This window comes from Capra hircus, chromosome 2 (assembly GCF_001704415.2).
Source record: "Capra hircus breed San Clemente chromosome 2, ASM170441v1, whole genome shotgun sequence".
Taxonomy (NCBI): Eukaryota; Metazoa; Chordata; class Mammalia; order Artiodactyla; family Bovidae; genus Capra; species Capra hircus.
Genome location: NC_030809.1, coordinates 3,596,539 through 3,738,796, shown reverse-complemented (window position 1 = coordinate 3,738,796; position 142,258 = coordinate 3,596,539). Strand labels below are relative to the sequence as shown.

The following is a 142,258-nucleotide window of genomic DNA, read 5'->3' as shown; positions in this document are numbered from 1 at the left end:
AGCAAGTGAGTGAATGAGTGTTTATCTGCATCGCCTCACTTATTTCACCAGTTGCTGTTGCTGACCAGAGATTCCCTACTGATGTAGGAAAGCTGGAACCCTGCTCCGCAGGCGCTCTGGGCAGGTGGCCAGTGGGGAGCCCTTGAGGCATAAGCTTTCACTCTTAGGGGGCAGACCAACTGAGAGGGAAGAGGAGACCCAGGAGTCAGCAGTTCACACAGTCGCTGACCCATCGATTCACCTGCTCATCCACAGTTGGGGCCAGATGTAGGTTTTCATGCCCAGAGGAGTGGGCCCATGAGAAGGGAGAGATGGGGAGCAGGCTGTCAGTTTACCCATCCATCCGTTTATCTACCTATCCGTCTATCTACCTATCTGTGCATGTATCTATCTATGTATCTATGTATCCATCCATTCCCGATGACTCAGCAGGTACAGAATCTGCCGTCTATGTAGAAGACACAAGAAACGTGAGTCTGATCCCTGGGTCAGGAAGATCCCCTGGAGAAGGGCATGGCAAGCCACTCCAGCATTCTTGCCTGAAGAATACCATGGGCAGAGAAGCCTGGGCGCTACAGTCCATGGGGGTCACAAAGAGTTGGGCATGACTGAATGACTAACAATTTCCCTTTCATCCATCCATCTATCCATCCATTCATGCATTCACATATCATCCATCCACCCAGGTTTGGGACAAGACTGCTCATGGTCCTTAAATCCACTTTAGGGCTTTAGATTTAAAGCTTTTTTTTTTTTTGGTGACAGCTGTCAAAGAGAGAAAGTTAATTTGCATGAACAGCCCAAGTGCATGCTGGAAGCTAACTGGGGCTTAAGCAGGGATAGTCTGCGGATCTTGGAGCAAGTGGAACATCGGCGTTTCAGAAAGGGACCTCTTCACTCCTCATGACAGCTTTAGAGAGAGATGAGGACCAGATGGGACATAGCTACTCTCATGAACCAAACACCTGGATTATGTCCTCATTAACCATTTTATACTGACTCTAGAATACAGGGCAACAGATGGAGCGGTCTGGTTGTTCTCAAAAAAGTTCTTGAAAAGAAGAGCACCCGCTTAGGCTTTCTGGCATCATTGTTGGGTTCAAAATAAATTTTGAATGGTAAATAATCTGGGAGGGGGTGACTTTCAAATGCCCCTGCCTTTCAGTAGAGACCACAGGTATCTTCCCAAGGTCAAAGCTGAGACTGGGGCTGTGAGAGAGACCAGGTGTCTTGGAGGAACCAACTTTCACTTTATCTTTGCCCCTGTGCACCCCTCTCCACAGGCCACGCTTGGTTTCTCCCTGTGATCAGTGTTTGAACCACGTGTGCTAAGTCTCTTCAGGCGGATCCGACTCTTTGTGACCCTATGGACTGTAGCCTGCCAGGCTCGTCTGTCCATGGGGCTTCTCCAGGCAAGAATGCTGGAGTGGGTTGCCATGCCCTCATCCAGGGATCAAACCCGTGTCTCTCAGGTCTCCTGCATTGGCAGGCGGGTTCTTTACCACCAGTTCCGCCTGGGAAGCCCCCGTCTGAAGCGTAGTCAGTACCAATAATTCAAGAATGAGTGAGTGGACGAATACACCCATTAGTCAACACATATTTGTTGTGTGCCTACTAAGTGTCAGGTATTGTCTTAGGAGCTGAAGGTATAATAGTAGATTAAAAAAATGTTTAGACTCTGTGTATTTAAAAAGCACAAGTGAGTCCTAACGACTTATGGGGCATACGCCACTGCTGCTGTTTCCTGAGAGTCTGTGCCAGTTGGTGTTTGCAGGTGCCAGTGGGTGGTGGTGTCTTGGCACCAAGGCCCAGGTGTTGCTTCTGGGGGGAAAAGGGTGAAGAGAGGGCAGTACCTACCAAGGAGTCAAAATTGGTGGAAAGTTTAAGGGCTGTTTACTGAACATGTTCCATGCCAATATATGGGTTATTTCTCTGAGGTCTCCACCCCAGGAAGTAGGCTTTTTTTTATTTGCTCTGCTTTACAGAAAAGAAATCGAGGCCCCAGCAATTGCTATGACTCACTCAAGGCCACTGGGGGAGAGGGTGGTGGAACCAGGATTGAAACTAGGTTTGTTTGGCTCCAAAGGCCATGTTCCTAACCACTTGGCTCCACTTCCAGAAGGAAGTGGAAGGGGGTGGTAAGAGGGATCACAGGAGCTGGGGCCTGGCCATGGAGAACTCCAGAGACCTACCTTGGATGCTGTCTTGACCCTAACACCCTGTTGTCCTTGAGCATAAAATGATCATGGGCGACTTCAGGCAGACCATCAGGCCAGCTTCCCTGTTGCTGGCCCACTTAGAAAGCCATTCTGCAGTGCAAACCATGTCTGCCTGTGCCCGATACAGACCCTACATGTTTACACAAATCGCTGAATAAAAGTTACGAATTGCTGCAGTTTCTAAATACCACTCGTTATTCACTGCTTGTAGCTGCGGGAGATGGGAGTGCTTGGCGAAAGCCGACAATGGCTCTCGGCCCTGCTGGGTGTACCGCAGCTCTGGTACGGAGATTAGCTTAGAACTCAGCCACAAGTGGCAGGAGGGAGAACCTGGTTCTGCTCTGGCTTTAAGGGTTATTCCAGTCCTGGCTATTTGTCTAAATCTGCATTGATTCCCCCTGACCTCCCATGTCTGGAGAAACTAGAGATGAGTTGGGGGCAGTGCTCAAATGCCTGACCCCTAGTGTAGCCCCTCTTCCTGGCTTCCCTGTCCCAACAAGCTGACTCCCAGTGTTGCCTCCCAGCCCTCAGTGGTCGGACCTGGAGGGCAGTGGAAGGCTGGCCCTTAAAGTTGCCATAGTGTTACCAAGTGCAGGCCCATGGGTTCAATGCACAGTGAGGCCAAACTGTACAGAAACCTTGGAGTCTGGGTCAGAGAAAGGTTTATTGCAGGGCCATGAAGAAGACAGGTGGCTCATGCCTTGAGTCCCCCAACTCCTCAAAGGCTTTCAGTAAAGCCCTTTTATAGGAAAGGTGAGACAGGAGTGTGGTTAGTTGTGGTAACCTTCTTGGTATTGAATCCTTTGTTCTTGTAGCTGTCTGTTAGGTCAGATTAGGGTCAGGTCACAATGTTGCTGTAAACTTTCATCAAAACAAATGTTGTCATATATTCTGCAACTTCTTTTTTAATCTAAAGGTATGATACTCTAATGGAGAAGGCAATGGCACCCCACACCAGCACTCTTGCCTGGAAAATCCCGTGGATGGAGGAGCCTGGTAGGCTGCAGTCCATGGGGTCACGAAGAGTTGGACACGACTGAGCGACTTCACTTTCACTTTTCACTTTCATGCATTGGAGAAGGAAATGGCAACCCACTCCAGTGTTCTTGCCTGAAGAATCCCAGGGACGGGGGAGCCTGGTGGGCTGCCGTCTATGGAATTGCACAGAGTCGGACACGACTGAAGCGACTTAGCAGCAGCAGCAGCATGATACTCTAAAAGGTCATAGCCTTGAAAATTATACAAAAAAATGGAAGGGAAGGCACTGAATTCTGTCTCCTCGCAGCTTTTAACACTTAACAAATCCTGTACGTAAACCAACATTTCACTTGTTCAAGGTCCAAATGATTGATTTTCTCCCTCCAGGTCCAGGCCCTGGCTGAGAGGAGGGGTTCTTGCTTGGGCTGGTCACTCATCCCAGGAGTGTTCATGTGACACCTAGTCCAGGTCATCCCACCAGTGCCCAGACCCTGGTGAAGAGGCAAATCTCAGCTGGTGGCACCCACAGTGTCAGGCCCCCAGACCCTGCCCAGCCATCATCGCTGAGGGAGCCAGGCGCCCAGGACCCAGTCAGCCCCCAGGCTCCTCGGGTTGTGCAGATGGGGGCCGGGTCCCACAGACTGGGACCCAGGGGACTGCTGCCTCTGGCACAGGACTCCTGTGCTGCCGACTGTTGGCAGAGTAGGACCCTGAGGGTCTTGCTCCCGCCCCTCCCCTGTTACAGTTGTGGCCCCCAGCGTGGGGGCCCAGTGGTAAGCCTTTCTCTGCTCCAAACTCAGACGTGTCTGTCTTGTTTGGCCTCACTGTGCATCGGGCACGTGGACCAGCATTTGGTAACAGCCGTATTTCCCTGCCAGGCATCACTGTTGAGAGGGGCGGTGCTCTTCCCGAGATGGGGTGACACGCTGATCTGTAACTCCCCACCACGGGCTCGGGCACTTTAGTCACGTGGGGACTTTGTGATGAGGCTCCTTGGCCTTTCTAAGTCAAGCAGAGCTTCCTTCTGCCAGGCCCCCTCTGCAGCTGCTGCTGGGCCTCCTCGTTAGCGACGCTGGGACCCTCAGGCTGGAGACGGGCTGAGGTCAGAGGCTGAGGATGGGCAGTGGCCCTGTCCATCTCCTTCCTTCCTTGTGCGAGGGGTGGGGCGGGCCAGAGGCCATTCTCTTCGGCGGCAGCTTCCCCAGCTAGCGAGCCTCTGCTTCCTGCTTCCAGCCCAGCCTGACCAGCTTCTCTCTGCCGTCTGTGGTCATCCCCATGGTTATCCCTTGATCTTGCCCACCCCCCTCCACTCTCAGCCTTCCCGTATCTCCTAGTTCAAAGTCTCACCCTCCTCATCGCCCCAGATCCAGTCGCTCTGTCTCCTGACCTCAGGTTCATCACATCTCCCCAGTCTCCTCCAGCTGACTCTCTCTGTGTCTCCCGGCCACCCCAGCTCACACCCGCTTGCCCCCGGGTACCCGTGATTGCGGGCTTTCCCCTCTTTCCCGGGCTCTCCTGATTCCTCTGTCCACTCTGAATCTCCCTCCTTCCATCATCTCCCTGCCTCAGGCAGCAGCTTCACACCTGTCTCTCCCTCCTCCCTCTCTCTCCTCCAGGTGGCCCATTGCCAGTCGGGTACCAGTTGGGTTGCCATGGGAACCGCTGAGCTGCTTAGGAAGCTGTCATAGATCTAATCATGGCTGTGAGGTTTCAAGGAACAGCTCAGTTTCTGGGCAAAAGAAGGTGCTGACAGCCTATTAGGCTGATGCTGGGGCCAGGGGGAGGGTGAACAGGAGCCACGGAAAATCTCAGCTGAGGCAGGGCCAGGCCCCAGGGCACCTGGCGGCGGGAGGCCAGATACCCCTAGCCCACGCTGCACTGATGGCTGCCTCACTGGCTCTCTCAGACCTTCTGGGATTTTCCTTAGGAGATCATTGATGCTCCATTTATTCTTTCCTTCCCCATCACTCTCTCATTCATTTACTCACCAAGCCTCTCCCATCTCTGATCATGTGTTCCCAAGGCCTTTCGAGAGCAGTGGGAGAGACTGAGCACTACCCAGGAAAATTCCCCAAGGGGCCAGGCTCTGCTGGAGGGCTTCCGTGGGCTAAGAGTGGGGGGAGGTCCATGCCAAGGGGGAAAAGTGAGGAGACTAAGGAGTAATCTTCGCAGCGGATCCTTGAGTTGAGTCTCAAGGCAGAACAGGAGTGTGTTTAGCCCAGCAAAATGTGAGGACTCTTCCGGACCCGCAAGTTCTCTCTCTGAGGTTGGGCCACAGAACCTCTTTTTGAGGATGCTTGAGTGAAGCCGTGAGGACCCACTACCTGCTGACTGAGCCACTTCCAGCAGGGTTCTGGGCATGGTCCCTTCAGAGCAGACTCTGCTTATAGCTGTGCCAAGGATGAGTGGGCATGGGGCATGACTTTACTCCTGGAAAAAGAGCCCAAAGTTCACCGTACCCAGCTCCCGTGGGGTTGGTGTTCTGTGTTTAGGGAGGGCAGGAGGATGGGGGTTACTGGGGAGAGATGTTCCCATCTGCAAATGCCCCCTCCATCTCTTTCAGCTGTGCAGCCAACAGGGCTGCGTCAGAGCTTTACGGCCGGAAGGGCCTGCCAGCTTGGTCTAGTCTCAGATGGCTCCCCCTGTACCAGGCCTTTGGTTTCTTTCATTGAGCCAGAGGCTGTGTTTGCACCTAATTTGCATGCATTTGCATGTGCTGAAAGCAGGGCCTGGAATGACATGGAAACACACTCTTGGTCTCTAGGGTGCCTGCATGCTGAGCAGATGGAGCTCAGGTGCACAGAGACCAGGGCTATAAAAGTCTTTTCTCCCCTGGCCCTCAGGCCTCCTCTAGGGAATCCCTTCCTGCATTCCTGCCCACCCCACCACTGCCCCATGTGGCACTTGGGCCCCAAGTCAGGAAGTGGGAGGGCGTCCCAGTCAGGGAGCCTGGGCTCTCCTGGGCGCAGCTGCATACTGGCTCTGTGGCTTCGCATTTCCTCTCCATGTCTCCATCTGTCTTTGGTTTACAGAAGTTCAAGAAGTGGAGGGTGTGTCCTTGCAGAAGCATCACTTCATTCATTCACTGGGTTCAAGTCATCATGTGCTTACAATGCACCAATGCCATCTGTTCTGAAATGAACAAAAGCAGCCGTGATCCCTACCTCTGGGGAGTTCCAGGGAGACCGACAGTAATCAAATCAATGTTCAATGTTCAGTTGCAACCGTTATAAGTGCTATATGTTATAGAGACATGCGGTGCTTTATGGGAGCCCAGAATTAGTCTGGAAAGTCACAGAAGATTTCCTGGGTGAGGTATCCTTTGGCTGAGCTGTGAAGTGTTATTTATGTAAAGGGGTTAGAAGAACCTTCCAGGGAGAAGAAAAAGCATATGCCAAGGCCCTGTGGTGGGAAGAGGCAGAGTGGCTACAGAAGGGAGAGGAAGGCGCTGTGTCTCACTGAGGGGGGTGTGGAATGAAAACCGACGGAAGGGTGGGGCCAGCCCCACAGGGCCTTTCTAATCTTTTAGGGAAGGTTCCTTTTTTTTTTTTGCCTTTTAAACTTTTTATTTTGTATTGAGGTATAGCCGAGACTTCCCTGGTGGCTCAGATGGTGAAGAGTCTGCCTGCAATGCAGGGGACCCAGGTTCAGTCTCTGGGTCGGGAAGATCTCCTGGAGAAGGGAATGGCTAACCGCCCAGTGTTCTGGCCTGGAGACTTCCTGGACAGAGGAGCCTACAGTCCATGGGGTTGCAGAGAGTCAGACACAACTGAGTGACTAACACTTTAGCTTTCACAGCCGATTAACTAGACAATGTTGTGACAGTTTCAGGCGAACAGCGGAGGGACTCAGCCGTACATATCCATGTATCCATTCTCCATCAAACTCCTCTCCATCCAGGCTTCCACATACCATTGAGCAGAGTTCCCTGAGCTATACAGTAAGTCTTTGTTGGTTATCCATTTTAAATATAGCAGTGTCTATATGTCCATCCCAAACTCCCTAATCATCAGTTCCCCTCATCCCTGGTGGCTCAGACGGTAGAGTGTCTTGCTTACAATGCGGAAGACCTGGGTTCGATCCCTGGGTCGGGAAGATCCTCTGGAGAAGGAAATGGCAACCCACTCCAGTACTCTTGCCTGGAAAATCCCATGGATGGAGAAGCATGGTGGGCTACAGTCTATGGGATCGCAAAGTGTCGGACATGATTGAGTGACATCACTTCACTTCTCATCTAGAAAAGGTTGTTTTTAAAGCAATGAAGAGCAATACCATTAAGCCATTAAGCAAGGCAGTGGCACAGTCAGGCTTGCATTTTTCAAAGGTGGCCTGGACTGGGAAGAATGGGTGGTGTGAGAGCAGGAACGCTGGTCAGGAGGCTGTGGGATTGTCCAGGTAAGAGGAACTGGAGTTAGGTCATGAAGGTGGGGATGGAAGGAAGGGGACAAAGCTGTGAGATCCGCAGGTGGTACCCTGGACAAGGCATGGTGATGGATGGTATGTGGGGGACCGGGGTGAGAGGGGTGTTGACAGCAACCTCTAGAGTTCTAAACAGCCTTTGAGCCGTTGACTAAAGAGGTAAACATGGGGCTAGGAGAAGCCCACGTCTGGGGATGAAGAGCAGGATTGAGTCATGATCACATCGAGTTTGCATTGCCTTTGAGGCCTCCTAGTGGCGGATGGGCAGAGGGTCTAGAGCTCAGGGAAGAGGTGGATAGGGAGTGCTGTGTCCTCCCAGCCCCCAGCCCCAGGAGGACAGACCCTCAGGAGCCCCTCTGCACCTGGCACCTTCCAGAAGCAACCAACCTCATCTGTCTTTTCTAAGTTGTGTCTGACTCTTTCGCGACACCCTGGAGTGTAGCCAGCCAGGCTCCTCTGTCCATGGGATTTCTCAGGCAAGAATACTGGAGTGGGTTGCCATTTTCTTCTCTAGGGGATCTTCCCAACCTAGAGATGGAACCTGAGTCTCCGGCATTGCACGTGGGTTTTTTACCACTGAGCCACTTGGGAAACCCCTTTAGATCAGTTGTTGTTGCTGTTCAATTGTTAAGTCACGTCCGACTCTTTGTGACCCCGTGGAGCGTGCCAGGCTCCTCTGTCCTCCACTATCTCCAGGAGTCTGTTCAAATTCATGTACATTAAGTCAGTGATGTTACCTAACCATCTCATTCTCTGCCACCCCCTTCTAATTTGCCTTCAGTCTTTCCTAGCATCAGGATCTTTTCCAATGAGAGCATTTCTTTGGGCTAATTTCTAATCCTAGGGTGGGCAGAGCACTGGGGAATGTGATAAGCACCTCCCCCATCATGTGTATTAAACGTGCATCTTCCTTATGTAGGGATGGGATCTTCTGAATCCCAAGTCAGCACCTGCAGAGGAACTCCAGGCTGGTTCCAGGACTAGTGCACATTCTGAAGGACATGATGTAGACGGGGAAGCTTTACAATTTAGGGGATCTTTTGATGGCTTGTGGGGGTGAGGAGACAGTATGTTTGAAATAAGGACAGTCTCAGAAAACTGAGGTTACGTGGTTTCCGCCAGAAAGCAAGGAAGAGGAAAGGAAGGGAAAGGAACAGAGGATCTGTCATATAGGAACATCTGCTGCACGCCAGACTTTATGTTAGTTTTTTTTCCCTTTTGGTAGTATCATACTATTCGCATAAAAGTGAGGTAGGTATTAATGAGCCCATTTTACAGGTGAGGAAACTGAGGCTCAGCGAGGTTAGACAACTTGCCCCAAATTGCTCGGAGAGTATGGGTTGGAGCTGGAATTCTAACCCAGGCTCGTGTTCTTTCTGCCGCATCGGTATCTGAAAGTGGAAGCTTAATCCAGAGCCCAGGAGAGCTCTGGACCAGGTGCCAGGAGTGCAAGGAGTCACCCTTCACTCAAGCGCTGCCTGGCAGGGGCCTAGAGCTTCGTTGCTGGCAGCTTCAGTTTCCTGATGGGCCTGCTCTCAGCCCAGTAGTCTGTCTGGGGCTCCCCTCCATTCGTGGTCTCACTCCCCCTTCACCTGCAGGAACTTTCCACTCAGGCACCCCTGCTCTGCTCGCTGTCCCCAGGGAGTGCCCATGCTTTCTCATCTCCAGTCATGGTCCAGCTGTGACCCCTTTTAGAATGCCTGCTTCTGCCCACGCCCTGCTCACCGCATCAGCTCCTGGCACTCTTCCTCCCGCTTTGTGACCCAGCTCAGGGGTCTCCTCTGAACCCTCCCTGATCCTCCCAGCAGAGTTGAGATCCTCCTTCTCCTGCATCAGGGGGGTGCCTAAAAGCACACACACACAAAAGAAGTCGCTCAGTCGTGTCCGACTCTTTGCGACCCCGTGGACTGCGGCCCACCAGGCTCCTCCGTCCATGGGATTCTCCAGGCAAGAGCACTGGAGCGGGTTGCCACTGTCCTTCTTGTGCGTAAAAGCACAAGTCAGGTTCAAACCCTGACTCTTCCACTTAGGAGCTCTGTGACGGAAGCTCTTGGGGGTCCCAGCCTGCTCCTGTATAAAATGGGCATCATAATGGGCCTGACTTCATAGACTCATGGTAAGATAATTGAGATGAAAATAAGACCTTTATCCCAGTGGGAGGCCCGGTGTGAGCTTGTATGAGCCCCAGTGAGTGATGGTTATTGAATGGCTCAGGGTCCACTTTCTGTATTTATTTACTTATCTGTCTTCTCCACCAGGCTGGGAACTTCTTGAAGGACAGAGCCCTTCACCCCCTCAACCCCGTCCCAGTATTCCCAGGACCTCTGATAGCCCTGATACATGATAGGTGTTCAGTGGACATTTGTTGAATGAATGGACATAGGCTAATGTCTTTTTTCTATATGTCTTGCCTCCCTTCCCTGCAGCTGGCTTTTTAAGGTAACGGTTGGATTTCATGCTCAGTTGTACCCTTCACAAAGCCCAGCCTACACACAGGAGGAGCTCAGCAAAGGTCTGGGCTTGATTTTGTAGTCAGCCTTTTCCCAGACAAATGGAACCCAGCCCCTGATCCCCACATGCAGCTGTCGTCCTCTGGGCGTAATGGATACAGATTTCTCATTGCCCACGTGTCTCACCTTCCCTGCCAAGCACTATATTAAGTGGATGTGCAGCCGCTCAAGTGCACAAATATCCTTTTCAAAATTATTACATTCACCTTTTGTTGGCAGAACATGCCATACGAAACATCACAACCTCCTATTGACTGTGGGTGGATGCTTTCTGCTTCCGCCTCAGCGGCAGCGCTTGAGGCCAAAAGGCCTTGTCCGTGCTCCAAGTGCCTGCTTGCCAAGTACCGGCTGGACTCGGGGGCCGGTGGGGGAGCTGGTTCTGGGCTCGCCTGAGCTGACCTAGGCGAGGCCGGCATCACCATCGTATCGTCTTAATCACTGCCACCACCATCACCACCGTCACCACGATGTTTTCCATCATGATCACATTGCCATCCCCACGGCCACTGCCGACACCACCATGACCACTGTCTCCACCATCATCATCGCTACTGATCAGTATTGATGTTTTCTGAGATCTTTATCTGTGATAGATGCAGAGCTAAGCACCTGGTGTGCATAATTTTATTTAATCCTCAAAAGGACACTGCAGGCAGATATATTGTTTTATTCTCATCTCACAGTTGAGAAAACTGAATTCAGAGAGGTTAAGAAACTTGCCTGACATCACACAGCCAGAAACTGCAAAATCAATTAAAAAAAGAAATCTCAAGCCAGCAAACATTTAATGAGCGTCCTTTGGCACACAGGATACAGTATCTCTTACTACCGGGGACACACATATACGTGTATTCCTGGCTACAGGGGATATTTAGAGCTCTCTGAGGGGGCTGGAGACGTCATTAATACAATGCAGCCTAGAGGTGCGTCTCAGAGAACATAGGCGAACTTACCCACAGGAAAGAAAGATCCGACGTGGTTAAGATTCATACCTAGAGGCACCACTCCGCTACGTGTGTTTTGATAAAAGCTGTCTTAGGCTTTCTGGTCACTAAGAGCCTGGTGGTCTTTATGACTGCCCCAGGAGGGTGCCCAACTTGACGGAAGCCTTAGCTGTCTGACTCCACGCACCAAAGCCCTGGGCCGATTTCCCTCGCTGCTCTAGGGTGACTGGACTACCTTGGTTTCCAGTAAGGGAGTTTAGTTGCCCCTGTGTAGGTGGACAAAACAAACTCTGAGAAGGGAAGGGACTCACTGAACTTGTGTTAATCACTCAGCTGTGTCTGACTCTTTGTGACCCATGGACTAGCCCGCCAGCCTCTTCTGTCCATGGGATTCTCCAGGCAAGAATACTGGAGTGGGTAGCCTTTCCCTTCTCCAGGGGATCTTTCCGACCCAGGGGTTGAACCCAGGTCTCCCATGTTGCAGGCTGATTCTTTACAGTCTGAACCCCGCCAGGCCTTACTGAAGGCTCAGAGGGGATGTTTTTTTCTGTCAAGGTCCCTCCCAGCTCCAATGTTCCGTGCAGGACTGTATGGACTCTATGTTTGTCAAGAATGAAAGCGGAAGCACCCACGTGAACACTGTCTTCCGTCAGCTGCTGGCTTACGCAGTCAGTGGCGGGCGGGGGAGAGGGGGCCCCTCCCTCAGTTCCTTCACGGGGACCCCGAGACAAGCTGGCTGGGCCTGGCAAAGGGGGCCGAGGGCTCTTTGTTCACCAGTCCTTCAAGGGTTCATAATCCCCAGGCCGGTCAGCGAATCATTCCCTCCCTTGGGGAAGGAAGGTTCCAGAAATCATGATGTGGTCTCCATGGAGAAAACTATGTGCTTCATTCCCAGAGTAGCGGCCTGGAACCTTCTTCTGAGGGGCTGAGCTGGCCAGAGGGGTAGCTGAAGGGGCTTAAAGATGTTGGGTCTGGCTGATTACTGTATTTCCACCCTTTTGGCATTCTCTCAAGAGACATTAAAAAAAAGAAGAAATTAAAATGTGCTTGCTCCTTGGAAGACAAGGTGTGACAAACCTAGACAGCACATTAAAAAGCAGGGACGTCACTTTGCCGACAAACGTCCGTCTAGTCAAAGCTATGGGCTTTTTTTCCAGCAGTCATATATGGATGTGAGAATTGGACCATAAAGAAGGCTGAGCACTGAAGAACTGATGCTTTTGAGCTGTGCTGTTGGAGAAGACACTTGAGAGTCCCTTGGACTGCAAAGAGATCCAACCAGTCCATCCTAAAGGAAATCAGTCCTGAATGTTCATTGGAAGGACTGATATTGAAGCTGAAACTCCAATACTTTGGCCACCTGACGCGAAGAACTGACTCATTTGAAAAGATCCTGGTGCTGGGAAAGATTGAAGGCGGGAGGAGAAGGGGACGACAGAGGGTGAGGTGGTTGGATGGCATCACTGACGCAATGCCGTGAGTTTGAGCAAGTGCTGGGACATGAAGGATGCGAAGGACAGGGAGGCTGGAGTGCTGCAGTCCTTGGGGTCACAAAGAATCAGGTGTGGTTTAGCGACTGAACAATGAGAGATTGCAGTACAGCCTCCAAGCGGCCTTGGGGTGATTTCTGGGTCTAAGACTGATGTTGCTTTGACTGGTAACTCATGCTGAGATTGACTCAGAGGTGGCAGGATGGCCTGGCTTGGAGAGAGTTACCCTTGATTCCTTCATTTGCTCAGACAACAAATATTGTTTAAACTCCCAGGAAGCATCAGAGCTTGTGTTGGGAATGGGATTCAGAGCTGAGGACAGAATAGAAGCAGTCCTTGCCCTCCTGGGGAGAACAGACACGACTCCAGTTGTTATGAATGGAAGGAAATGACAGATTGAAGCGCTACTCCGCCAAGCAGGGACTGCTAAGAAAACACAAAATGAGGAATGAGGAGTGGTTTTGGGAGTGGGGGCTCTTTGAGGGTGATTATCATTATTTTACACATGGGGAAACTGAGGCACAGAAAGTAAATTGCCCGATGTATGCAGTTAGTAAGTAGCAGGGTAGAGATTCGAAACCAGGCTCCCTGGCTTTGGAATCCAGTGTCTTAGTCACTTTTCTCCGTTTGTTTTTGGTGGACCAGGGGGTTTAACGAGGCAACGATGAGGCGGGCAGATGGAACAGAGCTACGTGGAAAGTGCCTTCCAGCAACTGGCTGAGGTCACGTGAAGCTGGCATGAGGGACGATGGCAGGGGAGACACGGGCAGGACCGGATTGCTCAGGGCCTGGTAGGAACGCTAGGGTTTAGGTCAGGATCCTGGTAGAATGAGCCCCACCCCAGGGCAGGCGCTGTCTGTTTTCTTCACCCGTGAACACCCAGCTCTGAGCACACTGCCTGGCACGGAGTGGGAGGTGGTGAACCAGTGAACAGCCCCACCCTGCTTGGCTTCCTCCGGTCTCACTGTCTATCAGAATCCCCAGGGATCTTGTTAACAGCTATAAATGCTGTGGCTCCAGCCTGAAAAATGCAGTTTAGCAATTCTTGCTTGGGCCTTTGGATCTGTATTTTCAACAAGTTCCCCGGGTGATTCTGACCTCGCTTGGCAGTCCCCTGGGTACCCGCGGAAGCCAACAGTTCGGCTTGTAATGGGCGGTGTGCAGGGCGCTGCTGACCTGCAGAGACTCGCTGGGGCGCCTGCCTGGAACTCACTGCCTCGCACCGCAGTCTTCATCCACAACACTGTGGAGAGGAACCCTCTTGGGAGAGGGTCTTCCAAGGGCCAGCAGTCCTCTCCTCCTTTGGTGATGAAGATCTTAGTTCCCAAATAGAGCTTGGCCAGCGGACCCCCCCGAGAACATTGACTTGATCCTTGTTGTATTTCTGGTTTATATATTCCTACAAACCCCGTGGAAGTCTGCTGGAAATTGGGAGAGTGCACGCGTGCATGCGCAAGAGAACAATCAATCAACTAACCAACAGATGTTTAACTCGGAAAAGAGGAACAAGAGAGAAGCGTGGAGACAAGGGTGCGTGTGTGTGTTAGCTGCTCAGTTGTGTCCAGTTCGTTGTGACCCCACGGACTGTAGCCCACCAGGCTCCTCTGTCCATGGGATTCTCCAGGCAGGAATACTGGAGTGGGTTGCTATTTCCTTCTCCAGGGGATCTCCCTGACCCAGGGATTGACCCCTGGTCTCCTGCACTGCAGGCAGACTCTTTACCTTCTGAGCCAGAGGAAGGTGCAATAGGAGAGCTGGAGACAGACTGAGGATGGAGATGAGAGTGAGGGGAGAGAGGGGGAGGGCCCAGGGAGACAGGGAGAGAGAACACTGCGGACGAGGCTGGGGGTCCTGGGAGGACTGTCCGAGCAGCAACAGCTCTGGGCCCCTGACAGCCAGGCCGTTATTGGTGGGACTCTGCAGAGGTCGCCAGAAACTGTGAGCGCAGCTCACAGGTGTTGAGAGCGGTGGTGGGAAACCTCCTCACCCCAGCTCACTCCACCGCACGCCTCCTGGGGCTCAGGGCTTCAGCTGCTGTGAAAGGGCCCCTTCCCTTCAGCTTCACAGACCTCAGTCAATTCGGGGTGAATTCTCTGCCTAACTGAGCAGGCTTGGCTGGTCCCAAGGGCTCACCTGGACGCAGGGGCCACCGCTTCCTGGTGCCCCTCACTCTTTGGCTTCCCTGGTGGCTCAGACGGTAAAGCGTGTGCCTGCAATGCTGGAGACCTGGGTTTGATCCCTGGGTCGGGAAGATCCCCTGGAGAAGGGAATGGCGCCCCACTCTAATATTCTGGCCTGGAGAATTTCAGGGACAGAGGAGCCTGGCAGGCTGCCATCCCTCGGATTGCAAAGAGTCGGACACGATTGAGCAACCAACAGTGTTAAAAGTGCGTGAAACAGGTGAGGCTGGAGGTGACTGGGAAGGGTGCTCACCTCAGGGCCCCCTTTATTTTATTCAGAACTCAAGACCTGATGTTTGGTGGCCCAGAGGCCCTCTGCGTCAGGACAGACCACCAGGCTATGAGCAGATGGACTGGCAGTCACTGAGGCCAGAGGGAGCCCCCACAGGCGAATGGTGAGGCCTGTCTCCCCAGTTACTAAATGAGGGCATGGGACCGGAGATCTTACAGCTACCCACAGGGAGCGCCCACCATGTGTCCAGCCCCGTTTATACACATTCTAGGGCTCCATCCTGACCTGGCTATACTCACCACCTCAACCTCAGCCCTGCACTTTCCGCACCAACCCTTGTCTTCACCCTCACCAGCCTCATAGACACCAAGCCTGTTGCTTCCTCAGGGCCTTTGCACATGCTGTCCCCTCTGCAGAATGTCTCTCCAGGTCTTGGCGTGACCGGCTCCTTCTTGTCATTCATCCCTTCAGAGAAGCCTTGCATGTCACCCTGCCTCAAGCAGCTTCCCAGTCACATGCCACCATGTCAGCCCGCTTCATTTGTTGCCAGTCTGTTCTCCCCACCCCCCAGCGTGTGCTGACCGTTAAGGAGGGGACCTTGTTCTTTTTGGACTCCGGGGTATTCCAACCCCGTCCCATGTCTGCCTCAGTGCCTGGAGCACACAGACCCTGTGTATCTATCTTCTGAAGAAAATGGACGAATGCATGGAGCTCGAGTAGTCGGTATTTAACTCGGGAGATTTCATGTAGGTATCAGGAGTACTGCAGGCATGCTAAATGCACTCACTTGTGTCTTACTTGTGTGACCCCATGGACTGTTGCCTGCCAGGCTCCTCTGTCCATGGAATTCTCCAGGCAAGAACACTAGAGTGGGCAGCCATGCCCTCCTCCAGGGATCTTCCCAGCCCGGGGATGGGACCCACATCTCTCATGTCTTTGCACTGGTAGGCGGGTTCTTTACCAAAGCGGGATGTTATTGTCAGCAGTCTACGCCTGAGGACACTGAGGTTCTGAGTGGAGAGGTCCCACAGCTGAGGCCCAGACCCAGGATTCTGCCTCTAAAGCTCGTAGTCTTTCCTCATCCAAGGCCACTCTTTTGCTGAGCCAGAAGGAGACACCAGCAGTGGGACGTGGGGGTTATGATTTGCGTTGAGAGTGGGGAGGCTGGCTCGGGGTTAAGTCGGGCCTCCTGCCCGGTGGCAGTCAGCACCTCCACCTTCAGGCCTTTGGTGGAGTGGCCTTCCACCTGTTCCCCGTTGTTCAGTCTCGAAGTTGTGTCTGACTCTTTGCGGCCCCATGAACTGCAGCACACCAGACTTCCTGTCTTTCATTCTCTCCTGGAGTTGGTTCAAACTCATGTCCATTAAATTGATGATGTCATCCAACCATCTCATCCTCTGTCGTCCCCTTCTTCTGCCTTCAATCTTTCCCAGCATCAGAGTCTTTTCCAATGAGTCAGCTCTTCACATCTGGTGGCCAGAGTGTTGGAGCTTCAGCTTCAGCATATTCAGGGTTGAATTCCTTTAGGATGGACTGCTTTGACTCTCAAGAGTCTTCTCCAACACCACAGTCCGAGAGCGTCGGTTCTTCGGTGCTCAGCCTTCCTTATGGCCTGTTCCTGGTTCTCACCTTTGGCAACTCTGTGATTCTGGGAGGCTCAGGGCAGGGCTGGGGGGAAGCAGCTGCTGCCTCCTCCTGCCCCTCGCTCCTGGAGGTGCCAGGGAGGATGCCCAGCCTGAAGGGCGTGCGGGGATTAGGATAGGGCACTGCCCTTCAGAGCCATTTGGGCTTACCTTCCAGCCAGACCCTGCTCCATGTTCCAAATGGGAGATCTGCGTTCTCCCCAGTGGCTCAAGGTGGCAGGAGGGCTCCTGCCTGCAGGGCGCAGCCTCCTCACCTCTGTGGACAGCAGAAAAGTACCCTGTGTGCCCTGAGGCTGCAGGAGCGGGCTTCACCAGTCGCGCGATGGCTGTGGCTGGCGCCTTGGAGAAGTACTGAGCTGAGGCTTAGCACGGTCGAGAGGCACGGTCATGGCCTTCTGAGCCGCCCAGGTCTGAATTCAAGTCCCAGCTCCACCATTCACTGGCTGTGTGGTGTTAAGCAAGTCCCATGACTCTCTGAGCCTCAGTTTCCCCATTGCACAAGGTACAGTGCTTACCGAAGTGCCTAGCCCACAGGAAGTCACGCGAGCGGCAGCATTTCCTTGCCATGAGGCCACACTCTCACGTCTGGCCACGCCCGGGCAGTTCCTCCTCTGTGCCTTTGCACACGCTGTTCTCTGCCCAGATGCCTTGCCCTGCCTTGCCCGCTGGCAGAGGCCTCATGGCTCTCCACACTGGGCACCTCCTTGGGGAAGCCTTCCCGGATACACTGGTCCGGGCTTTTCTGCTGCTGCTCTCCCCGGTGCTCTGGAGTGATGGGGTTGTTGGAGTCTGTGTCCTGTAGGACCTGGGCTCTGTTTGGTTGATCTGTGTCCCCAGCGCCCAACAATAAGACTCAGCACAGAGCGGGAGCAGAAGGAATATCCTTTTAACAGTCAGAGGGAAGAGGAAGGAAAGTAGGGATGAATCCCGGGAGCTCTGCTCACTGTGATGTGGCAGCCTGGATGGGAGGGGAGTTTAGGGGAGAGTGGATACATGTGTATGTACGGCTGAGTCCCTTTGCTGTCCACCTGAAACCATCACAGCATAATCCGCGTCTACTCCAGTATAAAATAAAAAGTTTTTAAAAATAAAAATAGGAATGAGTGAGTGAGCAGAAGAAGGAATGAAGGAAAGAAAGAAGGAGGAAAAGAGGGAAGGGGGACGGGAAGGAAAAGAAGGAGAGAAGGGAGGGAAGAAAACAGGAGGAAAGAAGAAGAAATGAAAGGGGAAACGGGCAGGCGGGGAGAATGGGTTTCGGCTCTCGTCCCGCGGGGACCCCGTCTTCCCCACCCCGCAGCGCTGACACGTCTCCCCAGCCCGCTCCTGCCTGTGTGGCATCAGCAGAGATCTTCAGTCGCCTCCAGCTCCCACAAAATATTCACTGTTCTCTTGCCTGCTCTGCTCCATCTCTCCCTGCCTCGTAGGTGCCAAAAAGCAGTGGAATTATCAGAGGTAAAACACGTCTGTCACCAGGCATGGTGGGTGGGCTGTTGCTCCCGGCTGGTTCATCGGAAGATGCTTATCTGCCCCAGGCTGGGGTGTAGAGGCGGACTCAGGCCCGACTGCGTCTTCCCAGAGGCCCCGGAGGAAGGGGCAAAGGCTATGAGAAAAGTCCCCAGGGCTGGAGAATTTCTTTAGAGCAGCTTGATCAGAGAATCCTAGGCCAGGCGGCAGACCCCAGCCCACCAGGCTGGAGAGGGCTGGGGAGTGGTCCGGCCGGCAGCAGGGGGCTGGGGGAGTGCCGGACTCAGCTGGGCATCCTGGGGAAAACCTTAGAGCAGCTCTTTGAGCAGGATCTGGGGTGGCTGGCATCTTGGAATTGGCTTGAGCCAGGGGGCAGGGGACAGACTCTCCAAATGGGGCAGAGATGGAGCCAGGAGAGCATGAGTGAATCCAGACTGCAGCCTGAGTGGCAGAGGCCGAGATTCAGAAAGGCCGCGAGGCCTCAGCCAGCCTGGGTCTGAGGCGACGGCCACACAGCATCCAGCCAGTTTCCTGTGCACCCACTACGTGTCCAGTCCCGCGCTAGGTGCCCTAGGGGGTGCTGTCTCATCCCAGCTTCACGTTGGGTGTCATCCCCGTGCATAGAGGTCAAGGAAGTCACAGCTGGAGGGTGTCGGAGTTGGGGTGTGAACCAAGAGCTGTCAAACCCTGTTGCCTCTCTGTCAAGGCCCATTTAAAAATGACTTATGAATCGTTCTAGAACATACTAATGCATGCTAGCTGTAGAGATTTGGAAAGTAGAGTTCAAGAAATAAAATTTACCCTAAACCAATTTTTTTTTCTATGCCCTTAAAAAAAAAATCGTACAGCACACTCCACTGGCATCTTAGTTTTTCTGCTTAACATTAGAGAGAAAGCAATTTCCTGTGAGTGAAGACTCGCAGTGAGGGTAATTGCTAATGATGGTCACAATATTCCGGCTGGGGACACGTACCCTAATTTTCTTCACCATCCCCTTGCGCTGTTGTGCGCTAGCTGCTCAGTCATGTCTGACTCTTTGCAACCCCGTGGACTGTAGCCCGCCAGGCTCCTCTGTCCACTGAATTCTCCAGGCAAGAATACGGGAGTGGGTTGCCATGCCCTCCTCCAGGGGATCTTCCCGACTCAGAGATTGAACCCATGTCTTCTGCATTGCAGGCAGATTCTCTACCATCTAAGCCTCCAGGGAAGCCATTCTCTTACATTTGGACATTTGAATAGATTCTAAGTTTTCTCTGTAGCAAGCATCAGAGTGATGCATTTATTTGTGTTCAAGCTTTTTTCCTGTACTTTAAGTGATTTTCTGAGTATAGATTTCTGGAAGAGGGGTTACTGACTCAAAGGAAGGACTGCTTTTAGGGCTGGGTTGATGGGAAGAGGACCAAAGCTTCCTAGCAACAGGAGGGAGGTAGTTGTTTTCTAAGAGAGACCAACTCGTGAGGGACATTGCCTTCCTTTGGACTAATACTATCCCGATCTCTGGTTGAGGGAATTCGAATAGAAACAGAGCTTTAAAATTATTATTATTTTTTGGCCACACTTTGGGGCAGTTGGGACCATAGTTCACCCACCAGGGATGAAAGCTGTTCCCCCTGCATTGAAAAGCAGAATATTAACCTCTGGGTCACCTGGGGATCCCCAAATCAGAGCTTTTGAGAATATACTTTGGACTGTTTTTTCACCCTCTCCTGGGAACTGGTCGTGCAGTCACCTAGCTATAGAAGGCAGCCACCAATTTTGTCCAGCTTTAGGACCATCTCACACAACCCTCCCCACATTCACACAGACAGGCATCTGACAGGTGGGGCATCCGAGTCGCAGCCAGGACAGGGAACTTGTCGGAGCCACTTTGCTTGATGCTGACTTAGCTCCTGCCGGAAGTGGCTTCCTGACTCCCAGTGCATGGCTTTTCCGCAATGTCAGCTGCTTCTCATCTGAAATCCCAGGTCATATAACCCTATCAGCTGAGCATAGTGAGCACCAAGTGCTGGTGCCATGGTTACCACGGCAACATCGGCCCTGAATTTCCTCCCAGAGGCGCCCCGGACTGTGAGAGGCCTAAGACTGGGGTGGGGGCTGACCTGGATGGGGCTGGAGTCCACCCATGTCTCAGGCCATGGAGATGACACCACCCGCATGCCCTCAAGGATGCTCCAGGGCTGGGCCCTGAGCAGGGACTGTCACCAATAATGCTCCAATTTGGTGCTGATGCTCCGGGTAAGAAGAGAAACAGGATCCGTGTTTTTTTTTTTTTTAAAGATCGGAAAATGAGCAGCACAGCTGAGTCCTGGAACCAGCTGAGCCACCTCAGCAAGGAAGAGCTGCTGGAGAGGAAGGGTGTTGGGCCCTTTTGAATTTCCAGGGAGACAGCAAGGGAGCTGCGGTTCCTGGTGGTGGCGGGTGACAGGCAGGATGGTTTGCTCTGGGGAAACTGTGCAGAAAGTGCCTGGAGAGAGGACTGGGCCCAGAATGGGGCTGTGGGAGTGCAGGGGTTCCCAAGACACAGTGTTGAGGTCCACAGGCTGGGCTAGCCCCAGATCCTGCTTCCCAGGTGTCCTCAGAGCACCGCTTGGAAAGGGGGGTCACCTGGGCTGTGGAGAAGGGAGGTGCTCCCACGGGGAGCATGGGGGAGAGTGACGGCCTTGGAGGGGGTGGTGGGGGGACCCCAGCACTGGAGCCGAGGGGAGGGGGTCTTTTCCCGCTCCCCTCTTTCGCCCTTCCGTCTGCCTCTAGTCCTCCTCCTCGGCCTGCTTTCTTTTCTTCCTTCTCGCCACCCCCGTCCTGTCTCTTCTGTCCCCCTCTTTCCTTCTCCTTCACCTCCTCTCTTTCTTTTCCCTCCAGCCACTCTCCCCGTCTCTCCTTTCCCCTGCCACTGTTTGCTCAGGCAATCAAAACGTCAGCCCAAAGCCAGCAAAACTGAAAAGGAAGCTCTATGGCTAAAACTTTCCAAAGCCAACAGACATGCGTTGCCCAAACTGTGGCCTGTGAACTCTGGGTCCTCAAGATGGGCGATGCCGTTGAGAGATGTGGTTAAAGCACCGGCACTGGGGCCTGTCTGCCTCGGTGCCAACCCCTGCTCGGCAGCACACGAGCCATGACCTTGGATAAGTATCTGATCCCTTTGTGCCTGGGTTTGCCTTTCTGGAAAATGGTAACAACAATAACGCCTGCTCAATAAGTTGTTGTGAAGAATAAATGCCTTAGAATGGAAAGATCTTAGAGCAGTGCTTAGCACGTAATAAGTGCTGAATGACTCTTAGCTATTCCTATAGGCATTCCATGAGAGAAAGTCTGAGAAACACTGAGCTCTTCTGTAATAACCCATCATCTTGGAAGTCATCAACACACAATGGCACAGGAGAGGCCCCAGGAGCCCTACAGCGAAAAGGTCTGTAGGCCTTTGCTTACCTTTGGACTTCTCAGAGCACTCCCTCTTCCTTTTTTGTAAGCACAGAACACCTGTCTCTTAGAACACACCCACTTTTGAAGGTCATAGTCTGAGACATACTAATTGGAGATTAGTCACTGTTTTGAGACCATGGTGACTGAGGTAGAGGGAGAAAGCACTCTCTGAGTCATCTGAGAGATCTGAAGTCACCCCCAGCTTTACCCTACCAGCCACAGGGCTCAATAAATGTCACGATGAGGCTCAGAGAGGACAAGTGGGCTGCCCAAGGCCGTACAGTTGGCTGGAGGGAGACCTGAGGCTCATACGCAGGGCTCCCAGCCCAGGACTACCCCACTCTCCCCTCCCTTCTTTCCCACTGTCAAGTAGAAGCCTGAGATCCTTTCTAGGGGGAAGAGTGAGTGTCCCTCATCTCTGAGACTGATGTGGTCCCCTCTGCCCCACTTTTTTGCATGCTCTGCAAGTGGCTATAAAGAATATATGCTTTCCTCCCCCCGCCAAGAGAGAGGGAGGAGGTGAGAAATTCCCACTCTTCTCTCTGCTACCAAAGAAGACAAAAGAGCTAAACTTACCCCCACCCCGCCCACCCCCAACAGGCAGAGTGACCAGGAACTTCTGAGAGAGCGAATGCGTGTGTCACTGTCCCTGGTGCTGAAATACGGCTGGGACCTGGGCGGGGGTCCTCAGCTCCAGACCTGGCTGGAGAATGGCTGGTGCAAAATCTCCCGGGGAGAATCCATCATTATTGTGGTTCCCAGGCCTTGCCTCTCGCTCACTGAATCAGAATCTCCCAGGGTCAGTGCTCAGCTTCTGTGCATTTGAGAGTCTTCCATGAGAGTGGTTTCATACCCCACTTCTTTGCGGAATGTTTGCGTATCCCAACCCTAGCCCACCTCTCCCATGGATCATTGCTTTTCAGTTATATTATTTTCTGATTTTTCTTAATAAATTTGTAATTTTAATGCTCTCAGAGAAAAGCAAATCATTTTTATATGTTTCATATTAATAGAGCAGATTTTATGGGTGGTTGGCCGTTCAATTACTTTTATAGCAGCGGCAACCATTTTTCTACTCTGGGAGTCTGAGGGTGCACACTTCTTCCAGATCCAATACTTGCAGTCCTCTGAACTCCACTCCACTCTTTCCCTCTGCCTCCAGGCCTGGAGATTCAGGGAGCTGGAGTGGTTTTAATTATGTTCATGTGCTCTCCATCCCCACACTGAACTGCTCCAGGCAGAGATGAGATGCCTTTATTGTGGTATTTACTCTTCTAGATACTTCTCTTTCCCTATGAGATCCCAAAGAGAAAATTGTCGGTGGAGGAATAGTCACAACGGACATTCTACCAAAACAGATGCCAGCAGGATGGGGCCAGAGAGCTTCACTAGCCTCTGACAGCCCCCCTGGGGAGGAGGGTGAGTTGGACCCTTGTAGGCTGCATTACCCTCTCATTTGATTTCCAGATTCCAGAGCGGCTGGCTTTGAGGTTGTCAGGAGGTACAGAATAGTGATCGCAAGCACAAGCTTTGGTGTCATGTCCGGATTCAAAGGTTGGTTCTGCTTTTTGCTAGCTGTGCCATCTTGGACAAACTGCTCCTACTTCCTGACCCTCAGTTGCCTGGTGTGTGAAATATGGACAGCACTATCCATGCCTCGACAGGGCTGATGGAGAGATCGCGTGAGAAAATGGACATCAAAGTGTCATCCTATAAGTCACCATTGGAAAGTCAGAGTTTCAGTCACTCAGTCATGTCCAGCTTTTTGTGACCCTATGGACTATAGCCCGCCAGGCTCCTCTTTCCATGAACTTCTCCAGGCAAAATAGTGGAGTGAGTTGCCATTCCCTTCTTCAGGGGGTCTTCCTGAACCAAGAATCGAACCTGTATCTCCTGCATTGCAGGCAGATTCTTTAGCATCTGAGCCCGCAAGGGAAGCCCCTCCCATAAGTTATTATAATTATACAGAGGAATCTGAACCCAGATGATGGCTGCAAACTTAAGGGGGGCATTTATTTGCATTTTATTATGATATTCTTCATGTCTTGCTAGCTTCCATTTCTCTCCCTTTTCTCTGGAGACCAAAGTCTAAAAATGAAGTTGAAGGTAGATGTTTGGGGTAATGGAAGGGCACGGTTGTGTGTCCAGAGCTGTGTTGGCCATTGTCCCTTCTCAGGCATCTTCTTGAGGGGCCTCCACAGGGGAATTCAACCCAGAGGAAGAAAGGGAACCGTCCCAGGTGTTGGAAGAAGTCGCTGAGTCTTCCCAGGCCCCTGGTGTGGAAGCCTGGTGCCAGTGGGGGCCTGGAGCTGCTCAGGTCTTAGGGCTGACCTGGAGGAGAAGAATCAAATCAGCAGCGGGGGGCCCCTCCCCACTGTGCGGGTGGCAAAGTGACCTGACCCATACAGGCCAGCTGACCTGTCCCAAGCCTCACTTAGCTGGCAGCAGAACCAATGGAAAGAATCAAGTTTCCTTTCATTGTGCTACACGGCCTCCTGGGCACAGTGCCATGAGCCCAGCCGCTGCTTCAGTGCAGAGTGAAAAAAGGAAAGACTTGAAGGGCTGTGGGTTAGCTTCTGGGAAGATGGGTTGGTTCTATGTTTTTCCCGGGGGAAGCAGTAAAACTTAGGTGTTAGGAACATAGATTTTGGCATCAGACAGGCTGAAATACGAGTTCTGACTCTGCTATTCACCGTTGCTAAGAGCTTGGCCTCCAAGAGGCTGGATTTCTTCACCTGTGCAGGGGGGCTAATAGGGAACGCTGCCTCAGTGATGTCGTGAGTCAATGAGATAGCTAGGAGCAATATGGACTTCTCTCCTTTTACAATTCATTTTTCTGCTCTTTGTCTCTACGCATGCTAAGATGTTGAATGAGAAAGTGAAGAGACAGGAATAGCCAAAACTATGTGCAAAATGGAAAGTGCAGGCATCCAGTGATGAAACTACCTGTGTGATAGTGAGCTCCCCACCACCAGAGGGGCGCGAGCTCCTGGGGTGGGTGCCCCAGGAGGGTTCAGGCATCTGCTGGAGAAATGGACCAGTGCCTCTGTGGTTCCACGATGCCCACTCTCCCCCTTCTCACGTCTCTGGCTGCAGCTCACCGGGGGCCTCTGTTTTCCAAAGCAGCAAGCAGGCTGCATGGTAATTACTTTTGGACTTATTAAGCGTAATTATCCCCTAATCGCATACAACCAGTAATTACTGCGGCTGTTACCAGGGGCCTACCCATGCAGTACCGCCCGAAACCCTGGGGTCCAACACCCAGCTGGGGCTTGAGGTGAGGCTGGTGCTCCCTGCCAGGAGGCTGGGGGCTCAGCAGAGATGGGGCCGCCACATCCCCCACTGGTGCTTCTCCAGCCAAGGATCAGGCTGCTGAGGAAGCCGCTCAGACATAGCAGCCCCAGGGCTTTCTGTCCAAGTGTTTCCCCAGGCTGCTGTGCCTTCCCAGGCCACCCTGCCTTCACCAGCGCTGCTCCCTCCTCCTGGGACTGTCTCTCCTCTTTTATTCCCCTTCCTTCCCTCCCACCAGCTCCACACAGTTCTTGCTTTCCTTCAAATATTTTTGAGTCTCTTTTTGCCAAGGTACCTGGCCCTTTGCAAGATACTGGAGGCACAGCCATGGGGGAGGGGAAAGGACCGAATCCATGTTTTCATGGAGCTGGGAGAGAGTGAGGCCAAGAACAAGATAGTTCAGTTACATAGCACATTAGAAGGGGCTGAGTGCTCTGGAGGGATCAAGCAAAGTGTTGCGGATGGGGGAGCTGTTCTTTGTGGTGGGGGAGAGAGAAATTCACAGTTTTAATGGAATGGTTGGCCTCGTGGAGAATGGGAGATTTGAACAAAGACTTGAAGGCTAAAGCCTTGAAGACTGGCAGGTGATGGCTAACCTCTGATGGTGTGTGGGGAAAGAATTTTCCAGGAGGAGGGAAGAGGTAGTGCAAAGATCCTAAGGTAGGAACAAGTTTGGCGTTTCCCAGACACAGAGAGGAGGCTGGGCTGGCTGGCGCAGAGGGAGTGAGTGGGGAGAAGTCAGGGAGGAGGTCAGGGCCAGGATGGGGAGTTGGAAGGTTCTAGATGCTTAGGGCCTGTTATGCCGTTTTAGGGATGTTGACTTTTCTTCCGAATGAAACGTTCCAGCAGAGGAGTGGCTTAATTTGACACACACACTCATATACATATTTTTAAATTTTTATTTATTTTTTGATAGCAGCCCTTCTGACCGGCGTGAGATGGTACCTCATTGTGGTTTTGATTTGCATTTCTCTGATAATGAGTGATGTTGAGCATCTTTTCATGTGTTTGTTAGCCATCTGTATGTCTTCTTTGGAGAAATGTCTATTTAGTTCTTTGGAGGGTGAGATGATTTGAGAGAATAGCATTGAAACATGTATATTAGCATATGTGAAACAGATCACCAGTCCAAGTTTGATGCATGAAACAGGGCACTCAAAGCCGGTCCCTTGGGATGACCCTGAGGGGTGGGATGGGGAGGGAGGTGGGAGGGGGGTTCAGGATAGGGGACACATGTACACCCATGACTGATTCATGTCAATGTATGGCAAAAACCAGCACAATATTATAAAGTAGTTAGCCCCCAATTAAAATAAGTTAATAAAAAATTTATTTATTTGGCTGTGCTGGGTCTTCGCTGTGGCACGTGAGATCTTTAATTGTGGCATGCGAACTCTCAATTGCAGCTTGTGGAATCTAGCACCCTGACCAGAGATCCAACCTGGACCCCTGCACTGGGAGCGCGGAATCTTAGCCATCCGACCACTAAGTAAATCCTGTATGTTTATTTTAAAATCTCCATTCTGTCTGCAGAGAGGCTGTTGGGGTTGAGGGAGCCCCATAAGGAGAGGTCATTACAACAACTGGGTGAGAAACAATGGGAGTTTGGGCTAACAGGGCACCAGGAGCTGGGGGATGTGGAAAGACTTCAGAACACTTTTTAAGGTAGAGAGGACAGGATTCCCTGATGGGCTAGATCGGATGGAGGTGGTAAGGAGAGGCAGCCAGAATGACTGCAAGGTTTTTGCCTCAACAACATGGAAAGAGGGAGCTGCCCCCAACCCTCCTGGGGAGAATTTGAGGGCAAAGGGGAGGGAGGGCGGTTTGCGGTCTGGCCATGTGAAGGTCTGGACATCCAAGAGGTAGGTGAGCCAGCGGCTTGGAGGAGACAGGTCTGACCCACGATGGCAGTTAGAGTCCCCAGATCAGATGCGCCCAACTAGTGAGCAAGTGAGGAAGGGTAAGAGGCCCTGGGCTTGAGCGCTGGGGGCCCCAAAGGTTGAGCCATCTGAGGCCAGCAGAGGACTGGGAGGAGCCATCAGAGAGAAGGGAAGAATCCAAAGGGAGAAAGGCGCTCACCTCTCTCTCCCGGGGCGCTCGATCCTGCCTGTGACTTCTGTCGTCACTGCCCTTTGCCTGGTTTATGTCCTTTCCCTCTCCCCGCCCTGCTCAGCCCCTGGGGCGCGGGGGTCCCCCCGCAGCCGCAGGCACGTGCCAATCTGCCCGCGTCTCGTCTGGGAACCTCTCGTGGGCCCCTGCGCCGCGCCTCCTGCCCGCCTAATGCGCTCTAATATTTATTTACATGCCTTTCAGACTATTATTTATTAAGGTATCGCTGCCAACTGTGCGCGGGCTAATTGCTCTTAATGTGCCCCCTCCCGGTTCCCACGGCGACGCCTTTGTGGCTGCTGCGGAGTCAGCGCCGCAGGCGGGGAAACCGAGGACCGGCGCGCGGAGGGGGCGGCGGGCGGGGGTGCCCGCGCGGGCGAGGCGCCGAGGTGCTTGGGTGCGCGTTTGAAGGGCTGGGGGCCTGGGAAGCGCAGGGTGGGGGTCCCTGAGCCAGAGCGTGAGAGGCCTGCCTGAGCGCAGTTTGGAGTCTTGGGAGTGGGGTGGGGGGTGCGGGGGGCCCAGCTGGGGGTTCTCGGAGCAGGTGGCGGATCATGGGATGGAGGCGCGGTGCAGAGGGCCCCAGCTGGGGGGTCTTGGAGCAGGTGGGTACTCTGAGCACGAGGCTGGATGGGACTAAGGTTCGGACGGGCTGCGCTTGGACCTTGGAGGTTCACCTGGCTGTGGGCGGACTGACAGACCGCGGGGGCCGCGGGGGCGGACATCGCCTCTCCGCACCCCACCCGCGTAGGCGGCCGCCTCGCCTCGCCTCGCCTCGCCTCGCCTGGTTCTCCCAACGTCAGCAGCAGCCGCCGAAGCCGGAGGGAGCGGTTTAATTGGCAGGATTTTGGGTTAAGGACAGATGTGGCTTCGCTGGGTCTGGAGGCTGGGCGCGCAGGGGCGGGGGCGGGCACTGGTCGGAGTGGGGAAGGGGAGCGGGCATAACGGACTGGGAGAGACCCCGGCTGGGCGCCCCTGGAGAGAGGAAATAAGACAAGGGAAGGCGACGGCTGGGAGACAGAGGCAGAGGAAGGGGACAGAAGATACAGCTGGGCCCAAACTGGCGAGTTGGAGGCTGCAGAGGCGGCCAGGAGAGGGGGGCTGCCAGGCCGGCTTCTGCCCGGGACCACCCGCTCCCTGATCAGCCCAGCCCCATCCCAGACAGCAGACTTTATGCGGAGGCCAGCTACTTTGAGGACCTTTATTCATTTAATTTTATTACCGGTACTGTGGGTACTGTGCTTAATCGGGCTTCCCTGGTAGCTCAGCTGGTAAGGAATCTACCTGCAGTCTGGAGACCTGGGTTCAATCTCTGGGTTGGGAAGATCCCCTGAAGGAGGGATAGGCTACCCACTCCAGTATTCATGGGCTTCCCTGGTGGCTCAGACGGTGAAGAATCCAGTCGCAATGCCAGAGACCTGGGTTCCATCTCTGGGTTGGGAAGATCCCCTGAAGGAGGGCATGGCAACCCATTCCAGTATGCGTGCCTGGAGAACTCCATGGACAGAGGAGGCTGGCAGGCTCAGTCCATGGGGGTCGCAATATGGTGTTTGCCAACTCTCGGGCCTGGTTGGTGTCACCCTGAAACTGTGTCTGCTGGAAGGGAGCTGCAGTTTAGTAAAGCCCAGGGTAATGTGCCCCGCCCCCACCCCACCCCAAAGACGAATTTAAAGGGGCGGTGCAGGGATCTCAGGTCCCTCTTCTGAGCTGCAGTGAGCCAAGTGCATTTCCCTCTGTGAACACTGCCCAGATGGGCGTGATGGTTTTCCAGAAACACACACAGCGTCTCTGAGGGGTGATGTGACTCCCACAGCTAGTGACAGGCAGAGGCTGGATGGAGTGGCCAGCCCAGAAGCTCACGTTTTTTTCCACTACCCAGGGCCAAACCTCTGATTGATGGTGGCTGTAATTTCATCAGGCTTCTGGCCCTGAGGGATGTTGGGGTGGCCGCAGAGCCTTCTGGAACTGAAGCTGGTCGATCTGCCTGGTTGGTGGTTGCGGGAGGCTCCGGGCGTGCTGTGTACACTAGACATCCCCCGGGTCCCCAGAGTGCGTTTCTCCATGCCTGGTCCGGACGCGGCCATGCCGGGTGCTGGCGCCTGAATGCTGGGGGCCTTGTGGTCCATGGGGAGGAATCCTCATGCCCAGGAGAGCTGACCCTGAGAGTCCAGGGCGGGGGGCGGGGGGAATATCCCTCCCACCCTTTCATCCTGGAAAGTTCTGGAGTCTGGGATCAGGACATTGAACTCACAGGCCTCAGAGGTGAAGGGAACCTGGGAGCGTATCCAGTCCTCTGTCACTGCTGTCCTGAGTGATTGCTGGGAGGTGCAGACGGCCCTGGGGCTTCCCCGGTGACTCAGCGGTTAAAGAATCCGCCTGCAGTGCAGGAGATGTAAGAGATGGGGGTTCGGTCCCTGGGTTGGGAAGATCCCCTGGAGGAGGGCGTGGCAAACTACTCTGGTGTTCTTGCCTGTGGAGCCTGGTGGGCTATAGTCCATGGGGTCACAGAGAGTCGGACACGACTGAGCTCACACGTGGATGGCCCCTCCCCCATCTTATTTCAGCCTCGGGGATCTGGGTTTTACTACAGAGTGGGGCGGGCCGCAAGATTTCTTTCCTGTGTTTCCCAGTCTCCTTTCCAGCCCTTTCTCCCCTTTACCCAGTCCTCTCGGTGGCCTAGGACCCATCTTCACTGGCCTAGCTTTCTAGCTTGCGTGTATTGCCCCTCTGAAATTGCCTGTCTCTAGCTCTGACCTACACATACATGTTTTCCCACACCCAACAGGGGCAGATTTTGCAGGATCTGAGTGATTTTGGTCCAGGCTCTGTCCTTCTCTGGGCCTCAGTGTGTCCATCTGTAAAGTGGGGGTGCTGTGGACATTTGGAGGTCCGTAGGCACCCTTTGCAGCTCTTCCTTCTCAGGATTGACTCTGGGAGGAGCAGCTGGGATCTGGGTCCCAGGCCCCGGGCCCACCTGCTGCTTCCCGTCCTGGGGTGTAAACAGTGGAGAAAAGACAAGGGCCTCTGAGCCCCAGGAAGCAGCGTGAAGAGCAGGGAGCTGTTACCCATTCTGCTCCTGTGTCTTGAGCTTCCTGGCTCCTGGCTGCTTCCTGGTAACAGACAGCAAGAGCTGGGCTATGGTGGCCTTCTAGGGATGGTGTGGGCAAGAGAGGACTCAGTGGGCAAAGGGGTAGTGAGCCTGTAATCTTGGGACCTGAACTTGGAAGGGTATTTCTTCACCTAATGCGGAAGAAGTGAAGCGCTCTCAAACACATACTTCCCTCTCCTACTTTGCCGGGTTAGCCTAGCCTTGGGGTACCCGGCACTCAGTAGACATGGCAGAGTGAATGAAGATGAATGTCTTAAAGAGACCTCACCCTAGAGTTGGGCACACTGGGGTTTGGGTCCTGCCCCACCAGTTTCCGGTGGGTGACCTTGAGCAGATTCCTTCGTGTCTCTGAGCCTCAGTTTCCTCATCTATAACATGGAAATGGTACTTCCTAGGGTTGTGAGGTGGAGAAGGCAATGGCAACCCACTCCAGTACTCTTGCCTGGAAGGTCCCATGGACGGAGGAGCCTGGTAGGCTGCAGTCCATGGGGCTGTGAAGAGTCGGACACGACTGAGCGACTTCACTTTCACTTTTCACTTTCATGCATTGGAGAAGGAAATGGCAACCCACTCCAGTGTTCTTGCCTGGAGAATCCCAGGGACAGGGGAGTCTGGTGGGCTGCGCAGAGTCAGACACGACTGAAGTGACTTAGCAGCAGCAGCAGCAGGGTTGTGAAGAGCGAACAAGATGAGTCAATGGGAAGGTCTTAGAATCAGGTCTCAGAATCCTTCTGACATTTAGGATTCCCCAAATCAGAGCTTCTATTTATTTTCACTAAAGAGAGAATGACTGGGTCACCCTCTAACCTTGCACTTCAATTTGCAGTTACTGAGCTTGTATGATGTTCCAGGCACTGCAGAGGATCTAGGTGTGGCTGAGGCCCGGTCTCTGCTCTCAGATTGCTTATAGTCTCAGAAGGGAGACATCTGAACACACAGTCTTGAAATATCCCCTGAGAAGTGCACATAAACAGCTGTTACCTGGAGTCCAGAGGGCTGTGCGGGAGGCTGAGTCTGCTCTGGGGTGGGGGAGTGCAGGTCAGGGAAGGCTTCCTGGAGGAGGTGTGCTCTGCACTGAGTTCAGAAGGACTTTGCTTTTGGCAAACCTCCATCATAGGCAGAGAAAACGTGGCAGACATGAATGGCTTGCTTGGGGAACACTCAGAATCCAGTCTTCGCTCTAATGTCACTTTCCCAGGAAGTCTTCCCTAATTTCGCTTGAATACACAGCATCCTCCCTTCCCTGTTATTCCCTTCCCCCGTACGCTTCATTTTTCTGCCTTACCTTTTGCTCCAGTCTAAATTTATTTGATTTTGTGTTTCTCGTGTCTCTTGGCGCTAGGACATCAACCCCATGAGCACAGTGCTATGGATTTAATTGAGTCTCCTCCCACCAAAAACAGTTTTGGATATTGAATTCCTAACCCCCACTACCTAAAAATGTGACCATATTTGGAGATGGGCTCTTTACAGAGGTAATCAAGTTAACATGAGGTCATCATGGTGGGCCCTGATCCGGTATGATGGTGTCCTTATTCAGAGGGGAAATTTGGAGGCAGGCACGTACACAGGGAGGATGCCGTTTGAGGATGGGGGTCATGCTGCCCCAAGCCGAGGAACTGCCAGACGCTGGGAGAGGGGCCTGGAACAGATCCTTCCCTCGGCCCTGAGAAGGAGTCAGCGCTGCAGACACCTTGATGTTGGGCTTAGAGCCTGCAGAGCTGTGGGACAACACTTTTCTGTTATTGAAGCTCCTGCTCTGTGCTGCTTCCCCGACTGTACCCCTAGTCTGGAGCGCTGCTGTTCAGGTGCTCAGTCGTGTCTGACTCTACGACCCCATGGACCGCAGCACGCCAGGCCTCCCTGTCCATCACCATCTCCCGGAGTTCACCCAAACCCATGTCCACTGAGTCTTTGATGCCATCCAGCCATCTCATGCTCTGTCGTCCCCTTCTCCTCCTGCCCCCAATCCCTCCCAGCATCAGGGTCTTTTCCAAGGAGTCAGTGCTTCACACTGGGGGCTTCCCTAGTGGCTCAGATGGTGGAGAGTCTGCCTGAAGTGTGGGAGACCTGGGTTCAATCCCTGGGTTGGAAAGATCCCCTGGAGAAGGAAATGGCAACTCATTCCAGTATTCTTGCCTGGAAAATCCCGTGGATGGTAGAGCCTGGCTGCCTAAGGTCCATGGGGTTGCAGAGTCTGACGCTATTGAGCGACTTCACTTTCTTCACATCAGGTGGCCAAAGTATTGGTTCTTCAGCTTCAGCCTCAGTCCTTCCAGTGAAATTTGGGATTGATTTCCTTTAGGATGGACTGGTTGGATCTCCTTGCAGTCCAAGTGACTCTCAAGAGTCTTCTCCAACACCACAGTTCAGAAGCATCAATTCTAGTCTAAAATGGGCTCAGCATTTAGTGACGCATATTTGCTCATGGTTCTCAAATGAATGAACCTTGCTTGTGACAGGCAGTGAGGAAGACCAGGTCCCGGATGACCATGTAGCTGGAGGAGAGGACCTGCGGGACAGGACAGAGGTGCAGGGCAGACCAAGGGCTGGCGGCTCCATCCCTTACAAAGCCCATCTGCCCGCCTTCTGTTCTGCTTTCCAAAGAGGTGAGCTCTTACTGATCAGATTCCATCTGTCTCTTGCCCAGTGTGCCAGGCTCATGGGACTTGGGGGCAGCTCAGATGCCCCCACCTTGGGAGTGTGGGGGAAGAGAACTGGCCCCGGTCTGCTCACCGTCTGTGAACAGAGTCCCGAAACAGGGGCCATGGGCTACACAGGAGTTGCCTCAGAGAGTGCAGCATCCGAGGGTGGAGACAGAGCCCTGTTTGGGAAACGCCCTGGTCTGATGGAGGGGATGAGATCTGTGCCCCTGGAGGGCCTCACCGCCCCTTCCCCGGAGGAAGAGATTCTCAAGGACGATGGGGGAGACGTGCACGCATAATAAGCATGCACTAATAGGAAGCTGCTCCCGGAGGCCTGGAAGGGCGTCCTGAAGGAAACGGGTTTGCACAGAGTTGGGATGGGCAGGAGGGGGTTCTCCGTGGTGGGGAGGGGGAGGCGTGGGCAGGGCAGGGAGGGACCAGGGTGTCGCCTCTCCTTTGCAGTCCCAGGTGAGCTGGTCTGGTGTCTGGACACATGGGTGAATACACGGCCGGCACAGCCTTTCAGTGGGCTTCTTGGCCATCACGAATCACCCATTTTTAGGAGAGAAAAAAAGACTGTTGGCAGGGGACAGGAATAGCTTCTAAAGCCTCCCTTCATCCCTGCTGCTCCTCTTTTCCCAGATGTCTCCACAGGCCCGGGATCTGGAAGGCAGTGCATGCCCACAGCACCCTCTGCTGGACAGCCAGCCCCCTGGTTTCTGGCTCTGGGGGAGAAATTCTGAAGTCAGGTAGGAAGGACAGACAAGCCCTGTGTCCACGTCTGGGAGGATCTTGGGGCCTTGAGAGTAGTGAAAGGAGAGGCTAGTTTGGCTTGGGATGGCTGCGGGAGCCATCAGGGTACCTTGTCCCTCAGATCTCACGGGAGGGGTTCAGGAGCTGGGGTGGCCACCACCCTGGGTATCCAGGACTCCTTCTCCACCCCAGATCACAAGAGAGGATCCCCTCCCAGCAGATCCCCTATGTCTCATTACATCCTGGGGGACGTGTGTCCCTTTCTTCCTCCAACCTGGCATCTGGGGTGGCTGGACTTTGGGTGGGTGGTCGGGAGGCTCCCAGGAAGGACTGACGGTAGGGAGACTCAGATGGGAATGACAGCAAGTGTGCTGGATGGAAGAACAAGAGAGCTTGGCAGAGCCAGGCTGGAACTCGGTGTTTTCACTCCATTTCAGGAGAATGGAGCCTAAAGGAGCTCAGGTGGCATCTTGCGGTTTCCCAGGTGGCACTAGTGGTAAAGACCCCTCCTGCCGATGCAGGAGACATCAGAGACGTGGATTCGGTGCTGGGGGTGGGAAGATCCCCTGGAGGAGGGCATGGCAACCCACTGCCGCATTCTTGCCTGGAGAATCCCATGGACAGCAGAGGCTGGCGGGCTACGGTCCATGGGGGCGCAGAGTCGGACATGACTGAAGCGACTTAGCACACAGCACAAGGGAGCTCAGTGCCTTGGAGTGGGACAGAGGACTTCAGAGGCTCAGAGACCACAGGGTTCACTTCATTCTCTCCTTCAGAGCTCCTGGGGAGACCCTGAGTCCCTGCTTCCCTGCGCATGTTTTTCCCTGTACGAGGGACCAGGAGACCCATACAGCCATCCCAGCAGGATGCGCGTGTTCACACACACACCTGGCTTTTGCAGGATGAAGAGGACCCAGCAGGCAACTGCAAGTTTCCCACAAAGGTGGCTGGTGCCTGGCTCATGTTAAGTCAGTGAGGTCTGAAAGGACTCTGTCCCCCAGCAGCGTGGAGCGGTGGTGGTGATCAGAGAAAAGGGCTGGCCTGTCTTAGTGAAAGCCATTAACCTGGTTGAGAAATCACCCATGGGGGTTGTCCGTGAACAGTGTTTCGGCTGACCGTTTAATCTCAGCCTCTTGGCTCCTGGAATTGTTTCCACGAGGGGCTGTTGGCATGCTGCTTCTGGCCCATTGGGAGTTCCTGTTTTAATCAACTGTTCTCCCCGGACTCTGCCAAGTGATGACTGATTTTGAAGAAACGAGGCCAGCTGCTAGAGGACTTCCGAAGGAGCCTTAGCGTCCTGACTTGGGGGTCAGTGTGGGTGGCTTCCCAGGCAGCACGGTGGCTCTCTAAGGGACATATTTTGTGGGATCACTGGTGGCCACTGAGAAAAAGCAGAGATGAAAGCGACGCTGCAGAGAGGCCTCAGCAGGTGCTGCCAGCGCCTCTCAGGGTCAGCTCCGTCTCAGCTCCGTTCAGCTCGGCGCACCGCGGCTGAAGACCTGCCGGCACCTGCCCTTTGCCAGGTGGCTTTCTCCAGCTGCAGAAGTCAGCTCGGCCAGTGCACCCGTGGCTGGCCACGGATGCCAAGGGGTGAAGGCCCCTGAGAGGGACCCTCAAGCGGTGGCTGAGTGGAGCTGGTGTGCCGGCCCCCATTCCTTCCCTGTGAGCGCTGAGATGGGCATCCACTCTCCTTCCTAGAGAGTTTGAAACTCAAAGTCCCACATCCTGGGAGGACCCCCAACCCACACCCAAGTTCCAGGCAACCTGGGGGACAGTTGGTCATCCTAGATAGAACCCAGGTCAAGACAAATATAACCGTCCTAAGTGAGGCAGAAAGGTCACTGAACCTAGTTTGAAAGCCAAGCATGAGCTCTGAGAACAAAAGAGGGTCCACACCCAGAGTCATAAGCTGGTTGGTAAGGATCCCTCTATGGGTGTCCTCTCCGCTATTATTTTAATTCTTCACGTGCCTAGGGTGTTTCCTGGAAGCACACGGATACACTATCTGCACTGAATCCTCATCTCAGGCTCTGCATCTGGGGGAACTACAGTGACCAACTTGTCCTGATTTTCCTGGGATTGTCCCAGTTTTGAAACTCAAAGTCCCACATCCTGGGAGCTCCTCCACCAACTCCTAAGTTGCAGGCAGCCTGAGGGGACAGTTGGTCACCCAAGAGAGAACCCACATCAAGAGTGAAGCAACCGCACTAAGTGAGGCGGAAAGATCGCTTGCACCCAGTTTGAAAGCCAAGCGTGAGCTTCGAGAACAAAAGAGCAGACTCAAGTATAATTTTTGTCACATCGGCAACAGTTTTTGTGAGCTAAAAGCCTTTAAGAGAACAGTAGCCACCGTGTAATATACAAGGAAGCCATTCTGCTGGGAACAGGGACAGGCATACAGCTCCAGGGTGGGATGCACAGGGTCGGTGGATGCTAGACGCTGGTGTCCAGGATTCCACAATGTCTACAGAACGGGCTGCCGGGCAGAAAGGTGAGACGCGGTCCGAGAACGAGAAGTGTGGGGATGTTACAGGTGAGCAGGCAGGGGGTGGGGTGGCGCGTTGTAGGCACTTGAGGCTCTGGGGTGGGGGGACAAGCCCCGGCCATGCCGCTTGAGCTGAAGCCGTCTGGGCGATGAGTGAGACTGTACTGCAGGTGCGCCCGCGTTCGGCCACAGTGAGACGAGGCGCTTTGTCTTGGGAAGCGGCTGTAGGCTCAAGACAGCTGGCTCCTAGCCAAGGAGATGTGCAGCATGAACAGGAGAAATCCCGCTGTGTCCGGTCACCTGGAAGGCAGTGCTGTGGAGAGGCTGGGGGCTGGGTGAACACGTGGGTCAGGGCGCTCCATCGTGGGGGCTGGAGGCCCGGCCGGGAGATGCTGCCAAGTTCCCGACCTTGGGACGGATCTCTGTGGATCAGACTATCCAGCTGCAAAGTGCCGCACCCGCCCCTGCCCTGGTTATTTTTACACTGGCTCTGCAGAGCGTGCCACAGCTGAGCCATGTGCCCATTTTTGTTGTTTTCTCTAGTCCCTGCTAGATTGGTTGGGGGGGGGGCGGTAAAAAAAGATCTTCCAAATGCCATGGCAGTGAACACACAACCTACTTCCTGGGGTAGCAGCTCCCTTCTCTTTCCCTCCCCAGGGCACCTTAAGGATGCAGAATGCATTTGTGTCTGGGGACCACCTACATTCCAATATGCAAACAGCTTGAGGCAGTATTTGGACCCCACAATGGAAGTTGCCAGAGTGTCACAAAGGTTCTAGCTAGGCAAATGAGCTGGGTGGCCGGTCCCCTGGGGTAGGCTGCACTCAGATCTCAGGAGACCCCTCCAAATAAGGGTAGGGACAAAACCCGGGGCAAGTCAGGATTTAGAGGAAACTTCTAGAGGCCTTTCCGAAAGCAGGAAGAGAGGAGGAACCTGGCTTTCTCAAACATCTGAGAAGCGGAAGAAAACCCACCAGCAGCTAGTTTGGGAATCAACTACTCTTTTCATCAGTCATAGCAGTGGAGGACAGTCGGTGACATCGGTTTGGTCCACAGGCAAGGGACAGGTTGGGAAACCATGAGTGCTGGCTGGAAACGGATGCTACTTACTTCCAAGCCCAGTGTAAGTCTGCCTACGTGAGGGGCCCAGTTTTCCTGGGATCTGGAGTTGGTCTCCTCAGATGAGGGGGTCTCAAAGAGAAGGCTCTGCCTCTGTGTGTAGCAGCAGGTTGGACCTTTGAGGCAGGGACAAGGAGGCCCCCAGCTGTTACAGTCAGCTTTACTCACACACACACCAATGAGAAAGCAAGCTTAGGGCCTGAGGCCACACCCACAGGTGGCAGGACCACAGGGAGGGGGCGTGGCCTGTCAAAACACACCCACCTGGATTGCCAGGAAGTGAGGAAATGTTCACAGAGGAGACACCCTTCAAACGCTTCTCCCCAGCCTCCAAAAAGAACAGGAACACCACACCGCCCCAGTGTGTCTGGCAAACAGTAGGCTCTCAATAAAGGCTTTTTATGGTGACTGCAGCCATGAAATTAAAAGACGCTTGCTCCGTGGAAAAAAAGTTATGACCAACTTAGACAGAATATTAAAAAGCAGAGACATTACTTTGCCAACAAAGGCCCATCTAGTGAAAGCTATGGTTTTTCCAGTAGTCATGTATGGATGTGAGAGTTGGACTATAAAGAAAGCAGAGTGCTGAAGAATTGAGGCTTTTGAACTGTGGTGTTGGAGAAGACTCTTGAGAGTCCCATGGACTGCAAGGAGATCCAACCAGTCCATCCTAAAGGAAATTAGTCCTGAATATTCATTGGAAGGACTGATGCTGAAGCTGAAACTCCAATACTTTGGCCACCTGATGCGAAGAACTGACTCATTTGAAAAGACCCTGATGCTGGGAAAAATCGGAGGCGGGAGAATGGGACGACAGAGGATGAGATGGTTGGATGGCATCACCGACTTGATGGACATGAGTTTGAGCAAGCTCTGGGAGTTGGCGGTGGACAGGGAGGCCTGGCGTGCTGCAGTCCATGGGGTCACAAAGAGTCAGACAAGACTGAGCGACTGAACTGAACTGAAAGGCTTTTTGAATGTCAGTGCCTGAAGAACCTGAAGGGAGATCTAGCAGCATGTTCCCAACTGAATAACCGGGGGAGAGAGACCCGAATCACCTCCTGGAGACTGACAATGCATATTTATATATTCATGGGACTGAGTTGTCCTGACTTCAAGAAATCTGTTTTCTTAGTGTTTCCCTAACATATTTGCCTGCTGGACAGTTTCTCATGAATGGCTAACTCACCTGTCCACCAAGAAATAGTGCTGGAATGCTGAGCTAGCATCACCTCCTCCTCCTGCAAAAGATGAAATGGGGCCCAGAGGAGGTGGGCGCCTTGCCAGAAGTCACACAGCACGCTACCGGCAGAGTTTAGAACGGCACTTAAATTCCCCAGCTTTCAGCTCTGCATTCTTTTGAGTGGTGCCATTAAGCATTTGTATCCTCCTGATTCTTGAGCCAGGCAGGACATAAACGACCTTCTGCATGACCTAGAAAGCAGGAGCCAGGTTAACAAAGAATCCAGATTAATCCACATCAATCCTGATTACAGGGGCAATGGTTCGTCTACACAAGACCTTTTGTACTATTTACCTAAGGTTCTCTCCTCTTCCTTAGAACTAGTCCCTTTGGTCCTTTGCTTGGCAATCCTGGGGGCAGATTTCTGAGACCTGTGTCCTGTCAATACCACTGGAGTTCTTTAAACAAAGTCTCTTATCCAGATGTCCCCCAAAGCCCTTGGGTTATCTGAAGTCAAGGAGGATCTGTTCCTCTACACCTTTGGGTTCTGGGTAGGGGAACCAGGAAGTGCAGAGGTCGGCGAGTTGCTCGTGGATCAGAGCTGTCCAGGGCTCCAGCAGCTGCTACTGGGGCAGGGTCTGTGGTGGCTCCCTGGAGAAGGGGGTGGTGTGCCCACCATCCTGCTGGGCTTCTCAGTTCCTCCTTCTAGGGGTCTTACAGCACTGGTTTTATACTGGGCAGGCACTGGACCACCTGAGCCCAGGTCATTGTCCGCACTGAGCTTAGAGACCCAGAAGCGGGTGAACACAGGAAGTTGGACAGCCCAGTCCCAAGCTGGTCATGATAGAGGGGGAAAGAGGCCCAGAAAGCATGTGGGACTTGTTCAGGCTCGCACTGACAAGCCCGCCACGGTCACCATCTCAGAGGTGGAGAACCTGGGGCTGTCGGAGCAGGAGAAAGCCCCCGCTTCCTGGCTCCGGGGCACCCCGAGAGGGGAAGCCACTTGCCCAAACTAGTGCCAGGCGTTTCAGCTCTCAGCCTGACAGTAGTTCCATTCGCAGGGGATGGCACATCCCGTCCTCCTTCCCCTAAAGCTGGGGCTGCTGGCTGCACTGGGGACGAGGTCCAGAGCTAGCTCCCAGCCCTCATCCCTCTTCGGGTGGGTGACTGCCTGGCTGGCTTCCTCCCCCGCTGGTGGGTCTGAAGCACAATGGCCAGCCAAGCAGCAGATGGGACCTGATATGAAACCTCCAGCCCCTTCCCCGCCCTGGGACAAGCATCACCAGGTTACTAGGGGAGAGCCTCGAGGGGCAGGTGAGAGCCTCGAGGGAGGTGTGGCAGCTCCACAGGAGGACAGGGCGGGCTCTGCAATGGGATGGGGGCAGGCGGGGTGGGGAGCCACGTCCTGAGGGGATTGCCTTTTCTCCATGTGCGATGGGCGTCCTGCTGACCCCGCCCTCTCTCTCACCCCTTGAAGACTAGGCAGAGTCTTCTTGGGGCTTCAAGAAGGTGTTTGATCCATGGGGTCCCCCTGAAGGGGACATCTGGCAGGGGCAAGGCTTCATGCCAGGGACCTGGGCCAGAAGGGACCACTTGGTGAGGAGAGATTAAGACCTTGGAGAGGAGGGTGGGCAAGGGTGTGGACTCAGCCTGGGATCCCAAGCTGGTGGGCTTCCCAGGTGAGGTCCTGACCCACCCCCAAGGGAGTCTGCAGGGCAGAGGTGACTGGGCACCGGCCCTGAGGGAATCCTAGGCTGGGACACACCTGTCCCCCACACGGCGGGCCTGAGAGAGGGAGGTCCCCAGGGGCTCTCTGCCTTAAAGCTTCAAGAGTCTTTCACTTCATGACTAAATCACAGCCCCCAGCTGAAGCCACCATCCCCAAATGCACTGCAGCCAAGCATGGGCTCTGTTGCAAAGAAGGCCCCTCTCTCTCTCACTGCGTGCTATGGCAAGAGAAGGCCTCCACTATCCCAGAGTGCAGCTGACACCAGGAGCCTCTCTAGCCCCTCAAGACAAGTGGATAGAGCTTGCATTACGTAATTCCGGAAAGTGTGTATCAATTACTTAAGGAGTCCTCTGGTTTCTCCACTATATATAGTGGTGACTTCTGTGACCACGGCTCTTCTTTTGGGACTGGTTTTGCACAGAACGTGGCTTTATGCTAAACCTCACCTTGCAGGGAAACTCCCCTTGTCCTCTGTTTGAATAGGAAATCACAATCTGCAAACCAGCACTGAAATATAGGAAGGGCTTCCAAGCCAAAATAAAAGTTCCCCACGTGACTGTCGTAAAGTGCTGGGGAGGATGGTTCTCCAGGTAGTTTGTTGGTGGGATTTAGGGTCCTGGACTGTCACTGTGGAGTCAAGGGCCTGTCCCAGAATGCAACTGGTGGAGGTGGTCTCCCCCTGCCTACATGCGAGCTTGCAGGTCTGGTTACTTTCAGGGTTGGGGTCTGTTCAGCCACCCTTTATCTGGGTCGGGGGTGGGGGGCGGTCTGCCCATGTGCTCCTCCTCCAGAGAGAACTGAGATTTAAACTGTATATACTCTTTCTCCAACCCCCAGTGGCAGTCAATTCTGTGGCTCCTCAGAAGTCCAGGCAGAAAGGAATCTGGACAGTCTTGAGACCTAGTCCAACTCCCTCACCTCGCCCATTTCTTTTATGGGTGGGGACACTGAGGCCCAGAAAGGAGGCAGACCTAAAGGGCTGGCCTAAAGTCACACAGGTAGGTGTTAGCAAAGTTGGTGTTGAATTCAGGCCTCCCGATTGCCAGTCTAGGACTCTTTCTAGCAACAGTATATTGGCTATAGTTTTCAAGAGTGCCGCTTACCAGGCCCACGGGGTTCCCCTCACTCTCCCGCGCCTCCCCAGCCTCCCCATCGCCCCCTACACATAATTCGGGTTATAGCAGAGCATATTGAATTCCAGGTTCTCGTCCCAGTGCCGCAGGAGTACGAACAGCTGGCGGGCGGCAGCCTTGAGTGTGCCCTGCGTGCGGCCCTCGGGCACCTCCTGCTGTTCCAGCCACGAGCTGGCCTTGGCGGCCACTAGCTCCCACTCAACGAAGTAGGAGGCGGAGCTGTGCTCCAGCCACGCCAGCGCCACCACGGTGGCCCACAGCTTCCCCATGTGCTCCACCACGGCCCTGGGCTCCTGGCCCGGCCTGCCCTCAGCCAGGGGCTCCTGGGAGAGGCCTTCGCGGGAGGGGTGCAGGGGCGCGGGGCTGGCGCACGGCTGGGGACTCGGGGGCTGGCGGGCGGTGAGTGACACCCGGTGGCAGGTGAAGGGCGAGGTCCACTTGAGCTTCTCCATGGGGACGCGGATGGCCTCGCAGAAGGCTTGGTTGAGCAGGAAGGCCCCGGAAGCCAGCTGCAGAGACACCTGTGTGTGTAGGGGGAAGCCCCTCAGTGGGCCTCACACTTTTCAGCCCATGGAGCCCCAGGCCACGGCCGAGCCTGGGCGCACAGAGTGCACCCGTTCGCCTCCCCCTAGCCAGCTCGCCCTGCCCACCCGTGGGATTTGCAGGACCCCCAGACCAGCTGAGCATCGCCACACCTTATCCCACTGGTGCTCACACTGATGGTTCCTCCAAGTGCAGCTCAACTTCTTCACTCCAAACCTGCCTCTTGTCCTGGGCAGCTGAACACACCTCAGCCCCTGGGACCATCCACTGTGGTCCAGGCAGCTCACCACCTGCTTCCTCCCTCCGCCATCTACCACTTCACATTATCCCTAACTCTCCTTACCTTCCCTGTCCCCCCACCCTCACCCCATCCTTTCCGTGTCCTGAGGGGTCTCTGCAAGGCATAGGGCACATCACTCTTTGGAGGCCATCCACTCAGTAGTTTCAGTTTTCTTCTGGGATAAATCCAAGCTATAATCCCAGAGCTCTGGTTTGTGCTTGACTCTTTTCCCTCCCTGCTGTTCTCCAGCCCTGAGGCGTCCTGTCTCCTCTGTAAACTGTCAGCCACAGCCCCTCGCCCTTCAGGTCTTGGCTTAACCATTTGCATCCTTCCAGAAGTCATGCCTCCTGTCTCCCCATCCTCAAGCCTGGAGTTGGTGTCTCCTCCTTCCCTCATTCTCCCCCACCAAACCCAGTGTCTCCTATCACAGCAGCCAGCAATCAGAGCCGCCTGGTTCCTTTGAGGTGTCCCCACTAGACACTGAGAGGCTGGAGCTCAGGGACAACACTCACCTGCTTCAAGGTTATCTCCCAGGGTCTAGCGTGGTGCTTGACTCAACAGATCCTCATGACTACACGCCTCCCGCTCTGTTGTCTGGGATGTTTGGAGACTCCAAGTGACCGTAAGCACTTGGGTGTGCAGGGGCTGGGACAGGGCAGGGAAACTCCCGCCCTGTCCATCCTTCCAGCACCTTCTTTCCCCAACTTTGCTGAGCCCCAGATGTGGCAAGACCAGGCCCCCTTGCTCCTCAGTTCAGAGACACTCACTCCTGGCTGGGGCTCCTCACCCTGCCCCGCAGGCTGGCGTCTGCAGAGCCACTTGCTAAACACGGTACATGTCCCCAGGGTGTTCTTTTTCAAGGCTTTTTTTTTTTTTTTTTTTAAACGTATTGAAAAACAGACACACACAGATGGTGGAGTAGGACGCAAGATCCCCGGGAATTTTTAAAGCCAAGATAGCAGATTGCAGAGAGTGGCTGTGGTGCTAACACTGGTTTTTAGCAACCCTCCTTGACCCCCGGCGGGGGACCCGGGCACACCCTCCGCTCTGCTGCAACATGGGCAGGAAGGTCTAGATCTTCCTCCCTTTGCAGAGGTAGAGGGGTGGGTGGCCCCTCTGCTGCGTGTGGGGCTGAGGTCTGGGGTCTAGGGCACTCACCAGCAGGATGTAGTCAGAGCTCTGGTTCCCCTGGGCTGAGTCTGGAGTCTTGCTCAGCGGTTTGCCCAGGAAGCCCTTGGCCGCTCGTGTCAACAGCCTAGACTTGTTGAGACTCAGCCTGTGTGGGCAGAACCGAGGAGGAGTGACCGCCGCCATCCCGGGGGTGTCCCTGGTCCTCCACCCCTTTCCCAGAGGCCCCTCAACAGCCTCTGAAAGTCCCAGCCAGAAGGGGTCTGACAGATGATCTCCTCCTTTGACAGCGGGGGAAACTGAGGCTCAGGGAGTGTGTCTCCCCAAGGCACTCACTCGAGCAGCAGTGAGGGGTGAGGTGGTACTCTTTTTAGGACCCTCTTTATTTAAAAAGAAGTTTTTAATTGGAGGATAATTGCTCTACAAAGCTGTGCTGGTTTCTGCCACACGTCAACATGAATTAGTCACAGGTATCCATCTGTCCCCTCCCACTCGAGGGCTTCCCAGGTAGCACAAGTGGTAGAGAACCCGCCTGCCAATGCAGGATCGTAAAACGTGGGTTCGATCCCTGGGTCGAAGATTCTTTACTGGAGGAAATGGCAACCCCCTCCAGTGTTCCTGCCTGGAGAATCCTCATGGACAGGGGAGCCTGGTGGGCTTCAGCCCGTGCACAAACACCTCTCTCTCGACTCTCCATTCCATCCCGGGACCCTCTTTTGACAGCATGTTCTTGGTCAGCCCAGTGGTCAGACAGTCACGTGCCAGCCCTCCTCGGGGGACCTGCATTTGCAAAGAGACTGTGGAGGTGTGGGAAGGGGACCTGAGGCGGGAGGGAGATTTCAGCAGTGTGACACCTGGAGATGGTGCTGTCTCTGGGCAAGGGTCCTTCCTGCCACCCTTCAAAGTGTTCACGTTTGTGCAGCTGTCAGGCTGGGCCTACCTCTGGCCCCCTAAACCAGGGGCAGTCCCCTGAAAATGGATGGCAGTAGAGGGATCCCCCAGTGGAAATCCCCACGTACCTGGATCCAAACAGAGTGTCTGAGGCCTTCAAGGAAGAAAGGGTGTTGGTGGCCAAACCTCGCAGGGGACCTGGAGAGCCACAGAATGCAAGTTAGGAGCTGAGAGATGACCTTGTCCCAGTGCTCACCGCCCTGCTGGGGAAACAGTCCCAGAGAGGGGCAGGGGGCTTGCCTGTATGCCCAGGGATCCAAGCTAATGATGAGGCTGTTTCTACCCAGTGGGTGTGGGGAGGGGTGAAAGATGTGGGTTCTTGGGCAGAGAAGCAGCCCTCCAAGCCCCGTTGGCTGGCAGCCCTTGCATTTTCTGCAAGTTTTCCTGTGGGGACAGTGACAGCTGCAGGCCACCCCCCCCCCTCAGCCCCAAGCAGGGACACTGCCTTTCTTCTGTGGGCACACTGCTAGAAGATTCTGGGCAAAGGGAGATGGGAGACTGGTCCTTCAGCTGGGAATTGGGACGCCCGATTCCTGGCCCAGCTCTGTCACCAACTTGCTGTGTGACCTTGGGCAAGTCATTTCACCTGCTCTGAGTCTCAGTCCCCTTCCTCTAAAGCTTTAATACTATCTAGCATGCATGGAGCTGTTCGGAGACTAAAAGAACCACCAAGGACTTTGTTGGGTTAAGACACTCTCTCGGCCCAAAGATCAATGACTATTTTAACTCAAGGGAGAGCTGGCAGGGCCTTCGCTGGTGGTCCAGTGGCTAAGACTCTGCACTCCCAATGCGAGGGGCCCGGTTTCCATCCTTGGTCGGGGAACTAGATCCCATGGGCCGCAACTAAGCGTTCACATGCCTCGATGGTTGAAGATTCCAGGTACTGCAACTAAGACCTGGCACAGCCAAATAAGTAAATAAATATCAAAATGAAAAACAGGAGCGCTGGCTGACTGCGTGCTCACCTTCAGGAGTAGGGTACTTCTCGCGGGCCATGTTCTCACTGAAGGGCGTCAGGGCACTTTCCTCCACGTCTACAACAGAGGGAGCCAGTGAGGCCTGAGCTACCCGGCCCTCCCCTTCACACCTGCCAGACACCCCAGGAGGATGCTGGTACGATAGTGGGGCACTGGGAGAGCAATGTCCAGGTTCCTGTCCCTGCTTGGATGGGTCTTCACCTCCCAGAGACACCGCCACGGCTCCACCACAAGAGTTGGACATGTCTGGGTTCAAATCCCAGCCGTCCCAGTGGATAGCTGTGTGACCCCAGGGAAACTTACTTCCTTTGTAGGCTTCGATTGCAAACTGGGGCTAATAGTACTGCCTGGTGTTGTTGTAAGGATTAGATGAGATAATACACAGATAGTGCTCAGTGCCTGGCCTGTGGTATGTAATCTGCAAAGCTCCGAGCTATGGGCTCAGCAGCTTAGTGGGAACAGGTTAGAGGCCTGAATGTGGTGGTTGGAGGTGGTTGGGGGAGAGGTTGGTTCACGTCAGTTCTCCAGGAGGCACCAGAATGTGGCACTGACTTGTCAGAGGGCTCTGAGCCTCAGCTTCCCCATCTGTAAAATGGGGATAATAATTACACATATTGTTTATTCAAAATGTGTACTGGGGTGATGATTCTTATGATTATTATTTAACAGCTGGAGAGTGATGGGCAATGTACTATTCAGGAATGATCCAAATTATGGGAAAAACTTCACACACAGATATGTTCTGCTGAGCCTGTCTCCCCTCTGAGACTGTTAGCAGCTCTTTGAGGGCAAGAAGCTCTGTCGACTGCTGGGTGCCTGTGCGGGGTGGGGCAAGGTGAGCACAAAAGTGAATCAGTGGCTGGATGACTGACGCAACCAGCAGGCAAAGAATATGGTGGTAAATCGGCCTCATGGACTCTGGAGCCAGACAGGGCCTGTCCGCATCTTGGCCCTACTGAGCCTCTGCTGCGAGCCCCTGTGTAAGTCACTTACCCACTCTGAGCCTCACGTTCCTCAGCCCTTAATGTGGAAAATGAAAGAAGCTCTCTCAGATGGGGTGAAGAGTCATGGGTGATGAAAGTAGTGCTGAGCACCTAGAAAGCCCTCCACGAGTGTTAGGCATTCTCTCCTTGGGGAGGGAAAGGGAAGGAAGGGTGTGGGGAGACTAGGAGTTTCGCAATCGCGCACACCGGGTATGAATTAGGAGACAATTAGAAACGGAGGGACCTGTGATTTTGATGGAAGTTATGGGCCACCGAGAGCTGAGCTACACAGGATGGAAAGGGTAGACCAGAAGTTTCTTCTAGACTCTGGGAGCCCAGCCTGACTCGGGGGCAGAGCAGGTTGCCCTTGGAGGCTCTGAGGGACCAAGGAGTGGGCAAAACTCCTCAATCCCTGAGGAAAGCCTCGGATTTTCACCCCCTCACACTATTCCTTTTTGAACCCATCAATGTCCGTGAGCACTTCCTAATCCCTCAGGTACAACAGGGCTATTGTCTGGGTGTTGGGGCTGGCGGCCAGGTGGGACCTCTGCTGCCCCTCCCACGTGCAGAGGAAGGCAGAAGATGCTCAGGGTACACGTGAGGGCACGGAGGAAGGGGTCGGGATGGGTGCGGCGGTCAGGCTGTCTGTAGCGGGACAAAAAGACATGCAGGCCTCCAGGACACAGGCTGTCCTGTGACTGCGTGCAAGGCCGCCAAACCACCAAACCATGGATCTTCAGGGACCCAAGCTTCGGGCATAATGAAATTTGGTGACGGTCGAAAGGAAGCTCTGGGGAATCCTAGAGTAAGCGGACGGTGGGACCCGAACAGATGGAGCTGCCCTTTCCCTTGACTTTTAGGTTTCCTGGCTTTCAGTGCCTGGGAGGACTCACAGGTTGGAAGCAGGGAACAGCCACTGGGGGCGCTGGGCCTTGAAAGGGGAGAGCTGGGCTGTGGTGTGGGCACGTGGGCAGGGAGGCCAGTCTGCTCTCTGGTTCTGGCGGCATACCTGGGCCATGCTAAGCCCCTCTGCCCGTCTCAGGCCTCAGAGAATTCAGGAAGCCTGGCCTAGCTCTGGCCCCGTAAGGCCCGGAGTGGAGACTCAGAGAGAGTCCGTCACGGCTTCAGACACGAGGCTGCAGGGACCCGGAGGCCCAGACTTCAGAACACATCGAGGCAGTTCTTACTTAGATTCTGATACTTGCTGTCCCCTGCAGCTGAGTCTTCGCCAAGCGTGGTCTGGGATCGCCTGAATCCAGAAGTGCCCTTCCACTGTCGAGTCAGGACCCGAGAGCTGACCATCCGCAACGCAGCACCTTCGCGAGGACGAGGAGAAGGTGGTCAGGTGGGTACAACTGTGCTAGGCTTTTGCCTTGTCCCCAGCGTCTCCCTGGTGGACCAGATGGTAAAGAATCTGCCTGCAATGTAGGAGACCCGGGCTTGGTCCCAGGGTTGGGAAGATCCCCTGGAGGAGGAAATGGCAACCCTTTCCAGTATTCTTGCCTGGAAAATCCCATGGACAGAGGAGCCTGGCGGGCTACAGTCCATGGAGGGTCGCAAAAAGTCAGACATGACTGAGCGACTGACACATTCAAGGCTCGCAAGAATGGTTCTAGCTTCAGCCTGTCAATTATCTAAAAGGAGGAAGGCATTGCAGAAGGCAAGACCATGAGCTTTGGAGCCAGAATGACCTCGGTTTGAACCCCAGCCCCAATTCTCTTACTAGCTGGATGGAGTGCTGACCACTCTGAGCCTCAGTGTCTTTACCTGGAAAATGGGGCTAATAATATTCACCTTGCCAGGTAAGTACTATTGCTGAGATAATGTTCAGAAAGCAACAGTGTTAGTTAGAAAAGGTTGGTTTTCTCAGAAGCACCTGGTTTCCCTCTCTCCCAGTTTGCCGCCTCAGAAACTGAGGTCCCAGTTTCCCCCTCCCCAGAGCATCACCATCAGGGATGAAGCTGCAACACCCAACAGTGAGTTTTGGGGAACTCCATCCTTGGAGAACACGAATTTGTAAGTTGTTCCTAAAAGTGAAGAGTTCTACTGAAGAATACATTTTGAAGACATTTCATACTGTTAGTTGCTCAGTCGTGTCTGACTCTTTGCAACCCCATGGACTGTGGCCCGCCACACTCCTCTGTCCATAGGATTTTCCAGGCAAGAGTACCAGAGTGGGTTGCCATTCCCTTCTCCAGGGGATCTTCCCAACCCAGGGATCAAACTCAGGTCTCCCATATTGGAGGCAGACTCTTCACCGTCAGAGCCACTAGGGAAGCCTTATTGACTATGCCAAAGCCTTTGACTGCATGGATCACAACAAGCTGTGGAAAATTCTTAATGAGATGGGAATACCAGACCACCTGACCTGCCTCCTGAGAAATCTGTATACAGGTCAAGAAGCAACAGAGTATTGGACATGAAACAATGGACTGGTTTCAAATTGGGAAAGGAGTATGACAAGGCTGCATATTATTACTCTGCTTATTTAACTTCTATGCAGAGTACATCATGCAAAATGCCAGGCTGGATGAAGCGCAAGCTGGAATCAAGACTGAGGAGGGAAATATCAAAACCTCAGATATGCAGATGACACCACCCTTATGGCAGAAAGCGAAAGGGAATGAAAGAGCCTTTTGATGAAAGTGAAAGAGGAGTGAAAAAGCTGGCTTAAAACTCAGCATTCAAAAAATAAAGATCATAATATCCAGTCCCACCACCTCATGACAAATAGAAGGGGAAACAATGGAAACAGTGAGAGACTTAATTTTCTTGGGCTCCAAAATCACTGCAGATGGGGATTGCAGCCATGAAATTAAAGGACGCTTACTCCTTGGAAGAAAAGCTATGACCAACCTAGACAGCATATTAAAAATCAGAGACGTTACTTTGCCAACAAAGGTCCATCTAGTCAAAGTTATGGTTTTTCCAGTAGTCATGTATGGATGTGAGAGTTGGATTGTAAAGAAAGCTGGATGCCAAAGAATTGATGCTTTTAAAGTGTGGTGTTAGAGAAGACTCTTGAGAGTCCCTTGGACTGCAAGGAGATCCAATCAGTTCATCCTAAAGCAAATCAGTCCTGAATATTCATTGGAAGGAGTGATGCTGAAGCTGAAGCTCCAATCCTTGGCCACCTGATGTGAAGAACTGATTCCTTAGAAAAGACCCTGATGCTGGGAAAGATAGAAGGCAGGAGGAGAAGGGGACGCGAGAGGATGGGATGGTTGGATGGCATCACCGACTCAATGGACATGAGTTTGAGCAAGCTCTGGGAGTTGGTGATGGACAGGGAGGCCTGGCGTGCTGCAGTCCATGGGAAAGAGTTGGACACGACTGAGTGACTGAACTGAACTCATCCTGTAGTCCATTCTCTGGGCCTCTTGATGTATACTGACTAGCACCCTAAAGGCTCTGAGAAGTCCTGCAGTAAAGAAAACTTTTGAGATTTAATCCAGTGGTTGGGAAATATTTTCCCCCAATCTGGTATTTCCTGTTTTTTTGTGCTGAATGGCCATTAACAAGACATGAAACTGGGGTTCCAGTCTCCTGGAACACACTTTGGGAAGTGCTGATCCAGACCTCAGGGGGCTGTGAGACTTGGGTTAAGACACAGGAAAGTGAAAGTGAAGTCACTCAGTCATGTCTGACTCTTTGTGACCCCAGGGACGGTAGCCTATCAGGCTCTGCCGTCCATGGGATTTTCCAGGCAAGAATACTGGAGTGGGCTGCCATTTTCTTCTGCAGTGGACCTTCCCAACCCAGGGATCAAACCCAGGTCTCCTGCATTGCAGACAGACGCTTTACCATCTGAGCCACTAAGACACAGGCCTGGTCCCTAAAACTCTCAGACTGTTTTTTTTTTAGCTATAGAGGCTAAAAAACGGCCAGAGATGAGTGGGAGGGGGTGAACATCATTCAGGGTGACAATGCCCAGTGGGTGAGGCCAGTGGAGCGACAGCTTGGGTGGCTGGTCAGAATCTGAAATCAGAGGAAGTGAGGCAGAGAGAGAGGGAGGGAGGGAATGGAATATGGAATGTTTTGGTGCCATAGATTTTTAGAAAGCAGGGAAGAGGGGCAAGAGGAATTAGAAAAGGCGTATTTTATTTCTAAATACAATTCTGTCAAGAGGTCTGCTTTAAAAGAAAAAGCTGCTGCAAAGGACAGAAAATGAAATTTAGGAAAGAAAAAGTACATAGAGTTTATAAACCTATGAAAAGTTTTCAACAAAGAAGCTAAAGAAATTCCCCAAAGATACTTTTTTCCCCTCTCAGATTGTAGGTTTAGAAAGATAAACAATTTTCAGTGTTGGTGAGAGTGGATAACACAGGATAATCTCTGAAGGCAGGGCTAGCTTGATAGCTTATGTTACAGTAATTTAAGGTGGGTCAGGACTTCCCTGGTGGTTCAGTGGTTAAGAATCCATGCTTCCACTGTAGGGGGCATGGGTTTGATCCCTGGTTGGGGAACTAAGATCCCACAGGCCCATGCAGAGTGGCCAAAAGATTTTGTTTATTTTTTTAAAGGGCCAATCCTTTGATATGCAATCTTAGTTCTGAATGTCAGTTAACCCCAAGGAGATAACCAGACCATGTACAAAGAGGTCCTTTGCAGCATAATTTACAATAATCAAAAGGGGGAACAAACAGAAGGTTTAAAAATAATAGCGTTAGTCGCTCAGTCGTGTCTGACTCATTGTGACCCCATGGATGGTAGCCCGCCAGGCTCCTCTGTCCAGGGAATTCTCCAGGCCAGAATACTGGAGTGGGTTGCCATTCCCTTCTCCAGGGGATCTTCCTGACCCAGGGATCAAACCTGAGGCTGGTTAAATAGGTTGAGATAAACCTGAAGAGGCAGTGGAGCGGGATAGCCGAGGGCGCAGACTCTGAAGCCGGGTCACTGAATTAAAGCCTGACTGCCCTTTGCGCTGTGTAACTGTGGAAGTGACTCACCCCCTTTGCCTCTGCTTCCGCATCTGTAAAATGAGGGTAATGGTATCTTCTCTGCAGAGCTGTTTGAGGATTAAATGATTTAATATATATAAAGTGCTTTGGAACACTGTCTAATTGGCTGTTATGATGATTGCTCCCTGCTATGTACTTAGTCATGTCTGACTCTTTGTGACCCTGGACTGTAGCCCACTAGGCTCCTCTGTCCATGGAATTTTCCAGGCAAGAATACTGGAGTCGGTGGATCTTCCTGACCTGGGGATTGAACCCACGTCTCTCGCATCTCCTGCATTAGCCAACAGCTTCTTTACCACTGGAATTGTTACTATTAAAATGAAAAGTGGAAACATATTTCCCACACCCAGAGTTTGTAAGATATAGCGCATATTGGTATGATTCAGTTCACGCAAAATGATCTATCTTTTGATTGCTCTACATATGGATACTCACAGAAGCCTGGAAGGATGATCACACCAAGGGGGTAATTAGTACTCATTTCGGGATGACTGTCAGTTCCAGTCACTTTCATGTGCTTAATGTCTTTCTATATTTTATTTTTATTTATTTTCCATTGAAGTGTAGTTGATTTACAATGTTGCGCTAGTTTCGGATACACAGCAAAGTGGTTCAGCTACACGTATTCTACCTACTGCATGTAGGCTATTATGCAATATTGCGTATAGTTCCCTAGGGCTTCCCTGGTTGCTCAGAGGTTAAAGCGTCTGCCTGCAGAGTGGGAGACCCAGGTTCGATCCCTGGGTCGGGAAGATCCCCTGGAGAAGGAAATGGCACCCCACTCCAGTACTCTTGCCAGGAGAATCCTATGGAGGGAGGAGCCTGGTAGGCTACAGCCCGTGGGGTCGCAAAGAGTCGGACACGACTGAGTGACTTCACTTTCCCGATGCTATACAGTAGGTCCGTACTGCTCACCTATTTTATATACAGTAGTGTGTATCTGTTAATCCCCAACTCCTAATTTATCCTTCCCCCACTTCCCCCTTTGATAACCATAAGTTTGTTTTCTCTGTCTGTGGGTCTGTTTCTGTTTTGAAAATAAGTTCATATGTATCATTTTTTGTAGATTCTACATATAAGTGATAGCGTATGATATTTGCCTTTCTCTGTCTGGCTTACTTCACTTAGTACGATCACCTCGAGGTCCATCCACATCTTTCAATATTTTAGAATTTTATACAGTGACACATACCAAATGGAAAAAGGACAATAAAGTCAAATTCATTTAGTAGGAAAAAAGAGAGCAGGATAGTTTCGCAGCCCTCTGCAGAGCAGTAGGCTGAGGGCTCGTGAGCCCCCGACGCCTTGGCGGTCAGACCCTCTCTGCCTGGGGCTTTTTCACTTCTAGGCCTTTCCCTCCACCCCTTCCCACTGGTCTAGGCTCCTTTGCACCCCGGCCCCCGCCTCTGGCCCACTGGGAGGACCCTGCATCTGCCTTACCGGAGTTGGGGTATCCCACCACGGTGGGCAGGTAACGGCTCTTGTTTATGTCCACGGGCACAAAGGCTGTGTACTTGCTGATGACGTTGCAGGCCTTGCTGGTGTGCATGGCATTCACCTGGTAGCGGCGGCTGGACCCTGTAGAGGGAGGGGCCGAGGTCACTGTGCGGACTCAGAAAGTCCTACCTCACAGGGGGCTAAAAGGAGGGCTAGGTCAGTGGTCCCATCTTTGGAATTCAATCAGGCCTTACAATTAAGGGGTTACCAACTTGCCATTAAGGACATTAAAATAATAAACTCTCAAAATTATTAAAACCTCCACCATCATTTCATAAAATACGGCTATTTTAATGTAAAAGAGGTAAGGTAGCTAATAAAAATGACAGTTACTTTCCTTAAATAACTTTAGTGTTATTTAAAAAACCCAAATCTCTGTGTTGGCAGTATTTTCTATTTTCATTTTGCAGCTGTGTGCTGAGAATCTTTCCGCAGGTCCCCTGGCTGCATGAGGACCATAGATCCGCCTCACAGAGACAAACCAGAAAGGGGGAGTGGGGCACACAGGGTCACACAGCAACTTAGGAATGGACCTGAGATCAGGACACAGGATGGCCTGACCCAAAGTCCAGACTCTTCCTACTGAATAGGTGAGGAGTCTTCTTGGCATGAATGATGGACAAATGTCCTGTAAACTATAAGGAAAAGTGCTCATGGGAAGAAAACAAATAATGTATACAAAACTACAAATAATGTAAAACAAAAACCATGTAGTATTATTATATAAATAAGGCATAAATGATAACAAACAATAGAAATATTCTCTATGTATATCCATATCTGTTCTCCAAATACGCTTCATTAAGAGCTCAGCAATCACTTTCTTGAAAGTTTGCTCCAGTTCCTGGAGTAAACGAGCCTCCCCACCATCCTTGTTGTACAATTGCTTGGATTCCTGTTTCTTCTTAATAGCATTAGGACAAATGCACTCAATTAATGGTGTGTATAATTATTTGGTTCATGTCGGCCGGCCTTCCAGCTCGTCTGTGTCAAGCACTCATAAGTAAGGACGGGGATGACGGTGGTCACTATGCTGTCCAGCCTGACCCCCAGCTGATCCACACTCAATAAATGGCCTTGAAGGGTGATGGGCGACCGATTAGGCCTAGAGGGTTCTGTGGGAGGAGAGGTGTGGTCCCAGAGGAGCTAGGGAGGTGGAATAGGGTGGTCCTCATGGTAGTGTCTCCAGAGTCCTACTGTCCAGTTCAGTTCAGTCACTCAGTCGTGTCCAGCTCTTTGCGACCCCATGGACTGCAGCACGCCAGGCCTCCCTGTCCATCACCAACTCCTGGAGTCCGCTCAAACTCATGTCCATAGAGTCGGTGGTGCCATTCAACCATCTCATCCTCTGTTGTCCCCTTCTCCTCCTGGCTTCAATCTTTCCCAGCATCAGGGTCTTTTCAAATGAGTCAGTTCTTCACATCAGGTGGCCAAAGGATTGGAGTTTCAGCTTTAGCATCAGTCCTTCCAATGAATATTCAGGACTGATTTCCCTTAGGATGGACTGGTTGGATCTCCTTGCAGTCCAAGGGACTCTCAAGAGTCTTCTCCAACACCACAGTTCAAAAGCATCCATTCTTCAGGCTCAGTTATCTTTATGGTCCAAGTCTCACATCCATACATGACTACTGGAAAAACCATAGCTTTGACTGCTGCTGCTCCTGCTGCTAAGTCGCTTCAGTCATGTCTGACTTGTGTGACCCCGTAGACGGCAGCCTACCAGGCTCCTCCATCCCTGGGATTCTCCAGGCAAGAATACTGGAGGGAGTTGCCATTGCCTTCTCCATAGCTTTGACTAGACGGACCTTTGTTGGCAAAGTAATGTCTCTGCTTTTTAATATGCTGTCTAGGTTGGTCACAACTTTTCTTTCAGGGAGCAAGCGTCTTTTTATTTCATGGCTGCAGTCACCATCTGCAGTGATTTTGGAGCCCAAGAAAATAAAGTCTGCTACTGTTTCCACTGTTTCCCCATCTATTTGCCATGAAGTGATGGGACCAGATGCCATGATCTTCGTTTTCTGAATGTTGAGTTTTAAGCCAACTTTTTCACTCTCCTTTTTCACATTCATGAAGAGGCTCTTTAGTTCTTCACTTTCTGCCATAAGGGTGGTGTCATCTGCATATCTGAAGTTATTGAGGGACCCATAGCAGGGGGGCAGGAGGGAGGAGAGAACAGGTCACCGGGCAGATCAGGCAGGAGGTGGAGCCCTCGGCCGTGTGTGTGTGTGTGTGTGTGTGTGTGTGTGTGTGTGTGTGCGCGCGCTTGCGCGCGCGCTTGCGCGCATGTGTGTGTGTGTGTCGGTGTGTGTGTCGGTGTGTGTGTGTGTGTTGAGAGGGGGACAGTGGGGGTCAAGGGATGCACCTGGAGGCAGCGATGGGGAGAGGAGGTGGAGCGCTGGGCGGTGGCAGGGCTGAGGAGAGAAGTAAGGGGTGGGGCCAGGAAAGAGGGCGGCCCCTGGTGTAGAGGCAAAGGGCGGGGCTTCTAGGAGGGGCGGCGCCGCGAGGATGGGCGGGAGAGAGGCAAGGGGCAGGGCCTCTCCGTGATGAGGGGCGGAGCTGAGCGGAAGGGGCGGGGCCTCTGTGAGGGGCAGGGCCGCGCCGGGGGCAGGGCTGTGGTGAGGGGGCGGGGCCTCCTGGAGGGGCGGGGCCGGGGCGCTCACCTTGCTCAATCTCACCCTCTCGCTCCGCCAGCTGCTCAAAATCCCGGATGATGGCGCGCGCCGCCAGGTGGTGGAAGGTCTCGCTCCACAGGTCGGGCTCTTGCGCGCTGCCCCTCTCGGGGCCGGGAGGCCCCAGCTCGAAGCTCACTTCCCACTGCAAATGCTGGCTGTCCCGCAGGCCCTTGACCACGGCCTTACCCAGCACGGGGCCTGGGGTGACGGGCCTGCTGGGGCTGGCCCGCTCCTCAGACTCGGCCAGGGGCTCCCAGTCGGAGGACGTCTCCGTCGCGAAGGCAGAGGGGTGATGGGACGGCTCTGCGGGCGAAGGAACCAGCGGGCAGAGATCTGAGCTGCAGGACAGAGGGTCCACTCCCAGGGGACATTACATACCTCCCCGGATGCAGACACTAAGCAAGGACAGTCCCGCCTCGCTCCTCCCGCCCCAGGGAACCCACAACGCTCCTTAGGAGAACAGGGGTAGCACGGGCTTGTCCCCAAGAGTAGAGCGGACCCCCCTCCCAGGAAGTCAGTACCTGAGGGGGCCAGAGAGTGGGGAGCTCTTTGCAGGGAGGACATCTGGGAGCCTCGCAGGTAGCCCAAAGACCAAGTTGATTGGGAAGGAGGGGTTGGTGAGGTCCCTGGCAGGGATGGGCCATAGCAGACACCGCCCCGCCTCCCCCAGGATGGGCTCCAGCCTAGGATTCCTCCCTGTCCCCAGTCAGGTCTTGGACCCTGTGGACACTTACCCAGGTCCCCAGGGCTGCGGCTCTCTGAGGCAGGCTTCAAATTGGACCCAAGATCCAGCTCTTTCATGGGGCTCCAGGCCTGGGTCTCCTGGTTGGAGGGTAGGAAGGGCTGGCAGCCTTGGGGCAGTAGAGAGGGCCTGCGGGCCCCTGGGCCCCGGAGTTTGGGACCCTGGCTCAGGTCTGGGCCACCCTTCAGCAAGGGCTAAGAATGCAAGAGGAAGAGGAGAAGGCTGAGCTCCTGGCGGTGGGCCCCTCCCCTCTGCCCCCAGCCACAGCTCTTTCCCTGGCACATCACAGCTCCTCCCTGGGGACTGCCCCCATAGCGCCCAGGGACACGTGACCTGCTCTCCACTACCCATGAGAAACATCGGCACAAATAATCCCAAATCGTGGATAAAGTCCAAACCACAGAAAACCATGGGAAAATCATGTACCATGGATAATATTCTAAACCCACTTTTTTTTGGTTTTGTTTTTGGCCATAAAGTTTAAAACTTTGTGTGTGTGGTTATAATTATCAACCTTTCCGCTTATGTCTTCCCATTTGTCATGCTAAAAAGTCTTTCCGAATAGGAAAAAAAAAATTCTAGAATTTTTTTGATTCTGTTTTTGTTTAAATCTTTGATTCACACAAAAATTATTTTGGTGTAAGGAAATAGAAAACAGCCTTTTCTTTGATTTTCTGAATAGTACAAATGTCATCACCATTTACTGACGACAGTTCATTCATCGAGTCCCTGCAGTTTATCAGTTCTCTGCCTCTATCCTGACAAAGCTGTCATGAACATTTGGTTTTATTTCTGGACTTCTGTTTTGTGGATGTAATCCGTCCAGTGCTAGTACAAAACACTTCAAAAGGCAAGAAGTCAACTGGGAAATATATTTGCAGCATGCATGACAAAGATCATTTTCAACAAAATGCTTTTATGAGAAAAGTATTATGTAAGCCTGTGAAAACATGCTCAGTCTCAGGAGCATTGCTCTAAATTGGAATAAGTTATGATTTTTCCATCTATGGATTAGCAAATATTTAAATGTTTGATGACACCCTTGTTGCCAAGGAGGAGACAGGAGTTCTCATGGACTGTTGATGGGCCACTGCGCTGAAGCACTCCTGTGGGGGAATGATTTAGCATGTGCCATCTGTCAGCATTGAAAATGCACAAGCTCCTCTGACCCAGCGATTCCACTTTTAGGAATTTAATTCTGTGGCAACACACAAGGATGAAAATATCCATGTGCATGTATTGTATATTTATTGTGGGACTGTTTGAGAAAGTGAGAATCTGGAAACTTTCTAAAAGGCCGTTGATAGGGGATGATGTATACATCATGGTCGTTGTGGTTTAGTCGCTAAGTTACGCTGGACTCTTTTGCGACCCCGTGGACTGTAGCCCACCAGGCTCCTCTGTCCGTGAGATTTCCCAGGCAAGAATACTGGAGTGGGTTGCCATCTCCTCCTCCAGGAAATCTCTCCGACCCAGGGACTGAACCTGAGCCTCCTACATTGCAGGCAGATTCTTTACCGCTGAGTCACCTAGGAAGCCAAAATTCGTTTCGGTACATCTGTGCAGTGGAGCGTCATACAACACTGAAATGAAAGTGGTGGATTTTTCCACACCTGTATCCAGACAGGAAGACATCCAAGATAAACTGTATATTTAAAAAAATTTCAACTGGTCCATATTTTGATTGTGGAGAGAGTTACATGACTACGTGTATTTATCAAAACTCATAGAGATGTTCACAAAACAGAGTAATTTTTACTGCATATAAGAAGTGAATTAAACAGACATTTAAAAAGTAAATTGGAGACCAGTTTGTATATGTGATTATTCAAAACATATATGTGTGTTACATATGTGTGTTTTTGAGTGTGTGTAGTATTTCTGGAAGGAAATGCCCCAAACCAAGTGGGCACAAGGCACAAGAGAGGGGTACTTAGACTTTATATTCAACCGAACTGTTTGAGGTTTTTTAAAAATTATTGAGAATCCTAAGTATGTATTACTTTTGTAATTGAAGAATATTAAATTAGTTAAAAATAAAAGTTGTACCTCTGGGAACATGTACACCTGTCTGGAAGGAGGAGGGTGTAGGGGAACAAAGACACTTGGGTATAACAGAGAGAAACACTGCCCCTTAGTTTTTAGACTAATGATTAACCACAGAGTCTTTCTCATCTCTATCAAATATTTACTGGAAAGAGGACTGTGCTTTCCCAGTAGAGGGGGCTTCTTGGGGGCAGGGGGCATAGATGGCCTTCCTGTTTCCTCTGGGCCTGAGGTCCTGGGGATGATACAAGGGTGTGGGAGATGAAAGAGACTGGCCCCTCTTAGGATGGCCTCAGTGGGAACTGGTACCCAGACAAGGCTACTGAGTCCCAGGATGTCCTTAACCCCTTCATCCCCATCAGAGACTGGGATTCCCCTCACTCCTGCTCCACGGTCACCACCACACTGAGAAATAGAGACTGCCACAGGTTCCACAGCAACAATAGTCTAAGACTCAGCGCCCTTCAGCCATCCATAGGCTGCAGGGAGGGTGTGCGTGTGTGTGCATACACACGCATTCGCGTAAGTATACTGAGGATTATCATGTTGTGGAAGAAATCAAGAAGGGGATAGGGAGCAATAAACAAAGATGGGTCAGAAGTGAGCAGGAGAGAAGCCAAACTGTCCAGCGCTCTCACCAAGCAGAACTGTGCGTAAAGGATACCATTTCACCCAACAATCCCACTACGGGGCATATACCCTGAGAAAACCACAACTTAAAAAGACACATGTACCCCAACCTTCACTGCAACACTATTTACGATAGCTAGGACAAGGGAGCAACCTAGATGTCCATTGACAGATGAATGGATAAAGAACTGTGTTACATATACACAATGGAATATTACTCAGCTGTAAAAAAGGAATACATTTGAGTCAGTTCTAATGAGGTGGATGAACCTAGAGCCTATTACACACAGTGAAGTAAGTCAGAAAGAGAAAAACAAATGTTACATATTAACAGGTGTATATCTATGGAATCTAGAAAGATGGTACTGATTAACTTATTTGCAGGGCAGCAATGGAAACGCAGATGTAGAGAACAGACTTGTTGACTCAGGCAGGGAAGGAGAGGGAGGGACGAATGGAGAGAGCAGCCTGGAAACGTACTCACTACCGCATGTGAAATAGACAGCCAGGGGGAATTTGCTGTGTGAGTCAGGGAGCTCAAACAAGTGCTCTATGACAAACTGGAGGGGTGGGCTGGGCTGAGAAGTGGGAGAGAGGTTCAGCAGGGAGGGGACATATGTTTACTTATGGCTGATTCATGTTGATGCACGGGAGAAACAATATTGCAAGGAATTACCCTTCAATTAAAAATAAATGCATTAAAAAAAGAAACTAAAAAAAATGAAGGACACCTACTGTGTGCCAGGTGCTGCACTAGCTACTTTATCTCTTATCAGCAGATGCTGCGAGAGTCTTCCACCTACGGTTGGCTCCCAGTAAACATCTGTTGCTGACTCTTGGTCCAATCGTCTGACAAGCTAGTCTCTCCTTTGCAGAGATGAAAAGTTGGGGCTCAGAGAGGTTAAGCAACGTGCTTAAGGAGCAGAGTCTGTCTGACTCCAAAGTCAGTGCTTCTAACCGCATCGAATGGTTTCTGGCTAAGCACAGAGAAGCACCTTCAGGGACAAGGTGGCAGTGTTTCCATCGCTGGGGAGAGCAGAGGGCTTATGTATATGTGGAGATGGGGAGGGATGGGGTTATTGGGGGGGAATGGGAGGATGAAAGGCTACATTTATGGAACCACAGACTCAACAATGACAATGCTATGCAAAGCCCATTTGTAAGAATATGGGCTAAGGCATGCAGATCATAGCAAACATCCACTCGGGTCACCACGGTGTTTCCCAAACCTGGTGATTTTGCTGCCCTGCCCTGGGGACGGTTGGCACTGTCGGCAGACATGTTTGGTTGTCCCGACTGGGGATGGTAGTGTTACTGGCAACCAGTGGACAGAGGCCAAGGAAGCTGCCTGGCATTCTGCAGCACATAGGACAGCCCCACAACCGAGAGTTACCGCTTCAATAGTGTGGGGGCTGAGAAACCCTAGTCGAGCTGGACACTGCATAACTGGTCCTGCTGTGCCTCTGACTCTGAGATGGTCTCCGCCCTGGATGAATGCACAACACTTGAGGTTTTCAGAAGGTGCAGAAAGGGATGAAGAGGGGAAAGCAAGGGCTTTGCAGGCAAAAGGTCCTGGGTTGCAATCCCCTGACTGGCTGAGTGACCCTGGGTGAGTCACTTTACTTTGCGACCCTCATTTTCCACACCTGTACAGAGTGGGGGTGGCTAGCTCCTACACTCCCTCCTGTCCCAGGGGCACTGTAAAATCAAATGAGGGTGTAAATGCGGTGCTGTTTGACAGCTGGGAAGTTCCATGAGAAGGGAATATGTGATGTCATTGACCGGTGGGTATCATTATTAGGAAGGTGTCAGTTGGAGGTCAGGTAGGCAAAGATTTGGAAACAGGAGGAACTGACTCATGTCAGTGTAAACTGCAGTCAAGCTCCATCCTTCCGACTGAAGCAGGAGACAGCTCCTCCCATCTATGGCGACCCCTAACTCCAAAATTCCCTGCGAGGGTACCTGCAAATCAATCTGCCACCACGGAGCATCCAGGCTGGTCTGGTTGGTGAGGTCCTGCAGCCTGGTTTTCCGCAGTGGGTATCTCCTGGTAGCCGTTGTGGGGTCGCTGGCTATGAGGGTCCTTGGGGTGGGCTTATGGTTGGTGATCTGGTTGGTGCTATATGCCCGCCGTCGCTGGGAGAGGTCTAGACCTGGGCAGGAGTGGTGACAGAAAAGCAAGCCATCAGGCTGGAGAAAGAGAGAGGGGCTTATAGACCCCTTGCCTGCTTGGATACTTCTTGAGGTTTCCACTGCCTACCTTTTGGGTTGGCAAGATCCCCTGGAGAAGGGAAAGGCTACCCCTCCAGTATTCTGGCCTAGAGAACTCTATGGACTGCATAGTCAATGGGGTCGCAAAGAGTGGGACACGTCTGAGTGACTTTCACGTTCACTTACCTACTGAAACATGTGCGGGGTCTCGCCTCACCTGGCATCCAAAGCCTTGCCCAACCTAGCTCTAATCTATCTGCCCAGCCACTCTCTCTACTTCTTTTCCAGGCATCTGTGCCCCAAACATACCGGCTGTGTGTGATCTCTAGGTATGACACCTCGACGTCTTAGCTCAGGCAGTGCCTGCTGCCTGGAATCTCCCCTCCCCACTTCTAAGAACTGGTGCCCTTCTCATGTCTTTGCTAATATCCTCTGCCGGCTGGTCCTTTCCCTGGGATTCCTACAGTTTGTTAAACTTTCCTATGGTCCTTGTCACTCTGCTTTCTAACAGAATCAAGGACAATCGTGTCTTTCTCAAAGTCGGAAGGCTTCTGAGGGACAGGTGCCACGTTTGAGCCATCTTTGCTTCCCATTCTGTGCTCAGGATCTAGCCTTAGTAGGTGATCAGGAAATACCCTACGAATGGAAACTAATGCCATAAAGAAGTTTTGGAGGAAGATGGGTATAGACTATCTGTACTCTACCTCTTTCGAGTTCCGTAAGCTTAGTTAGCTGAGTTGCTAAGATTCTCCAAGTCTCAGTTTCCTCATTTGTAAAGCTGATGTAATAGTAACCCGCCTCTGCAGCTGCTAACCATTCACTGAGATTGTTAGTAAGTACTTAGCACATAGTAGGTACTCAGTAAAAATGTAGCAATCGTGGCTTCCCTGGAGAAGGGCGTGAAGTACAAACAGCAGCCAACTAACCGGGATTGGGGGTGGCGTCCCCGCTGGACGGCTGGGTGTCTTTGGCCTGTCTCGGGCTGAACGGTGCCCCCACGCTCCTGACACAGTCCCCGCTGTCTGGGTTGGGCCCCTCATCCTGTGAGTGGTAGAAGACAGAGCTGCCGGACTCCTGAGAGTGCAGCATGCTGTATCGTCTTCTCTTGTCCTGGAGGGAGGAAGAGGAAAGAGGACTTAGAGTGAGGCTAGGTGTCAAGAAGGACGTCCAAAGGGCAGCAAGGGGTGTGAGAGGAGACGGTGGAGGCTCCACCTCTGAAGAACCAGAATAATAGGCAACGGTTTTGCTTGCTCCGGGAATTTAGGCAGACTGCTGTTTAAGGGATGATGAATGGAAATGGCTTTTCATATCACTTATGCTGTTTATATTTATAATTATATTCTTTGTTAAATTAAAAATGTAATTCTAAATGCTATTGCTGTCTTCAAATAGATAAACAAAAACAATAGTGTGAGCCATCTGTTGCCCTCATTCCATTCCCCGTGATATAAACTATAAAAATATGAAGGCTTTTGTGGCCATATTACTTCCATTTTGTCAGTACCTTGAATTTCACGCTTAAAACATTTTGGAAATCTTTCATATCAACTACTCTCTTAAACATTTGACTGTATGATACTGTACCACCCCTTATTATGAAGCATTTGCTTTGTGGCCACTTATTTTTTTGCCACCATAAAAAAATACTACAATAAATTCTTGGCCATAAATCTATTATATCACTTTTGTTTCTATGTATTTGACTCTTAGGAGGTTTTGCTGGGTTGAATAGTTATATATGTCCAATTTTATTAGTTATTTCTAGATTGCCTTTCATGAGGGTAAGCCATGATCACACTCTTTACCCAACAACTCTTCTAGTAGGAGGAGAAAGCATTGCTAGTCTCATGCGTAAGAAGAAGAGAATGGATTTGATATCCCTGCTAGTGGTGGTAGTATGCTACCTTCCAGACCTCCAAGAAGGGCCTAGTCTGTGCAAAGTCTTGACCAGTGTTTGGTTTAGTGTGTTTTCTCTGCAGTTGAAGAACCCACGCTCCAGAATACACTTACCATTACTGACCATGGTTCTTAAGAGATTCCATATCTTTATAACATCTGAAAATTTCAAATAAAATCCTAACTTTGCTTGAAAGATTAGAAATACATTTAACACAAGGCCTACATTCTTCCATGGCAACCCTTTGTTAGACCTGAGTAGGGGCTGACAATTTAGACAGGATGTGTGAATTGATGCTTTTGAGCTGTGGTGCTGGAGAAGACTCTTGAGAGTCCCTTGGACTGCAAGGAGATCCAACCAGTCCATCCTAAAGGAGATCAGTTCTGGGTGTTCATTGGTAAGACTGATTTTGAAGCTGCAACTCCAATACTTTGTCCACCTAATGTGAAGAGCTGACTCATTTGAAAAGACCCTGATGCTGGGAAAGATTGAGGGCAGGAGGAGAAGGGGATGACAGAGGATGAGATGGTTGGATGGCATCACCGACTTCATGGACATGGGTTTGGGTGGACTCCAGGAGTTGGTGATGGACAGGGAGGCCTGGCGTGCTGCAGTCCATGGGGTCACAAAGAGTCGGACACGACTGAGTGACTGAACTGAGCTGAGCTCTGTGATCCAGTTTGCTATATTCCTCCCCACCACTCATTTCCTCTCTGCCAGGAATGTCTGCCATCCTTCATGATATTTTCCCCTTCAATTTTTATAACGAGTTCATTTCATTTATTTTATACCTGCCCAGTCCCTCTGGGCATTTAGTTTGTGACTCTGGCTTAAAAAGAAAATAAGATGACAGATCCTTTAAAGGGGAGTTGAGAGACTTACTAAAGAGTAAAGAAGGAAGCTAAGTGAGAAAATAGCTTCTCGGGCAATCTTCTACATTTTAGCATTTAGGATTTCACCTCCCTTTGAGAAGCTCCTCACTTTTATCCCACTTCTGCCACCACATACAACAGAATTACCCATGTTAAGAAGTAAAACACAAATTCTTCTAAGGACATATGGCTGGATTAGAGTGTTTAGGGGAAGGAAACATGAATGCTGTTCTGAACTGAATTGTTCATCAAATATACCCATAGCCTACTTTGGGTCAGTTATGTAAAATGCATGTTCTTGGGCCTTAGCTGCTAAGTGTTATTCAGTAGACCTGGGTTGGAGCAAGGGCTCTACATTTTAAACATGTTCCCCAAGTTCTTCAGCTGCAGGGGACCTAGAGAACCGCAGACTGAGACAGTAGCATTTATCTAAGCAGTGCCACCACTTGACTGAATGCCTATGGCCTAACAACTATACCCCACAGCAGTCTGCCTTCCTGGCTGCCGCAAATAAAGTCTTTCCAGCCAAGGATGGCCTTGTGGGCAGGGTTCTGGACCCCCACCGACTCCTGGAATTTCTAAAATACTTACAGTTCTAGGATTGGAGATGTATAAAGAGGCATCACAGACAATGCCATACCCCACCAGCCGTTCTCCGGGGAAGAGGGAGCTGGTGCTGACAGGTGAGATCAGGACCTCGGTGGTCTCAGGGAAGACCCACTCCACAGTCACATCACTCAGGACCGGGGCCATAGCCTTCTTCAGGGATTTGACCATCTGTTGGGCAAGGTCAGAACACAGGTTGGGGGGGGGGATGTGTGAGTGGGGATATGCACACATGAGGAGCATGAAGACCATGTGAGCGTGACCAGGAGGAGAAGGAGCAGAGAGGACGTGACAAGACACCTTGGGGCGGCCTGTTCAGTGGTGAACAGGCATCTGAGCTTCTTAGGCTCCTAGGATGTCAGAGCTGGAGCAGATCTTTGCTGTCACCTCTAAGCTTAGCATTTATAAGTGAGAAAACCCCAAGACTCAAAGTAGGATTATGGTGAGCCAGGGGCATACAGCAAGTTGTGTCAAAACACAGACCGAACAGTGATTTTGAGCAAGTCAATTTGTCTTCCTGGGCCACAGACCTTCCTGGGTCCCTTTCTGTTAAAGGGAGCTGGTAATTCTCCACTCTCAGTGTAGTTGAGAGGACTACCTGGGATACTGCATTTCAAGTATCTGCCACAAGACAGGTGTTCAACAAATGACAGCTAGTTTAGCACTTAGTGGCTTAGCATCCCCTAGAGTGATTTCCTCAAGTGTACTACAAAGGTGGAGAAAAAAATGATCTGGGGAGTATGGCAGCCATAGAGATGCACTTTCAATTTTCCCTTTGAGACAGACTGTGCTCTTTTGCTGCAAGGAATGCAGTTAGATGGCAGTCTCCACGTGCAATGCCTCAGCTTTCAAACCAAGACTACACCACTCCCTGGAAGCCGCCAGGCAGCAAATGAGCAGTGCCTGGCCTTTCCACCCAACACAGATGATCTAACGGGCAACTCTTGCTCCAGAGATCCCTGGTGGGTTGGTTAAGACCTTGCCAGACCTGCACTGACATCTGAGGCTCTCCCTGCTCAATTCTGTTTCCCTCCTTCCCTTTCACAATTGCCTCATCTGCATGGACTAAAGAGTTTTCCTCCCTGTTTCCTTTTCCCTCCCACAGATTTTAATCCCTCAAGAAACCTCTTGCTCTTCAGCTTTCTTGTTTCTTGTCCCTGGAGGATATGGACCAACACAAAGACTCTCTAAGGGCTGGATTACTTGTGCCAATTATGCAGGACATGGAGAGAAGACTAATTGCCTTGATGTCTTCTGGGCCCTTTAGATTCTTCTGAGCCATCATTTATCATCATCAGGAACATGTCCAGAAAGGACCCCAGACACAACTCATATCCAAGAGGCAGTGATTCCTTTGGCAGCCCCAATCCTATCCACCCAGGATGAATGGAACATATGACCCAGAGGATGGAGACAAGGGCATCCAGTGTCCTGCACTAACTCCAGAAATTGCCCACTCTGTGCCTCCACCTGTGATTCTCCCTGAGGTGCAATGTGGCCTAGGGGAGAGCTCAGATTTGGGGTGAAATCCCAGTTCCACCACTGAGTTGCTGTGTGGCCAGTCTGGGCTTCTGAGTTTCCAGCACCAGGAAAGACTGAGGTCCTTCTGCCTACCTTGGGTTGCAGCCGCTCCCCCTCCTCCAGGAACTCAGCACTGCCCTTGGACACAGTTGCCAACCCTTTCACCAGTCTGTGGCAGACGTTGGGTCCAATTCCAAAGCTATAGCACCTGGGAGAGGGGGAGAAAAGAGACTGGTACTTCCCACATTCTCTGCCATTTTGTCCCCTAATAGGAAAGGGGCAGATCATGAGCTATCTCTGAGCTGGCCCTGGCTTCAGGGAGAGGGTGAGGGAGAAGGAAGAAGGGCATCCATGGACACTCATTCACACATGGACAGCCCAACACCTCCCACCCCAGTGCAGAGCCAAAGCAGGAAGGCCTTCCTCTGCTGAGGCTGCTCTTTGCGACCTGGATGCAAGGTCGTGAGCATCTTATCCTTCCTGAACTGTTGTGGGGAAAAGGCAAACTTTGAAGTTAGCCACACCACCAACAAAGGTCCGTCTAGTCAAGGCTGAGGTTTTTCTAATGGTCATGTATGGATGTGAGAGCTGGACCATAAAGAAAGCTGAGCGCTGAAGAATTTATGCTTTTGAACTGTGGTGTTGCAGAAGACTCTTGAGAGTCCCTTGGACTGCAAGGAGATCCAACCAGTCCTGAATAGTCATAGGAAGGACTAATGCTGAAGCTGAAACTCCAGTACTTTGGTCACCTGATGTGAATAGCTGATTCATTTGAAAAGACCCTGATGCTGGGAAAGATTGAAGGTGGGAGGAGAAGGGGATGACACAGGATGAGATGGTTGGATGGTGTCACAGACTCAGTGAACATGAGTTTGAATAAAGTCTGGGAGATGGTGATGGACAGGGAGGCCTGGCCTGCTGCAGTCCATGGGGTCGCAAAGAGTTGGACACGACTGAGCGACTGAACTGAACTGGACTGGACACCACCCTGGAAGCAAAGCACTGGAGGAATTGTGGGTCCTTGCCTTTCCTTCTGGCATTTTCCACAATACCCCAGGTCTGGCATCCCCAGCCCAGGGCAGCCCAGAAAACCTGAGCCCTAGACCTTCAGCACGTGCCCACCTGGTGGAGAAGGCATGGTTTCGCACCAGCTCCAGCACCTTCCCGGTGTTGTTGACGGCGCCGTCTGTGATCAGGAAGAGAAGCCTCGGGCAGCCTCGGAGCACTGGCTGCCGGATGACCCACTTGAGCGGGGAGAGGATGTTGGTGCCACCCATGTCAGCTCGCATTTTCTGGATGCTATCACAGGCCATGGCCAAGTTCTCCTACAGAGAAAGGTCAAGGGCAGGGAGGTCGTCCCCAGGGCCATCATATGGCATGGAGACGCCCAGCACCCGGAGGATGAGTCCTTTGTTGCCCTGAATTTTAGTTCACCCTCACTGGAGTTGACTCCTCTTCCCGGTTTCATTTCTGCCCCACATGCAGGAAGAACAGGTGGTCGTTTCTGGCTCACGATGTATTAACTCGCTGTTGCCCTTTCTTTTTTCCTCTTTAAAAATGTAAACATCCCTGGAAAAGGTAGCACGTCAGATCCTGATTGCTCAGCACAGAGGAGGTTTTCTTTTCTGATGAGTGAGGCAGGAGGTGTGGTGGAAAGACCAGTGGTCTAGAAATCTTAAGACTCGAGTCCTGGCTTGACTGGTGGCACTAAATTCCTAGGATCCTTTGAGGAAACCATTTCCGTCATCTGGGCTTCAGATTTCTGCCCTTGTGGACCAGTACTGTGAGACCCAGTTGGCCAAGGGTTCCTGGCATTGGATGGATGCCACGGAGCAAGGACAAATTCCTGCTGGATGTCACACGCCCTCCTGATCCTCACTCAGGAAGAAGCTCTTCCAGCAGGCACACTTGAAGCGATGGAATATATCAAAGTCCTCGAATGTATATGTACCCTTTGAACCAGCAAGACTAGAAATTCATTCCAAGGGAATCATTAAGGATGGATGTAAGGCCTTTGCTGCAAAGATAACTACATAGAAAAAAATGGGGACAACTTAAATGCTCAGCTGTAGGGGTTTAGTTAAATAAGTCACAGTCTATCTGTGCAGTGAGATACTAGGCAACTACTGAAATTATGTTGCAGATTAATACTTACTGGCCTGGACATATGCTCAGGATAGGCTGTTCTGTTAGAAAAATAGGTTATACAGACAGTGTGGGAGGGCTAATCCTATCTTTATTGAAAATGTGTGCAAATGCTTAGAACAAGAACGGATTTATACTAAGCTCTTAATGTTTTTTTTTTCTCTTTTTTTCTGACTAATGATAGGAGGTTTAAAAATCTTTCTTTTCAGCTATCTAGATTTAAAAATCATGGGACAATCAATATATATTATTTCTGTATTGAAGAAACCCATAAAGAAGTTATTTTTAATTGAAAGGGGTTCCTATGTCCCTCTTTTCTCATTTCCTACACCTTCTCCCCCTCTTTCTCTTTCCCTCCCTCCCTTCATTTCTTCCCTCCTTTTTCCCTTCTTCCATCCATCCCTCCATCCTTCCGTTCCCTCTTCCCTGTGTCTAGACCTGTACAGGGACGCACCCCCCTCCCCCTTCTTTTTGGCCTTGCTGCACAGCTTGTGGGATCTCACTTCTCCAACCAGGGATGGGACCTGGGCCACAGCACTGAAAACCCAGAATCCGAACCACTAGGCCACGAGGGAATCCCCTAGGATGTTCCCGTTCTGAACATCCTGCTAGGGCCAAGGTCTTCTTGTTCTAAACCGTGCCTCGTGGTTTGGAAACCTTGAGAAATCGTAAGATTTCTAGACTAGGTCTTTCCGCCACACCTCCTGCCTCACTCGTCAGAAAAGGAAACCTCCTCTGTGCTGAGCAGTCAGGATCTGATGTGCAACCTTTTCCAGGGATGTTTACATTTTTAAAGAGGAACAAAGAAAGGGCAACTGTAAGTTAGCGCGTTGTGAGTGGTGGCTGTGTGGAGCTGTGTGGAGCGCCATTCTCAGCCCCCTTGCCCGCCTGTTCACTCCTCTGCCCCTTGCCATTGACGCCTTCACTCAACCTTGCGTGAGTCCATCATTCTTATGAGAGGGAGGCTTGCAGGTGGGAGGCCTAAGGCACCCTCATCCCTGCGCTCCCTCCCTGAGCACACCCATACTTTGCCCCACATGCTCCTTATTTTTGGGAGGGGGAGGTCAGCGATGGCCTGCAAGGGGAGAGCCTCCCCTATGGTTCTCTGCTCCTGGCCTCACCAGCTAGGTTCTACACGGGGTTAGGGTCCTCTGAGTGCAGGCCTTAAGGTTACCTCCTCTTTCCTTTCCCTCCCTTGCCTCCGCTCCTCACCACCCAACCCCTCTTGGTCCCAACCATGCCCACTCCTTACCTCACTGTAGGTCTGACTGGAAGGGAAGAGGGTTTTAAATGTGGATCCAAACCCAATGATGTTGAAGAGGCAGCTTGGCATGAGGCTCTTAAGAGCCACCAGCATGGCATCCTAATAGGGAAGGAAGGAACTTTTAGGTTTCCAGAAGGGGTTCTTCCCTTGGCCATCACAGAGCGATGTTCTCATACCAGCACAGAGGCAGCCTCCAAGGTAACCTTTCACCCTCTGCCTGCACCTGATATCGCTTCCTCCCCCAGAGCAAGAAATTCACTGATGCTGACCAGAGGCTGGGCCAAAGCCATCATCATAAAACTCCTCATCCGTGTAGCAAGTTTCAAAGCCATTCTGTTAGAGCTTACCAGTTCCATTTCACCTCCTATGACCCTGAGCGGTAAGGAAAGCCGGAAGTACGCATTCCCTTCCGCCAAAACAAAATTGACATCTAAGGGAGATACAGGGCCTGGTCTCGCTGGCCACGGAGCAGGCTTCTGTCTGGCTCTCATCCAGGGCCTTCTGGATCAGAACTGCCCCCCCAGCACTATCATGAACTAGGGATACATTCTTAGGAAGAGTCTCTTTAGCTCATCTGTTGAATGCCCAGAATGTACTTTAGGTGCATTATCTCACATAACCTTCACAATAACTCTTTCAGGCAGGCACCGTATCACCCTCATTTTATTCAAGAGAAAACTGAGGCACAGAGAGGGGGAGTGGCTTGTTTGTGAGCATCTGGATTGTAAATCAGTGGAGCCGGGACTCAAATGTGTCCCTCTGACTCCAAGCCTGTGAACATTAAAGGGTCTGAACCTATTTGACCAGGCAACACCAGGAGACCTTCAGCAAGGTGTAGTCTAAAAATAATGACGCAGAGAGAAGGCGGAGGTGACAAGTGGGAAGATGCTGGTATCGATGACGACGATGATACGACGCAATGATCAATGTCAAGCAGTCACTATGTGCTAAGCACTGTAGATTATCTCTTTTCCTCTCTATAATATATATTATAGCATAGTGGTTAAGAAGATACACTGAAGTTAAACATATCTGGGTTTCCATCTCACCTTTACTAACTTGACCTTGGGTTAGTTAGGTTATTTTTCTGAACTTCAGCATGGCACACAGTAAAACATTCAGTAAGCGGTTATTATTACCTACCCTGTCAAATACATATTAATAAAAATACCTCTATTTTACAGATGAGGAAACTGAGGAATTGCACTGGATCATAAAACCTAAGAACAGGGCTGAGGCTTTCAAAGCACAGCACTGAGATATTCAGTCATGTTGTCTCTGCCTTGGCACAGAGCTCGGGAATGAGGGGCTTTTCCCCACCCTCACGGAGTTTATTGATGGCATCCCAGGGATCTCGGCATAGCTTCACAGAAACAAACTGTTATACTCCAAAATGTAGATGGAAACAGTTGCAAGTAGATACTGGCAATGTTCACACCATATGGTCTTTCAGGCTCCATAGCCCTGCAGCCCCTCTCCCACCCTGCTTTGTAAATATTAACATCAATGTTCTGTCCATCTCCTTCTATTACTTGTGTCAATACATTTTGTTTTTCTGCAAAAGAAGTCAATATCTGTTTATTTTTTCATTAGCTGCTAATGTGTATTGCTGCTAGCAGGAGACTCTGCTGATCCCTACAGACTGTCTCTGCTCACACCTATTACAATTTTTAAAGCCATGTTTTTGGCAGCAATTGGTAGCTGAAGAAGGAGACCAGCTGCAGGAAATTAAATTGACTGAACTTTGCCTTTTGGCGTGACTGTTTAGATTTCTATTCTCTCTTATATCCCGAAGCCTCGCTTTTCCAGAAGCTTCAACCTAATGGGCCACTGAAAGACTTAAGCAATCCCCAAATGGCCTCATTGTCAATGGGGAAAGGGACAGTGGCTTGAGTAATTTCTGTGGCTTTTTCTAACAGGGGCACGTTTAGCAGAATGGGTTGTGCCAACACAAAGCCATTTGTGAAAGGATGACCGTGAGCTCCCTGAGCTGACCTGGAAAAGAAAGCATGAGCCACTCCAAGGGGACAGGGACTGACACTCGAGTCAGAGCTAGAGGAAGCTATTGTCAGGGAATTCTAACAGTAGGTCTTTAATTCAGGAACTGGATTTCCACTCATTAACAAACTCCATTGAACTGGTACTAACTGCCTGGAACACCAAGCTGAGATGGATATACAGATTGAGACCAGGCTCAGCATTGAAAAAAAAGTCATGGTCAATTATATTTTTATTTTTATAGGAAACAGAGATGAGTATTTTTTAATGATAAAAGGTACAATTCACAAAGAAGATGGACATCATAAACCATTGGAGATCATGGTCAATTACTGATGTCTGTCTGGGCTTGGGAGAGGGGGAATGGAATGGGGTGTGACATACGCTTGCCCTCCCTGAATGAATCCTCCCTTCTCATCAAGAATAAACGAAGCCCAGAGTTGAGAATCAACTTGTCCAAAGCCACATAGCAAGTCTGTGGCAGAAGTGACCCTGCAACCCAGGCATTGCTTTTCACACAGAGCTATGAAGCAAGAATAACAGTCAGAGAAGAGAGCTTTTCTTAGTGGAAGAGTCTGCATAATCCCCTGCCAGCAATGTAAGGAAAATGAGCACCAAGTCAAGACACAGAAGGCTCAGGTTCTTGCACCAGCTCTGTGATGTTGGAAGAACACTTAGCCTTCTGTGAACTCAGTTTCTTTACTTGGAAAATGGTGGGGAAAGAGGATTAAATGCTCTCTAAGAGATGTTTTAGGTATATGATCCCATGATGCTCTAAGGTAACTGAAGAGATGTCTTACAAATTGGTACAGTTGTGGAATGGAATACACATGGCCCAACAGGCCTGATGCGTGCTTCAGCACTCTAGCACTGTGGACAGCTCCCCATCTTGCTGCTGCCTTTGATGGTGGGCAGCTGCTGCTGCTGCTAAGTCGCTTCAGTAGTGTCCAACTCTGTGCATCCCCAGAGACGGCAGCCCACCAGGCTCCCCCGTCCCTGGGATTCTCCAGGCAAAAAGACTGGAGGTGGGCAGGGATGGGGAAAAGGTACCAGTCCTGCACCTGAGTGTCAAAAGGCCTCAAACAGGAGCTTGGATCTGACATATGACTGCTCTGTCATACTTCAAGAGCAAACCCAGTCATGGCAAGGCTGAGGAGACCTCATGGATCCCACGTAACCCACCGCCCCCCCCCACTCCCTGCTGATCCTGTTGCCTGGAAACAAGAGGCTGCTCCAAGGACAAGCTAGGGGGAGGGATAAAATTTCAGGCAACAGCAGAGCCCTCTCCTTGGTCCCTCACTCCTTGCTCTCTTGCACTGTAATCCTTTACCTAGTTCAGTAAACAGCGACCAAGGGCTCTTTATGCACGAACACAGAGCTAGACCCCATGGGGAGAGAGAGACGAGGAAGATCTGCTCTTTCCCCTCAATAAGGGAATAATTCCAGAGAAGGAGGCAGACATCTGTGCAACTGAAAATACAAGGAAGAGTTGGATAATGCCATAATTGAGGTGAATGATCTTCTGAAGGAGACGGGCTGCTTCTGGGTGTGTGTGTGTGTGTGGGGGGGTTATTCTTCTTTCACCTGCACTCCTTCAGAACTCTCCAAAGCATCAAGACCACACTCCCAAGAGCGCTTGGTTAGCAGGGCTATGAGTCTCACTGGACTGTGAGCTTCTGGTTTTTCTGTTTGGTTTGGCCATGCCAAATGGTGTATAGGGGCTTTGTCCTCCAACCAGGGATTGAAACCCATATGAAAGCGTGGAGTCCCGACCACTGGACCACCAGGGAGTTCCCCACTGTGAGCTCCTTGAGGGCAGAACTGTATTTACAACCTGCCCTCCCTGGTAGCTCAGACAGTAGAGTGTCTGCCTACAATGTGGGAGACCCAGGTTCTATCCCTGGGTTGGGAAGATCCCCTGGAGAAGGAAATGGCAACCCACTCCAGTACTCTTGCCTGGAAAATCCCATGGACTGAGGAGCCCGGTGGGCTACAGTCCACGGGGTCGCAAAGAGTCGGACACGACTGAGCGACTTCATTTCACTTCACTCTTTCCAGACAGTAAAGAATCTGCCTGCAGTGCAGGAGACCTGGGTTCAATCCCTGGGTCAGGAAGATCCCCTGGAGAAGGGAATGGCTACCCACTCTGGCATTCTTGCCTGGAGAATTCCATGGACAGAGGAGCCTGGTGGGCTACAGTCTGTGAGGTTGCAAAGAGCTGGACATGACTGAGCAATTAACACTTTCACTCTTTCCGGATTTCCAGGCACTGGGGCTTTGCACATATTAAGCATTTAAAAAAAAAAAAAAAAGGAAAGATGAATCAAATCATTTCACTGGATTCGACACATTCCTTGATGGCGGGGGCCATATCTAATGAACCTCTGATGTCACATGGTAGAAACAGACAGACAGATAGGGGTTTAATTTTAGACCATGACCTTGGGTACATTACTGAAACTCTCAGGATGGGTTTTCCCATTTGGAAAACGGTGACAACTGGACCAACCTCACAGGATTACTGTCTGGATTAAACACCAAGCTGTGCATTAAGTGGCTGCACAAAGCCTGACTCAGAGCAGGTCCTTAGCAAAGGCTAATTTCCTTCCTCTCTTCTCTATATCCCTCTCCACTGAGTACTTAGTGAGGCATTTTAGCCAGAGCAGGCACTCAACAGAGCTGTGGAGAATTCCAAGGGGAGTTACTGATGACTTCATCCTTTGAAAATGGACAGCAGCTAACCTCTGCTCATATCACTGAGCAGAGAGATCTCTGTCTAAACTGATGAAAAAAGAAATTGCTCGTCATGTCTCTTAGCCAGAGAGAGTCACTTAAGGAAGTGGCTCAGGTGTGGAAGGAGAAAGTGCTGAGAAGCTGGTTACCCTGGAACCCTAGATCCTGGGGGTGGGGTCCTTGTAAAGGTACCTTGACGCACTGGATGTTGGTCCCACTCATACTGCCACTCCTGTCAACAAGGAAGATAAACTCCCCGCGGGTCTTCCTCAGGTTCGGCTGGGCCGATTGGAGGTCAGGGCAGAAATTGAGCATGATGACGGAATGGTGGGGGATGTCCTTGTGAAGGCGTTTCCGGATGATTTCTGTCTAGAGGAGAAAGGAGAACTCTCACTTGAGCATTCAAGGGGCCCAGAGCTACTCCTGGGGGCTCACCCTGGTGGCCCCCATCACTCTCCAAGTTTGATCAGAATCCCACTCATCCTCTGCGTATAAGACTTCCAGGTGGACCCTACCTGGCTCTTCTGCTAGATGCTCACAGGTTGCAATAGCGACAGGGACTTTGGAGGCAGGAAGACCCCGGGTTTGAACCTCAGCTATCACTGTCCAGCCATGTGATGCTGGGTCAGCCCCTCCTCAGGGTCTGTTGCTTCTTTGGAAAGTGGGACAAATAAGGCCCATTTCTCAGGGTGGTTCTGAGGGTGAACTGGGCCGGCCTGCAGATGGGGAGGCCCTGATGCGTGTGCAGGCCCTCAGCTGAGCAGCGGCTCCTTCCCCTTCACATCCAGGGATAAGCCCCTCTCGGGCCCACCTTGGCTTCTCTGGTTTACCGACTCTCTCCACGGATAGACTTCCCACTCGCACTTCAAGCCTCACCTCTTTGGAAATCCTGCCCCCATCTTCAGTTCAGTTGCTCAGTCGTGTCTGACTCTTGGCGACCCCATGAACTGCAGCACGCCAGGCCTCCCTGTCCATCACCAACTCCCGGAGTTCACTCAGACTCACATCCATCGAGTCCGTGATGCCATCCAGCCCCCATCTTACATGGACTTAATTACCTAGTTTCCTTGCCCATGAAATGAGGACAAGAGTACAAACCTCACTGAGTTGCATGGACTAAATGCGACACTTCTAGGGCACCGCTCAGCAGAGTAACTGTTGCCGGACAGCAACCATTGCCACTCTTGCTATTTGCCGTGGGGACCCAGGCATTTCTCACACTGTGAGTTTTTTGCTCATCTCTCTGTCTCCCCTCTAACTTGGGGGCTACTTGAAGGCAGACCATGCTTGAGTCTCTTGCGTCTCCAGGGCTCCACGTAGAGCTTGGTATAAAGGTGGGCTCAGGAAACATTAAAGGAAGGATACCACCACGATTCTGTATCTTTGCATGGATTCTCTTAGCTGGCCTTGTCCTGCCGCTACTGAACTGTCTTTGACTGTTGCAGTCATCTCTGCACCAAATCCCGTTTTCTCCATCCTCACTGCCACCCTCTCTCACCACGCCATCTTTCTCCGTCTCTGACTGTCTGTGTGTACATGTCTCTCTGTCTATTTCTCAGTCTGTCTGGGCCCCTTCCTCAGTTCAATAGATGACATCATCACCTGCCCAGTGGTTTAAAGCAAAGACCCAGGAGTCGTCCTTGACCCCGCCCTCTTCCTCATTCTGTGTATCTTCTCCCTCGATAGACGACCGCCAGTTCTGTAGCTCAAACACCTTCTGAACGCGCCCTCTTCCCTGTCCCCACTGTAAACACCCAACTTGGGCTTCCCTGGTGGCTCAGATGGTAAAGAATCCACCTGCAATGCAGGAGACTTGGGTCTGATTCCTGAGGCGGGAAGATCCCCTGGAGAAGGGAATGGTAACCCACTCCAGTATTCTTGCCTGGAAAATCCCATGGACAGTGGAACCTGGCGGCTACAGTCCACGAGGCTGCATAGAGTCAGACATGACTGAGTGACTAATACTTTCATGTCCCTTTCTGTTTTCAGGACCTTTGCCTGGACCTGTGCAAGAGCCCCTTCCTGGCCTCCTTCCTCTCCTTTTTCCTCCCTGTGATCTGTTCCATACAGAGCAGGCAGTGTGATCATTGTTACTCTCTTGCTTAAGCAACAGTGTCCTCTCATTCCCGTACCAGGGCTCATGAAGCCCCTTATGGATTGACCCCTGCCTGCCTGTCCACCTCGTGTTTACCCCACATTTCAGGCCACAGGGGGCACATTTCTGTCTTCCAAGCACATCACCATTATTCCGCCTCCAGTTCTTTGTACATTCTCCCAGGGTTTCACAATCCACCAGGTCTCGTTTTGAGATAAGCTTCCTCTAAACACTTGGCGAAACAGCACCCAGGACTCATCACTCATTATCCTATCATCCTGTTTCAGGTTTTTCACAGTCCCTGGTCCTTGCTTAACTGATCTTGCTCATTTGTTTGCTTCTTGTCTGTTTCCCTGGGCTAGAGTGTAAGCACCAGGAGGAAAGGATGAGACACTCCCGGTCTTCCCAGGGCCTAGAACACAGCCTGATGCCTAACAGGGCACTTACTGTCTGTTGAGTGAATAAATGAGCAGATGAATCTCTGGGCTTTTCTGTCCGCTACTGACCTGTGTATCATTTTTTTATTTTTCAGCCTGTCTCTCTTTGGACTCTGCTTCTCTCTGCATCTCCATCTGTGTCTCCCTCTGTGTCATTTGCCCCCACTTTGTTAAATCACAGTTTTTGACAGCTCAGCCCACCCAGCTCTCCCTGATTGATGCTTCTAGGTGCTCACCTCCCTCCCTGGTGAGGGATCAGGTCCTCCCCTCCCACAGGGAGGTCCTTAGCCAAAAGCTACTGCCCAACAGGGCTCTCTAGATGACAGAGCCCGAGGCAGCAACGGCCACATCAGTGACAGGAGCCTGATTTTTGCCTCTCGGAGGGTCGGGGGTGGGGGCCTCGGGCTCAGGATTCTCTGATGTCTCCTTGAGCTGCCATTATCCAATTACAATAAACTCATCACTTCTTAGCAGCTGCGGGTTGATGCCTGTCATCCCTGAAGCTCATGAGAATACAGGGTATTTGCATAACCAACCCAAGGTGGCAAATTAATTCTCATTTGCTCCGGCGGTCCCAGAGCTAATTGATTTAAGGCTTGGCAGGCAGGCAGGCAGGGAAACTCACTGCTGACTCCCCCTGCTGCACGCTGCAGTTCTTGGAGCTCAGTGGCACCCCGGCATTGCCACCCCTACTCTGAGAACCCGGCTCCAGCCTCTTCTCCCAACTGACTCATCTGGGGGCACCTCTGGGAGGGCAGATGTTTCCAGCAGGGTCTCCAAGGTGGGGGTGGGCACTGAGCCATCTGTACCTTCCCTGTGCCATCCCCCATCTCCCTCCGAGCCGGGGCCTCCGGGGGGGATCTCTACCAAAGGGAAGGACGTCAGCTGCCGGTTCTCTCCACATTCCTGTCTGTTCCTCTCCACCGCCCTCTGCCCGTCAGACCAGCAGGGGCCGGAGGCGCCCTTACACTCAGCACAGCCACCCCACGTGAGCGGGGCGGTGTCCTTAGCCTCAGTGTCACGAAAGCCAACTCCCTTTTCCCAGCTCACCAGTTATTGTGGGTGCTAAGCCGCAGTTTTCTCCCCTAAAAAGGGAGATGATAAAAAGCAGTGTGCCCTGATTCTTGAGCCTACCTTGGCACTCAGGACCCAGGGCGGTGCGCGGTGACTCCAGCAGGAGGGAGACTGCGGGGGTAGCTTATGGCTGAGGCTCGGCATCTTCTTACCCCCCTTCCCCACCCCCAGCCCCTGCTGAGGACCCCCTTATCCTTTAACTTCATGGGGGAGGGGCGGGCTGAGGGAGAGGGTTTCTCTGGCTTCCCTGGCTCTGCCTTTATTCTTTACCTAATAGCAAGCAATGATCCCAGAGGAAGGCAAATCAAGAGACCCATTCAGCAGGTGGGTAAAGGGAGGCCCAGAAGTAGAGATGGAGCTGCGAGGGCACCCAGCATAGGGCCTGGGTGCCTTTCGGGGGCAGACTATCCTGAAGAAGACCAAGGTCGTTTCTGCCACCAGCCTAAAATTTTCCTAGCTTAGGCACCTTGATGGGCTTCCCTGATAGCTCATTGGTAAAGAATCCACCTGCAGTGCAGGAGACCCCGGTTCAACTCCTGGGTTGGGAAGATCCCCTGGAGAAGGGAAAGGCTACCCACTCCCGTATTCTGGCCTGGAGAATCCCATGGACGTACAGTCCAAGGGGTCGCAAAGGGTTGGAGACGCCTGGGCGACTTCCACTTTCATGCTTTCAGGCACCTGGATGGCACCAGGAGCAGGTGGCCTGGCAGGAGGTGGGGTCGTCAGCTCGCTGTGCGACCTCGGCGAGTCACCCCACCCCACCCTGGGGCCCAGGCTTCTCACTGGCCCAGCGCAGGCCCGGGGCCCAGCGCCACCCCGGTTCTGCCACCGCTGACGCTGCTCAGCCGCTCTCACCTTTCGCTCTGCGCTGCTGTCCTTCTTCATCCCTTTGATGAAATCTGCTCTTCCCTTCAGGTGCTGGTCAAACTCCCCCAGGGTCATGTCGCCTTTCTCCATCAGCACATGCGGCACATGGGGCTCTGCAGAGAGGAGACGGCACTGTCCAAGCGTGAGGGCAACGCGGGGGACCTTGGTTGACGGGGGGATCTTCACTGTGGGGAGGACTCCCAGTTGGAAGAGGGGGATGGGATCCCTGGCCGCTTGAGGCATGTGAAAAGACTCCTTAGCTGGGAGTCAGGAGAGTGCGTGACTCGACTTTACCCATCTGTAAGATGGGAGTGATCCTGGGCTCTAATCTTTTTGCATCTTGACATTCTATGAATTCTTAAAGAGATAAAAGAGTTGCTCCCTGGGGGTTCAGAACTGTTGGGGTCTCACCAAGCTTAGGTGTTCAGCTGGCCTGAGAGCAAAGTGCACTGATGGGTGGATGAGACAGTGGGGCCTCAGGAGCTGAAATGGGGCAGGAGACACTCAACTCTGCCAACTAGAGCCGTGTTGACACAGAAGCGATTAGTTGGTCTCCTCTCCTCTGCCACATAGCCTACCCTCTCCCTGGCCATGGGGCGGAGGGGGGCAGCTGTCTGTGTGCTCTGGGATCAGCACCTCCTCCCTCCCACCGGCAGCCTCGGGGGCCCCTGCTGGGTGCACTGTACCGCTGGGGTGGATGAGGATCTCCACGGGCCGGTCGAAGGTGTGCCTGTTGGCCAGGGTGACAATGATGCTCTCGGCCGAGCTTGCGGAAGGGGCGGCGTCAGCTCGGATCTCGTGGGTGGGACTCTCCACCCCTGAGTGGAGCAGAAAAATGGGATAGGTTCAGGGGTCCCCAGAGAGAGAGGGGCTTGGTGGGGGGACCGGGAGACCCAGGCCGGAGGTGACTGCCACTCCAGCCCCGTCAGGGGCTCCTGGCCTGCTGGTGTGAGAAACTGTGGACAGCCCTTCTCAGTCTCCCCGTCTGCAAATTGGGAGCTTAGCTAGGTTGGATAACCTCTCCTGCCCTGACCCCGGGACCCAGTGCGGGTTAAAGGGTTGGCTTCCTCTCAGGCCACAGAGACAAAAGGAGCTTCATGCTCCATCAGAGGGTACTCCATAAACGCCTCTCGTGTTGGGATGTCGGCTTGCTCTGGGAGAACACTCATGGACTGAAACCACCTTCTTTTAAAACCTTGACTGGGAAGGGGAGGGGAACCATCAGAACAGGGGTGCCTGACTCTGGCTCCCAGTTAGAATCACCTGGGAGCTTTTCAATGTTTCCGGTGCCCAGAGCTCTCACTCCAGACCAGTGTCATCATCAGAAGCTCTAGGGTGGGATCTAGGTGGCTGGATTTGGAAAGTTACCCCACTGAGAGGACCCCCACCTCCACCCCAGGGGAGGACCCGAGAAGCATCTCTGTGACTGTGGCCTCCTGGAGAGGACCATGGACCTCCGACTTCGGACTTTGGACTGCTAGGCCCTTGTGGACATTTCCCCAGGGAAGCCATTGTGGGGGGTGGTGGGGCCAGTCTTGAAATCTGTCCTTGGGAAAGTGTCCTTTCGGGTGGTAGGTTGGCCGCAGGCTGTCATCCACCTGGGCCGGCCAGCTTTCCCTCCTTCTCTTCCTCTCCCCACCCCGGAACCTGGAATCTGCTTTCCAGCCCCATTGGGGTCTAGGCAGCTCCGCTCACCTGCAAGCAGGCAGGGCCCACGAATCTCCAGCTGGAAGTTGAACTCATATTCCATGGGGTTGGACACGTCGGTGTCCAGGAGAGTCGACAGGCATAGTCTATTCCAGGAGTCCAGGGCCTGGCTGCCAAAGCAGTGCTTGTCTCTGCTGGGAAGGAGGCCGGGAGGAGGGGAGGGGGGAGGAGACTCAGCAAGATGGGAGCACTGGCCTCAGTTCCCACACTCGCACTTGGCAGAGCGTACATCCTCACCCGGGTCTCTCGGACTCGGCCGTGGGACAGTTTACATAGCGTCGCATCACGTCTGGAATCCCTGCTCTGCCTCTGGGAGCTGGGGACCCCTGCCTGAGCCACTCCTCCTCTGAGTCTTGGTTTTCTCGTTGCATAGGGATCATGATGACACAGCTGTCTCTCGTGAGTGCTTAGCAAAGTCATCTGGCCCTCTGTCTGTTGTCCCTCACCCGGGCTCTCATCCCGCTCTATTTCCCTCCCTTCCACGGCCTTGCCCTCTGAGGTTTTTGTTCTGAATATGCACAGAGCATTGTAAGAGACACCATGACATTTGGTCGAAAAAATGGCATTGTGTTAGGAATCTCATTCAGTGGCTTCCCTTTTTTTTCCACCCAATGCTGTGTTTTAAAGGTCTGAAAACCAAAGTCTTTGCTGCTGCTGTGATTCAGCTTGTTTCCCTGGTGGCTCATCCGTAAAGAATTTGACTGCCGATTCAGGAGACTCGGTTCGATCCCTGGGTGGGGAAGATCCCCTGGAGGAGGAAACAGCAACCCGCTCTAGTATTCTTGCCTGGGAAATCCTATGGACACAGGAGTCTGGCAGGCTACAGTCCACCGGGTCGCAAAAAGTCGGATGTGACTTAGTGAGTAGACAACAACAATGGTACGACCTGAGGGCCTCTGTTATATTGCCCTGGTTTCTTCCTGCCTCCACCTTGCTGCGTCCACAGGCCACCCCCAAGAAGATCCTCGTCTGTGTGCCCTTTCTGGATGTATGGAAGGATTTCTCTGGGATCCCTGGGTCAAAGCGCACACATCAAATACCGCCAGATTACTTTGCAAGGTGGCTGGGCCCGTGTTCACTTCCGGCAGTGAACGAGAGTTTCCCTCCTCACCCTCACTAACATTTGGTATGGCCTATTTTTCTTACTTTTTCTCATATCACTCTATCTAAGCCACTGTTTCCTTGGAATTTGATGCAGGCAGGTGTCTGCAGCCCCCGCAGTCCCAAGGGTGCCTCTGTTAACTCTTTCCTGCTGGAGTGGGCAGGGATCAAAAATTTATCAGGGCCGCCTCAGGGGAGCTGTACACTCCCACGCATCTTGTTCCTTGATCCACTGAGGTCTGAATGTCCCCAGCTCTGCTAGGTCCTGCCTCTCAAATGTTCCAGGCTTGCATTTACAACGCACTATGGCAGCGTTTGCACAGCTGACCCACGAGCTGTGTCCCCTGGCCCGGCACTGGCTGGTGCCAGCAGCTTCTCTGTTGTGCCGGCGAGTGTCCTCACCCTAGACTTCGAGGCCCTCCATGATCTGACTCTGACACTCCTCCCCCGTTTGCGATGTTCATACGCGCCTTCCTGCTGCTCTTCAAACACACCAGGCCTGGCGCTGCCTCAGGGCCTTTGCCCTTCCTGCCTGCTCTACTCCCGGCTCAGAATGTTCTTCTCCAGATGATTTCCATGGCTGGCTCCCTTCATTCAGATCAGGCCTCAGATGTTGCTTCAGTTCAGCTCAGTTGCTCAGTTGTGTCCGACTCTTTGCGACCCTGTGGACTGCAGCACGCCAGACCTCCCTGTCCATCACCAACTCCTGGAGCTTACTCAAACTCATGTCTGTCAAGTCAGTGATGCCATCCAACCATGTCACCTTCAGTCGCCCCCTTCTCCTCCTGCCCTCAGTCTTTATAGCATCAGTCTTTTCAATTAGCCAACTCTTCCCTTCAGGTGGCCAAAGTACTGGAGTTTCAGCTTCAGCATCAGTCCTTCCAGTGAACACCCAGGACTGATCTCCTTTAGGATGGACTAGGTTGGATCTCCTTGCAGTCCAAGGGACTCTCAGGAGTCTTCAACACCACAGTTCAGAAGCATCAGTTCTTCGGCGCTCAGCTTTCTTTATGATCCAGCTCTCAGATGGTGCCTAAGCCCTGTCTCTTCTAACGAGCACCTGCCGCATCTGTCCCTCTCCAGCCTCAGTAGCGTTTGTCTCCATAGAACTCATCACCTAACATATGACATATGTATGAGCTTATTTCTTTATTGTCTGTCTCCTCCATTAGCATGCTAGCTCCTTAAGGGCAGGGACCTTGCCTCTCTGGTTTACTGTTGTATTTCCAGCACCCGAAACAGTGCCTGACCCATGTGTGTGCTCAGTCCCGTCCCACGTTGAGTGTTTAATTGCTATTTGTGGAATGACTGAGGCGCGCCCTCCAGGCTGGCCCCTTATGGGAGGCTGCAGTAATCTCTCCCCGCCAGCCTGGCCATCAGTTCAGTTCAGTCGCTCTGTCGTGTCCGACTCTTTGCAGCCCCATGGACTGCAGCGTGTACCAGGCCTCCCTGTCCATCACCAACTCCCGGAACTTGCTCAAACTCATGTCCATTGAGTTGGTGATGCCATCTAGCCATCTCATCCTCTGTCATCCCCTTCTCCTCCTCCCCTTTCCCAGCCTAGTCATGGATCATCCCTTTAACCTGTGGTGTCTAGGAGTCTGTTGACATTGTCCTCTGTGACCCAGTGGGCACGTGCTCCCAGCTGTCCCCAGAGCCCTGCAGAGTATGTGTATGAAACTCCTGGATATGTACAGTGTTTATATCTTCCCAGATTTCAACTTGACTCAAAGATTCAGGACAAGAGTAGGGGAGGGGGAGTTAAGGAGTTTGTTGTTCAGTCACCAAATCATGTCTGACTCTTTGCTACCCCATGGACTGTAACCCGCCAGATTCCCCTGTCCATGGGATTTCCCAGGCAAGAATGCTGGAGTGGGTTGCCATTTCCTCCTCCAGGGGATCTTCCTGACCCAGGGATTGAACCCACGTCTCCTGCATTGGCAGGCGGGTTCTTTACCGCTGTGCCACCAGGGGAGACCAAATGATAAGCTGCCTCAAAAGATATCTCCCGTACGCAGCAGGCCTCTTAAACCGGGCTTCCTCTCTCCCTGTGGAGGAGGCGCTGGTCCCCCAGGTCCACAGGTGGGGAAATAGGAAGATCCCTGATCTCAGCTGCAGGTGCCTCAGGCTGTGACCCCCTTTGCCCTCCTCCCCACCGCCGGGGAGAGTGCAGAGAAACCGCTGCAACGTCCTACCTGACCCTGTTGAAAACCGTTGTTAGTGGCTCCTTATTGCTCTGGGGAGCAATGCAGAGCTGGCCAGGGCTGCAGGGTGTCCTGTATCTCTGCAGCCTCATCTCGTATCGCCTGTGCCTCAGTTCCTCTCTCGGGCCCCGTCCCTGCTGCCTCAGGGTCTCTGCCCCTGCCGTCCCACCTCTAGGGACGTTTCTCCCTGTGCCTCATCTGTCTGCCTCCTGGCTCAGCCCTCAGCTGACATTTCACTCCTCCGAGAAAACTGACCTGGCCCCTGGACCGCCAGGGGTTGGGTCCCTCTTTTATATTCTTAGCCAATGAATGTCTCTTCCATTGCACTTTCGCATAATTGATTATGTGTGCAAGTTCACAAACAGTTCACATTAGTTGTGTTATCGGCTGGATAATGATCTCTCCCACCAAGTTCCGAAAAGGTCAGGAACCGTGTGCGTTTGTGCCCTCTGTGCTCCTAACAGCCCCCAGTGTCTAGCACGTCGCACGTGCTAAGCCGTGTCAGTCGTGTCTGACGCTGTGGGACCCCATGGACTGCAGCCCGCCAGTCTCCTCTGTCCCTGGGACTCTCCAAGCGAGAATACTGGAATGGGTTGCCATTTCCTTCTCCACTAGCACATAGTAGGTGCTCCAAAAATGCCTCTTGAGTGCATTAAAGCATAAAGCCTGGATATTCTGACCTCAATTCCAACACTTCTGATCAGTATTTCAGGGAGATTCTTTGACAGTCTTCGAGAGGTGGCAGCTACAGAGCTTAGCATCTCCGCATATCCTTTCTCTTCCCCCACACCTTGACCCCCCACTCCGTGACCCTGGCCTTATCTGGCAGGGCTCCTCACCCGTGGACCTGCTGGCTGGGGGAGCCGGTGCTCTCCGTGCAGAACGGGGGCACGGTCGGGGCACAGACAGCAGGCAGCTGGACCCGCACAGCCCCGCTGGGCAGCGTCGGGAGCTCCGAGGAGGTGCTGACGAACACGGTGACGTTCTCCATCGGGGCGATGGTCCCCAGGTTGACCACAAAGAGGATCCGCTCCAAATCCTCATCCAGAGCCACCTTGCCTGGTTGGCAGGAGGGAGGGATAATGGAACGTTTGCAGAGTGGTCCCTACGTGCCAGGCCTGGAGTCAGGGGCCATGAGCCCCTTCTCTCTCATCCCCTCCAAGCTTGCTGCGTGTTGGGTTAGCTTGTGCGCTGATGGGAAACTGAGGCTCAGCCTGGGGGTGTAATGAGTTCAAGTTATTCAACAAAGAACGAATTTCTTGAACCAGGATCTGCACCTGCGTGGGCCTGGCGCCAGGCCTGTGTACTTTGCACTGTGCGCTGCCGGGAGTGGGAGGCTGGGACCCACTCACCCCGATGGAGGGTCGCATCTCCATCTTCAGACTATGTGCCCCTAGGATTTACACTGGAACGTCTCGCCTCCCTCAGAATCCGTGCTGTTTCTTTTCATCTGAAAGGCCCACCCCTCGTTATTTCTTAGCCCATCTTATCCACCCATCCAACCCCTCCACGAAAACCTCCCTGGTCCCAATGTGGCCCCTTCTTTTCCTCCTCTGACATGACCTGGACCGTTTTGGGCATGGCCATGTTCAACTTCCTCTCGCAGTCACTCCCTGGCATGCCCGGGCTATTCTCCCAGGCTGCGGTGAGTCCTAAACTCTTGGGGGGCAACTTTACATCTTACACAGCATGGGTGTTCAAAGATTCTTGAACATCGATGGTCAGGTGAAGAAACTTCATTTCCATCACAGATCCAATAGTGAGAATCTTTTATATCTTATGATCCTTGGTCTGGACGCAAGCCTTGGCTCTGCCACTAACATGCTCTGTGACCTTGGGCTGGGCACTCCCCCTCTGAGCCTCAGTACCCTCCACAGCAGGAACCCATGGCCGTTGTGTGAGTACCGACTCTGCATCAGTGACAGTGATGAGCGTTCTGCACGCTCTTTGTTGAGATTTCAATGGATTATTAGTTACATTTTACAAAACAAGTCTTCATTTCTTATCTAACCTTGCAAGCAACAGGACTGGCAGTCAAATCCCGGTATGCCTCATTCTACAGCCTCTGAGCTTAAATGATAATGTGCTTTTCTGGTTGTTAGAGATGTCTTAAATACCCTTCGCTTGGCTCTTTGACCCTTACCACTCTTTCCAAGTGAGAGGAGAGACAATTGCCTGTTTTACAGACAGTAAGGTGAAGTTCAGAGAGGTTAATTACTGGGCCACGGTCACACAGGATTCCCGACTCCTAGCACAGTGCTCTCTCTACGCGATCCCACTGCTCCCCTTTCGGTCTGGCGAGACTCCAGCCATGCCCAGGCCCTGCCACAGCCCCTCCAGCCCTCTTACCTGTGACGGTCGCAGCTCGAATGCCCGTAGCCTCAAAGTGGCCGCCCTCTATTTTGGCTTTGTCCTTGATCTGTACCGTCACAACGCGGTCCCCGATGACCGCCTCAAAGCCGATCACCGTGGTGTACTCGTCCAGGGGGTACACGAAGAGGCCTGGCAGAGCAGGGCCCAGGGTCATGGGGTGACCCAGCACCGCTCGGCATGCCCGCCCCCCTGGCATGGAACCAGAGCCCCTGGCCTGCCGTGTGAGGGCACCGTGGCATTCATGCCGCTTAGAGGGCTCCCTAGGGGCCTTGAGCTGGGCGCCCCCCGACTCTGGGGCTGGACAGGACACATAGAGCGGCAGGCTCCGCATCAGTGGCGGGGGAGTAAAGGGACGCTGCTCCCCCGTCCCAGCCACCTCTCACTCTGCGCCGAGCTGCAAGCTCACCACAGCCACCCAGTACTCTGCCCACCTGCCCCACCCTCGCGGCCCCAGGGAGTAGAAAAGAGAATGAAGAGACCGAACCTCTAAAACAGGCAGCCTCATCCACCCGCTTCAGGAGCTGCACTCACCGCGGGGCGGGCGCCAAGATTCGCCCCCGGTGGCCCTGGCCTGGGGCTGGTCTCTGCTGCGTCTTTGGGAGAAGGGGGCGCCCATGCGGATGCGTGTGTGGGCCCTGGGCCTCTGAGAAATGTCCTGACCACCCCCTCCCCAGAGCATCTGCCTCCACCTTCATCCTAGGTTTTAGATTCCGCCATCCTTCTGGCTCCGCTGGTGTGGCCAGGGTTTCTGATTTCTCAAGAGAGAGCGGCAATCTGGATTTCTATGTGACCTGTTGTGTGGGCCTAACAAGACACTTCTGTGTGGTGCATTATCACCCGTGGTGCCCAGGAGCTGGTCTTCGGAGGAAGAGGACTAGGGTTCTAATCTGAGCCCTGCCCGCTGCCCCAGTCTGGTGACATTCAGCATCTCGAAACCTCAGAGCCCCGTCTGAAATTGGGGATGGTGGAGTCAAACTCAGGGTCCTTATGAAACTGGGAGGAATGCCCACCGGTTACTCCATCCCCCACGGTGTGTGTCCTGCGTTTTCATGCCTCAGTGCCGCGCTTCTTACACTTTGAGAAAACATGAGTCACCTGGGGGAGGGAGCGGGTCTGGTTAAAACGCAGATTCTGATTTAGTAGCTCTGGGGCAGGGCCCAAGATTCTGCATTTCCAACCAGCTCTGGGTGATGCTGATGGCTGGGGGAGCACGCTCGGAGGACCGAGGTCTTATCTCATTTAATCAGCCCGCTAACCCGGGGGCAGCACAGTGCCAGGACCATGGCGAGCTCTCCATAAATCCCAGTTTCCCATCCCTCTGAGCCTCAGTCTCCTCATCTGTAAAATGGGGGCACTGGTTTTCCTGCACATGGAAAGCTAAAGGGCTGTCTCACAGCTGTTCAAGTAATATAGTCTCTTCGGTTCCCCATCAGCCTCACGTTAAGCTAGCCTCTGTAGGTTTCCTGAAACAGAGGGACCGGATCTTTGTTCTGCCTGGAAGATTTCTGTGGGGAGGAAAGTTTCCCTTGTAGGTTTCTTTTGGGAACTCAAAGGATTTCAGACACTCAGGTCAGGTTGGAGGGTTGGTGCCCCAAGAGGTGAAGTTTGGGAGTCAGGAGGCCCCCATCACTGTGGATGAGAAGGGATGTGAAGCGTAACTATCATTTATACAGGACCTTCCTGGCCAGGCTTCCGGTAACTCCCTTCCTTACATGCAAAGACAAGAGCGCAATTTACAAACAGCTCTCGCAGGGGAACGTCGGTACACACTCCTGACTGCCGAACACTGATGACTCACATTCGCAGACTGTTTTCCATTCCATGCTGCCCTTCCTCACGCATTACCTCATCTGCTTCTCCCTCAAACCCTGGCATCCAGACAAACACGGGAGCATCCTGATGTCGAGAAGGACCGCAGCTTCCCCAAGGTCATGGGGACAAGAGCCACGCTTAGCACTGGGAGCTCCTGGCCTCCAGTGAGTCCGGATACCTCTCCTCCTGTGAGACTCCCTGGGGGATGTGGAGAACTGACTATCTGACTGGTGGGCGTGATTTGTGGACATCAGTAGGTCTGGGACAGGGCTGGGGTGGAGCCCAAACCTGGGTTCAAATCCTGACATGACTTGCCCCCAGCTTTAAGACCTGTTGGGCAGAAATGGTATTCCTACTTTGCAGGTGGGTAAACCGAGGCTCAGAAAGGTGATGTGACTTGTCTGATGTCAGTTGGCTGATGAGTGTCAGGATGGGGTATTCAGCATACCTGTGGCCCTGGGGAAGTGCCTGCAGGGACCCTTACCCTGGAAAGGCTGGGCTTCCAGGTTGCCATAGGTGAGGGAAGCGGTGAGCCCCAGAGCATAACCGCTGACGAAGGAGGTGACGTCGGACGAGGTGAGGGGCAGGGCCGCCCCTGTGATCTGGTTCAGCAGACCCGGCATCTCGCAGGCTACTAGGCCTTCAGGACCTGCAAGAGGTGGCAAGGCAAGAAGCGCGGAAAGGCCCCCTCCGATGCCGCTCGGCTCAGTTCCCCCCCTTCAGCCTCCACGGACAAGCAGAGCGTCATTCTCTCCATTTCCCCCCAACCACTTCCCGCAATGACGCTCGACCACCCTCAGAAGAGAAGGCGTGATTACGCCCTCTGTTTTCACCTCACAGTAGAGGAACTGAGGCCTGCAGACATGAAGCCTGGCTGGATGCACGTTGTGGGTCCCCCAGCTCCCACCTCATCCCTAGGTGTAACCTGTGTGCTCTCAAACCTCTGTCCTTGCCACACTCTACCTGCAAGGCTCAGCCCGTGAGCCAAAATAAACGAGCCACCGCCCACTGCCCTTAGGTGTCAACTCAGGGCCCCCTTTGCAGGGAAGCCAGTCCACCCGAGCCTTCTCACAGAGCCTAGCTTCTCTCCTTCCATCTGTCGGGATCCATCCTGTCTCCATGAGATTACGTTATCCACGTCTATCATCCCCTTTAGGAGAAGGAAATGGCAAGCCACTCCAGGATTCTTGCCTGGAGAATCCCGTGGACAGAGGAGCGTGGCGGGCCACAGTCCACAGGGCTGCAAAGAGTCGGCCTCGACTGAGGGGCTAAGCAGCAGAAGCATCACCCCCTTGGAGAGCACGCTCCTGGTTTATTGTTGCTTTGCACGGCATCCTAAGTGCTGACTGAATAAGTAAAAGCATGGTTGGGAACTTCCCTGGTGGTCCAGCGGTTAAGAATCTGCCTGCCAATACCGGGGACACAGGTTCCATCTCTGGGCCAGGAAGATCCCACGTGCTGGGGAACAACCAAGCCCATGGGCCACAATTTTACTGATGCCCCCCTGCTCGACGGCTCCTGCTCCACTACTAGAGAAGCCGCCGCAGTGAGAAGCCTGCAAACTGCACCGAAGAGGAAGCCAGCCCTCGCTGCAGATAGAGAAAGCCCGTGGGCAGCAAAGAAGACCCAGCACAGCCAGGAACAGCAAAAAGATGCCTGTCATCGCGCCAGCACCAGCGACTTCAGAGCGCATTTCAGGGTAGGGTGCCGATTCTCTATGAGGTTCCTGAGACCCTCCCAAGCAATCACCTGCCTTTGAGAGGTGGGGGCAGGAGCAGGAAGAGAAGCTGACCAAAGGGTGTGGAATACGAACTTGAGGTCCTTTTTGGGTCTTCTTCTGGGTGATGGATGCGCCAGGCGGAGCAGCAGTGGGCTGGTAGCCTGTTGCCGTTTATTTGCAAGGCTGTTCTGTGACTGCTGATGACCCTGTCTTTTCTCTGAGAAGGGTACTCTGTGCCTTTACATCCTCCATGAGTGCCCAAGCAAGGATCCTCAGGTGCTCCCACCCTCTCTGCTAGCCCAGGAGTATCGTTTTAATTATGTTCTCTCTGTGGCTCCAGCCCAGACAGCTCTCAGCCCCCCGGCATATCTGCAGCAGGCTGACTGACAGCAGGAGGCAGATAAGGAGCCAGGAGAGAGGGCTGGATTCCCAGCCACCTTCTCCCAGGAGTTCCTGTCTCAAAGCCCAGGGCGAAGCCGGGGGCAGAACCAGATGGTGGGGCTCCTTTCCTGAGAGAGTCATGTCCCTGGCCCTCCACACTCCTTCCCTCCACCTCCTCTTCCTGGTTCCCTCCTGTCCAGAAGGCTGATGGCGAGCCAAGCCCCAGATGGGTGGGGAACTTGGACTTCAGCTTGGGTTCATCCTGTGGCGGGGGCGGTGCTTCCCCGATTGCTCCGTGAGTAAAGAATCAGCCTGCAGTGCAGGAGACACAGGAGACCTGGGTTCAGTCCCTGGGTCGGGAAGGTCCCCTGGAGGAGGAAAAGGCAACCCACTCCAGGATTCTTGCCTGGAGAATCCACGGACAGAGGAGCTGGTGGCCTGCAGTCCACGGGCTCACAAAGCGCTGGACGCGACTGGGCGACGAAGCATGCATGCGTGGGGTGGAGTTTTGCCAAGGGCGCCTCAACCAGCCCAGTCATGCCCACTGCCCTGTGCCCACCCAGTTCCCGGGGCCACTCTCCCCAGGGAGTGGGGCTTCGGTGACGGACGTCACTAACACAAGCAGACTCACTGAGCACCGACTCTCCCGTGCGCCCTCTTGGAAGAGTGCACTCGAAATTCCGCAGTCTAGCTCATGCATCATCTTTATCAGTTCCTTCAGCACTGATAGGAATCTACTGTATTCTGGGTCCTGAATTAGCCACTGGGGATGCAGAGATAAGACACGGCCCCATCCTTAAGGAACTTACAGTCCTCAGGTAGAGGAGACGAGGAGTGAGGGAAGTAATAGCAACAGCGGCTGGAATTTGTTGAAAATTGAAACTGCGCCAGGCACATCTACTATCTCATCTAACTCTCACAACCTTATAAAGTGCATTGCTTTGCAAGTGAGGACATCAAGGTCTCAAAGAGGTGTGTTTGTTTTTTGCACAAGAGTTTGGGGTCCCCTAAGGACATATGGGTGCCAGGGGTGCCGTGGGTGGAACTTTCTCCTGGAGGACCCCAGGGGTATCCCTGCAAGAGATGGGGACCAGCGCCAGGAAGGCTGAGCATCATTCCTCCAACCATCCCAGCCTGGGGCTCCGGTGGGCATCACCCAGGAGACACCTCTTGGGGAGGAAGCCATCCGTGTCCCCTGGACAGTGTGAGAAGCCAGGCTCGACTTCAGGAACAGAGAGGTGTGAATTGGTCCAGAGAGTGACAGGGGCTGATCTCAGTGGGTCAGTACGTAGCCAGGCCTTTACCCTCCTCGTCTTCTTCCTGATGGGCCAGAGCACCTTTCCCCAAACTGCTGGGATGCAGGATCTGGAAAATGGGCTGGTGAGGTGAGAGGGAAGGGCAAAGGGAATGAATGGACTGGCAGAGGAATGGGAAGGGCCCCTTGACCTTAGAGGAGGCATGAGGAGAGCAGCGGGTGGAGAGAGGGTAACAAAGAGGATTTCTAAGAGAGGGAGCCACTTTAATCCCTGGTTATTCATTCCCTCCTTTATAAAGCCAGGTGAAGGGGTGGTGCACTGGGATGACCCAGAGGGATGGTATGGGGAGGGAGGTGGGAGGCGTTCAGGATGGGGAACACGTGTACACCTGTGGCGGATTCATGTTGATGTATGGCAAAACCAATACAGCATTGTAAAGTAATTAGCCTCCAATTAAAATTAATAAATTTATATTAAAAAAAAAACACCAGGTGAGGACTTCCTTGGTGATCCTGTGGTTAAGACTCTGTGTTTCCAACGCGGGGGGCATGGGTTCAAATCCTGGTTGGGGAAGTTCCCTATGCTGTGCAGCACAGCCAAAAAAAGAAAAAGGAAAAACAACAACAACAAACCCCCCCCAAATCCCAGGTGAGTGGAAGGGCCAGTAGGGCTTATCTCCCTGGCACTGAAGATTAAACTGAGTCAGCATAAAGTACCCAGCACAGTGCCCGGCATGCAGCAGGTACTCAATAAATGTTTGCAAAGTGAAATGAATGAATGAATGCGGGCAGTCTCCCAGGGACACTAAACTTTAGTGCTCACCTATGCGCTGGGCAGATGGTGGAGGACAAGGCAGATGAAGGGTACGAACTAACAGAGGCCACAGATCCCAATACAGCTGCAAGCCAACAGATCCAAAACCCGACTCCTTGTCTCTGCCGCAGCTGCCTCCCGCTTGTCCCACAGTGGCGTCCACTCCCAGTAAGGCAGCCAGAGCGGTCCCCAGAAGTCACGGATCCAGTCGTGAGGTCCCAGAGTTGGCCGCCCCGCCAGCTCCCCACGCCCCTGGAGACCCCCGATCCGGGCCCCGCGCCAGTTTCCTCTCTGGTTTCCCCATGGGGCCTCTGCTTGGCTGTTCTCCCACTGGAGAGCCTTCCAGCTGGGTGTCTCCACTTCTAGGGATGCTTTTCCCCTCGCTCCCTCTCTCCTTCAAGTCTTTGCTCAAAGGACGCCTTCTTCTTAATCCTGGGTTTAAACTTGTAACCTGTTCCCCCAGCTTCACTTCCAAACCCTCATCCTGCTGTTTTATTTTCCCCAAAGCACATATTACTGACATACCCCATATGAAGCATTTATTGTGTTTATTGCTTATCGTCCGTCTCCCCTGCACGAGGGCAAACATTTGGGGCCCATGTCTCTCACTGATGTGTCCCGAGTGCCTTGAGGAGTGCTTGCGCTGTTAGTAGGTGGTAAATAAATGTTGTTGGATGAATCAATCGATACGTGGAGTCACAGGGCAAAGCTGGCCAGTTCCGAGTTTCCCATATTTCCCAGGGGAGGGAGAGATGTCTCCTGACCACCAGGTCCAGGGCAGCTCCTCAGGGAAGATGTTGGAATTAAATCCATTGTTTAGGCTTCCCTCCCAGAGCTTATCAGTCAGGGGCCCAGACACACCCTCGCAGCCAGAACGGTGGTCCCGCCCATCTTTGAACGGACCATCCGCCTGTCCACAGAGGGTGCTCTGTGGTCCTGCCCTTGAACCAACCCCTGGCCAGCTTCTCCCTCTGCTAACCGCCCCCCGACTTGGCAGCCGGCAGGCTCCTTGAGAGGCTGTCTGTGTCCTTGTCTGAGGACCTGCTTCCCTCCTTCCAGCAGGAGGTGCTTATTTCTTGCACCCCCCAGTTTGGGAGGCTGACATCTCTCGGCTACATCCCACCCGCTCTGTGTTGCTTGCCATTTCAAGGCTCCAACCATGCCCTCCTTTTAGCAAACACTTGGCCCCAGGCTCCTGGCTTCCCTGCTCCCCAAGCCCTGCCATCACCCAGGGGGCCTTCAGCGTCTGTGGGAACCATGCATGCAGCGTCTCGGGCTTTTATCCTCCAAACCCCACATCTTAGGGGCCTCTGCTGCCGCTCCAGCTCAGCCTCCCATTGCCACGCAGTCCTTGGACTTGAGGCACAGCCCGTGGTCACTCCATCTCCAGAACCTGAGTCACTCGGCACTTTTAAGAGCAGCTTCTCAGCACTTCCCAGCTCTCTCTTCTTATTTGTTTTTTTCCTTTGCAGTCATCACCCTCGGATAGGCTGTATCTTCTGCTTCTGTATTTGTTTAATGCGTCTCCCAACTCTCTAGATGCCGTATAACCTCCAGTGAGGGCAAGAATTTTCAGCTTGTTTCTTGGCTCCATCTGCCACCCAAAGAATATTACGGGGTAGAATAGATGTTCAATAAATGTTTGTCAAGTAGCTGAAACATTATTGCGAGCGCTTTACATATACTGCTTGGCAGAAAAATTCATTCGAGTTTTTCTGTATGAAAAACTCGAATGAACTTTCTGGTCAACCCAATACAATGCGGGCAGCACCCCACAGAGAGATGGGCCTGGTGGGCTATGGTCCATGGGGGTTGCCAAGAGCTGGTTGGACATGACTGGGAGGCTAAAACACCACCACCAGCTCAGAAGCAGGTACTCTCACCATCCATGTGCTACAGATTGAAAACAGCAAAGCTCAGAGAGGTGAGGTAACTTCCTTAAGCCCACCCAGCCTTAGGCTGGGAGTTAACCAAAGCAGAAGGACCACGGAGCCCAGGTCCTTAACCATGAGGCTACCCTGCCTCCTGCGGGAAGCGTCTCCCTGATTCTTGCCACTTCTGCCCACACCCTCCTGACATCCTCTGCTCTCCACCCCCATGGTGGGCAGCTTCAGTGCTCTCTCTTGGACCATCTCTACCAGCTCCTACCTGCTCCTCCAACCTCCAGGCTGATTTCCTCCTAGTCCCCTCTGTCATCTCATAGGTGCACATGCAAGTGTGAAAACACACACAGGCACACACGTGCCTTCCCTTTCCCCTGAGCTTCGTGGCTCCCCGTTGTGTCTGTCCTGCAGGTTAAACTCCTGAGCAGCACTGAAGGCTGCTCACCACCAGCCCCCCGTTGCCACCCCGAGTCAGCTCCTAGTATGCCCCGCATGTTCCCTTTACTCCAAACACACTGACCTTCTCACCGTGCCCTTCCCACACTGGAGCCTTTTCCGGCAATGATTGTAACGTTCTTCTCTGCCTTTCAAAGTCCTCTTCACTGCTCAAGGCCCACTTCCGTTGTCACCTCCTCCCCGAAGCCTTCCCCGACGCACCAGCCCATCAGACACGCCCTCCCCGGGGTCTGCACAGTTGCTGGGCATCGTCTGCCACCTTGCGCGTCTGGAAGCTCTGTAACTGCCCTTCTGCGATGGCTTGTCTCCCCCTGAGGGTGGTGGGCACAGGAAGAACAGGGGTGCCCCTCCCCTTTCCTGCGCCCCAGCCCCTGCAGAGAGGGGTCTGAGATGGAGTCATCTCCTAGGGTCACCGAGTGCTTTGCAATCATCACTAGTGTGCACACGCACCCTCGTGTTACAGGTAGGGAAGCTGAGGGTCAGGGATCTGGAAGCCAGGACCACATGGCTGGTGAGGGGTCAGGATGGCTGAGGTAGGAAGCAGCCTTCCTCGAAAGCTTGTACTTCAGGATTTCCCTGGGGGTCCAGTGGCTAAAACACCGTGCTCCCAATGCAGGGGGCCCGGGTGTGACCCTCGGTCAGGGAACTAGACTCCACATGCCTCAACTCAGAGCTCAAAAGCCAAAGTCAGTATGTGAGTTGCTCAGTTGTGTCTAAATCGTTGTGACCCTGTGGACTGTGACCCTCCTCTGTCCATGTGATTCTCCCGGCAAGAACACTACGATGGGTAGCCGTTCGCTTCTCCAGGGGGTCTTCCTGATCCAGGGATCAAACCTGGGGCTCCTGCCTTGCAGGCAGATTCCTTAATCTGAGCCACCTGGGAAGCCCTGAGTTCGCATACTGCAACAAAAGGTCCTGAATGCTGCAACGAAGATTAAAAATCCTGCCTGCCGCAAGTAAGACCCATCACAGCTAAATAATTCAATAAATATTAAAAAAAAAATACACCTGCGCTTTCCCTTCCCCCGCTGCTTCACAGTCCATGCTGAGCACAGGGAAGCGGAAAGGAAGGAGGGAGGGAGGGGGAGGAGGAGTGATGTCCAGGACTCCGGCCAGCTAGGGTTGTGAGTGCCGGGGACCCTGGGCTTCCTCTGCTCTGATGCCTCTCAAGAGGCGGCCAGGACCCCAGTTGGACCGCGAGCCCCACCAGCGGCCCCAACACCACCCTCCAGGTTGTTCTGGAACAGCCTGGGGTGCAGGGTTCCAGGTGGAGTGCAGAGGCTGGCTGACAGATGACTGTAGCAGTGTGACCTGATTCAGATGCGATGTGGGAAGGCTGCGTGGGGAAGGAGCCAGGGAGAGTGCTGGGCCCTGCTTGGCCTCAATCGTGATGATGGCCTGCACTGGGGTCCTGGGTCAAGAAGTGTGGCTGCATGCCTTCCCTGCCAGGGGACATTTACTTTTTTCAGTTTCAGAAAGAAATTGGAAAGCAAGATGCTTGTGGGGCCGCAGCAAGTTCCCAGGAGCTAGCCTACTGCCTGGGGATAGAGTCCCTGGACAGCTCCTTCTAGGCGACCTTGGGCCAGTTACTCAGCTGTGCCCTGCCAAGTACCTCCTGTGTAACCTCAAGCAAGTGACTTAACAGTTTTGTGCCTTAGTTTCTACATCTGTAAAATGGGACCATGCCGGTTCCCCCGCCCCACTCCTAGGAAACTGGGACGATAAAGGAGAGAACGCCTGTCAAGTGAGTGGGTGGGAGCAGGCAAGTCCTGGTGGGGCTGGGGTCTTCTCCTGTCTCCACTCCTCCATCATCCCTCCCTGAGGGGCCACTTCCTGACCCCTGGGCAGACTGCTCCACTGGAAATGTCCTTGGGTCTCTGCCCAAGTGCTCATCTCATAACTCCTCTGATTCTGTCCTTGGAGCTGTTCAGTTCAGTTCAGTTCAGTTGCTCAGTCATGTCCGACTCTTTGCCACCCCAAGGACTGCAGCACTCCAGGCCTCCCTGTCCGTCACCAACTCCTGGAGTTACTCAAACTAATGTCCATTGAGTTGGTGATGCCATCCAACCATCTCAACCTCTGTCATCCCCTTCTCCTCCCACCTCCAATCTTGCTCAGGATCAGGGTCTTTTCAAATGAGTCAGTTCTTCCCATCAGGTGGCCAAAGTATCGGAGCTTCAGCTTCAGCATCAGTCCTTCCAACGAAGCTGACATTTCCCCATCTCCTTTCATCCCGGGTCATTAAAGGGAGGCCTCCTCCCTCCACCTGGAAAGTCATTCTGGAGGCCTCTCGTCCCTCACCCCGGTCAGATTGCTCCCAGATTGTGTCCACAGAGTCGGAGGCCCTCAGCCGAGGGGGCTCAGCCAGACCTGGGAGAGGTGCAGACGGCGAGCTGGCCCACTCACCTCGGGCTCGGGGGTCCGCCTTCTCTGCCCTGCGGTCGACGCCTCTCAGAAGTCCATGCCATAATGCCTTCACTCAGGGTCTGTCCCCAAGGACCACCCCACCCACTGACCAACACTGACACTCCCATCAAAGTGGGGGCAGAATTGATGGGTTCCTAGGATCCGATCTGATTGTTCTAAGCTTCTAGAATTCGGGGGCTCTCAAATTCTGGTCCACTTCATCTAAACCTCCCACCTTGGGTTCATAGCGCCCCGATGTAGGTAAACAAATTGGTGCTTCTGGCGTCCCCTCTCCCCACCTTATTCACCCCATGCTCCAACCAGTTAAGACCCCTTGAATTCCTCCAAAAGAGCCTGATTTTTCCAGCTTCCATATCTCTTCTGAGGCTGCCAGTTTCTGCCAGGGATGCCATCCCCACGCCAACCCCCTCCTCCAGAGGAGATCTGACTCATCCTTGAAGACCCAGCTCAAATACCACCACCTCCATGAAGCTTTCTTGGGGGTCCTGTGCTGAACAGAACTACCCTGCTCCCACCCCCAGTGCAGCCAGCCCTTGTCGCATTAGCCATCTCATTATTGGTGTGTTGCGTGTCCTTTCAGCCAATGCGTGTGGGACACTTTGTGGGCCTGGGCAGGCAAGGGCTGCACCCCCAGGCAGAGACACCACCCTCCCAAGCAGGGAGGCGGTCAGCTCCTAGAACTCAGGGCAGGCACTCCCTCTCCCCAGCGTGCTTCTGGCACATAGATTGCTCGACAACGAACTCAGGGAAGCGAACAGCAAGCACTCCTTTTGTGGACTCTGAGTGAGTGGGTGAGTGAATGGCTAGGGGGCAGGAAGGAGGGGTGGGAAGAGGCCTTGGTGATGGCAGGAATTCCTCTATCTCAGCCCAGCGCCGGGAGGATTCCATCCCAGACAGAGCTGCAGTCCCACTGTGGGCGGCGCTTGGTGTGCCTGCGCGGCCCGAGGGACCTGGAGTGCTGCCAGGACGGGCATCCAGGGCGGCCGGCCCTGCTTGTGGCCGAGGCCCAAGCCGCCCACACCTTGGGAGACTTCCAGCTAAGAGGCTGCGTCCAGACCTGCTGAAGGAGGGAGAAAGGGGCACATTCCAATTTGAAGCCTCCACATTCGTGAGCGCTGGTGGGTAGAGTTACTGATGAGAATCTTTGCTGTGTGACATTCAGGAGAAGTGAAAGTGGAAGTATGAGTCACTCGGTCCTGTCTGACACTCTGTGACCGCGTGGACTGCAGCCCGCCAGGCTCCTCTGTCCATGGGATTTTGCAGACAAGGATACCTGAGTGGGTTGCCATTTCCTTCTCCAGGGGATCTTCCTGACCCAGGAATTGAACCCAGGTCTCCCGCACTGCAGGCAGAGGCTTTACCCTCTGAGCCACCAGGGAAGCCCACAAGGATCCCCGAGGTCGCTATTTTCTCCTCCATGGGATCATCCTGACCTGGGGATGAAACCCGCGTCTCCTGTGTCTCCTGCATTGGCAAGTGGGTTCTTTACCACTGAGCCACCAGCCAGGGACGCCCACTGTGAGGGTTACAAGCGAGTTCGTGCACACACACTGTGCACCCCAGTGTCTTGTTCTCCATCAATGCTGATGATCGCTTTCATGTCCTTTTTCCATTAGGATTTCCTCCTAGTCTTACTTTCCCCCTAACTCAGACTGCATCTGGGCACCTATGGTTTTTGGCATTTCCCATGTAAAGGAGTACGTCAAGGCTGTATATTGTCACCCTGCTTATTTAACTTATATGCAGAGTACATCATGAGAAACGCTGGGCTGGAGGAAGCACAAGCTGGAATCAAGATTGCCGGGAGAAATATCAATAACCTCAGATATGCAGATGACACCACCCTTATGGCAGAAAGTGAAGAGAAACTAAAGAGCCTCTTGATGAAAGTGAAAGAGGAGAGTGAAAAAGTTGACTTAAAGCTCAACATTCAGAAAACAAAGATCATGGCATCCGGTCCCATCACTTCATGGGAAATAGATGGGGAAACAGTGGAAACAGTGGCTGACTTTATTTTTCTGGACTCCAAAATCACTGCAGATGGTGATTGCAACCATGAAATTAAAAGATGCTTACTCCTTGGAAGGAAAGTTATGACCAACCTAGACAGCAAATTGAAAAACAGAGACATTACTTTGTCAACAAAGGTGCGTCTAGTCAAGGCTATGGTTTTCCCAGTGGTCATGTATGGATGTGAGAGTTGGACTGTGAAGAAGGCTGAGCGCCGAAGAATTGATGCTTTTGAACTGTGGTGTTGGAGAAGACTCTTGAGAGTCCCTTGGACTGCAAGATCCAACCAGTCCATTCTGAAGGAAATCAGCCCTGGGTGTTCATCAGTAGGACTGATGCTGAAGCTGAAACTCCAACCCTTTGGCCACCTGATGTGAAGAGCTGACTCATTTGAAAAGACCCTGATGCTGGGAAAGATTGAGGGCAGGAGGAGAAGGGGATGACAGAGGATGAGATGTTTGGACGGCATCACCGACTCAATGGACATGGGTTTGTGTGGACTCCGGGAGTTGGTGATAGACAGGGAGGCCTGGTGAGCTGTGGTTCATGGGGTTTCAGAGAGTCCTGAACAGCTGTGGCCATCCCTGGCCCCCATCCCTGCCACTCAGCCACCACGAGGACCCCCTTCCCAAGGCACCCAGTCTAGGTGTGGACTAAAGAATATGTTCATTGCCTCAGTTTCCCTTTGAGGTCCAAGGCCGCTTGATGCCACGCTGTGAGGCTGAAACCTTACACGTGAGAGAGGCTGTGTAGACTGAGGCCGCTGGACAGGTCGAGGCCCCCAGGCCTGAGTGCTAGCTCTGCCAACCACTCCATGTGGGCCCTGGATTGGGACCCTGCTGTCCCACATATAGCCTGTGCCCACGTCTCAGCTCTGGCACCACGAGTGGCTGCTGGCTCAGTGTCTGTCTTTGTCCAGCACCCCTGAGGGTGGATACCCTGAGGGTAAGGACAAAAGCTGTCTGGTTCCTTGTTCTATCTCCTAGCATGCACAGCAGTGGCTGCAATAGTTATTCAAAAAAGAATAAAGATACTAAAGATACGGAGCAATGAAGACCTACCAGGCATCGTTCTAAACACTTCTCCTGAATTAGCTTAGGTAACCCTCCAGACAACCCTGTGCAGTAAGGCATGGATATTATCCCCATTTTGCAGATGAGAAAACTGAGGCCCAGAGCGGTTACAGCCCTTGTCCAAAGTGATATATTCATAAGTGGAGCTGGAATTGGGACTCTAACTTCAGACATCGATGTCTTCACTATAAGGCTGCATCACTCCTTCAATATTTTGCAGAAGTAAATAAGAAGTCTCTTCTCAACTCCACCCAAGTCTTAGCATCTTCATTTAACAGCACAAAGAGATGGGCCTGGAGAATGAATCCCGTACCCCTTTCCCAAATTGACAGTCCACGGTTCTCTCTAGAAAGAAGAGAGTTCTCTGCTCTTTTAAGGCAGCTGAAGCCTGGGCATTGGTCCCTCACTTGAAGATTCCTTTTTTAAGGGGGCCGCACGTCTGACTTCCCTGGTGGCTCAGACGGTAAAGCATCTGCCTATGATATAGGAGACCCAGGTTCAATCCCTGGGTCAGGAAGATCTCCTGGAGAAGGAAATGGCAACCCACTCCAGTATTCTTGCCTGGAAAATCCCGTGGATGGAGGAGCCTGATGGACTACAGTCCATGGGGTCGCAGAGTCGGACACGAGTGAGCGACTTCACTTTGACTTCTATGTCTGACTGTTGAGTCCCTGCCCAGAGGCAGTCCTGAGTGTTTCTGCTCAACCTGGGGGCATATCTCATTTAATCCCCATAAAGACCCTATGGGGACTTCCCAGTGGTCCAGTGGTTAAGAACTGCCCTTCCAGTGCAGGGGACACAGAGTCTATCCCTTGTCAGGAAACTGATCCCACGTGCGGCAGAGCTACTAAGCCGGGGCACTGCAAATAGAGAAACCCTGCATACCACCGCAACAAGCACCCAGTTCAGCCAAAGCAACAATAATAAAAAAAAGACCCTGTGCGGCAGATCAGCTTCACTTTACAGCAGAGGAAACCAAAACTCAGAGAGGTGAGGTAGCTCTCAAGGTCACACCGCAAGTCACCGTAGTCAGGGTTTGAATCCAAGCAGTCTGGTCCCAAAACCTGGGTTGTGCATGGTGTCTCCCTGTGGCCTGCTGGTCAGGTCCACATGCCAAGGCCCAGTCAGTGCCCCCCGGGGACCCTGCTTGCTCTGACTCGGTGGCTGTGATCCTTTGGCTCAGACTGGGGCAAAACCCGTAGGTTCCATGACCAACTGGCTCCTGCCCCTCTGACGTTCCTTCCAGGAGTAGGGGGCAGGGATGGGAGCGGGGATGGGCGCATCCTTCCCCGTGCTTCAGGCACAGATGCTGGATCCGCCCCGCAGCTCTCTTCCTGCCGCATCAGCACCATTGAGGCGACTCCCACAGGAAGTCATCTGAACCAAGAGGTAAATGGACCATAGAGGATGCAGGCAGCGGCCTCGAAATGGATCTCAAGGGGCAGCTTACTTGCAGGAGAGCCTTGGAAGAGGTCTGCGGTGTCTCTTTTCGTGTTAGGACTCCATGTGGTAAAGTGCCAGCTGACAGTTGGCAGGGAGTGGGGAGCTAGTTGGACATTCCCGACCCTTGTAACAAGCTGTCCCTGGGTCAAGCACTATGCTAAGTAATTCATGTCGAGTACCACACTGATTCCTCCTAACCCTATATTATTATTATTATTATTTTAACAGATGATCTGAGTGAAGCTGAAACTCCAATACTTTGGCCACCTGATGGGAAGAACTGACTCATTTGAAAAGATCCTGATGCTGAGAAAGATTGAAGGCAGGAGGAGAAGGGGACGGCAGAGGATGAGATGGTTGGATGGCATCACCGAGTCAACGGACATGAGTTTGAGTAGACTCCAGGAGTTGGTGATGGACAGGGAGGCCTAGCATGCCGCAGTCCATGGGGTAACAAAGAGTCGGACACGACTGAGCGGCTGAACTGAACTGAACTGAACTGAGTGAACCTAAGAGAGGTTAAGAAACTTTCCCAAAGTCACAGAGCTGGTAAGTGACACGCCTGGGACTTGAACTGGCAGTCTCATTCCAGTGCCTCTGCACTCACTACGCTGCTGCTGGAGCTAAATCCACAGAAGCAAGAGAAAAGCCTTTCTGATGCGGCGTGGGGCTGTCAGCAACAGAGATGAAACCAACCCGAGGCAAGCGAGTAGGAGTCCCCCAACCTGAGGGTCAAGAGCTCAGGCTCTGCAGTCCGAACAGAGTTGGGTTGGAAGCCTGCCTCTGACTTGTATCTCGGAGTCACATGGACAAGTGACTTCACCTCTCTGAGCCTCAGGTTTCTGATCTGTAAAACGGGTACATTAGAGGCCTACCTCCTGGCATCATCATGACAAAATTAAGTGATGTGTCAAGCACAGTACTTGGCCTGGAGAAAGGGGTCCTCAAGTCTGAACAGTGTGTCTGATTCAGCAACAGGGTGTCAGGGGCCAAGCTAAAGCTGTGTGAATAAAACAGGGCTGAGTGTTAAAGGTGAGTGGGCAGCTTCGGCCTGTGTTGGGGAAGATGGGATGAGGAACAAAGTTGGTCAAGGCCAGACCTTCCAATAGGCTTGTGAGGAATCTCTTAGAAAGGGGATATATTAGGAAAGGCTTCAAAGTCCAAAGAATTGAAAGGACAGAAGTAAAAACAGTGAGGGGTTCTGATCCCTGACCAGCTCATCCTCTCAACTCCACCACTGAGCCTTAGAATGATTAAGAGTATCCCCACCTCATAGGAAGCAATGTAGAATCAAAGTGTGTTCACATCCATAAATTAATTGGAGCTTTCTAAATAGGGGCAAAATAAATTATTATCCCCATTTTCAGAATCAGGAGCCTGATGCTGGGAAAGATTGAGGGCAGGAGGAGGAGACAACAGAGGATGAGATGGTTGGATTGCATCACTGACTCAATGGACATAAGTTTGAGCAAGCTCCAGGAGTTGGTGGTGGACAGGGAGGCCTGGCGTGCTGCAGTCCATGGGGTTGCAAAGAGTCGGACAGGACTGAATGACTGAGCTGAACTGAACTGAAGGATCAGGAGACTGAGGCTCAAAGGGAAAGTAACACAACAGAATTGGAGTTCCTGTAGCACAGCCTCCTCTGTGCTGTGGACTGAATGTATCCCCTTTAAGTTCATATTTTGAGGCCTTGATGCCCAGTGGGATGGTGTTTGAAGGTGGGGCCTCCCAGGGATAATTAGATTTCAATGAGGTCATGATTATAGAGCCCCCATGATGGGTTTATTCAAGAAGAGGAAGAAACCAGAGCTGTCTTTCTCCACCTTGCTAGCAAACAGCAAGAAGACACACAGCTGTCTGTTAAGCAATAAGTATTTCTCCCCCAAGAACCTGACCTTGCTGGCCCCCTGATCTCAGACTTCTAGCCTCCAAAACTACGTGAAGTAAATGGTTTAAGCCACTCAGTTGACAGTATTTTTGTTACAGCGGCACAGGCTGACTAAGGCACTGTTAAAACCAACCTACTGCTTTGCTCAGCTGGGGCTTGAGAGTTGCAGAAGCCAGCTCCACTGGCCACAGGTATTCAGATCTGCTGATCAGAGTTAGTGACCAGGGCTGGGGGTGAAGATGCTCAAAGGGATCCAGCCCAAGATTACCTTTTCTCTTCCTACAATTTGCTGTTAACATCCTCCCAAAGGCTCTGCTGCCCCTCTCTTGGGGAAACCAGAGTGTGTCCTTCGTGTTGTTGGGTAGATCTTTCTCAGCCCCCTCCTCTGGACACTAGGCACATCACACTTCTCCGCCCCTCTGAAGGTGTGGTTGTGTGTCTTGTTTGGCCAATGAACAGAGTGGAAGTGAAGTGGGTCACTTCCAGGTGGAAGCTGTAATAGCCAGTATGAAATTGGCCATATTTTTATTCCCTGCTATGGTGATCACAGAGACACGTGCCCGCGAGGAGCCTCTATTATCCTGGACCTAAAAGTGAGAGCGTGCATGACCCCCAGATGTGTGGCTCAAGCCAGAATGGAAACATTGCTGCTCGTTACTGCCTCATCACCTCATCTACTAGCGAGTCAGTCTGAGGACGGGTCTCTGAGCAATTATGGTCCCAAGAAGCCACACTCCTGCGAAGAGAGTAAGAGGCGGGGAAAGGGGAGATTGGCCAGTGAGTCCACTAGAATACAAGCTCCATGAAGGCAGAGTCTTGCATATTTTGTAGACAGTTGTACGCCCAGTGCCTGGCAATCAACAGATACTCATTAAATGTTGAATAAATGAAAGAATGCCCGATGGTGAGGCAGGCAATGCAGAAGCGGAAGACTTGAAGAGCAAAGCGCGCAGCCCTTGCAAGGATAGTCATTCACTCATTCATTCGTAAACGTTACAAATACTAAACACTGACCACAGAAGATCTCTAAATCTCCCCAATAATTTGACCAGAAAGAGGCCAAGTGAATCAGCTTAAGACAGGGTAGAAAATGTCATAGGAAATGGTGGGGAAAAGTTTTCAACATGGATTTCATTCTAAGACATGAAACTAAAAATAGAAAAATAAAATCTTGCATTATTAAAAAAAGATTGCAGATGTAACCACATGCTAAATTTTTCAATGATCATGGGAATTTCCTGGTGGTCCAGTTCTTAAGACTCTGCCCTTACACTGCAGGGACACAAGTTTGATCCCTGGTCAGGGAACTAAGATTTCACATACCATGCGGCGCACCCCCCCCAAAAAAAAAATTTACAAAGAATAAAACAAGTGTGGTTGGGGCAGTAACATTTTTGAACGTTATATGCTAGAATGATGTGACTTTTTTCATTTCATATTTCACTGTCTCAGCAGAGTGCTTGAAGTTTCCTATCATAAACTCAGTGTGACCAATTTTCTCTTGTGTTATTAACTGGCCTACCTCTGCCAACTTCTCATTTGTCTATGAATTTGGGTGGGGTTAAAAGAGTCCTACAAGGGGCTTCCCTTGTAGCTCAGTCGGTAAAGAATCTGCCTGCAGTGCAGGAGACCTGGGTTCAATCTTGGGGTCAGGAAGATCCCCTGGAGAAGGAAATGGCAACCCACTCCAGTACTCATGGACGGAGGAGCCTGGCGGGCGCAGTCCATGGGGTCACAAAGAGTTGGGCACGACTGAGCGACTAACACTTACTTACTTAAGAGTCCTCCATCTTCCCCTTTGATTGGTGTCATTAAAACCCACAACTTTCACAGGATGGCAGTTTTACCACACAATCTGTGGCATCGTATGGTCAGCTGCTGACCCCACCCAGCAACCAAAGAGGGCCTGGTAGACACAGAGGTTACGTGATGGGCAGGGACGATGCTGGCGAGGAGAGACGGTCATGCAGGGACTACAGTTCAAGCGGCTGTTTCATTACCGTTCTTCTGTTATAACTTTTTGGGTAACTTACAGCCTCACATTTGTGGGGTCTCAGATGTGACTACTCAGATCCCTGCAAAGGGTCTGCACACATGGGTCAGGAAGACCCCTCATCCAGGCTCCTTTTGTGTCTGTGCGGGAGAATCCCCTGCAGCTGCCATCCTGACTGCATCTCACTGTCTCCAGAGGGGCACCCAGGGAAGGAACTGCTTGGCCGATGCCCTGCGTCCTGCAGTTTGACCCCTAGTATGGTTAGAGGAGGAGAGAGAAGAATCCAGGGAAGGGTTTTAAAACTGGGGATTGGAATCCCCCTCCCCTCCCCACCCAGATCCTGGTGAGGATTAGAGCTGTGAAATTTCAACTCCTCAGAGCACAGTCGGAGGCAACTGAGCAACTGAGCCTGAACGCACTCCCCGAGGTCCAGACCTGATCACCGCGCTCTCTGCTCCTCGACTGTCAAGTCTGAACTGCATGTCAGATCCAGCCTCCTTGATGGTCACCCCCAAGCTGCCTCTGAAGCCTGGTCTGGTGTCATTCCTCCAGGCTTGCCCTCTGTCCCTGAGAAGAGAGAATATTTGCCCCCCGCAACCTCATGTCCTCGCCATGTTCTTCCCTCAACCCAGAGCACACTTGAGCCGTCTACATGTTTCTGAACCTGCTGATCCTTCTGACCCTTTCGAGTCCCACCTCCTCCCTGAAGCCTCTCTTGATGCTGTATCTGGGGGTGATTGCTCCCCGCTCTGAGCCCCCTGGGACGCAGGCTGACTCAGCCACATCCTGCTGCGATCATCGCCATCGGCAAAGTGGTCCTCACATCTCTTCTGAAGGAAGCAAGAGGGCCTGCGCCTGTCACTTCCTCTCCGGGCACCCAGCACCTACTCAGGAACTGTCTGCAGGATCTGCCCACCTCCTCACTTCATTCCTGCTGAAATGTCTCTGCCATTTGCTATGTGACCTCCAACCAAGCTCTTGGACCTCTCCAAGGCTCAGTTTCATCATCTGTAAAATGAGGATGAAATAAAACCCCATGAGGAAGATACCCGGTAAGGAGACATCACACAGCGGGGAGGGCCCTCCGTACTGGCCCCCTTCCTCCAGCTGTTGCTTCTCTGTTTCTTTGGGAGGCTCATCGCTCAGGGCCAGGACTAAAGTGAGGCAAGGGACTGGTCAGTGGAGGCAAAAATTCCTCAGGGTCCAGCCTCTGGCCTTCTCCTCTCTTCTCTCCCAAAGTGGCTTACTCCTGCCCTGCTCCAAGCTGTGAGCAGATGGCTCCCACCGGCCTGTCTCCACTCGGCCTTAAGCTCTGGGCTTCAGATTCTTACAAGCCTCCTCGGAGTCTCCTTGTGGCTAGCTTGAAGAGAGCTCAGATTGAAGAATTCATGGGCACTGCTTTGTCTCATCCCGGATAACTGGTGCATTTTCTCTCCACAACTGAGACTGCAGTGCCTAGCAAAGAGCCTGGTGAAAGCAGGCCCCCAGTGATGAAGGGTTTCATTCCTTTCCCTCTTTCCACCCTAGGTGGTTCTCTTCATGCCGACTGATTTACTTAAAACAAGCCCTACCAAGACTCCTGCTCCTCCCAGCTCTGCCTGTCCTCACACCTCCCGCCATGTGTGAATGCTCCCCTGCCCCTCTCCATTCACCCATGTATCCACATCCCCCCACCACTTCCTTCAGGTCCCCACCCGAATGTCACCTCCTCTAGGAAGCCTTCTCAGCTCCACAGGGAATACCCCGAGTCCCAGCCCCCTCTCTTAGAGGGTTTCATGGACCAGCCATTCTGTTGGCTAAGTAACCCCAGAGAACACAGGTTAGGGAAAGGTTCCAGCTGGATTTTCATCAGGCAGTGCCCCATGGACACATGCTTTTCAAGGAGTTTGAAAGTGAAAGTGAGAGTCACTCAGTCATGTCTGACTCTTTGAGACCCCACGGACTGTCCATGTAATTCTCCAGGCCAGAATACGGGAGTGGGTAGCCTTTCCCTTCTCCAGGGGATCTTCCCGACCCAGGGATCGACCTGGGTCTCCTGCCTTGCAGGCAGACGGTTTACCAACTGACCTATCAGGGAAGCCTTTGAGGAGTTTAACACGGGGTGAAAAGATTTGCGCATCTCTGGTGACTTGGAGCCACATTTTGTCCACTGATCCCACTGGACTGTTCCCCAGGCCCTGAGGGAAGCCTGTGGACTTCTCATGTCTGGTGACCCTCTGCTTGGCCTAGCCCGAGCCACCTTCCCAGTGTGGCTGAACTGGGAATGTCCAGGAGACCACAAGCAACCCAAGTCAGCTTGGCCATGGGTTACTCAGGTCATGTAGTTGGAGGGGTTTGGCCAGGGGGTGCTAAGAGAGACCTGCTCACCCAGGAGAGAGGACAATTTGAACCTAAGCAGGAACCCGAGGCCAGGATCCTGGAGGGGCAGGGTGCCTCTTCCGCTGTCCCCATTCCCTTAGAGGTGCCCTTTCCCCCAGAACAGCATCAGCATCTATCAGGTGAGGGGAGGCCAGCGAGCAAGTGAGCCCCGCTCAGTGAGGGAAATGCTGTTCTTGTCTCCAGTGTCGGGACCACCAGCAGCACCCATCCACCAGGCAACAAACCCATGGCCAATGGCTGGAGTTCCTTAGGCGGTTATCTGGCTGGGATTTGGGGCTGGTTTCCTAGACCTGGAGTTACCTAAGGCTGGGGAGGGAGCATCCTTGTCCCCCTAAGCCCAGGACCCTTGGCCTGTCTCACATCAGAAGAGCAGTGGGGTATGCAGGCCAGCCATCAGGGCACAGTGCCCACCTCCCTGGTGCCCTGGATCACCACCTGTGGGGGGCAGTGGGGAGGGTTTGGTTGGAATCAGCAGAAGCTCTGTCCCTGGGGAGGGATGCTGACGGAGGCTGGGTGACAAGTACTGCCTGCAGCCAACCTGTCAGGTCTTGGGAATCCTGGAAGACAACCTCTGGGTCAAGTTCAGTCCGCAGCTGCCTGCACGTGTGCATGCGCGGGCACACAGCACACACACACACACACACAGATACACCCCACACTACCTCTGCACACCAGCAGACACAGGGATCCCACACACGTGCCCTTAAACATGTCAGCACGTTTATCCACGCACCAAGCCCTCCTTGCCAACTCCTGAGGCTCCCTTCCTACCTTCACACCTTCTAGCGACGGACGCACAGCGGCCCCGCCCCCCTGCAGGTCTCTAGAGCAGATATCCTGCGGGCACCACGCCCCCCCCACGCCCCGAGCTCAGGTCCCCTCCCCTCCAGCCAGGCTCCCTCCCCCAATTCCAGCTAAGCGAGGGAGCCTCGGGTGCCCTCTGCCCTCCACCCTCGGGCAGGGCAGGACGTCAGGATTCATCCAGCGCCCCTGAGCCTCTGCCCAGATCCCAGGGGCCGGGGAATCCAGGGAGGAGGAGAGGAAGGGCGCTTAGCCTGCTCTTAAATCTTCAAAAAAAAAAAAAAAAAAAAAGGAAAACACAGGAAGGAAGGGGAGCAGGGAGAGAGACAGGAAGGTGCCAGCGGCTCTGGGAGGAGAGGTGGGGAAGGGTCTAGCATCCCCCCTCCTCCGCCCCCGCTCCGGTGCCCACCGAGCCTGGGTCTGCGCCGCGGGGCGGGCGGGGCGGAGGGAGCCTCCGGCTCCGGCTGTTGGCGACGCCGTGGGAGATGTTATGACGGGACTTCCAGCCCCGGCTTGACGTGTTGGCAGACGCCACTTCTGCGCGAGGGTGCCAGGCTCCCTCCCCTCCCCCAGCCTGCCGCGGACCCCCGCTCCCTCCCAGAGCCCCACTTACCTGGCAGGAACCCGGGGGTTCGGGGCGCTGAGAAGGGCTTGCGGATCAGCTAGCGGCTGGCTTTGGGGACAGTCACACGCCCAGCCCTCCGGGCACCGGGCACGGAGCCCAGCAGCCAGGGGAGGACAGCCCGCAGAGCTCCTGATGGCCCCAGGGCCCTGGAGACTGGGAGCGGGGCAGGAGACGACGGAACAGGTGTCAGGGAGGGTGGGGGGAGGCGGGGAAGAGGGCGCAGAAACACCTAGGGGGCAGGAGATGGTGAGGTTCATCCACAGGATAAGAAAAGAGAGCTAGACACACACACACATCCCGAGTGCTCCAGAGAGAGGGGGGTAGTGGAGAGAAGGGGAGGAAAGGGGAGGGGACCCGGCAGCAACATGTGGTCCTGGGAGCTCTCACTTCTATCGCTGGAGCGTCCTGAGCCCTGTGTCCGGTGGGTCCATCCCACTAGTGCCCGAGCGCAATGTACACGCACTGATGTGTGCACATGCTCACACACACACACACACACACTGGGGACAGCCCAGCGGCCCCGTCCTCATCCTCACACAAACTGGGCCAGCCCTTACCTCACCCCCGAAGCAACAGGTGTCTGGGTAAATGCTCCCTGTTGTCCACAGCCCCAGCCGCTGCCTCTCGGAGCCCAGAGCTGCTGGAGGGGGCACCCAGGGCAGGGCTCCGGTGCCAAGCCCAGCGCCCGTGGCCCGGCAGCCGGCTTGATCCAAGCCCACATTGCAGTGGCTGTTTAGGTGGCCTGCAGGAAGCGAGCCATTTGTTTTGTCAGAGCGTAACCATGACAATCACCCCATGCGCACACCGCTGGTGCGGCTCCCCCTCGCCCTTTCCCTCCCCCCTTCTCCGGAGCACAGGAGAAGGCCGAGGCCACTTAGCAGCCTCTGCTAATTCCTGCTGGGACTGATGGAAAGGGCCTGGCCAGCAGTCACGGGCCTGCGGGCGGCCCCTCCCTGGGGAATAGGGCTGCCTCAGGTCAGCACTTGATGGGGCCTGTCTGGGCCCTGGGGGCGCCCTCTGCCCGAGATCAGAGCCAGGCTGGCCTCGTCTGTGTCTCCTTGACCCCCAGCAAGTGTCCCCCAGTATTCCAGGACCGAGTGATGGACCCTGACTGTCTGTTTCCCCCTCTGCCCCTGCCCTGCTGTGGCCATGATCAGCCAAGCAGATGGCTCTGGTCATCCTGCTGATCACAGGCATGTTATCGCCGAGACCTTTGGCCGTGCCCATCCAACCTTAGAGTCCTGAGATGTTACTTCCTACTCTGGTCATGCCAAAGCCACAAAGGAAGTATCTAGGCTTTTAGGTGAATTCTAGGAGGCATCAGACCTGAGCTCTGAGTATAAAGTTGGACGGCCCAGTGAGTCAGAGGCTTATGATCAAGGACAGCAGATCTGGAAGCCAGGAGGTCTGCTGGCTGGGACTGTGAAACCTAGCCTTGGAGTCTGGAGTCAAGCACAGGATGAAGCTAAACAATCAAAACCCGAGCTGGTGTTGTTCGGTCGCTCAGTCGTGTCTGCCTATCTGTGACCCCATGGACTGCAGCACGCCAGGCTTCTCTGTCCTTCACCATCTCCTGGAGTTGGCTCAGACTCATGACCATTGAGTCGATGATGCCATCCCACCATCTCATCCTCTGTCGTCCCCTTCTCCTTCTGTTCTCACACCCACGAACAGAGGCATTACCCCAGCTTTATAGAGAAACAGCGGATCAGAGAGGTCTGGAGTGGTTTAACCCAAGGCTGCACAGCTAGGAGGTGATGGAGTAGGAAGTCAGATTTCTGCCTGTCAGATTCCAACGCCTGGGAGCTCCCCATCACGCCCCAGCGGCCTTTTATAGCTCTCACTGTGTGCCAGGGCCTGGCAAGCAAGGCCTGGAAGAGGTGCGTGCTGCTGTTCTACAAGAAACCCTGGGAGAAAGACGCTGTGATCTTCATTTCAGATTGATTGACATAATCACATTGTCTATATTTAAAATAGACAACCAACAAGAGCCTACTGTATAGTCACAGAACTCTGCTCAATATCGTGTAATCATGTACATGGAAAAAGAATTTTTTAAAAGAATAGATGTATGTATGTGTATAACAGTCACTTTTCTGTACATCTGAAACTAGCACAACATTGTATATCAACCACAGTCCAATATAAAACAAAGATTTTTAAAAATGAGCTTGGAGAGGTGAAGCAATTTGCCCAAGGCCACAGAACAAGTAGAAGAGATGAAATTCAAGGCCAGGTCTGTCTGATTCCGTCTTTCCACCCTGTCTCCTTCACTACACATCCAGGGCAGAGGACCTATCGTTTTTCTGAACTCTCTGCCTAAACAGAGAGACGTCTGAGGATGGGATGGGGCCTGTGGGTGGGCACAGTGGGGTAGAAAAGTCTGAAGGGAGCAGAGACATGGAGTTGGATGCAGAAGCTCCCTGCCAGTGTGACAGATGACACATGATCTCAGGCAGGAGTCTGATAGTCAGCGATTCGATAGTCAAACACTAAGAAGTCATGTCTTAGGATCCTCGAGTGCTCTGAGTCCCATCAGATGTTCACTGAATGTCTGCCTGAAACCCTGGCAGACATCAGTGTAGGTGTCAGCCAGCTAAGAGCGCAGCCCCAGCAAGAGAATTCTGGAGAAGAGTTTGGAGGGAGTGATTCTCTGTGTGTGGTGTGTTGGGGGGCAGGTATTGCTGGGCAGAGGGCATGGAGAAGGGGCAGAGAGGACAGGAAGCTAGCTTGTAGGCAAAGAAACTTCTCCAAGTTGGTTGTTTTGCCTGGGTCATCTCTGAATACCTGCTGGGGTGTAAGATTGGTCCTGAGAAGAAAATGATGGTTTTGGGAATGGAATGCTGCCTTTGTCAAAATGGAGACTCACCATGATTCACTTCAGTTTGAAACTGAAATTTGAAACCCATGATGAGCTAGGCTTTGGGTTCAGGGCTTAAAGAACAGAATGATGAGCAAGACTCAGACTCCAGCAACTTGGTCAGGTGGGAAGAGGCCCAAGCGTTCCCAACTAGCTTTTGTTCCACTCGACCATCCCCTAAAGCCTTTCCACACACACCATCTGTTTCATCCCGCCATCGCTGGTGCAGTAGGCAGGATCAGCCTTGCCCTAGACCGGCTGGGAGACTGAGGTGGAGACGTGATATCATTGGTACCTGCAGTGGCTTTGAGCCACTTTTCAGCTCGAAGAGTCCCAGTTTCCTGGAGGTTAGAGACTGGGCTTACAGAGCATCAGTTCAGTTCAGTCGCTCAGTCGTGTCCGACTCTTTGTAACCCCATGGACTGCAGCACGCAAGGCCTCCCTGTTCATCACCAACTCCCAGAGCTTACTCAAACTCATGTCCATTGACTCGGTGATGCCATCTGACCATCTCATCCTCTGTCATCCCCTTCTCCTCCTGCCTTCAGTCTTTCCCAACATCAGGGTCTTTTCCAATGAGTCAGTTCTTTGCATCAGGTGGCCAAAGGATTGGAGTTACAGCTTCAGCATCAGTCCTTCCAATAAATATTCAGGACTGATTTCCTTTAGGATGGACTGGTTGGATCTCCTTGCAGTCCAAGGGACTCTCAAGAGTCTTGTCCAACACCACAGTTCAAAAGCATCAATTCTTCGGCACTCAGCTTTCCTTATAGTCCAACTCTCACATCCATACATGACCACTGGAAAAAGAATTCCAAGCCTCCCCGCTCCTGAGGTTCCCAGTGTCCAGTTCTCAGCCCCCACATAGTTCAAAGTCTCTGTTCCCCTACCATTCAGGTTGCATATTCTCTGGCCATCCTTTCCAATCTGCCTTCCCTAGCCTAGAGTTTGCATTTTGGGATTTAATTTCTCCGGGAATCAAGGTCAGCCAGGTTGAGTGACTCCATGAGAGGTGTAGGAGACAGAGGATCTTGGATGTGCCCTAGGACGTAGAGGAGGAAGCCAGCTTGGAGCTACTCTCTGGAGGTGCCTCTGCTTGAAGCCTTCAAGACTTTACCCATTGTGTTGGTTTCCCAGCGCTTGCTGACCCAGGGATCGAACCTGCATCTCTTGGGTTGACGCGTGGATTATTTACCACTGCACCACCTGGCTGAGTGGTATGTGGATAAATGTGGACTCTGGGTTTGGATTGCCTGGTTGAAGCCCTGACTCTGCCATCCCCTGGCTCTCTGCCCCTCAGTTTCCCACTGTAAAATAGAGATGACTTGAAGTGTCTTTATGATAATTAAATGAGCAAATATTTGCAAAGCACTTAAGATAGTGGGACACTTAGTAAGCATTGTATGAGTGTCTGTTAAACATCAAATGTCTGCTAAACCAATGTTACTTTTTTATAGGTGTGAAAACTAAGATCCTTGGGCTTTCCTGATGGTTCAGCGGTAAAGAACCCGCCTGCTAATGCAGGAGACGCAGGTTCGATCCCTGGGCTGGGAAGGTCCCCTGGAGAAGGAAATGGCAATGCAGTCCAGTACTCTTGCCTGGGAAATCTCGTGGACAGAGGAACCTGCAGGCGGGCTGTCGTTCATGGGGGTGCAGAGTCAGACATGACTTAGCAACTGCACAACAGCCACAAACTAAGATCCAGGAGAGGGGAACGACACCCCTCAGGGCCCCCAGGGTGCAGGCCGCTTCTGCTTCTTTCCTTTCGGGTTACTCTCAGGGGAGAGTAACTCCTCCTCCCATTTGCTGTGCAATTGGAGGAAGCAGGCGGATGGCCTGGAGGGGCAGCCGGAGAGGAGGGCGAGTGCCAGGGGGAAGAGAAGACCCCAGTGAGACAGAGAGCAGCAATGGTAGATTTCTCCTGCCCCAGACACATACCTCTCTTCCTACCCACCCCTCTGTTTGCAGGACTGGAGCAGTTGTGCGATGGTTTCTGCCCACACGGAGGAAAACAAGGCTCCAGAATGTGTAATCAACACAGTCTGAGTGAGAAGGCATGCCAGTCCTCCAGGAGGTAAGCAGTGGGGTCGGGGTGGGGAGCTGCTCAGGGCAGGGCTGGCAGAAAGATCAGAGAAAGTCTGGATGGGTAATGGGGCTGAGGGTTGGGTTCTTCCCCTGGAACATTCTGTGCAGGGTGGGCAGGCTGCATAGACGTTGTATCTGAGAATCCCTGTCTCACGGTTAATTTTTGATGCAGCTTTGAGGTCTAGAGGGCAACAAGTCCAAGCTTTGGAGACTGACATGGGTCCCATTCTTGGCAAAAGAACTTAGGAATGCTCTTCCTCTCCTCCCAGGCTCTGTAGTGGACCAGAAACAGCTTGAACCACCCAGTTCTTCACCCTTCCTTGGATCCTTGCTTTGTGCCATGTGACTTGGCAATTCGTCCTCCAAAAAGATGGAATATAGCTCCCACTCCTTCACCCTGGGCTCAGCTCCTTGACTTACCCAATGGAATGTTGGTGGATATAACGTAACTAACGGCTTATAAAATTCCTGTCTGGTTAGGCTTGTTCTTTTGTGCCTTGACCTCACTGCCCATTGGTGCCAGGAGGGGGACAAGGGACCCATGGAGCAGGACCAAACTGCCCCGAGCAAGCCCAGCTGATATCATCCAACGGCAGACGTTCACACAAGTCCGGTCAAGCCTGCTCAAGCCTGGGCAAGACCAGCCAGCTCTCAGCTGATCTGGGATGGATGTTTTTTCACGTCACTGAGTTGGAGTGGTTGGGCTTGCAGCATTTTCTGGCAGGAGTTAACTGATAAGCCACCTCTCATAGATTTCCTCTTCTGATGTCTTTGGAACGCACCCCTGCTCTCCATGCCACCTGCCTCAGTACCAGCCTCCTCACAGACTCGGGCTCCCTGTCTTGAGTGTCCTGTGCTCCCCTCCATCCCCCGGCTGCAGCCAGGTCTCTGTGATAGCTGATGCGGGCTGTCCCTGCCTGTTATCCCCTCTCTCCACCCAGCGTGAGACCCTTCAGTGACTCTGCCACGGCTTCTTAGTAAAAAGTTCCCCTTCTTGCCTTAGCATTCAAGGCTGTTTATGATCTTTCCCTTTTTCTGGCCCTGCTCCTGCCCAGTCCCCCTTGTGAACCTTTCCTCCAGCCACGTAGAACTGCTGTGGTTCCCCGAATCTCAAGTTGCTTCATACCTCTGGGGTTTTTAACCAGTATCGATCCCTCCATCTGGAAGATGAGTTTTCCCTTCACCTAGCTATCTTCTACTTTTCCTGAAAAGGAGAGCTGAAGCACCCTTGGAAGGCACCTCCTTGAGAAAGTCTAACCATCCCAGTTAGACAATCTGCCTGAGGGGCCTCAGTTCCCATGCTGGGCACAGTTAGTGCTCAATTACTATCACATTGGATGAATGCGTGAATGGGGAAGTGAATGAATAAGCCTTTCTCAAGGGCAGTATCACGTCTAACAGATAGCTGCATTTCCAGCATCTAATGCTCATCCTGACACATAGCGGGGCTTCATGAATAGTTATTGAATAAGTGAGTAAACGAGCACATGACCCTACATGTGAGTGTCCCAAAGAGTCACATACACTTCTCCCCTCCTCCCCAGAGAAGGGGGCAGTGAGTGAGGGGGCCTTGGCACCCGTCACTGTGGGGGCGAGTGTGGCAGGAATCATCTCCTCTGAGTCCGGCCAAGAAGGGTTACATTGTGTGCAGAGAGTTTAAAAGCAATAAAGCTAAAATCAGTTTGCATTTAATTATCACTATGCATTGGAAAGTTCAATGTCGTGATCAAAAGGTCCTCCCCCACTGAGCAGACGCTGCCATCTGCCTCCACCTTGATGTCCTGCCATGGGGAAGATACTCTCCCTTTTCCCCTGGTGCTCTCATCCCCACGGAAGTCTGCCCCATTGGAGGATGTCCTTGGAGAGACAGGGCAGTTGTGTCTCTGGGGAGCCCAGCCTGGGTTTTCACGAAGGCTCACAGTCTTGGTGCAATGCTGTCTAGCTCTGGTCAGATGCCAGGAGGCCATTGGCAGCATCGGGGGCGCATAGGTGGCAGGTGGCAAAAATAGTATTGGTACCCAGGTCTGTGTGCCCCCAGAGCCCGCCATTGTCACCTCCCTGGGTCCTATCTCCAGCTGGCCCTCAGGCTTGCTCTCTTCCTGCTGCTATGGCTGACACCCTTGGGTTTGGCTGAGGACCCAGCATCTGCCGAGGGTGGGACTGGGTCAGCCTGGACGCTGCCCTCCTCACCTTTGGCAGCAAGAACTTTGAGGCAGAGGCCAGCCCTGGCTATGGGGACCAGTCTTTACTTAGCCACTTGGCACTCACCTAATCATGATACCTGATACTGGTCTCCTGGAAGACTGGCTGTGAGCTTGGTCCCATCACTTGCTATTTTGGGGGACCATTTCCCCTTTCTGAGGCTTGATTCTCTGATCTCTAACGTAGAGATGGTAATTTTTGTTTCCCCCAGTGAATGGCAGCCCTATCCATCCTCACCTACCCCCATCCCTTCCCACTCCACTGCTCCCCCCAACGCCATGCAACCGGCTACCTGGACCTTTTTCCCAACTCTGCTGCCACCATCATTACTAAACCACCCTCATCTTCCTCCAGGTTGCCTTCAACAGACTTCAGGCTCCTGCTTTCCCTCAGCATCCCCCCACACCAGTCTATTCTCCACTCAGCAGCCAGAGTGAACCTTGGAAGCATTGAACTTGATCTCAGCACAGCCTGATGAAACCAGCAAATGTTTCCGATTGCTCTCAGAATGGAGACACAATTCGTCTTTACCTCTGACAACAAGGACCACCAAGGCTGGTCCCTTCCGATTTTCCTGCTTCATTTCCACTCTGTACCCCCAGAAAGATCAGATTCCTTGCAAGCCCTCACAACCTCTGAGCTACTCCTGACCCGTGTTTTGTCCAAGCCGTTCCCTTTTCCCAGGGCATTCTTCCCTCCTTGCTTAGTTAGCATCTCTACTTCTTCTGAGGTCAGTTCAAGCATCACTTCCTCAGGGGACCCTCAAGGTCAAATTTTCCAGTTACAGGCTCTCATTGCCCCAAGTACCTGTCCACTGTAGACTTTTTAGAACCTGTCACAGCTGTAACTTAGCATTTAATTATGGGAGAACTGAGTGCATGTCTTTCTTCCCTGCAATACAAGCCCAGTGAAGGCCAATACCATATCTCTTTGGGCAACTGTATTTTCCATGCCTAGTGTAGAGCCTGGCACAGAGTAGGCACCTAGTAAATAAGTTTCACTGAAGAAGTGAAATAAAAACATTAGAAGGAAAGATTTTTATAAAAAATGTAAATCCTAGGTACCAGTTTGGGATTATTCCACTACCCACTGTACAGATAAGGAAACTGACAGAAAAGAGAAGGGACTTACTCCTGTCTCCTGGCTTAGCAGTAGACCCAGGGCTGGAACCCAGACACAGCTCCCAACACAGGGAGGGGTTTGATTCCTGCCTGCTGAGCTCAGGTGGGTTCTGCCTCCATCTCTGGTGCTTCCTGCCGGACCTTGCTGCCTCTCCAGGAGCTGGGCTGCCTGGAGTTTGCAGATGCAGTTAGTGCTGGCAGGAGATGTCTGCTCTGCCATCAGGGTCCTATTTCTTATTCATGACCCGTTACTGTACAAGGAGCTTTGCTGCAAAAAAGAGGCAGACACAGCTCCTTGCTTCAAAACCATCCTGGGGGCAGGAACAGAGCCTGGTCTGGCCAGGGTCCCCAGGGTGTAGTTGAGTAGGCCAGGAAGAGGCGCAGGCTGGGCTCGATGTGGATGGCATGGAACAAGTGGGTACTTGAAAGCCAGTGGAAAGCAGCGAGGGAAGGCCACATCTCTGGAGCGATCGTCTTGCAGTGCCCTTCCAGCTCTTTAAATACAGACACACTGCAAAGAGGGGGAAAAGACAAACAAAGAAAATAAATTCTTTCAAGTGTGGTCAGAAGCACTTTTTTATGTTTCTTGCCCTCTCATCTCTCATGCTTTCTTCCCCCTGGGAGATGAGGATAATGCATTTCTAGTGCCTGAAATCCACAGGCCAGCCTGGGACCCTGACTGAGCCTGCAGGGAACCCGGCCCTGTGGCAGGGGCTTTCAGCTTCATGTAATCCTCAGAATAGCCCTGGGAAGCTTTTTGTTGCTGCTCTGTTTGGATTCAACAAACATTTGAGCATCTCTTTGGGGCCCCGGGGCCTCCATAGTGAATCCTTGATGTCATGAATCCCACAGTCTACGTCCCTGAAACCATGAGAGAGTTGATGCTATAAAGGGAAATTCTGAGTGATGGGACACTGAGTCACTAGGGTAGGGAGTGGTGTGTTGGATTGGGAAGTCAGGGGAGGCTTCTCGGAGGAGTTGATATCTGAGCTGAAGCCTGAAGGATGAGGAGGAATCCAGCTGTTGAAAGAATGGGGTTGCAGAGGAGCAGTCAGTGACAGAGGAGCAGCAGGTGCAAAGGATGGGAAGGGGTATCAAGGACCCAAGGAAGAGAGGAGATGAGACAGGCTGGAGCAAAGTGAGAGGGACCCATGCAAAGGAGAGGGAAGCTGAAGGTGACAAGGACCAGTGCAGGTCACTGTGGGGTTGGAATTTTACACTGAAAGCAGCGGACCATCCCTGCAAGGCTACAAGAAGATACGCTTCTGTCTACATTTTATGAGACTGACCTAGGCACTGTGTAATGAATGGATTCAAAGCTGAGAGAAGGTCAGTGGGCCGCTATGGTGGTAACAGAAGTCCAAGATGGCAGCAGCCAGTGGTGGCGACAGAGGCGATGGGAAGTAGGGGATGGCTGGGTGTGGGAGTCCAGGGAGAGGGAGGAGTCAAGGGTGCTTCCTAGGTTATGGGTTTGTACAATCAGATGGTGATGGTGCCATTCACAGGGCAGGAAAGGTGCAGGGAGAACCAGGTGGGAGTTGGCATCGGTGGGAATCAGATTTTGTCTTGAATATAAAGGTTTCAGGGCAAATCACGTAACCAGGCAGAGTTTATGGTTGGATGTATGAGTTTGGGGCTCAGATAACACTTGGTGGAAGATGAGATTTCGGAGGCACAAAGCTGTAGATGGTGCAATCCAGCAGGCCCCTTCGTGGACTGAGAGTTGGCTGATGGCCAGTTGCAAGTTCCATGATGGCGGGGACCATGCCTGTCTTTGTCTTTGCTCTCTGCTCCCTCCCCACCACAAACTGGCGTTACTGAAGACTGGAAGGTGAATATGCTGACAAAGCAAAGATGTGATCCCTTTCTTCAAGGAACTTGTATTACAAGAGACCATTCAGAAGCAAACACAGCTTCAGAAGCACAGAACAAAAAAGCTGCAGGACGAGTTTGGCATCCAGGGCCATTCAGATGAGCCAGGGTTAGCATTTGCCTTGGCCTCACAGAGCCTGACCTGCTGGGTGGTCCAAGTTAAGAGGCGAAGTGCACTTCTGAGGCAAACATTTGAAGAACTTGAGAACAAGCCACTTCTAAGCCTTTTTTGTGCACCATTCATTTTTGGTTTCCTGAGCACGTCTGTGTCTTTGCTACTACACTTGTCTTATTGCACTGCAGGCTTTTACGCTGGAGACACCCTTACATCCTCTGACCCAACACCCTCTCTGTCCGCAAAAGCAAAAGCGTCCCAAGGGTAGAGGGCTTTATCTGATTGATTTCATGACCTCAGAGGCTGGCTGGGTGCTGGGCACGTGACAGACGACAGATAACCAATATTCACAATAGCTCAGTGGGGTTATTAAATAAATGAATTCTTAGCTATTTATTGAAGCAAATTCCTTAAGGATCTCTCTTAGGTGATTCTTGCTAAAATTACTGTGTAGGATCCAATGGCAACAGAACTAGATTTGGGGTTTTAAAACAAATTATGTGGTAGCTGCGTGATCTGGAATAAGTCTCTGAGCCTCTCTGGGCTTTGGTTTCTTCTAAACAGCCTAGAAAGGGTCGGCAACATCCGTAGCATGGATGAGTTTATATGTGTTCATTAAAAAGCAGAAACATTACTTTGCCAACAAAGGTCCATCTAGTCAAGGCTATGGTTTTTCCAGTGGTCATGTATGCATGTGAGAGTCGGACTGTAAAGAAAGCTGAGCACCGAAGAATTGATGCTTTTGAACTGTGGTGTTGGAGAGTCTCTTGGACTGCAAGGAGATCCAACCAGTCCATCCTAAAGGAAGTTAGTCCTGAATATTCATTGGAAGGACTGATGTTGAAGCTGAAACTCTAATACTTTGGCTGCCCGATGTGAAAAACTGACTCATTTGAAAAGACCCTGATGTTGGGAAAGATTGAAGGCAGGAGGAGAAGGGGATGACAGAGGATGACATCACTGATTCAATGGACATGAGTTTGAGCAAACTCCAGGAGTTGGTGATGGACAGGGAGGCCTGGCATGCTGCAGTCCATGGGATCACAGAGTCGGGCACGACTGAGTGAATTGATTTGGGTGGCTGAGTGAAGGCTAAGGCAGGGTACTTAGGTAGTTGTAACCTCTGCTTGGGAAGGCAGACTGAGCTTTGGGTCAATGCCCAAGGTTAGAAGTAGAAAGAGGTAGAAAGATTGGTAAAGTGCCTGGTGGAGAAAAATGCTGAGACAAAGACTGTATGTTATTTTTATAGTAAAAAATAATCAAGGGACTTCCCTGGTGGTCCAATGGTTATAAATCCTCCTTCCGAGGCAGGGGACGTGGATTTGATCCTCTGTTGGGGAACTAAAGTTCCACATGCTGCAGGGCAACTAAGTCAGCTTGCAACTACTGAGCCCCTGCTCTCCAGAGCCCACATGCGCTGCACAGCCAAAATTAAAAAGAAAAATCAAGATATCCATGGACATCAGCAAGCATAGCTGATTCTCCCTCCAAACTATCTGTCAAGTCCACCCACCTCTCCACCTCCCCCTCTGACCCCCCAGCCCCTCTTCCTCCCCAGCCCCCTCCCCTGGCCATTCCCAGACTCTGCAGCAGTCTCCTCACTGCTGTCTGCCTCCTTCCTTGCTTTGCGCAACAGGATGACATTTTAAAAATATAAATTAACTCACATCCCTACCTTGCTTAAAACCCTCTGGGGATTGCATCACGCTCAAAATAAAATCCAAACACCTCACTTTGGTCTTGAATGGCCTGCCCCAGCCTCCCTCTCTAATCTCACCCCTACCTCTCTCTCTTCAACCGGTGTCCCACCCATTTCTCCTCTTCTCAATTCCTCAGGCTCAGCCCTCAGGCCTCACCCCACCTTGTTCCCTCCGCCTGGAATGCCCCGCCCCTCACTTTGGGCAGGATGGCTCTCAGGTCTCAGCACAAATGTCACTTCCTCAGAGAGGTCCTCTGTGATTACTGATCCCAAAGCACAACCTCCAATGAGTTTGTATTACTGAACGGCATCCTGTTGACTTCTTTAGTAGCTCTCCTTGCAATTTTTTGTCTCTTCATGTGTTTATCATCAGCTGCTAGACCATGAACTCCACAAAGAACAAATACCACGCCATATTTATTCCCCAGTGAATCTTCTGGCACATAGCAGATGCTCAGTAAATGGTCCTTACATGAATAAGTCCTCCCCAGTTGGAACGAATCCCAGCATGGCTCCCACACAGTAAAGACAGGAAGGAGGAAGGCTATTTGGGTATCTTGAGGCTTCAGTGTGGGGCCCACAGGACCACAGTGCTCTCGAGGACAGCGTTTCAAGCACCCACAGAAACTGCATCCAGCCCTCGGGCGACCACAAATGGTCTCACATGGAGTATGCTGGACTACGCCTTCCCTGAGACTTCCAGAAACACTTAAGGGAAGGGACTCTGCGGGGTTCTAAGGTCCCACCCAGTTGGTGGCGCCCCACGCCTGTGGGTTTTGTATATTTCTGTTAATGACACTTGTTGGTTGCTCACCTTCTTGATGGCCCTTGGCTCTCCGTGGTAAATTCAGTGCCATCTGGATTTATTAATTGCATCTGTATTCCAACCCGAGGTGCATCCTGTAACAGGGAGTCAAGCTGAGCATGCCCTTTGAAAGCTGGCTCTTCCAGAGGCCAAGGGCCTTCACGAAACAAAATGACTTATTTCTGGGAAAAGGCATAAGCAGAATCATCTCTCACAACCTGTGCATCGTTCCTGGAGGAACTTGCTATTTCAAGGTGAAAAAGGAGGGCATGATGCTTAAGAATCAAGGGATACCCATTCACCTACTTAACTCCTGGATTCCCCAGATATCCCCAAGGTGAGTGGCTGTCTGCTTCAGTTCCTGAATCCCTGCTATGGAATCAGACGGAACAGTCCACATTGGCAAAGGTACCCAGGGTCCAGGTCCAGCTAGGAGCGTGGTCCAGATAAAACAATTTCTAGTCTTCCTCCTATCAAGAAGCATTTCTTTTTTTTTTAAGTTTATTTTATTGAAGTATAGTTGATTTACAATGTTGTGTTATTCTCCTGGATGGCAAAGTGATTCAGATATATATACCAGATATATAAATTCTTTTTCATACTCTTTTCCATTATGGTTTATTACAAGGTGTGTGTGTGTGTATGTGTGTGTGTGTGTGTGTGTGTGTGTGTGTGTGTTAGTCGCTCAGTCACGTCCAGCTCTTTGCAACCCCGTGGACTGTAGTCCACCAGGCTCCTCTGTCCATGGGATTCTCCAGGCAAGAATACTGGAGTGGGTTGCCAGTTCCTCCTCCAGGGGATCTTCCCGATCCAGGGATTGAACCCGGGTCTCCCACACTGCAGGCAGCTTCTTTACCATCTGAGCCACCAGGGTCGCCCTATATTGAACGTATTTCTAGTCCCCTGTGCTATACAGCAGGACCTTGCTGTTTAGCCACTTTATGGACAATAGCTTGCATCTGCCAGTCTCAGACTCCCACCGGTTCTTCTCCGCTGCCGCTCCGGGGCGAGCACAGGTCTGTTCTCTGTGCGTAGGGTCATAGGTAAGTTCCTTTGTGACACATTTCAGAGTCCACATACAAGTAACATGCTGTCTCTCTCTTTCTGGCTTACTTCACTTGGTATGAGAGTCTCCAGGTCCATCCATGTTGCTGAAACTGGCATGACTTTGTTCTTCTCTTGGCTGAGTAATATTCCCGTATGTGTGTGTGTGTGTGTGTGTGTGTGTGTGTGTGTGTGAGAGAGAGAGACAACTTCTTTGCCCTTTCATCCGTTGATGGGCACTCAGGCTGCTTCCACGTCTTGGCTACAGTGAATGGTGCTGCTATGAACACATGGGGTGCATGTATCTTTCTGAATGGTCCTTTTGTCTGGATACATGCCCGGGAGTGGGATTGCTGGATGACATGGCAACTCTATTTTTAGTTTTTTGAAGAATCTCCATACTGCTCTTCACAGTGGCTGCACCGACTTGCATCCCCACCAACAGTGTCGGAGCGCTCCTTTTTCTCAAGGAGCACTTCTGTTTGGGGTGGGAAGGGGTTGGAGGAAGCGGCCCAGAGGCGCCCCCAGTGGTCTTCTGTGTCCCACGGGGCTAGTGGCTGCTACTGTTCCTTCTCAGCTTCATTTGTGAGAATCCACAAACTCATTCCATGATGGGACTTGGGCAAATTACATAGCTCTCTGGACCTGGAAATCCCTGTCTGGAAGTAGGAGCAGTGATCCCTGCCCCTGGTGGCGGTGAAGACAGGTGAGATCAGGTAGACCAAGGACTCCGTGGTCAAGGACTGCCCCCTCCTTGGTCTCAGCCCCTGTATCAGAATCAGGACCTTCGCAGGTCACTCTCAACAGGCTGCCAGCCCAGTTCTGGTACGTCACTGAGAGCACATCACTGTTTACAGTGTCCACGGTGACGCTAACGAAGACAGCTGTGATTTAGCGTGTGCTCTCTGTGTCCCAGGGAGCTTCCGTCTCTCAGCAGACCTGGTCCTCACAATAGCCCTGCAAGAGTAAGTCTTTATTACGATCCCTGCTTTGTAAGTGAGGACACAGGGACTCAGAGAAGTGGAGGCATTTAGGAGGCAGAGCTAAGACTTGAAGCCAGGATGCTCACCTGTTTCCTCTGCACCATGCCGGATCTCCCTGCCCTGCACGAGAACTTTTCATGACCTTCTCCTGCATCCTGTCCCAGTCTTGTTTATTTTTAATTGAAGGGAAATTGTTTCACAATACTGTGTTGGCCTCTGCCACGCTTCAACATGAAGCAGTCCCAGTTTACACGTGTCCCCTCTGTCTTAAGCCCCCCTCCTGCCCGCTCCTCCTTCCCACCCCTCGAGGCTGTGGCAGAGCCCTGGTTTGTGCTCCCCAGGGTGTACAGCAAGTCCTCACTGGCTATCCATTGCACACATGGTAGTCCATACGCTTCCGTGTTTCTCTCTCCTTTCGCCCCACCCTCCCCTTCCTCCATCATCTGCTTTACCGGTGACTCCTCCTCCCCGAGGAGCCTTGTCCTCATGACGACAATCACCCCACAGACATGTGGTCAGGCCTCTAGCTGGGACTAATTGGTCCACGGCTCCCCTGAACTCTGAGACCCCTGATCACAGTGACGCATCCCTGGCCAGCTTGATCATGATTTTTCCTCCCTCAAAGACTTTGTCTCTTTCAGGCTGGACCCTGGGCTCAGTCCCCAGAGAACAGAGACGACTGATTTGGCATCCCCAAAGAGCAGCCCAGGGTCCCCTGGGAGCTGGGTTGCCATGGTATCTGCCTTAGCTTCTCTGAGGCTGGGCTCAGCCGGCGGGGTCCGGCTAAAGCATCTCATCGTGCCAGGCCGGTGGCCACGTTGCCAAGGGAATGTCAGCCTCCGAGCAGCTCCGGGGCTGTGGGCCCTGGGGAGGAGGAGCAGGGAGCAGGCACAGGATTCAGGAGGACAGCTCCCTCCTCGGGCCTGGTGCTCTGCTCCTGAACGGTCCCTGCCTGTGAACGTCTCCCTAAGGGCCCGGCATGGTGCCGGCGGACAGCGCACGCTCATTCCTTCGCTCCTTGGTTCAACCCATGTTTACTGAGCACGCTCTGTGCCAACTACTGGGGGTGCACGGACGGGGTGAACACACACAGGGCTGACCCTCGTGGAGCTTATATTTTAGTGGAAGAGGGAGCTACTCATGATTGTGAAAGAACAGTTGCAACAAAGGCCACCAAGAGAGTGACGTGGTGCTTGCCCGACAGGAGAATTTAACTGCACCCTGGAGGTCAGGAAGTCTACTTGAGTTGAGACCTGAATAGGTGTTAACCCGGAGGAGGAGGAAGACGGGGAGCAGAGGCAGAGAACAGAGAGGACCTGCAGACGGGGCTGAAGACTCTGGCTTTAATCTCAAGGGCAGTTAGAAGCCGTCAAGAAGCCTTAAAGCAGGGGGTGATGCGATCTGATCCGCTATGAAATGATCACAGAGCTGCCGAGGAAGATTTGCAAGGATGGCTCCACGCAGACATGGTGAGATCAGAGGTCATGAAAAGAGTGCTCAAGAAATATTCTGAACCTGTTTTCCAAATCTGTTCCCTGTCTCCCTTCCCCACTACCACCACCTGGGTTCAAGCATCTTGTCGCGTTCATGCAGCTCTAACCAGCCCCACCCTTGCCCTCCGCTGTCTCCCACCTGTTACTCACCTTGCTGCGGTGAGTAATGGCAAAATTCCCATTCAGATTTCTAAGTCCAGCTGTGCCCTTTAGAGATTCTATGGTGGCTCTCTGTGTCTTCCTTCCTTCAGCCTGATATATGTGGGGGGGGGGGGGTCTTTCACTGTAGTAATATTCCCTACCCTCCCAAAGCTTCCTTCAGCTTCTGAAACATTGTTGTTGTTGTTCAGTAGCTAAGTCATGTCCAACCCTTTGCAGCCCCATGGACTGCAGCACACCCAGTTCCCTGTTCTTCACTGTCTCCTGGAGTGTCCTCAAATTCATATCCATTGCATCTGGACCACAGGGTGACTTTTATCCCCAGGCAGACTCTCTGCCTGGAATGTCGTTTCCTCCTTCTGGTCTGTAGCATCTCTGCCTCATCCTTCAAGAGAGCCCAAGAGGCCCCAGCGCAGCGCCTTTCCTGCACCTTGGTCCAGATTCTGATTTCTTTCCATGCTGCTTCTTTAGGTAAAGGGGAGAACAGATGTCTTTTGAGAGCATCAGGCTCTCAAAAGTATACACATTCATTTAATCCTGGAAACAATTGTTACGTAAAGAAACTATTGTTATTTACATTTTTAAAGATGAGAAAACCAAGCCTCAAAGAAGGGAAAGAAATCACCCAAGGATATACGGCTAATAAGGAGAAGAGTCGGGGGTCTGTCTGCAGGCTGGGGTGAAGGTGGGGGAGGCATCATTTGGCATTCTGGTCTTCACTGCAGTGGGGAAGGGAGGAATTGGGAATTGATGCAACTAAATGAAGATAAATCTTGTCTCCCTCTGTATCTGCTCCCTGCTTGAGGTCCCTCTGTCTCAGACGTTATTAATACTGGTGTCTTATGTTATAAACATTTGCCTTGGAAACAAACAGAGATCATTCTGTTGTTTTTGAGATTGCATCCAAGTACTGCATTTCAGACTCTTTTGTTGACTATGATGGCTATTCCATTTCTTCTAAAGGATTCTGGCCCACAGTAGTAGATATAATAATCATCTGCATATTAAAAAGCAGAGACATCACTTTGCCAACAAAGGTCCGTCTAGTCAAGGCTATAGTTTTTCCAGTGATCATGTATGGATGTGAAAGTTGGACTATAAAGAAAGCTGAACGCCGAAGAATTGATGCTTTTGAACTATGGTGTTGGAGAAGACGCTTGAGAGTCCCTTGGACAGCAAGGAGATCCAACCAGTCCATCCTAAAGGAGATCAGTCCTGGGTGTTCATCGGAGGGACTGATGTTGAAGCTGAAACTCCAATATTTTGGCCACCTGATGAGAAGGGCTGACTGATTTGAAAGGACCATGATTCTGGGAAAGATTGAGGGCAGGAGGAGAAGGGGACGACAGAGGATGAGATGGTTGGATGGCATCACCAACTCTATGGACATGAGTCTGGGTAAACTCCGGGAGCTGGTGATGGACAGGGAGGCCTGGAGTGCTGCAGTTCATGGGGTCACAAAGAGGTGGACACGACTGAGCGACTGAACTGAACTGAGTTAAATTCACCCATTCCAGTCGATTTTAGTTCGATGATTCCTAAAATGTTGATCTTCACTCTTACCGTCCCCTATTTGACCACTTCCAATTTTCCTTGATTCACGGAGCCTAATATTCCAGGTACCTATGCAATATTGGTCTTTACAACATTGGATTTTACTTCCATCACCAGTCACACCACCCACATCTGGGTGTTGTTTTTACTTTGGTTCCATCCCTTCATTCTTTCTGGAGTTATTTCTCCACTGATCTCCAGTAGCATATTGGGCACCTACTGACCTGGGGAGTTCCTCTTTTGGTGTCCTATCTTTTTGCCTTTCATACTGTTCATGGGGTTCTCAAGGCAAGAATGCTGAAGTGGTTTGCCATTCCCTTCTCCAGTGGACCACGTTTTGTCAGAAATCTCCACCATGACCGGTCTGTCTTGGGTGGCCCTACATGGCATGGCCCATAGTTTCATTGAGTTAGACACAGCTGTGGTCCATGTGATCAGATTGGTTAGTTTTCTGTGATTGTGGTTTTCAGTCCGTCTGCCCTCTGATGGAGAAGGATAAGAGGCTTATGGAAGCTTCCTGATGGGATAGACTAGCTGAAGGGGGAACTGGGTCTTGTTCCCATGGGCATAAAAACATGCAGACACACACAAAATAACATGAAGAAGTGTATTGCACACGTATATGTGTCTGCGTCTATGCAGACTACTTGGTTAGCGTTATCTCCATGAAAACTTTCCAAGAACCGGAAAAGGAGGTGCCATGATTATGCCCTCCCCTGGAGGGGAAACTGAGGCCCATGCCCTCATCCACAGGAGGAGAGTCTGGACTGGGCTGGCCCCCAAGCCCACAGGCCCTCCCTCTACGAAATACACTTTGCACATCTACAAGGAATGATTTACCCTGGGTCTCAAGGTCATTAGGAGCTTAACTACTTTTGTGGTCCTCCTAGCTTTTCCCAGAGCCTGAACCCCACTGTTTTCTCAGCCTCAGATCTTCCTGAGCTTCTGGAATTCTCCAGCCAGAAGGACGCAATCTTTATTTCAGTCGACAGCACTCCATATACGCCTCCATGCATCTATCCAGCCAATTTCATTAGCGCCTGCCATTACCGTGCCCTCCTGTGTGTGGGAATTCTGCAGATTGAAGAGCCCGGCCCTGAAGGAACTCATGGGCCAGTGCTGCTCCCCGCGCACCAAAGCTATCAGTGACATTTCAGGGGCCAATTGGAAAATCTAATTTCTGAAAGGACCCGGTGATTATCGAAGGTTGGCAGCCTGAAGGCTTGCCCATAAAATCCTTACTTTTCCCACCGCCACTGAATTCTGGGGCAGATGCTGCAAATCATTGGGAAAGGAATGAGCTCAGCTGCAGCTTCTCCCTCAGGAGCATCGGTGATGAGGAAGCATCTTGCGGAGTCTGGGCAACATTGTCATGGTTGGACTTCCCCTTCCTGGGCTGCTTGCTGAGGGTTTTCTTCAGGCAGATTGTCACGGCTTCTCCATCCGCACCAGCTCAGGAGGCATCTCTCAACATCTTGCTCTCTCTGTTGACGTTTCTGCCGGTGGGGTGGCTGTAGGGCAAGCTCTGCCCTCCTGCAGAAGCTGCTGTAACAGCTGGGATTTTTTTCTGTGTGTTCTATATGCCAGACTCTTTGCAGGTGATGCTATACCTACATGTGTACATCCGCCATGATCCTGTGACGTAGCAGGTGTTGTCCCCATTTTACCGATGAAAACACTGAGGCTCACTGAGGCAGGGCACTTGGGTCAAGATCAGCCAGCCAGGCAGTGGAGGGCTGGGCCGGGAGCCCTTGTCCCTCGGATGCATGCCTATGTTGACTGTATTGGCTCATGGCCAGGTAGCCCTGCCTGCAGGGTAAGCACTGGACAAAACTGTGAGGTGTTCTAAAGTTTTGACCCCTTTGCTTTGGGGGATTAAGGAGGTCTGAGTATCTCAGAGAAGCCCAGGGAGGAGAAATGAGTGTCCAGTAGATACAGTTCTCAGCCTCCGTGAAGATAGTATCTAAAAGCTGGGCACCTGGAATCCATTTGTGTAGGTAAGATGAGGGATTTCCAGACTGAACCACAAAATCCCATTTGACCCTCAACTATTTGGAGGATTACTAGTCGTACTTCAGCTTCACCCAGGTGACACTTAGTCCACCCTGTTACTGCAAGAAGGCACATCCCAAGATCTCACTCATGATACCAGCAATGTGTTTCAATGTCCACCCCCGAGGGACAGCCTCAGAGCTCCACCAAAAGGGCGAGTGTGCGTGCTAAGTCACTTCGGTCATGTCCGACTCTGCGACTGTATGGCTGTAGCCCGCCAGGCTCCTCTGTCCATGGGATTCTCCAGGCAAGAATACCGGGTTGCCGTTTCCTTCTCCAGGGGATCTTCCCGACCCAGGGAGGGAACCTATGTCTCATGTCTCCTGCATTGGCAGGCAGGTTCTTTACCACTAGCGCCACTGAAAAAGATGGGGCTTAATTCCTTTATCTATAAAGGAAAGACCCCTCTGGACACTGGTGAACTTGCCACATCTGTTTAAGATATGGACTAACACACAGCAGGTTCTTAGTACAAGCTGACCGGAAAAAAAAAAAAAAAAGGCAGAAAGTGGAGCAGGGGGGTAAGGTGGGCGGGAGGGGCTGTAAGAAATCAGGAAGGGAAAGAGCAATGGGCAGACGGGAAAGCAGTTGCTCTGGTCTTTGTGCAGGTGTCTTGGGGATGAAGGGCAGATGCTGCAGGTAAGTCAGCCAGACACGCCTGAGCTAAACTTGGCCTCCACCTACACAATGTTACTTCTGGCTGGCTGGCCTGTCTCAAAGAGAGCTCCTCAGTGGCAGGGAAGATGGTCCTGGCTGCCCTCCGTAGGGACACCTGCCCTGTTAGACACAGCTCCCGCAGGCCCTGGCTGCCAGTGCGGGGCTCTGAGGCTGACGTTCGTACCTCGCAAATGACTCCTTCCCATCCTGGTGCCCATTTGCCCTTTCCTGACGGAAGAGACTTTGTCTGGCAGACAAGCATCGCTGGGTGTTGCCATGGTGATGACTATGATGTCACTTGGGAGGAAATCAGATCGCAAGTCTCACAGTGGAGCCGCTCTACATCGGGAGGGTTGTAAGGAATGAGGAAGGGGTTGACGTGTCAAGGGGTCTGCACTAGAAACGGGATTGCTGGATCGCACGGCGGCTCCACTTTTAGTTTTATAGGAACTTCCAGACTGTTCTCCATCGTGGCTGCTCCAGTTTACATTCCCACCGGCGGTTCAGAAGGGCTCCCTCTCCCCCTTCGGAGAGCCTCCCAACTCTCGCCCTGCTCTGTCACCTGAGATGAGGCTCGTCGGTTCGTTCATTCATGCAAATCATTTCTTGAACACCTGCACTGTATCAAGCACCAGGCTAGCTTCTGCAGATGGAACTGCAGATAAGAGAACGTGGTCCCTGCATGGCTGCACAGTTACAGTCTAGTGGGAGGCGCAGGCACATAAGATATTATACCATAACATTTAGAGGAGGCAACCCTTCTGAACCGTCGGTGGGAATGTAAATTGGTACAGCCACTATGGAGAACAGTATGAAAGCTCCTTACAAAACTAAAAAGAGAGTTGCCATATGATCCAGCAATCCCATTTCTAGGCATATATCCAGACAAAACTATAATTCAAAAAGGTGCGCACATCCTTATGTTCATAGCAGCACTGTTCACAATAGCCGAGATATGGAGACAGCCTAACGTCCGCTGGCAGATGAATGGGTAAAGAGGGTGTGCTACACATACACGACGGAACATTGCTCAACCGTGAACGTGAAATAATGCCTGTTGCGGCCACACGGATGCAGGTGGTGCTAGTGGTAAAGACTCTGCCTGTCAGTGCAGGAGATGCAGAGACACAGGTCTGCTCCCTGGGTGGGGGAGACGCCTTGGAGTAGGAAGTAGCAACCCCTCCGGTATTCTTGCCTGGAAAATCCCGTGGACAGATGAACCTGGTGGGCTACAGTCCATGTTGCACAGAGTAGGACACGACTGAGCACACACACACACACACGCACACACATGCACACACACACACGCACACACACACACGCACACACACACACACACACGCACACACACGCACGCACACATACTTCCCAGCCACATGGATAGAACTCAAGAGAACTTACGAACAGAAGTAAGTGAGAAGGAGAAAGAGATACCGTATGATATCCCTTATATGTGGAATCTAAAGTATGGCACAAACGAACCTATCTACAAAATCAGAAACAGACTCACAGGCATAGAGAGCAGATTTGTGATTGCCAAAAAGGGGGATGGTGGGTACGGGAAGATTGGATTGGAAGTTTGGGACTAGCAGATGAAAACTACTGTATATCAAATGGATAAATAGCAAGGTCCTACTGTATAGCACAGGGACCTATATTCAATATCCTGTAATGAACCCTGATGGGAAAGAAAAAGAAATCACACCATAACATATCGCTGCCATTGTGATTCATGCTATGAAGGGACATACCGGGAATGTATTCGTTTGCTTAGGATCCCATAACAAAGTATGGCACATAGCAGCCATACCATCACAGGTTGGGTGGCTTAAACAACAGAAATTTATTTTCTCAATTCTGGAGGCTAGAAGCCCAAGATCACGGTACTGGACAGGGGTTGGTTTTGTCTCTCTCCTTGGCTTGGAGTTGGCTGTATTCTCTCTGTGTCTTAAATAACTTTCCTTTTACATTTTTCTTATAAGGACACCAATCATGCTGGATTAGGGCCCTCCCTTCCCATCTCCTATGAGCAATAGGAAGCCACCAGTGGGCTGTAAACAGACGAGCACGTTAATCAGCAAGTCTTTGTGAAAGGCGGTTCTTCCAATGGTTTGGGAAGGATGCCCATTACAGAGGCTATAAGAGTAGCTTAGGTGTGGTAGACTGTCATTTGCCTCCAAATCTTTCTCCCTTCCTGGCCCTTGCCATGGTTTCCTTTCTATGGGAGGAAGATACATTTCTCCCCTATCGTCTTGGGCCTTAACTATATAATTTGCTTTATCTAATAGAGCGTTAGCAGGTATAATGCAAACAAGGGCTTTTCAAGCAGCTGTACTGTTTGGCTTCTACCCTTATGCATCACCTGTCTTGAGAAGAAAATGCCCTGGGTAGCTACTGGTCCATGAATAAGGAAACCTAGAGAGAAAACCAGAACTGACCTGTAGCCTAAAGAAGTGGTCTCCCAAATGACCTGTGCACCTATCCTCAAGAAATGTTGTGGCAAGTCACTGAGATCTGGAGGGGGTTGTTTGTGATGTGGCATTATCATACCAACATCTAACAAATACACTCAGCAGGAGATGGGGTTGACTTGAATTAAGGTGATGGCAACAGGTCTGGCAGAAGTGGGCAGGTTTTAGATGTATTTTGTAGTTGACAGCATATTGGTGGCATTTACAACCTGGGCTGGACAATGGGAGTTAGGGTTTCAACATGTGAATTTTGAGGGGATGCTATTCAATCCATAAGAGGTACCAGGTACTGGGAACAAAAAGTTGTGTAGCCTCTTAAGATTTAGGTGGAGAAATCATAGAGCCTCACACCCACTGCATTTGACTAATTAGTGGCATTAAGCCATATGGCCAGCTCAGATTCAAGGGGACGGGAGAAGTAGATTCCACATCTTGGTGGGAGGAGTCGCAAAGCCACGTCTGCAAAAGGGCATGCGGATGGGGGACCATGTGTCTATTGTTGGAAGCAGGCACCCCAGAGGCTTTGAGGGTGAGTGAGTAGGAAACTTTAGAATTCTTCCTGGTCCCCACCAAACAACTTGGCAGTTATCTGGGGGACAGAGACATTTGAAAACCAACATATTCCCAGGAAAGTCTCTTCTCACTCCCCTTCTCAGTCTAGCTAGTTATTTGAGGACATCCATTCTGGAACGATCTCATTTTACAGCCCGATAGTGACAGAATTGCTTTGAATGTGAAAATGATGAAGCCCTCAACATCCAGAGGCAACGGGCTGATGGCACGGGAAGCCTGTGTTTTGCTCGCCAGTCCCATCCCTTCCCATCCTTCCTTCTTATGATAAGTAAACGCTGGTGCTCCTTTGGTGAGCCCCACCTCCTCCACCAGAGGCAGGAGTGTTTGGACTGTCAGTCAAGGTGTCCTGCCCATCCCCTTGCCGAGAGGTGGACCCGGGACCCAGGGCTGCTCGCAGAATTTGCGTCTAAAGAGAAGTCATGTGACGACAGGGTGAACATGATTCACCCACGGGCCTGGCAGGGATTATGGTTTGGTTTCCTGCTTGCTGGATTTTTGGTTTCTTGTTCTTCCTGAGACTTGGTATGTGTGTTTATTCCAATTTTCCCTTTGATTTGTAAGCTTTCGCACATCTTCCCAAAGCACTTCATTGCTTAAGCGAGCCAGTGGATTTCTTCTTTTTAAATTAATTTTTACTGGAGTATAGCTGCTTTGACAAACCTAGATAGCGTCTTAAAAAGCTATCATGTTACCAACAAAAGTCCATTTAGTCAAAGCTATGGCTTTTCAAGTAGTCATATATGGTTGTAAGAGTTGGACCATAAAGAGGACAAACGCAGAATTGATGCTTCTGAATTGTGTTACTGGAGAAGACTCTTGAAAGTCCCTTGGACTATAAGGAGATCAAAACAGTCAGTCCTAAAGAAAATCAACCATGAATATTCATTGGAAGGACTGATGCTGAAGCTGAAACTCCAATACTCTGGCCACCTGATATGACTAGCCGACTCTTTGGAAAAGACCCTGATGCTGGGAAAGATTGAAGGCAGGAAGAGAAGGGGACGACAGAGGATGAGATGGTTGGATGGCATCACCAACGTGATGGACATGAGTTTGAGCAAGCTCCAGGAGATAGTGAAGGACAGGGAAGCCGGGTGTGCTGCAGTCCGTGGGGTCGCAAAGAGTCAGACACGACTGAGCGATTGAACAGTAACAAATACAAACGGCAAATTTTATTTTTAGTTGTTGTGTGCCTATTTCTATGGACACCAATACGAATACTGAGTGCCCCGTGGCTGAAATGTTGTGGCTATTATTTTTCATGGGCTTGAATGCTCAGTCGTGTCCGACTGTTTGTGACCCCCATGGACTGAAACCCACCAGGCTCCTCTGCCCGTAGAATCTTCCAGGTGAGAATACTTGAGTGGGTGCCATTTCCTACTCCAGGGGATCTTTCCAACTGAAAGATGGAAACTGTCTCCTACACTGGGTGGCAGACTTTTTACTGCTGAGCCGCCAGGGGAGTCCTGGACAGATGGTACAGGACGTGGCGATCATCAGATCACCAGACAAGCGCAGCTCTAGACACAGGGCTTACCAAGGAGGCATCAGAAAGAGGGTCGTGGACAGCGAGGGTGGCAGGGCAAAGGGAAGCAAGGCCGGGTGCGCTGGACCCGGGCCCAGGAGGGTCAGAGATCCCTGCAGAACATTCCACCCCGGGCAGTGGTGAGGCAGTGTCTGAAGCTCCCTCCGAGCAGGGCTCTGTGGCCGGGATCCTTGTCTGCCTCGCCATGTCCTAAGCCTGGTGCCTGCTCTGCTTTGGGAAGATGAACTCAAGCCCTACCTCTGGGGATGAGCTGTGCTGTGACCACAGGGGCAGGGGAGGGCGGCCCCCATCTCTTCTCCCCCTGCCTTGGAGTCGATCCCTTGCTAAACTCCCTCAAGTCGGGAAGTGGCAGAAGCCACAGGTCTGGGGGATTGCACAGGGCTGAACTTAAACCCTCGCTCTGAGGAGTAACTAGCTTTGAGACCTTAGGTTAGTCCCCTCCTACTCGGAGCCTCAGTTCCTCATCTGTAAAATGGGAGTGATAACATTTTGGGGAAAATGTGTTCCTCATCTAATTTCCCCGAAGATTTGGAATGGCAGCAGACAGGGATAATAATGGCCCCGTGACTCATGCAGCTGCAGAGAGAACAGATGTGTGCTCTGCACGGGCACCCAGCGCAGGGCTCTGTGAATACATGCTGTTTTACTCGCTCATATGAAACCCAGCCCCAGCCTCTTGTGGGAGGGAGGGAGGAAATGGCCAGGGGAGGGCTGGCCCTCTCCAAGATTCTCCCTGACTCAAACACACTTGCTTCTGGGCACCAGGCTTTGTTCTGGGAGGCAGGATGAGTTTTTGCCTGTCTTCCCATTTCGCTTTCTCTCCCATATGTCTCAGTTAGTGGGTTTAAAATCAGAGAGACCCATCCTAGGAATCTCAGCTCTATCACTAACCAGCCTGGTGACTTTCATCTCTATGGGCCTTTGTTTCCTCATCTATAAAATGGGAATGAAAATAATGACTTCTTATGGATTCTTATAAGGAATAAACAGGATGGAGAATGTGAAAGGGTCTGGAGGGTTCCCAGAACATAGCAGGCGGCCCTGACACCCTGTTGCTCCCCTTTCTCGCAGGAACTCAGTGTCTCGTGTTCCCAAAACCCATTCCACAACCTCAGTCCCTCTCGGGGATGAGTCCAGGTCCATCCCCCCCCCCCAACCCCCATGTCTCTCTGCTATGGCTCCTGTACAAGGTGCAGGATGGGAAGCTGCTGTGTCTGTGTGTCCAGGGCTCCTGGCTGAGAGCGGAACTGGGGCACGGGGCAGCTGGCTGAGAGACACCAGCCTGGGTAGAGGGCCTTTGTGTTGGCGAGTGCACACAATTAGGACTGACAAGGCTCAGGGTTCCCTCTCCATATGGGCCTGTTAGCTCAGTCACTGCATTCCTCTTAATAAACACTGATGAGCTCGTTTAAGCAGGGCGCTGGCCCAAGATGAGTGAGTGGGAAGGTAGGGGTGGGCCATAAAGACTAGCGGCAATAGCAATGGCAATAGCCGTCCCTTCCTGAGTGCTGAGCGTGATTATTCTTTTTATTTCTATTTTATTTTTTTATTAAACTATAGTTGATTTACAATGTTGCAAAATTACAGCAAAGTGATTCAGTTGTACATAAATATACGTTCTTTCCACCCCACTATTCTTGCCTGCAGAATCCCCGTGGACAGAGAAGCCTGGTGGGCTACGGTCCATGGTGTCCCAGAGAGCTGGGCATGACTGAGCAGCTGAGCACAGACCTTCCTTTTTATCGTCTTTCCATTGTGGTTTGTTACCGGATGCTGAATGTGGCTCTCTGTGCTATACAGTAGGATCTTGTTGTTTCTCCATTCTGTATATAATAGCTTGCATCTGGTAACCCCAGCCTCCCATCCACCCCTCTCCAGCCCCTTGGAAACCACAAATCTGTTCTCCATGTCTGTGTTTTTCTGTTTCGTAGATAAGTTCTTTTGTGCCATATTTTAGATTCTATGTATATAATATGAATTAGATTCTATGTGATATAATATGATATTTGTCTTTCTTTTCTGACTTCTCTTTGTATTATAATCTCTAGGTCCATTCATGTGGCTGCAAACAACATTATTTTGTTCTTTTCGTGGCTGAGTAATACTCCATTTTATATATGCATTGCGTCTTCAGCTATGCATGCATTGATGGACACTTAGGTCGTCTCCATGTCTTGGCTCCAGTGAACAGCACTGCTGTGAACACAGGGATGCCTGCGTCTTTTTGAATTACGGTTTTGTCTGGATATGTGCCTAGAAGTGGACTTGCTGGATCATACAGCATGGTTATTCCAAGAGCTTTATGTATGCCCCTTTATTTAATCTTGATCTGTGCTCTTTAAGAGTTTATTCAGTTCAGTTCAGTCACTCAGTCGTGTCCGACTCTTTGTGACCCCATGAATTGCAGCACGCCAGGCCTCCCTGTCCATCACCATCTCCCGGAGTTCACTCAAACTCACGTCCATCGAGTCAGTAATGCCATCCAGCCTTCTCATCCTCTGTCATTCCCTTCTCCTCCTGCCCCCAATCCCTCCCAGCATGAGAGTCTTTTCCAATGAGTCAGCTCTTCGCATGAGGTGGCCAAAGTATTGGAGTTTCAGCTTTAGCATCATTCCTTCCAAAGAACACCCAGGGCGGATCTCTCTTTAGAATGGACTGGTTGGATCTCCTTGCAGTCCAAGGGACTCTCAAGAGTCTTCTCCAACACCACAGTTCAAAAGCATCAATTCTTCGGTGCTCAGCTTTCTTAACAGTCCAACTCTCACATCCATACATGACCACTGGAAAAACCATAGCCTTGACTAGACGGACCTTTGTTGGCAAAGTAATGTCTCTGCTTTTGAATATGCTATCTAGGTTGGTCATAACTTTCCTTCCAAGGAGTAAGCGTCTTTTAATTTCATGGCTGCAATCACCATCTGCAGTGATTTTGGAGCCCAAAAAGATAAAGTCTGCCACTGTTTCCACTGTTTCCCCATCTATTTCCCATGAAGTGATGGGACCAGATGCCATGATCTTCATTTTCTGAATGTTGAGCTTTAAGCCGACTTTTTCACTCTCCTCTTTCACTTTCCTCAAGAGGCTTTTTAGTTCCTCTTCACTTTCTGCCATAAGGGTGGTGTCATCTACATATCTGAGGTTATTGAGATTTCTCCCGGCAATCTTCATTCCAGCTTGTGTTTCTTCCAGCCCAGCGTTTCTCATGATGTACTCTGCATATAACTTAAATAAACAGGGTGACAATATACAGCCTTGACGTACTCCTTTTCCTATTTGGAACCAGTCTGTTGTTCCATGTCCAGTTCTAACTGTTGCTTCCTGACCTGCATATAGGTTTCTCAAGAGGCAGGTCAGATGGTCTGGTATTCCCATCTCTTTCAGAATTTTCCACGTTTATTGTGATCCACACAGTCAAAGGCTTTGGCATAGTCAATAAAGCAGAAATAGATGTTTTTCTGGAACTCTCTTGCGTTTTCCATGATCCAGTGGATGTTGGCAATTTGATCTCTGGTTCCTCTGCCTTTTCTAAAACCAGTTTGAACATCTGGAAGTTCGCGGTTCATGTATTGCTGAAGCCTGGCTTGGAGAATTTTGAGCATTACTTTACTAGCGTGTGAGATGAGTGCAATTGTTCGGTAGCTTTGAGCATTTTTTGGCATTGCCTTTCTTTGGGATTGGAATGAAAACTGACCTTTTCTAGTCCTGTGGCCACTGCTGAGTTTTCCAAACTTGCTGGCATATTGTGTGCAGCACTTTCACAGAATCATCTTTCAGGATTTGAAATAGATCAACTGGAATTCTATCATGTCCACTAGCTTTGTTCGTAGTGATGATTTCTAAGGCCCACTTGACTTCACATTCCAGGATGTCTGGCTCTAGGTGAGTGATCAGACCATCGTGATTATCTGGGTCATGAAGATCTTTTTTGTATGGTTCTGTGTATTCTTGCCACCTCTTCTTAATATCTTCTGCTTCTGTTAGGTCCATACCATTTCTGTCCTTTATCGAGCCCATCTTTGCATGAAATGTTCCCTTGGTATCTCTAATTTTCTTGGAGAGATCTCTAGTCTTTCCCATTCTATTCTTTTCCTCTATTTCTTTGCATTGATTGCTGAGGAAGGCTTTCTTATCTCTTCTTGCTATTCTTTGGAACTCTGCATTCAGATGCTTATATCTTTCCTTTTCTCCTTTGCTTTTTGCCTCTCTTCTTTTCACAGCTATTAGTAAGGCCTCCTCAGACAGCCAGTTTGCATTTTCGCATTTCTTTTCCACGGGGATAGTCTTGATCCCTGTCTCCTGTACAATGTCACTAACCTCCACCCATAGTTCATCAGGCACTCTGTCTATCAGATCTAGTCCCTTAAATCTATTTCTCACTTCCACTGTATAATCATAAGGGATTTGATTTAGGTCATACCTGAATGGTCTAGTGGTTTTCCCTACTTTCTTCAATTTCAGTCTGAATTTGGCAATAAGGAGCTCATGATCTGAGCCACAGTCAGCTCCTGGTCTTGTTTTTGCTGACTGTATAGAGCTTCTCCATCTTTGGCTGCAAGGAATATAATCAATCTGATTTCGGTGTTGACCGTATGGTGATGTCCATGTGTAGAGTCTTCTCTTGTGTTGTTGGAAGAGGGTGTTTGCTATGACCAGTGCATTTTCTTGGCAAAACTCTATTAGCCTTTGCCCTGCTTCATTTCGTATTCCAAGGCCAAATTTGCCTGTTACTCCAGGTGTTTCTTGACTTCCTACTTTTGCATTCCAGTCCCCTATAATGAAAAGGACATCTTTTTTGGGTGTTAGTTCTAAAAGGTCTTGTAGGTCTTCATTGAACCATTCAACTTCAGCTTCTTCAGCGTTACTGGTTGGGGCATAGACTTGGATTACTGTGATATTGAATGGCTTGCCTTGGAAACGAACAGAGATCATTCTGTCATTTTTGAGATTGCATCCAAGCACTGCATTTCAGACTCTTGTTGACCATGATGGCTACTCCATTTCTTCTGAGGGATTCCTGCCCACAGTAGTAGATACAATGGTCATCTGAGTTAAATTCACCCATTCCAGTCCATCTTAGTTCACTGATTCCTAGAATGTCGACATTCACTCTTGCCATCTCCTGTTTGACCACTTCCAATTTGCCTTGATTCATGGACCTGACATTCCAGGTTCCTCTGCAATATTGCTCTTTACAGCATTGGACCCTGCTTCCATCACCAGTCCCATCCACAGCTGGGTGTTATTTTTGCTTTGCCTCCATCCCTTGATTCTTTCTGGAGTTACTTCTTCACTGATCTCCACCAACCTGGGGAGTTCCTCTTTCAGTGTCCTATTATTTTGCCTTTTCATACTGTTCATGGGGTTCTCAAGGCAAGAATACTGAAGTGGTTTGCCATTCCCTTCTCCAGTGGACCACATTCTGTCAGGCCTCTCCACCATGACCCGCCTGTCTTGGGTGGCCCCACAGGGCATGGCTTGGTTTCATTGAGTTAGACAAGGCTGTGGTCCATGTGATTAGATTGACTGGTTTTCTGTGATTATGGTTTCAGACTGTCTGCCCTCTGATGCCCTCTTGCAACACCTACCATCTTACTTGGGTTTCTCTTACCTTGGATGTGGGGTATCTCTTCATGGCTGCTCCAGCAAAGCACAGCCACTGCTCCTTACCTTGGATGAGGGGTATCTCCTCACCGCTGCCCTTCTTGACCTTGAACGTGGAGTAGCTCCTCTAGGCCCTCCTGCACCAGTGCAGCCACCTCTCCTTAGACGTGGGGTTGCTCCCCCCTGCCACTGCCCCTGACCTTAGACGTGGGGTAGCTCCTCTTGGCTGCCACAACCCCATGGATTATACAGTCCATGAAATTCTCCAGGTCAGAGTACTGGAGTGAGTAGCCTTTCCCTTCTCCAGGGGATTTTCCCAACCCAGGGATCCAACCCAGGTCTTCTGCATTGCAGGCAGATTCTTTACCATCTGAGGCACAAGTGAAGTCCAATAATGACTATAACCATCATTATTTAGTACTTACTCTGCTCCAGGCTTCCTTGATAGCTCAGTTGGTTAAGAATCCATTTGCAATGCAGGAGACCCAGGTTCCATTCCTAGGTTGGGAAGATCTGCTGGAGAAGGGATAGGCTACCCACTGCAGTATTATTGGGCTTCCCTTGTGGCTCAGATGGTAAAGAATCTGCCTGCAATGGGGGTGACCTGGGTTAAATATCTGGGATCAAACCAGTCAATTGTAAAGGAAATCAGCCCTGAATATTCATTGGAAGAACTGATGCTGAAGCTGAAGCTCCAGTATTTTGGCCACCTGATGTGAAGAGCTGACTCATTGGAAAGGACTCTGATGCTGGGAAAGAGTGAAGGCAGGATGAGAAGGGGGCGACAGAGGATGAGGTGGTTGGATGGCATCTCTGACTTGATGGACATAAGTTTGAGCAAGCTCTGGGAGTTGGTGATGAACAGGGAAGGCTGGCGTGCTGCAGTCCATGGGGTTGCAGAGTCGGACACGACTGAGCACCTGAACTGAACCGAACCGAACCTGCTCCAGGCACTGGGTTAAGCGTTGTCCACACATATTCTCAGTTATACCCTTGCTGCCCTATAAGCCAGGTAACTTTACTCTGCCCATTTCACAGATGAGGGAACTGAGGCTGCAGTAAATTCCTGGGCTAGGTCAGAGTTTCTCATGTGTTAGTATGCATGTAAAACAGCTGATGATCCTATTCCATCCAAGAAGGTCTGGGCTGGGGCCTGAGATCCTGCATTTCTAACAAGGCCCTGGTGATGTTGGTGCTACTCGTCCGGGGACCATGCTGGAGGTGGGAGGTTCTGGATCACCCAGCTGAAGGAAGACCCATTAGGAACTGAAGATGCCCCATCACACAGTTAAATCAAGTGTGGGGCCAACTTTGAAAAACGCTGTAATGATAGTAAAAAGAGATTGAAAGAAGGCTGCCTGGAGGAGGTGATCTGAGTAGGGCCACAGAGATGGAAGGGAAGGGACATCTCCGGTTCAGGGAACTGTGAGTAAGACCACAGAGAAGGAAAAGGGTGGGATGTGTTTGGGGGATACGATTGCTGAAGCGTAGGGTATGTAATGGAGTGAATTATATCCCCCCAAATTTGTATATTGAAGCCCTAACCCCTAGCATTTCAGAATGTGACTTTGTGTTCAAATAGGGTCGATGCAGATGCTAACAGGTCGTATTGGAGTAGAGTGGACCTGTAATCCCAGAGGACCAGAGTCCTTGCAAAAAGGGGAGATGTGGGCACAGAGACGTGGTCGCCAAGGAGCTGCCAGATGCTTGAGAGGTGCCTGGAACAGACCCTCCCCTAGCTCATCCCGAGGGAATGCGACCCTGCCGGCACTTGACCTTGGTCTTCTCGCCTCTAGAACTGTGAGACAATACATTTCTGTTGTTTAAACTGCTCAGGCTGTGACATTTTGTTGCAGCAGTCCTAACAGGGTGTCTGTTGGGTGCCTGGCATGTGTATGTTGGTAGATGGCCTTGAGGGAGAAAAACCCTCTTTGGTGCTTGGAAACAGCACGTTTAGCCCCAAGAAGGTACCTTGCTAGAGGGTAAATCTGTAAAAGAATGGCTAACTCATTCGAGAGAAGCCCCGTTTCCTGCCTGGGACCTGCGTGAAAGCAGATGTAAATGAGACTTCTTTCTGCTTCTAGAGGAAAATAAACACAGCGCTAAGGCAGACATCAAAGATTTCTAAGAACTGATTCAAGTTTCTCTCCTTATGTGAGAAGGTCATAGAAGAGAAAATGGGACAAGAACTACCAGATATTGAGCCCTGTCGGGGTCAAAGACTGTCCTGGACACTCCCCATACTTTAATTTCATCCCACCGCACTCTTAGAAGGAAGGTCTTGTTATCCTCATTTCACAGAAGATGAGGCTGAGGGTCAGAGTGTTTAGGTCACTTGCTTGAGGACCCACAGATAAGAAATAGCACGACAGACATTGCAATCCAGTGGTCTAATTTCTCCCATCCTTTCCACCATAGTAGAACACATCATGATGGGAAAAGCGACCCAGAGCCAGGCCACCATTCGTGGACGGGAATGAATCCAAGACCAGGAGGCTAGCAAAGAGATCTGCCTGCAGAATTCTTCCCACGTGAGAGAACAGCCCCCTTATTGTTCGAGCTACTTTTAGTCGGGCCGTCTGTTTGCCACCGAAAGCATCCGAACAGAATCGGCCGTGTAACATGGGCCAGGTCTTGAGATACATCACCAGGGACGCACGCCAAGAGGAGCTAATAAACAGTGCCCCTGCGTCCGCACCCACTTTCTGATCCAACTGAGAAAGAAGAACAAGAGAAAGGCAGATGGAGCCCCCCAGCGTCACCTTTACTAAAGATAAAGCCGCGATTGGGGAGCGCGGCTCTCTCTGCGGGGAAGTGGGCTGCCTTCTGGTGCAGCCAG

General features: G+C 52.0%; 1 protein-coding gene across 1 annotated transcript; it reads right to left on the bottom strand.

Moving 5' to 3' along the window:
* Nucleotides 40,994-88,016, bottom strand: VWA5B1 (von Willebrand factor A domain containing 5B1). The gene is made up of 21 exons (XM_018066230.1): nucleotides 87,864-88,016; nucleotides 85,527-85,696; nucleotides 84,034-84,299; nucleotides 79,878-80,023; nucleotides 78,869-79,000; nucleotides 78,171-78,295; nucleotides 73,902-74,078; nucleotides 68,967-69,077; nucleotides 66,692-66,894; nucleotides 65,663-65,777; nucleotides 64,034-64,219; nucleotides 61,600-61,783; nucleotides 60,425-60,615; nucleotides 55,779-55,980; nucleotides 55,033-55,347; nucleotides 52,316-52,453; nucleotides 47,083-47,230; nucleotides 44,920-45,041; nucleotides 44,023-44,092; nucleotides 43,034-43,151; nucleotides 40,994-41,573 (listed from the first exon to the last, which is right to left on the bottom strand). Exons 1-21 carry the CDS (start codon nucleotides 88,000-88,002, stop codon nucleotides 41,079-41,081), a joined length of 3,753 nt encoding a protein of 1,250 aa, XP_017921719.1. The 5' UTR covers nucleotides 88,003-88,016; the 3' UTR covers nucleotides 40,994-41,078.

Bases quoted from the DNA above. Each gene is read 5' to 3' on its own strand.
- VWA5B1 (XM_018066230.1), bottom strand. From the start codon at position 88,002: ATGCCGGGTCTGCTGAACCAGATCACAGGGGCGGCCCTGCCCCTCACC. The intron at 69,078-73,901 runs GTACCTTTACAA...CTTCCCTATTAG, and splicing joins CCAACATCCAGTGCGTCAAG to GATGCCATGCTGGTGGCTCT. The intron at 41,574-43,033 runs GTGAGTGCCCTA...CTACACACACAG, and splicing joins GCTCTGACTACATCCTGCTG to GTGTCTCTGCAGCTGGCTTC.